Source organism: Carassius auratus, chromosome 15 (assembly GCF_003368295.1).
Source record: "Carassius auratus strain Wakin chromosome 15, ASM336829v1, whole genome shotgun sequence".
Taxonomy (NCBI): domain Eukaryota; kingdom Metazoa; phylum Chordata; class Actinopteri; order Cypriniformes; family Cyprinidae; genus Carassius; species Carassius auratus.
The window spans coordinates 11,409,038-11,532,872 of record NC_039257.1 but is presented as its reverse complement, the minus strand read 5'-3'; the positions used below and the strand labels follow the sequence as shown (position 1 = coordinate 11,532,872).

General features: G+C 37.1%; 5 protein-coding genes across 12 annotated transcripts in view; 2 read left to right on the top strand and 3 right to left on the bottom strand.

Moving 5' to 3' along the window:
• Positions 1 to 4,543: 4,543 nt before the first annotated feature.
• LOC113115093 (D(2)-like dopamine receptor) lies at positions 4,544 to 18,129 on the bottom strand. The gene is made up of 8 exons (XM_026282373.1): positions 17,743 to 18,129; positions 13,661 to 13,965; positions 11,393 to 11,502; positions 10,785 to 10,921; positions 8,889 to 9,088; positions 7,758 to 7,841; positions 7,114 to 7,462; positions 4,544 to 5,884 (listed from the first exon to the last, which is right to left on the bottom strand). The coding sequence occupies exons 2-8, from the start codon at positions 13,937 to 13,939 to the stop codon at positions 5,697 to 5,699; spliced, it is 1,347 nt and encodes a 448-aa protein (XP_026138158.1). The 5' UTR covers positions 13,940 to 13,965; positions 17,743 to 18,129; the 3' UTR covers positions 4,544 to 5,696.
• A 17,778-nt stretch (positions 18,130 to 35,907) lies between these two features.
• scn3b (sodium channel, voltage-gated, type III, beta) lies at positions 35,908 to 51,262 on the bottom strand. Of its 3 annotated transcripts, none has more exons than XM_026282371.1 (7): positions 51,123 to 51,262; positions 44,587 to 44,685; positions 43,215 to 43,384; positions 42,894 to 43,128; positions 40,958 to 41,096; positions 38,675 to 38,756; positions 35,908 to 37,025 (listed from the first exon to the last, which is right to left on the bottom strand). In XM_026282371.1, exons 2-6 carry the CDS (start codon positions 44,639 to 44,641, stop codon positions 38,693 to 38,695), a joined length of 663 nt encoding a protein of 220 aa, XP_026138156.1. In that variant the 5' UTR covers positions 44,642 to 44,685; positions 51,123 to 51,262; the 3' UTR covers positions 35,908 to 37,025; positions 38,675 to 38,692. The 3 variants fall into 3 exon arrangements, with proteins under 3 accessions (XP_026138156.1, XP_026138154.1, XP_026138155.1); XM_026282369.1 differs by lacking the exon at positions 51,123 to 51,262 and adding an exon at positions 44,965 to 45,255; XM_026282370.1 differs by lacking the exons at positions 38,675 to 38,756; positions 51,123 to 51,262 and adding an exon at positions 44,965 to 45,256.
• Positions 51,263 to 53,188: 1,926 nt separating this feature from the next.
• On the bottom strand, positions 53,189 to 73,717 carry LOC113114594 (zonadhesin). The gene is made up of 41 exons (XM_026281469.1): positions 73,702 to 73,717; positions 73,320 to 73,526; positions 73,051 to 73,230; positions 72,209 to 72,400; positions 71,964 to 72,113; positions 71,015 to 71,118; positions 70,729 to 70,931; positions 70,100 to 70,320; positions 69,373 to 69,519; positions 69,122 to 69,286; positions 68,567 to 68,718; positions 68,317 to 68,485; positions 68,123 to 68,231; positions 65,550 to 65,689; positions 65,265 to 65,390; positions 64,913 to 65,092; positions 63,273 to 63,497; positions 63,043 to 63,169; positions 62,684 to 62,883; positions 62,389 to 62,601; positions 61,540 to 61,685; positions 61,327 to 61,454; positions 60,907 to 61,054; positions 60,664 to 60,796; positions 59,543 to 59,692; positions 59,332 to 59,458; positions 59,044 to 59,255; positions 58,782 to 58,944; positions 57,848 to 57,927; positions 57,600 to 57,760; positions 57,397 to 57,487; positions 57,153 to 57,304; positions 56,131 to 56,197; positions 55,912 to 56,049; positions 55,385 to 55,705; positions 54,726 to 54,829; positions 54,545 to 54,651; positions 54,394 to 54,473; positions 54,266 to 54,300; positions 54,032 to 54,163; positions 53,189 to 53,902 (listed from the first exon to the last, which is right to left on the bottom strand). Exons 1-41 carry the CDS (start codon positions 73,715 to 73,717, stop codon positions 53,618 to 53,620), a joined length of 6,186 nt encoding a protein of 2,061 aa, XP_026137254.1. The 3' UTR covers positions 53,189 to 53,617.
• Positions 73,718 to 107,155: 33,438 nt separating this feature from the next.
• LOC113115090 (coiled-coil domain-containing protein 1) lies at positions 107,156 to 116,510 on the top strand. Of its 6 annotated transcripts, none has more exons than XM_026282364.1 (7): positions 107,156 to 107,207; positions 107,544 to 107,715; positions 107,971 to 108,041; positions 108,139 to 108,185; positions 108,585 to 110,043; positions 113,736 to 113,934; positions 115,744 to 116,510. In XM_026282364.1, the coding sequence occupies exons 2-7, from the start codon at positions 107,562 to 107,564 to the stop codon at positions 115,794 to 115,796; spliced, it is 1,983 nt and encodes a 660-aa protein (XP_026138149.1). In that variant the 5' UTR covers positions 107,156 to 107,207; positions 107,544 to 107,561; the 3' UTR covers positions 115,797 to 116,510. The 6 variants fall into 6 exon arrangements, with proteins under 6 accessions (XP_026138149.1, XP_026138152.1, XP_026138151.1 ...); XM_026282367.1 differs by having other exon boundaries at positions 107,175 to 107,207; positions 107,539 to 107,715; positions 113,736 to 113,888; positions 115,747 to 116,510; XM_026282366.1 differs by having other exon boundaries at positions 107,175 to 107,207; positions 107,539 to 107,715; positions 113,736 to 113,888.
• A 5,041-nt stretch (positions 116,511 to 121,551) lies between these two features.
• hepacama (hepatic and glial cell adhesion molecule a) overlaps positions 121,552 to 123,835 on the top strand; it is a 5,843-nt gene continuing 3,559 nt past the window's right edge. The window contains exons 1-3 of the mRNA XM_026282362.1: positions 121,552 to 121,806; positions 123,334 to 123,672; positions 123,746 to 123,835. The exon at positions 123,746 to 123,835 is cut by the window's right edge and continues 192 nt beyond it. Coding sequence (XP_026138147.1) covers positions 121,719 to 121,806; positions 123,334 to 123,672; positions 123,746 to 123,835 — 517 coding nt within the window. The 5' untranslated portion in view covers positions 121,552 to 121,718. The remainder of the gene's footprint in view (positions 121,807 to 123,333; positions 123,673 to 123,745) is intronic.

Below are 123,835 nucleotides of genomic sequence, written 5' to 3'. Positions count from 1 at the left end.
TGAAGTATGACCAATTATTGCTGTCAGACTTTCATTTGATTACTTTTGGGTCCTTTAGGCAAGCACATAGATAGCTCTACTAATGAGTGCTTGATTAAGTTTTACCCAGCATGCACTGAACTCTCTTCCAGAGAATGACACCATGATTTCACTGTCAACACATTAGCTGTTGCTATAATAGACCATTAATATTATTTTGTTTACATAATTGCTATAGTAAGAGGCCACCACTGTTGTCACAAATAATGCCATTTTCCATCCCATGAATTATGATAGCTTTGAGGTCATCTACTACTAAGAGTTGATTAAATACTGTAGCATTTAGATATTATATTTCAAATACACAAAAAAATACTGCACTACACAGATTTTTAAATGTACCACTTTCTTAATATAACAGAATGAAAACAATTTTAAAGAGCTATTAGAAAAGAAAGAAAAGGTCTACAGGAAAAGTAACTGTATAAAATCCATTTAATAGGCATGAATTTAACATGGTAAACTCATATACAATAGTTAAAAATCATAAGCTTACTCCAGACTTGTTGAAAGGAATCATCTGACAGGGTAATATAGGCATGAAATTAATTTATGTGTTTATTATTTCATGAACACATCATTAAATTCAGTGCCAAAGGAAAATATGTCTTGTTTCATATTTTATTCAAGAACCTTTTTGTTGCCAAGAATCTTTAGATGCTGATCAGAACATTTTTAATGAACCCAAGGGTCCCAAAAGTAGTATAATGCTTCTACCTAGGACCAACTCTCATTCAAAAGAAAACATCTGGATCACCTTTTTAGGAGCAAATTGGCAACCGAAGGTGCTGATACAGGATTCAGTCCCTAATGTTGTGGTAATTTGAAATAGTGGGTTTAGAGATTATTCGTCTCATTGTCTGAAACTGCAAGATTAATGCAAGAATTGCTGGATATGATTCAGTACTCCTTAGAGAAGCGCAAATATTTGAATTTTATGCCACTGTTGTAAATTTAACATTGAAATATGACAGAATGAGGTTAACGTGATTTTATTTATTTATTTATTTATTTATTTTTTGATAAAACCATAACATGGGAGTCTCACAGGCTACTGTGTTCTGGCCAGTGATATTGATCTTTATCAGGCTTCTTTATGACATTGTTCCTCATCTGGCACGACGGCATGCTCTTGATCTATTTTCACCTGAAATCAGGAAATACTCAGTGTGTCATTGTGACATGATACCTCATTAAATTGAACCTTGTCAGGACTCCAGTAGATCTTCATCTTGGTTGAAGGTCACACAATTGTCACTTCCTGATGCATAACACACCAAAGAGTTCCTCAACTGGCCTTCACTGATATGGGTCACATGCTCCACAAAATGAAAATTAGATTAACATTTTTTTATTTTTTTTATTTTAGTTGTTTCACCAGAACAGGTGGACATGGCTTTTTTCTACAAAAAAGCTTCTTTTTTTTTCTTTTTTTTTTTTTAAAGGAGATTTGATCAAACACATTTAATGTAAATAGGCTAATGTTTTTATAATGTAGGGCCTTTAATGATAGTTTTAATTTTAGCCATATGCTCTAATGCTCTAGATCTAGAGAACTAACAAGTGGATATTGAATGGCTTTCCTGATGTAAACTAACATGATTGTTCACTGTCTGTCGACTGGATGATTACATGAGAAACAATACACATCTGTAATTTGTACTGTTTTTTTTTCAATATACCCTCCAATGTTTATTCATGTTAATATCATGCTGTAAGTTAACTAGTATTTAGACCTTAGATGGCTACAGCGATCTGTCATAGCTACCACATTCAAGAGCATCAAACCCACATTTGTTTTTCATTTATTGTTGGAATTTGATTATGAAATTAATGACTTAAAATTGGAAAATGTATTTTTTTAATAAGAAATTCAAGTTGCTTAGGGTATAATCAGGTTTCTCCATGTCCCCTTGCGACATACTGTAAGACCCAAAAATCATCACATTTCTGTGCATTTCACGTGTTTGTTCATTAATACATATTTCTTATCTAGCAGGGTAAAATCATGTTAGATGACACAGCCTTAATTTTTTCTCTTGAGCATTGATGAAAAAAATAATCTCAACATTTTCAACATGACCTTAAATTGTTGCTTTACTGTTTTACATGAATCAAGCAAAGCTAGTCTATATAACATGATCAAAATGATATCAAAAGTCATTTATACATTCTGCAAAAGTTTAACGTGGAGACCAGTATAGTGAGACAAGGCTTATTTGAATTTCTATTTATTTCCCTTAATAACGTATTGGCTGATTGCAGCCTACAATTTCCTGTAAACTGATTTAATGGAAGTGTCCGCTTAGAAAATGAACTCATATGGCATGTCTAGTCGATCAAAATATCCTTCAAATCAAAGCACAGCTTTATTCTGACTCGAATGGATGGGAGAGCCACAGTTCAATGCCATTTCCTCAAATAATTACATAATTGTGTGGACAAATGATTTCTATTTGCAGTTCCTGACAGCATCGCCCTATTAAATGAATCAGCGCTGTGTGTTTTGACTGGGTGGGGTGTGTGTGGAGGAGGGTCCAGTGGGCAGCAGGAGCACTCTTATTAACACATCAGCAAAACAAACACAGCACCTGTCTGTGGCTCAGCTGGTCCAGCTTAATTCTCTTTAGTTGGACTCATAGAAGGGGGGTCAAGAAAGTGATTAAAGCTTCAACGCTGTGGGAGCCCTCACACCCTCCCTTTCTTTCTCTATCTCTCTCCTTCTCTCTCTTTCTAACTACTTGCTTGCACAAATCATTCTCAGCCCAATATCTCTAGCCCAGGGACTTAAGTCCCAAAGTCTTTTACTGTGTTTAGACTGAGGAGACAAGAACCCGCGTACATGCTTGAATAAGTCAAGTGATTTAAACTTATTTGTGTTTTAAACTCAAATAGCATCAAATGATTTGTAAATGATACCCTTCCTCTCTTGTTGCCTTCTGTCATCTGTCACATCTCTAAAAGGACTTAATATGCACCCACGTGACCCCTTTCAGGTTCTGTTAAGTGCCGACAGCAATCAAGGACTGTTGAACGCCGTGTATGACGATGAAACCTCCCGTGGCATTAGCCCTTCTGTTGACTCGCAAGAAAAATAACCTTGATTGCTGGGTATCAAATGAGCAATTTAGTTAATTAGAAACTGTCCAAGTTCATGACGCTTCTTACAAGCAATGTCATACTTTGCATTGAGGAATTTTTAGTGCAAATTACCAGGCTGTTGTTAGCGGCCGTGCTAACAAGTTATTTTTAACAGGTAATTTAGTCGGCTAATGAAGCTTGAAGAATTTTAAGTTCTTAATCTGTTTCTTTTGAAAAGCCAAGTGGGAAGTTTACTTTGCTCAAGTGTCTCTCATTTTCAGAGCAAAATCATTATTCACATGCAGCACTTTCACATCCAGCCACATTAGCGATTGCAATGCAGACGAGTGGTGAAAAAAATTATCTTGACAGATTTTATTTGCAAATGTGAAATAAATGACTAGTGCCATACACATCCCTGGTGTTGAGGGTCGAACATCACTGGTTTAATCTCCTCTTAAGACTGTCACTGCCTGGCCCTGAGAGTTTTGACAGTGATCTGTGCTTCACAATCAACACAGGCTGAAGATTTACAGTGTCGCTTTACCTATATATATATAGGCCTTTTTATGGCTCAGGATTGTTGTGAGCCAGTTAAATGCGTGGGACCTTAATAGGATACTCCATCCAAAAATGAACATGCTCTCATTATTTATGCCATAGCCTACCAGATGTACAGCATATGACTTTTTTTCTACAGATGAACACAAGCATAAAGGAAAAAAATAATAATAATAATAATAATCTCTGTGATTCCATATAACGCATTTGTATGTGACACTTGAAGTTAATGCTTCAAAATCCACGCAAAACAATCACAACTGTAATGCATATGACCCCAGTTGATGAATCAATGAAAGAAAATTAGTATTTTAACTTTTTTTTTTTTTACTATAAACTGCTTGCCCAACTGTCAAACAAATACACACATATATCAGTTGGCCTATCATTTAGCTTCAGAAGACATCAATTATTCAACTGGAGTCATCAAGTTACCTTATTTTCACTATGTGTGGATCTTTTACCTCAATTTTGGATTCAGAGATGGATTATTTTTCTATATTCCCTATGATGATGAAAATCTATGATTTTTTCCAGGGATTTCCAATTCTTATAAGGATTCTGACAACAAAAACTACATCTAAACTACACAACCTTTGTGAAGCCTAGAGTTTAGCAGTAGCCTAAATGCGTAGCCAGCAAAAAGCAGCATGCTGATCATCAGCTGTTTCCACAGATGGTTGCCATGGGGCTAATATCATTGTGTTGTCCACAGAACATGCATTCATAACAAATGCTTGATCTGTGCCACATCAGTTGACTCAGCCCTCAGGCCAGGGACTCAAAACTTTGTTTTATGGCTCTAGTGTTCTTTTGCTCCATGAAGTTTGCAGGAAAGTCTGTTCCTATAGTTCTTCCAGGGTTTACAGCGATAAATCAAGAGATTGATTTCAGATTTTGTTGGGTTGTCTCACTAAAAACATCTGTCATAATACGGCAAACTGTCAGTGCACAATTACTTTATTCATAAGCTTATATCATTGTGCCACATACATCTTATGAGAACATGCATTACAATGTAACGACAGGCCCATCACATTCAAAGTGTGTCATATAAAGCATGAAAAGTTATGCATATAAACATAATAAATAGTAAAAAAAAAATCTAAATTTAAATGTACACTCATTACGTCAGTGACTGCATGCAGTTCGTCCTTATCCTCTCCTTTCACTTCATCAGTATTATCTTTACCTCCTCGAGGCCAAAACAAAGAGCTGCAGTGTTTAATGCTTTCACCAGGAAGGCTGACAAATGACGTTTAATGTTTTTTTTTATATATATATATCAAAGCATTTTAATGAAAATGTATTTGTTATCTCTGCTTTTTATGTTAAATCCACTTTGCTCTAGATGTGGCACAAATGCTGATATTGGTACAAAAAAATTTAGTTGATTACAGATTTGCTGTTTGTGCTGAATGTATTATTTAAGGTTTCTGCCTGCTGTTAGTTTTCTGAGAGAACACCTAACAAACATTATAAACGTGGGACATAACATTGCAGACATGACTGGCATAAGCTTTTCAGCAAACAAATTACAACCTCCATGCAATGCATGGCCTATTGGTTACAAAAGCATTTGTTTGTATCACAGTATGTACTGCTATGATTTAAAATGCTGTTTCCACCTAGTTACATTTAGGTTTTGAGCAAATAATCAAAATAATGATAATACTGACAAACAGATATGCAAAGGAATTGCTTGAAGCAATTCCAAACAATTGTCTGTGCTGAAAATACTGCTTTAAGCACATCTCCCCCAGGGATTTTCTATGTGTTTTTCTTTTATTTTCTGGGCGGTATGATCTTGCAACAAAATCATTTTTATAATACATACAATTTATATACATTCCTTTAATTTTCATCTCTGTGAAATGCAAGAGATGTAGCCCCCAGGCCACAGTCCACATGGGATCCAATTTAAAATCTTTATTTTGAAGTTTTACAGTGTGTCCACTGCCGATGAGGTACAGTGTCATTTCTATCCCTTCTGCTCCGGTGAAGTGAGTTCTCTTTCAACAGTGTAAAATCTTAATGAAAGCTTTGCGAAACTCAATGTTGAAAGTGGTGTATATGATGGGATTTACAGCACTGTTCACGTAGCCCAGCCACGTGAAGGCAGTGTAGAGTTCAGGAGGGACCTGGCAGTAGGTGTTCACAATGTGCGTGATGAAGAACGGCAGCCAGCAGATGATAAACACACCTGAAAATAAAGCACACAGAGTTAATAATTCAGTTTGGGTGGGAAATTTTAGTTAAAAAACCTATATAAAACATTTCATTTAGGGGTACATATGTACATTATTCAATTAAATGAATTCAAACAGTATCGTTAACGCTGAAGTGAGTAATTTTCACACCATTAGCTTCATCAAATGAAACTGCAGAAATCAAACACAATAATCTGAATGTATGCTTTTGGCTGAAAAAACAGATAATACTGCCCCGAGAGTCACACCATTGGCTGTATCAGTGTTGCTGTTGTCAGGCCGGCTTTTGAGGATGCTATGTCTAGAGTCTTCCCTTAAAACTGGGCTACTTTTCATCTGTTGCTGTGGGATACTGTTTTTTCTCTGCCGGTTAAAGGTTTGACAGATTATTTAACTGTGCTAGATCTTAAAAGTTTTGTGAGGGAGGGACACTGGTAGGGAACTTACTCATTTGGATGAAAGCATCTGCTAAATGTAAATGAGGTCCTTTACAGAGGGTGACCATATGCGCCGTCCATACGGGACACGTCCCAGCCAGGATTTTAATATTGCCTAAAATATCCAGGTTTTGGCTATTTGCACTGTGCAGGTTGATTGTTGTGTTACATTCATGAAAGATATAAAGAGCAGAGCAGATGGCTCCTTATACTTTTGAATCGCTTTCACGTGTTTGTTCGTTCATTTGACTTGAAGCATTGTGCGCAGCGACGCTTCAAGTAAATCGAACTTTCCTTTGATTGTTCCCTCTAGATCTCACCTTCTCACACGCAGCCCCACGATTGGTCGATTATGTACAATACCTGCATGTTATTGGTCAAACTGCTCTGGATGTTTTAGGCATTATTAAAATCCTGGCTGGGACGTGTCACCGTATGAACGGCGCATATGGTCACCCTACCTTTACAAAGACTAACAGTGTTTACGATTGCTGCGATATAGTAAGCTACAAATGCATAACAGTGACTGTAAAATATATACATGTTGAGTTTTGATATTTGGGCTTGGGTCATTGACCTAGTTTTGATTGGCCATTGGACTAATTTTGTTACACAGATCTGGCAACCCTGCTGGTTGTAATGACGAAATACAAAGCAATGTTTTAAAAGTGCCACAGTGTTTACACTTATGAGATAATCAACCAAAATATTTAACTTAATTTTTGTGTAAAAAAAAAAAACGAATTACACACTTCACCATTAAAGTATTTTAAAGCAACACTTACCAAGGACAATAGCCAACATTTGAGTAGCCTTCTTCTCCTTCTGCTGGGAGATTTTGCGTTTGTTAAGAGTCTTGACCGATGTCTGTGTTTTGCCGGTGGGGGAGACCTGGATCTCAAATGCTTTGGCCCCTTTGGTGATATTGCTGGTGTTGCCATTTCTTTCAGGTTTGACACCAGCTTCAGGCGATGGGGGTGATATGTCAGTCTCTCTTAGATTAGAGTTAACCAGCCTGCTGTGTTGTTGACTTGTACCAGACTGATCCTGCTTCCTCTGTCTCGAAGGGTTTAAGTTTGTCATTTCATCCATTTGGATGTCATCGCCATTGTTTACCACCTCCTTTATGAAGATCTAACAAAAAATATGAAAAAGAAGTCATTTTGGTTCAAATTAGTGCTGTAGTGCTCATTCTTTGAATTGGTTCACTTTATCAAACAGCTCATTTAATAACAGAACAGTGTATTGTTTCAGTCGACATAACTTTATATGAAGTCTAGACTGGATGCAGAGATTAACATTTAATATTTGCTGTCATTTCTCAAATGTCATCTGTCGTTATTACTTCTGGTACATATGACAAACAGTTAGAAGCTCAAGAATCCTGTCAAGAGCAATATTTGGAAAGAAAAAGTGAAATTGGCTGTACCACGTTTTTGTTGTTCACAGGAAAATTCCCACTGGACTTGACGATCACAGTGCAGAGCTTCACATCATCAGGGTGGGTGCATTTCTGAAACACATGGGAGAAACACCAGACTGTTTTGACAGATTAAGACCAGAAAGAAATTAGTTGTCCCGCCCTGGGTTCGGTTTAAATTTATTTGCAATTATAGAAACATGCAACTGGAAGATTGGAAATTCCATTCAGTCACAGTGATATTTTATGCAAATGTCAGCTTATAGATCATGTTTATAGGTAATGCGCTAGGAAAAGTTTTCAAATCCTTTAACATTTTAAATTAGCTGAGGATTGCCAAAGCTTTGCATTCTCAATCTCCAAAGCATACGTAAGTGGCCAATCTAAAGATAATTTCAGATCTAAATCCAAAACTTCAGCATTTTGAAAACAAGACACTTGCTGTATAGAAGGATAAGGACGAGTTTTGCATTTCAAAATGAAAGCACTCCTGAAATAAACATGATGTTGATCTAAGCCTGTTTTCACATCAGAATGCTTTGGAGGAGACACAGCAGTGACAAAAACCACTGATAGGAGATGCTATGTTTACTTATGCCGTCAGGACACAGTGTGAGAACTCCCTAACCACAAATGGCTCTCAATAATGCACTGATGCCCTTGTGCAGAAGCATACGACTGGGTAGATAAGCTATCAGTTTCTTTGAATAATGCTATATTGAATTTATTCTGCTGTGGCATGCACTCCATGGAGAAGCCTGGATGTCATTGCTCCGTGTAAATGAATGCAAAGACTAGCCATGTATTATAATAACAGTCATATGAAGCAGCCGCCATTTCCTGCATGGCACACATTGATTTGCTGTATGTCGGCAGAATCAATACCAGAGAAGGTCATTCTAGACAAGCTATGATCACAGATTAAAAAAAAAAAATTGTGCTATTATTTACTACTATCTAACTGTTCATTAGTGATGTACTGCTACTGCTCTATTACTGATATACAGCTAATGGGAATTGCAGTGCTGATTAATTACTTAGAAATTCATTGACACTGCAGTTTTTAACAACCCCAGTTCACTTAACTCTACTGGAGTGCCAAGTAAGTAGAAACTTTTGTCCTCCTGCAGCTGTTCTCACCTTTAATGTCGAGCTCATATCCATGTCTGTAACTGGGCATGTGCGTTTGGTGTTGACACGTTTCCGTCTCTTTCGCAGTACCACGTAGATCTGCACGTATACTAGTAGTGTTATGATGAAGGGGACGTAGAATGATACAATAGAGGAGTACACTACAAAGGCAGGGTTTGCGATCACACACAGAGCATCGTCATGAGTGACTGCAATGAAAAAACAGAGTGGAAATTAGTGACATTGTTGTATGTATTATGTATTATAGAAACAAAATGGAGTTTACTGAGAAGATAGGTAAAACAGATTTCTGGGTCAGTAACATATTTGACTGCACATGTTACAGAAAGTGAAAAATGTAACACTTATTAAATATACTTTGTGTTGATTGTATTTTATTGATAATGGTTTAATTTGGTTTAGATTTTTTTATGCATCATTAAAAAGTGAACTTATTCCTTTGCACTCCTGTTTTATGATTGTTTGTTTTGTTATATTTATTTATTGAATGTTGGTTGTACCACATGACCTCAGGAGACAAAGTTATTAAAAATGAATGGAGTAAAAAAAAAATGTAGACAGATAATTTAGATTTTTTCCCCCCTAGGAAAAAAAATATTTTTGTGGAGAAAAATTCTCAAAATTCTCTCTTTACATACTAAAAAATTAAGAGGCACAGAGAAAAAGCATAAAGCTATCAATGCAGCAGCTGACATAATACTTGTATTTAATACTGTGGAATATAACACTCCACTTCCCAGACTCTTACATTATAATTAGTTTTGTTCATGCCTACAAATCCCTGACCTCATCCTCCCAGCATGAGCATTCAAGTAGAAGAATGCTGATTAAATGACTACCTCAAATATAACTTTTAAATGAAGTGGTGACCTAACTTAATTTTGGCTGTCCCTAACACCAGTGTGCATGCAATTTAATGACATTGATACTCTGTAAATTCAGCTCTTAAAGTGCAAGCTGTTGTGCCATAATAATATTAATAAGCAGAAGCCATTTCTTCAAGTTTAAGACAAGAGGATCCACTTACACAGATTTTAGCTATCATATTCCTTATGGTTATTAATTCACATGCAGAATAATGCATATAATGTGATACAAAGTGCGCTGTAGTGGACAGTAGGTCAGAGATAAGCTTACAGTTATAAAACACTAGATTATATTTTATCTTTCTATCTTTCATAATGCCTCACACAATAATTTAAAGTCTATAATTTAATTCAAGGCATTTCTCCACAAATGCATGCAGTGAATTGCCTTTAATTTGATTAATTAATCAGTATATCATTGAATTACAAAGTGTAATTGATTGACAGCGCTACTAAAACATGTAAAATATATTATTGTTCAAATGTTTGGGATTGGCAAGATTTTTTTTTAAGTCTCTGACACTCACCAATTAGTTTGATAAAAAAATAATAAAGTAAAACAGTAATATTATAAAATATTATTACAATTTAAAACAAATGTTTTCTATGTGAATGTTTAAAAAAAATTTAAGAAAAAAAATATATATTTTCAGCAACCATCACTCGAGTCTTCAGTGTCAAATTATCCACAGAAATCATAGTAATATGCTGATTTGATGCTCAAGACTTATTTTCAGTGGTGAAAACAGTTGTGCTTTTGTAAAAAAAAAAAAAAGTGATACATTTTTCCAGGATTCTTTGATTAATAAAAAAGTTCCAAAGAATAGCATTCGTTTGACAGAAATAATTTGTATCATTATACAGTAAATATCTTTACTGTCATTTTTGATCAATTCAGTGCATCCTTGTGGAATAGAAGTATGCATTCCTTTTCGGAAAAAAAAAAAAAAAAACCCTGACCTAGCAAATAGTGCTGGCCTGGCATTTAGTTAGTGAATATTTTTTCACCCATATTTACCAGTATTATTGAGTCCAAACAGCAGTGGACATGATATAGCAAAAGACAGAATCCAGACAACAGAAATCATTACTGTGACTCTCCTCTTGGAGCTGTAGCGTGTGTTGTACAACATAGGCATGGCTACAGCTGTGTACCTGTGGGAGATACAAGAACATTTGATTTGTTGTTATCTTAAAGGCATTATATGATCTGTATCATATTCCTACATACCTCTGCACACAATTTTCCAAATATACCTGCAATCATGTGACCTATGATGAACAGTATAGAACCACATATAGGTGCTTCCCAATCCCATGACCTCTGTAATCCTTTTAAGACTTTCCTTCTAGTATCTGATTACTTACTATATAAATAGAGAGACGTTTAGTATGAACCGCTATTGATCTCACAAGTATTTCTTACGATTCTGAGCTCATGTGACATTGTAAGTGACAATGTACAATGAAGTTGTTGCCGTCTATATATAACAACAACATCAGCACCACATCCGGTCTATATTCAGTTGTGCTGAAGCTGAGTTGGTCCCTCTTTTGAGCTGAGCTCCAAATGGTGTCTTGGTCAGCATTAGACCACTCTTATAATGGCAGTGCAGAAACACCTACCTGTCGATACTGATGGCACATAGATTGAGTATGCTCGCTGTACACATCATCACGTCCAGGGTGACAAAGATGTCACAATGGATTGTGCTGAACCGCCACTCTCCCACCACCTGGGAGGACAGACATGGACAACTAAACGCTCTGCTAATTGTAGAACAATGCATCTTGTGTGCAGACCTACAATGTTTGCTTGCAAATGTGCAATAGTTAGTTACTTGCCAGAAACACTCTGGCAAGCATTGCATATTACTAATATCTTTAGGGTCGAAATATACATAGTAACACCACAACCACCTGTCTTTCTCATCTGCAAGTCTGCGGGAGTCAATTTGCAACAGCTTTAGCCACTATAAAAATGTTTAAACCAATAAAATATTGGCATTTTCTCTGGTTTATGCGATAAAACTGACAGAAAGAAGCAATATAGCACAGGTCAGCCTCATCCACAGTTCACATCTCCTGAGTTGGCTGGCAGAGCTTTCTGAGCTGCCTCTGATTAATGTGTGTCCTCAGGCAAGCCGAGGGACTCAGAAACCTCTTGATGGTCTGAGGTCCCCGACTAGAGTTTGCATCTCTGTCATTGATTAAAGAATTATTTGACACCTCTAATGAAAGCGGCTGTGAGTTGCCTGAATCAGTTCATCACCATATCTGTAAACTAAGATGAAATGAGCCTCACCGCTATAATTCTCAGACATCGCTAGTGATCAAAACATGTCCTTGCACTAACAGAGGGAGAAAAAGAGAGAAAAGTCTGTAGAACAAGCATGTAGTGTGTAGAGAAATAGAAACTTTATAAAATTGTTGTGCACAGAAAGAGCTAATCAGTATGGAAACTTCTTTCCACCACAGATTAAAAATTGCAACTTTTATCTCATGATTCGGACTTTTTTCTTGCAATTCTGAGTTTATTTCTGACGATTTCGACTTTTAGAAAAGTCCGAATTGTGAGACGTTAACTTACAAGTTTATTTATTGTTTAAAAGCTGTTTTTTATTTTGTAACAGAAACATGCTCCCATAAATCAGAGCTGTGTGGTACTGACCTGAGAATGCACTTACATTTCTATTTGACTCCTGAATTAAGGAAAAAGATTTAAATAGAATAAAATGTATTCGGAAGACAAATGTTGTATAGAATGGGTGGATGGAAATGTATTCCACTGCTATAATAATGAACAATGTTAGAATGCAAGCTGACATTCCATTCTAGTTGAACAGTAATCTGTGACAAATAAGTTTTGGATTGAATTTGAATCATTTTTTAATTCTTGAATTTTGTTAGTGGCAGTGACTCTTTTTAACAGTTACATTGTTATGTCAGTAGTCGGTGATGAAAGACTGTTTTTGTGAGTGAGGCATTGAGTCAATTCTAATTCAGCCACTGTGAGGCGGGGGCAATTCAATTCAAATTCATATTAATGAACTGAAAGGAGAACATTTCTTAAAATGTCAGTTTGGCCCAACCTTGCAGCTAAGATAAAGCACTTGATTTTATTGGTCATTTCTTGCTAGTATAATTAGTTTATATTCATGATTCATTTTCATTCACATTCTGAAGATATCCTGAAGTTGTTTATGGAAATTTGGAATGATGATCTCATCTGCCCTAATAATAATGTTGAGGACTTTCAGTAATTTTTATTTAGCCAATAAACATTTCAACCCCTCTCACAATAGCGCTCCTTAATGTTCTGTTCATGTGTATAAATTGAAACTGATGAAACTGTGAAACTAAATAAATGATGACCTGAGTTACTGCCCTTTAGGAGAAAAACAACACACCACACGATATCAAAAGGCTAATTTAATACAGCGAGTTATAATAATGCTGTAAATTTGACGTGTTGCATCTGAAGTGTCCCATTGTTCAGAGCTCAGTTTAAAGTACAAAAGTGCATTACAAACCTATAGATTTTGCTTGATATTTGATAGCTTTGCTAATATGTATATCTCAATGATATACACAAGGAATGCTTCACTTGGTTGAAAATAACTACTAACCCATGGCTAGGATCAGATTTCTAGAATTAGACATTTGCTGGTGGCTACTGCAAATTGATTGGCTAGAATTAGGTTTAATACGGTGCCTGCAGCTTTTCTTAGTTAATTCATGCCCAGATTGACTCTAATGAGTTATTAAGAAAATGGCCAAAGAAATGACAGTCTTATCATGTGAGAAAGATTCAATAACCTGTACTTGCATCAGTGTAAACCACAGATGGTTGGTTGTTAAACCATTTTAGTATCCAATCATGCTGATACCTACCTCGAGGTAAACCACCCATGGCATTACGAGTGTGGCAACTAGCAGATCAGCCACAGCCAGGCTGACTATCAGGTAGTTGGTAGTGGTCTGCAGGGCTTTCTCCCTTGAGACGGCCATACACACAAGCACGTTGCCAAAGACAATGACGAAAATGAGCAGTGTGAGAAGCATGGCATAATAATTGTACTGGTGCCGCTTCCCTTGTTCCGTCCCATTGAAGCCCTGGGATGCATTTTCAAAGAAGCTTTCATTATAGGCATACTCCGTGAAGACTTCCATCAGATGGTTGAAGCCAAGCCGAGATCCTATAACAAAAGACAATATTTTATTTGTCTTTATGAAAGAAATCCAGAATTACATTTTTTTAAGTCATGTGTTTTGTATTATATCAACCAGATTGCACGTGTAGCCACTAAGTTTTGGCATGAAAATCAATTTCGTATTTGAACACCTGAGAAGAAGCTTTCACTAGAAAGCACAGGGCCATGGCTTTGTGCAACGTGGTACACTGTGTAAAGTCTATCCTTTATTTATGGGTGCTCGTTCGCACAGCTGTCCTGAAAAGCCTGTGTTTGAACTCTGGATGTGACTTGACTAACTAGGACAGAAGTCTCCTTCCTCTCTACTGTTTCACTAGTACAATGTCACAGAAAACGGACAGAAACATAAGCAGTATCAGCTAAATAATAAGTGGACACAGGGAGGTGAGGTTGTTACACAAAATATCACAACAAACTGGCTTGTAGTACATAATGTCTCTGAAAATTAAAGAAAAAAAAGGAACTGCACAGTGAGCAGTTGCTTTTCATTCCATATTTAGCAGATTTAGCTAAATTCCTGTGAGCTCAGCACCAAATTTATTATAGCCCTAGTGTGGAAATGGATTAAATTAATTTGCATTTCATGACAAATTAACCCATTTTGGCCATCTAAATGATATCAAACTCAGAACAAAGGTCTACTTGTCTTCTCAAATGATTTTCCACATCATGAATAGATCATTTCTTATGGCTTTGAGAAAGAAGGGACAATGTAATTCTTAAAGAGATAGATGAAAGGATTTTTTTTTTCTAGACACCCCCCACCCCTTGCAGCATACAATAAATGTAAATCTTATTTTTTTGTTCCTCTGAAGAAAGAAAGTCACACATTTGGAAAGAAGTCCTATGGCTGGACTGTATTTACCATAAAAGTTTTATAAATGACTGGCAATATATCAAATGGTATTTGAACACATCACATTGGACATTTTACACTGTTTTGACACGTTATGTAAATAAGAAAGATATATAAGGGGAAAAGACGGAGAGAACGCTTGAACCTTGGTGCACCTCGAATGTAACATCACTCAGGGTCTGGGCAGCGTCTTGTCGGCAGATGTGCATAAATGAACAATTGTGCAACAGCAATATGTCATCACTTAAACCGTTCAATATAATAGTAAAATTCATTCTGTTGGGGGAAAACAACCCCATACAAAACACCATCATCACAGATATAACCCACTCTTGTGTAAAGGGACCACAACTTATTGGTTTTTCCACATAATTGCCTCTTTAGCCTTCTCTGTGTCAGTTTTGATCATGAAAGCTGTCTCAGAGTTGACACTCCCTGCAGAAGAAAAATTAGGCATCACTGCTCAACTAAATGATCCTTTTTGATTTTTTTTTCTCACATCAATAATTTGTGATTGTGTTTGTATGTTTGTTTGTTGGTTTGTAATGGGATTTTCAATAAGAACAATTCAGGATGTCCATGCATCTTTAAATTAGTTTGTTTTTGTTCATTAGAAGAATTTTTTTTTTCTAAAGGAACAAACACAATTCACCACTTATATTATGTTAGTTGTCCTATTTAGATTAAAATGTAAAGCATTTGATACAGTGTAATTATTGTGTAGATACATGATGTTATGTGAAACTTGAGATCAGGGGCGTCATGCATTAATCATTTTTTTATAAAGCATGGGTTGGGGGTGGGGGTCTTCATGTGACACAGCAGCCACAACTGAATTTATGTTTTATTTATTTTTTCTGTTTTATTCTTAACATTCCAAAGCACATCAAATACGCTATATCTTGAAATATCTTGATTTTCATCTTTATAGATTATGTTGATCTATAGTGGACGATGGTCAAAATAAGCTAATGTAATGATGTAATCTATCATCTATGTCTGTTTACTTAAATAACAGATATGGGTGTCATGCCATAACATATTTTAAAGCTGCAGTAGGAAACTTTTGTAAAAATATATTTTTTACATATTTGTTAAACCTGTCATTATGTCCTGACAGTAGAATATGAGACAGATAATCTGTGAAAAAATCAAGCTCCTCTGGCTCCTCCCAGTGCTCCTATTGCCATTTGCAGAAATTCATCCGCTCCCGGTAAGAAAACAACCAATCAGAGCCGCGGTCCGTAACTTTGTTTGTGTTCAAAATGTAGAAAAATGTATATAACAAGCGAGTTCACCATGATTCCATTTTCCAAACCGTGTTTTGTTTTGTCCTGAATCACTAGGGTGCACCTATAATAAGTGTTTATATTCTGACTATTTTAGATTGCTTCGGGGGTACCGCGGCGGAGTAACACAGTACCTTTGTGATTCTTCATAGACATAAACAGAGAGAAGTAGTTCCGGCTACAATGTTCTTCCGCAAGACGCAAGCAGTTCTGTTTATTAACCGCTAGAGCATCAAAAGTTACCTACCGCAGCTTTAATATGACTGAGCTTGCATTTAATGTGAATTTAACATGGGAAGTTATTGTGAATAAAAACATTGCAAGGCTATTAATCATAGTACTGTCAATGTACAGACAAAGAGCAAAGAACATTTTCACTGACAGACTAGAATTCAAGCACTCTCAAAAACTCCCATAATCACTGAAGCTGTTTACACTGAAATTAACATCTTACAGATTCGCACAAACATTTGCATTTTGTTGTTTCTAACGAGAGAATTGGCCAGAAAAAGGTAGGCCTTTTCATTCAGTGAGCGAGTGAAGAAAACCCCAGAATTTTAGCTAAGACTCATCTGAACAGCTCTGATTGGTCAATGCATTCATTATTTCAACAGCATCGTGTGTGATTGGTTATAATGCACAGTGCTGTAAAAACGTGAATGCAGATTTGAAATGAGCAGCTGCTGATATGATGCACTGAACGTCAAGCCGGTGTAATTGTAGGCGTATTAAATATAGAAAATATTAATTTGCTATTCTTTGTCTTTTGGAAGCTGCATTTAAAATCCACTTGGCTTAGAAATCTGAGGGGACAAGACGCCTCTGCTTGAGATATGCATCTGCTGCAAAGGTTGGGTTAACATTATGGTTTTGGTTACTGCTGGACTCCAAATAAACAGTGTATGACTATCAGCCACCACTGTGCCACTCTTCTCCCAACTGTTTCCTGTCTTCACAGTCTCCATCAGTACAGAAGACTATTAATCAATCTATCTATCTTTTACAGTTACACTGTATACATAGGCCTACGTATTTACTACATAGTATTTATATTGTGATAGATTTTAATGCAGGTATGTATAATTAAAGATTTGATTAACATAATTGCATTTGCAGTTTGACCTATATAACATATGGAATTAAAAATACATACAGAGAGTAGTTAAATTCTAATATTCTAATATAGCCTAATGTGTGACCCTTAAATACCAAGACTAAAACTCTAAAATTAAACTATTCTAAGTTCAGATATATTGAAAACTAAAGTGACAATGTCTATAAAAGACATGGGTTACAACCCTATTTCCTCCCTCTTTCTCTCTCTTTCGTTCTCTCTCTCTCTCTGTCAAACGCACGCTCACACATAATCGCACAGAGAAATTACAACAATTGTTTCACTGTGAAAGGAGGTTTAATTAATTTGAAAAGATAACAACCGGCAGTTCACACATACTCGTCTAAAACAAATGCTTGTTTTTCCTCACGCAGCGGAATTAAGTTTCTCTGAAAGTGTCAGCATCAGTGAATATCTGTTAATTAGCAGCTCTACTATGCTTTCTAATTATTAATGAGCAGAAAAAAACTAGATCACAAAGGAGAGAAAATGCCGTGCTGTACCTTAAAACCGCAACTTTCATCCAAAGAGCGGAAGTATCCCGTTTCTTAGATTTTAAATCCACTTTTCTCCATCAGATACACTTGTCCACCCAAACGACTGTAACTATATTCCTCTTCTGTCTCAATTACAGTTCCACGGGTGAATACAACCGCTGTAAACCGGAACACACGACTACTTCCACGAGGAAATTTCATTTTGGCGATTAGAAGAACCTGAACTTGATGTAAATATGCTTTTCCCCTGGTTTTGTGGAGGTGTTAAACTGCACTTAGCAGGAGCAACCCATATCCGTTTGAGTCCAAGCGGCGTGTGAGCAGCGCGCAGGATCCGAGCGCGCGCTTTACGCACGCGGTAACCTTCAGCATCCACTGAGGGACAATCTCAGTCCCTCCAACAGAGATTGAGAAGGTTGGAAACGAGGCGTAACTGTTACATAAACATCAGTAAGAATAAAATACGCGTGTGCTGCGTTCTTTCATCAAAATCTCCTTCTTTTCAAAACCCTGTAATTGATATGAGTGATTGATAGCATTCCTTCCCTGTATCTTTTTCAAGGCAATGAATAATACGTGGTTCCCATTTCAAACTGTAAAGTTTATTTATTATACAGTATATAAGTAGGCTACTTATTTGTAATTTTTGTTTTTATTAATAATTTATTTGGAATTAAAACGGTTATAATCACCCCCCACTATAATATAACATAAATAGCCTACTAATAAGTATTAACATAAATAAGTAGTAAATAAATTGTTATAATATATAAATTAATATGCTGAAACCGCCTTGTAATTTGTAGATGTTAGCCAGCTAGCTGGCTATTTAGTCTAATTAGCATACCCAAACCTTTCATTTCAATTCTGCATTCAGTGGGAAATTACATACTTAAACTTAATTTTATGTTTTCTATAGATTATAGTCCTCGCCATGGTCTTTTTCAAAATACATTTGGACAATTTTTGGTGTATTAAAAACAAGCAGTAATGTAACTGAAATTAAAACAATATTACAGAAGCTTAAATTTATTGTAAAGTAAAATTAAATGAGCAGTTAACTCAAAAAAACGTTCCATGGTGTCAGTGTTGCCAACTAAGATGTGCTAAAAAAGGTTATTTCAAAATACTTCATATTGTAAACATCATGGGCTAATGCACAGTCCTTAACTTGTGATTTTTACCTTTCTGCTCCGCTTCTTTGCTTGTCTTCTTGCCTTGTGCCCCTGATAATTTTCTTTTTTTTTCCTTTTTTTTTTTCAAATAAATGGCAAAACTGTGTGCTCCATGCATAATTAATGCTATGATGATGCATTGTAAGAAAAGTGTTTAAATTAGTCCAACATGGCATGTTGTCAAATTGTGTTTTCCGTTGATGTCAATATTATTTTATTCTAAAATTATTTTAATCAGTTCGATGATTGTTCAGCACTAAAAATCTATTAGATGTCAGAAATTATTTTGCTTAATATATGGGTGTAGGAGCCAAAAAAACAACAACTATTTTTTCCCCCCAAAAAAACAATAAAATAAAAACTTTCCTGCTTCCTGGTAATTTTGCACCCTAGTCAACTGCCTATGTCACCTATGCCATGGACGGCCCTGGATATAATTAACTGAGGTTGGCAAAGAGGGATGGCATTTAGATCTATCTTTTTGTTTAATCTCCAATGGACCTCCAGATATTAAATCAACAATCCCCAAGAAGCCATTGTTTAGTGTCATTCCTTGCAGCATCAGTTATTTTGCCCACTGGCACAAGGTCTAGGCAAACCTTTACTCCAGCATCATGACACTCTTAGCAAACAACAACTATTCAATAAATTCCTAAAGGACAAATTCAAGTCCTTCTTTTTGCATTAGAGAAGCCATTTCACTAGAATATAGGCCTACGTCACAACAGGGAAGAACATATTATCTGTCATAGCTCAATCTTCTGATTCTTACTGTTAGGTTACAAAATTTCTACAACTAGATTGCATGGCACATTATAGCCAGATATAAGCAAACATCAGTGGTACTCAAATAAGATTATCTGTGCATCTTGTCTTGGGGACAAGGATTGAATTAGATGCCTTCAAATGGTCTTCAAGACTTTGGACACACACACAAAAAAAAACCAAGCCCCCACTTCCCCTACAGCAACGGAAAGCGGATTTGAGGACTGGATCTGAGTGCATGGACTTTAGACATGGTAGACAGAAAAATGGATTTTGTGCCAGTGTGTGGTCTCAACCATGTGTGCTAGGGCTATGAGACTAAAGGCCAATGCAATGAAACCATGGCGAGGTTATAAGTGCAAATACTGTGTTCAGCACTGATGTGGCTTTAACAACGTAGGGAACTCAAAAATAATTACATGCATGAATGAAGATGTTTGATGGATTTTTAATCATGCTTCAGTTTTGTAGTAGGTCATATGTGCACTACATTGCCAATGCCTCACTTATAGTCAGCCCTTGTATACGCTATTACTCTCCTTAGAGAATAATGATAAGATGTGAGTAAATTAAACAACCCTGTTGCCTTAGAAACTGCCAACAACAAATGCCCTTTGGTTTTTTGAGATTTCTCAGAAATCAGATCGATTCAACCCCTAAAAAAAATAAAAAATAATTATTCTGTTATCATGTTGTTCCAACCCTTACTTTCCTTCCTCTGTGGACTCCAATGACTTTCACTATTTGGACAAAAACATGAAATATCTCCTTTTGGGTTCTGCAGAAGAAATAAGATCATCCAGGTTTGGAATCACATGAAGATGTGCAAATAATGACAGAATGCTCTTTTTGAAGTGAACTATCACTTTAAGCACAGTTGAAAAAATAAAAACTACACATGGTTGAACACAATTCAACTAGCACGTTGGTTACAGTTTGTTTATACCAAAGCTCTATATCTTAAACTATTCAGAAAGCGGCTTACAGCTTTCAAGCTGAAAAGTTCAGCACTCAAATAGCCTGGTGGAAAATGTAGGAGTCAGCATTCATTTTGCTCTGAAAGTCAAATATGAAAGTGACTTCTGGTCTCTGCCGTCGGCAGGCTCTTTCCTTCCAACAAGGTGATTCAGACCAAAAATCTGTCAGTTATTCAACTAAAAAGAGTAGGAGTGAAGGTAAAACCATTTTTTGATTGGCTTACTTGGAACTCTATGCATAAATTCATGTTGTAAATGAAAGGACGTTTCTTGTAAGGCCAAAATGTCACAAGTTTGTGTACAAATTAAAGGAACAGTTCGCTGAAAATGAGGAGAATACTGCCAAAAAATGTTCACCCTGTCAATTTAAACTTATATGGATTATTTTTTTGGTACTTTTATGATACTTTAGTGAATCTCTTTTTATTTATAATTCTTTTAAAGCTAGACAGTGCCTCACCCCCATCTACATTATTTTTCGGGAACAGAGCAGCTCAGACATTTTTCCAAATTCCTTCTTTTCTACAAAAGAGTTTGTAACAACATGAGGGAGAATAAATGATCACAGAATTTACAGTTTTGTCATTTGGCAATACAATTTACTTGGCATAAACTGCCAAGGGTAAAGACTGGTTCAATAAAATATTATTATTATTATTTATTTATTTATTTATTTTTTGATGCTGATATATGTGAGGAAATTCACCTGGATATGCAGGGCTCCATCATGAATGTAACAGTGAATTCTTGGGTGAATTTTAAAGGTCAGCTTGTTTAAAAACTTTCCAGTTGATTGTTTTGGGGACTCAAATCTGAAAATGCCATCCCTCACAATGGTAATAAATCACCATGCACAACACAAAGTAGACACATTTCAGAGACTAATGTCCTTTAAAGTGTATGAGGGACGGCCTTACATTACCCAAACGACTTGCTGCCATCCCTCAGGAGAATACAGTACACTCTGATCAGGAACATTTCCTCAACTTTAAGGGCTGTACTATAACAATGAAACTTCTCTATTTAAACAACTGACCCTGGGTTCTGGCAAATCGTGGGAGAGAGAGAGAGAGCCACAGGGCTATCATTACAACCCAGCTCAGACTGAATGGCCTCTATTAACTCCTGCTGATGAGCAGGCTTATATAGAATGCAAAACAAATCACGCCTACTTAAATAGCAGCCACTATGAAATGTGACTTTAAACTTTATGTCAAACTATCGACAGTTGGCGAGAGCTATGCAAAGACTTCTTTAATACGCAGACCTGTGTTGATGCTGCATGTTCTCAATTGTAGAAAAGCTGCGAGAAGAGAGTCTGGCTGCATAAGACTGGAGTTCTCAGAACAGATGGTAGAATTTTTTTTTTTCTTTTTCTGACTCAGTGGATGTGAAGACTTGACAATGGGACATGCAGAACTTGAGAGCTGTCTGTCTGGCAAGTTGATGCAATGAGCTTTTGGCCAAGAAGCCTTTGGAAAAGGTGCACTGAAGCATTTCCCTGCCTGTCTTTGAGCAAACTCTCCATCTAGTTTATCTGTGAATGGAACTTTAAAGCACCATAATGCGGTTCACACAAATCTGTTCCAAACAGTACACCAGCAAAAGCACTTTAAATGAAGCTAATTTATTACATATTCAAATACAGTATTTAAAGGGTTTGTTCACCCCAAAATAAAACAAATATATCATTAATTGCTTACCCACATGTTGTTCCAAAACCATAAAACCTTGTTTCTTCTTCTCAAAACAAATTAAGATATTTTGGATGAAATCCGATACTTAAATAAATAGAATAATATTTAAATACACAATAATAATAATAACAACAACAACAATAGCTTTTTTTTTCCTACATTTGAATGTTTTTGGTCACTGTGAAGCTTGATTGCTCCAGTCCTCATTCACTTTCATATTGAAAAAATAAAATTATTGCCAGGATATTTTTCACATAAAATTTAGTGCATACATTTTTGTGTGAGCTATCACTTTAAAGACAAAAATAGATGAACAGAAAATGTTTGCAAATTTTTCTATCACTTTTAGCCATCAAATTATTAAATATATTTTGTCGACATTGCTGAACAAGCCATTTTTGGTTTACATTGATTTGCACCATTTTAGTTTACGATACAGTTTTTTTAAAATCCCTTTAAAGTGGATATGGCAATATCTCATGCTTATTTCAACTCTATGAAACTATACGTAATAATGCACATAGAAATTAAAATACATTTAGCCTGTTTTACTGGAATAATTGACACTCGATAGTGTAACAGAGATGAATGACATGCAGTATGTGAAAATAATTCCATTGTTTGGTTCCAAGGTGATTTAAATGAATGTCTGAGTTGAGTCTACTAACAGTATTATTCATCTTTGTAAAAATGAGCACTCAAGGTTGAGGTCGAGGTCATGGTGACCCTCAGTATTTAGCTAAACATGAAGATTGCTATCTTATTGCAGGAAATGATTCATCGTAATGAATGCTCATACTTCAGCAACTAAAACTGCAGTTCTTGGCATTAGACTCAAATATCCTGAATCACTCATTTTCATAACATGTTTTAAAGGATTTCATTCATGTACCCAAACTTTTAGCAGTCAAATATATCCATATAACAAAGTTACACATGCACAAAACATACAGTGATTTTATATAGAGCTATATATATATATATAGGCTATGTAATGATTTGATTCTTTCTGCAGCTTACATCCTTATGTAACGTGGTGACAAATTACCCCTTTTTTTCATTTAAATCATTCTATCCACCAACTCATTCAAAAACGCAGATTTATTCAAAATGAATCACCACTATTATATGCTGTTTGGAGTGTGTGCTAGGAGCTGTTCACAGAAACTTTCATACATCTTTCTCTAGTGTTTTATGAAACACAGCTTTTTAAAAATGCAGTGCTCACGTTAAAATAATTTAAATGCATCTGTATGTCACAGGTTGTCTGCAGGAAGGAAAACCGGTCTTAACACTTAAATTATTTTTATTTTTATTATTTTTTTATTTAATTACGCTGTCCTGTATCTCATGTTTTTAAACATCAAGAAAAGCATTCTGTTTGAAAAAAGCTAAGTATCATTTGACCCCTTCGCAAAAATCCGCTCTCGGTGAATGATCAAGCGTTTCAAGTGGCATGAGAACTGATTGTCTTTTCATATTTACATAAAACGTGAAATAAACATGAATGAACATCAGAGGTTATTTTATTTAAACCGCAGAAAGATGTCAAAACACACAATTTTTCAAGTTTGAGTCCACCGAAATTAATCTACTCTCCTGTCTGAGTTGTTTGTTGGACAAAATAGCAGATAGGGCATTATGATTAGTCAGATTACCTGTCAGTCATGCACCCTACACCCTATGTTTTTAAGAAGTTAAACATGGTTAGTGTGTTGACATATACTGTAGCACAACTGCTTTCACGGCAACCCAAGTTCAATTCCAGCCTCGGGGTCCTTTACCGATCCCGCTTCCCTCTCTACTCCCAGTAATTTCCTGTTGCCTCTATACTATCCTATCTGAATAAAAAGTAATTAAAAACCCATAAAAATAACTTAAAAACAACAACACTGCAGCACTGTATATTTCTGCATATTTTCGCGGCATGTTCAAAGTGAAACGTTCAGTGATTGGCGCCAAAATGGTTCAAAACCTCACTAACCTTCAAATGCATCTCGCAGCATCATATCTCATATCTTGCAGATACTTGCATTTCTGAAAAAGCATGAGACTTCAATCAATCAATCAATCAGTTAATCAATCAGTCAATCAATACTTAGATTTTTATTTAAAAAATGCACCTATATTCCATGTTATGTCCTCTCATCCCACACTAAACAGCATTAATTTGCTAAGGGTGGCTTTCAAAGGGAGATCATAGCTGATTTTTTGATAAGAGAACATCTGCCAGGCATCCCAGATCTCCCTCATCACATCCAGGTCTTTGACCCAGAACGTAGTGATCTGGCTCTGACCGTGCATCTGTCTTTTTAAGCCTGTTTAAGCTGTGCTGTGCTGTCAAGGCTGTGAGCCTGCTGCTGCTAAACGATAAGTAAGAGTAAGATAAAACTGTGCCAAGGAAACACTTACGAGTCTTATCCTTCTTTTCTCTGATATGCAAGAATGAATCGGAGAAAAGCAAAGCTCTTAAAAATGAAGATGGAGGATGGGCTGATCAAGATAATACAAAACATATTAGAATGATTATTTCCACTTATTAGTTTGAGTTTTTTTTTATCTAGATCAACCTGAATGTCCTTTTTTCTGTTGAATGAGGAACATTAATGCATGCAAATAGGGTGAGAGTGATAAAGCAGGCCCAAAGTGAGGTCTCTGGCCTTGACAATTTATCAGTGCGAGTCTCCATCTCTGAAAACTCCATCTCTGCCACAATGTAAAATTCAACCTCCCGCTAGAATGTCATTATAAAATTCACAACTGACTGACTCACTATTCCCCTCCAACGGTTGGCTATGGGTGACAGACAGGTGTTGTCATCCATTTTTACAACAAATCAGACAGACTGCTCTGTTGAATAACGCTTCCCATACATTAACTTATTCTCTCTTTCTCAGCGTCCCACAGAGCGTTTAATGGTTTGTGTGTCAGCAGGAGAACTGCTGACATAGATCTTTCGTTTTGGACAGAAGAGGAGGAAACTTTCCTTTTGAAAAACAACAACAACAGTGGAATATTACTCATGTGAGATTAATCATACACAGCAGAAAAAGAGGTAATACTATATGTATGTTTTGAAGAATAACAATTCCTTTGATTATTTTGATTCATAAGAAGTCACTGTCCTACACAATACTACAAAAATAACTCAAAAACAAAAACATATCTTCAGCATTCACTCTTTGCAAAAATATATACCATACATAATGCACACCATGTTAAAATAAAACAGTTAGTTCTGATTACTGTAGTTATTTCTTTTGAAAAAAAAAAAAAAAACACACACACACACAATGATTTTGCACAATTCATGGTGATGGAAAAATAAGATGCGAGCAAACATTCTGCTCAAAAATTAGATTGCTTTTATATTTATATTTATTTTGCCTGCACAACTTTTGCATTCCACAGATAATATTTGTGTTTGCTTGCAAAATGTAATGGTTTTGTAAAAGAATGCAAAGTTTCACTGGGGAACAGAATCATTTTGCAAGAGAACGCAACAATTGAATGCAAAAGCATTGAAATATATTTTTATTATTTTTTTTATCACCATGTCCCTTTAGGGGCTTCGTACATTCAAGCTTTCATTAATTGTATGGACAAAGTGGAGGAATTCATGAAAGGATTCAGGCTCAGGCGCTTTCTCACCTATTGCCATGTGGAGCTTTTCCAGACCAGTTTTAATTTAAAAGCAAGATTGCAAAAGGTACTCTATAAAGACTTGCTTTTATGTGCTAAACCTTGAAAACCTAGAACCTTGAATTTATTTCTCCTACATTATTGAAAAAAATAAGCATTTATGCATGCGTCTAATAAAATGTAGTGAAATGTATACTTTAGAAAGACACAAAAAAAGTATATTACTCTTTTTTTGTTTTTCAAGTATATATTTTATTGTTAACATAATAATGGTTAAACTTTATTAATATTATACTGGAACTCAAAAGGTAAAACTAAAACATAGCCTGTGGATCAGTTGGTAATATTGATGCTCCAACTGTTTTCACACACACTGGTGAAGTGTGGCAGGTGTGTTGCACATTCAGTGGGATACTGGCAGATGGGCAGGGTTTGGGAACACCATGACCTTCAGTGTTGTGAAAGCTGGGCGTGCTCAACACTTAACGTCCCTGTGTAATTGGCAGGCAGAGGAAGGCGCTCTGTGCCATGATGTGTTCATCAACTGCTGTTTGAGTCAAATCACACTTTTCATAGTTCAATGAACCCAGTAATTACTGAATAGCGAAATGAACTGCTGCGAAGAGCAGGGCCAAAAGCATCGACACGGTTGTGTTGGAGAAATGCTGGGCAGTTAAGATCTTGTTAAACATATTGGGCTTCAAGATGGACTTGAATATTTCAATGAGGTGGGTGTTAGCACATTGGGAGGTCTAGCGCCCAGTTCTGTTGTAACATTAGGGTTGATGTGGCATAATGTAAAATACACTTTTATTTTGTCAGTTTCTTCCTAAATGCTTAAAGTAGGTCTATAATATAAATAAAGTTATCTGTAGCATTCAATTCATCTGCTGTAGCACTATCCAGGATTATCATATGAAATTGGCCCTGGTGAAATATTCGCTATAACGTGACCCTGTACCACAAAACCTGTCATAAGTTTTTTTTTTTTTTTTTTTTACTGAGATTTATACATCAATAATAAATCAGCTGTCCATTGATGTATGGTTTGTTAGGATATGACAATATTTGGCTGAGATATAACTATTTGAAAATCTGCAATTTGAGGGTGCAAAACAAAACAAAATCTAAATATTGAGAAAATAGCCTTTAAAAGTTGTTGAAATGAAATTCTTTGCAATGCATATCACTAATAAAAGAATGTAGGGTCCGGTGTCACATGCTGTACAAAGACGTTCACATTTAAAAGCTGCTTGCAAAAATTTCTATCATCAGAAATTAAAATAAGCTGAATGGCTGTCAATGGAGACAGATGCTTTTTGCAGCCAGATAGTGTTGTTACATACAGCATGGATGCCCATTTCCACCATGGAGTAATAAATTAATAAAATAAATGAATAAAAGAACAAAAGGTAATTGCAAATTTTATTTCACAATTCTGACTTTTTTCAAAAAAAAAATCTAATCTTGCAATTCTAAATTGTCTAAACTGTGTGAGAGAAAAAGAGCAAACTACTTGTATTTCTGAATTTTGTGGTGAATATGGGCTTCCATAAACACAACATCTACCAGCAAGAGGCAATTATGCTAACCAGTCTCTTTGACCCCCTAAACTTCTGTATACATTTCAGTATCATTTTATGTGCTTATTCACATGACTGTAACTCATATACACAAGGGATTCCTGCAATTCCTCCAAGTGCACAGGTTAGCAACAAATTGATTGTACATTTTGGGATTTGATATCCAGTGTGATAATTTTTAGAGCACTTTGGTCTAATTAGAGGTATTTGAGCACAAGGTGACAGACTGAATATTTAATGGAGCTAAAGGTCGCATCCTCTGACGGATTCTTACCTTACTGAAACAATTACAGGACTCCAGCTCTGAAACAGGGATAACCTTTCCTCACAGAGCACTTGATAACTGTTCACTTTTATTTAAATACTAAAAAGTCAGGTGGAAATTCAAAACCTCACTTTATACGCATATTGGACACTCTTGATCTATAATATGAAACTCTTCCATATGAGACACTGACAGATTTTTTAAGTAAACAGAACTTTTTTTTTTTTTTTTGGATGGGGGACTGAATGCGGCTTTTGGTTATTTATTGTTCATTTAAAATTATTCTCTTCTTTATCTGTTCCTGTTCCAAAGCTATAAACCTCAGGTGCATGAGTTCATACTGAGCAGGGCAAATCAGCTCTCCTGCTAAACCTACTGTAGACTGCACTCCCAAGAAGAAAGGTGAACACCAGCATAGAACCTCTGCTCAGGAAGATAAAGAGTGGTTTCCTCCCTGCCAATTTCCAAAACTACTTAGTTCTGCTCCACAAGGGAGTCTGAGGCAAAGCAAAGCATCCCTGCCAAGTGTTTAAATTGCTTGTACTCCTCTGAATGGATTGAAATCCAGAATTTTCATGTTAGTCAAAGTTAATCTCTCAACACTGATCCTTTCACAAGGAAAACTGGTTTCACATTCACTGGTCAAAGTGAGGTTCTTTTAAAACGGACTCATTTTAGTTGATGTATTTACGTTCTGAGAGCAAAACCATGTGGATAAAAATGATCAATCAAAATTGTCATGACACCTTATTGTGACAAATGATGTTTACTGAGTCATCAGTGCAATAATCATAAAAACACTCAGCAGGTGACTTACAAAAGCAAACAGTATTTTCGGTTCTATCACAAAAAGTGCAACATCAGGCCATGAGAAAGAAAATCAACATGGCTTATCATGTTATGTGAAGTTTTCATTTTTCCTTACAGGCTGGGAACCTTAAGGACTAGTGACACCGAATGGTGAAGATGAATCACAAATCAGAAATAAACACCTATAGGTTTACATGTAATTTTACAGAGCAGTCTCACGCAGTAGTCTACCAAAGGCGGGTTTAGGAGGTTCAAGAAACACAGTCTGAAATCCAGCTGTGAAAATGTGACAATCCAATTAATTGCTCCATTCTGGCAGTGAAGTGGGTATTTCACCAGGATCACATGTATTTCAGGATAACATGATAGCACACAAATTAATTTGTGCGGATAAAGTTTATTGTAATTGTCCAATTATGCTGAATCTGTACTGCAAACAGATTCAATTTGTACTATGAAAAACCAAAGGTTGATATCTGTCATCCAAAAGATTAAAACCTCAGATTGCTTTTAGGAACAATCTGTCCCAGCCCTTCTTCTGACATTTACTATTCTGTGAGGACAAGCACAGATCCTGCGGCAGAGTCAAAACATCACAGACCGAAACAGAGCTGATGTCCACTGAGTTAGCGGCCCATACAAAAACTGATGTATTATGCTTAAGATAAGCTGAGAAGTGATAATGCAAGCTCTTGGTTTAGGCATCTTGTCCTCTCAAAACACATTTTTCACAATTTTGCATGCTATTTGGATGACAACCCCAGTAAATGAAAGCAGCACTTCAAAGGCTAAAGCTAGCTAGTGTTGTCTGACAGATGTGATCATTATTAACTCATTCCTTCCTTATTACAGCTGTTGGCTAATATATTCAGTAGTAATTTAATAGTTTTTATGTACCATTGTATAAGCCACTACTTTCAATCCTACTGCAGCTTTGAAAAAAACACAGAATATCATGACAACATATTTTATATGATTTAAATATTCTGTAGAAAGATAGAGATTTATGTTTCAAGAGACTTCTGTCAAATTAATTCTGTTTTTTGAATGTTCTATTCATCAAAGTATACTGTAAAAAAAAAAAAAACACAGAAAACATGCTTGACAGGTTTTGATTCAATAAATGCAGCCTTGGTGAGACATCTTTCTTTAAAAAAATCTTACCAACCTCAAACTTAGTTTTAGAGATACTGGAGACCATGCTAGGCTCTACTATATATGAAGCATAATAAAATAATCATCAAAGAAGGAACCTTTTCTACTTTCACTCCTGCTGTGATGTCAGCTGCTTTTCTGAGAAAGTCAAGGCGTAATGTCTGAAAGTTTCATAATCTTTTATGGATTTTAATTGGTCTCTTCAGTTTGGTCAAATTGGCTTCAGCTACACTCGGATCATAAAAAACTTGTGTTCCCAATGCACTGGAATAGACCACATTCTGACCCATGCTTTCACCGAATGATCTTAAAGAAATGTACCTTAGCAGCAATTATTGAAGAATTGTCATCAAGAGCAATATCAGTTTCCCTCAAGGAGGGCTTGTTATTTTTAATCATGCTTAATGAAATTCTGGAGTGATAAATTATGCACATGCTCTTGCGGTTTCCATTGCTGTGTAGTTAAGTGGGAGACGGGTGTTCTTATGATTTTGGTTTTGAATGTGGCTGATGAAATTTCTAACAATTTTGATCTCTGTTGGTGTAAGTTAGACTCTAATGATGGAAAAGTCTTGTTCGTCCAAATCTTAAACTTGTAATTGCTGTGAAACTGGTGACACCAAACAAAACTGCAAAAAAATAATCGATTTTCAAACTACTCTCCCAACATTTTGAAACTGTTTTTGTATTTACTAGAAAGTGAAGCTTGTTAGTTATAGTGGTTGGGGTATGATAGAAGTGCACTGCATGTTCTGCAGTTCAAACATCCTCTTGTTGTTTCCTAATTTGCTAAACTGCACTACTGGGCAAAAGTTTGAAATAATTAAGATTTATTCATGTATTTGAAAGCGGTCTCTTATGCTCACCAATGGTGCATTTATTTTATAAGAAAAGAGGGTAAAAACTATTATTACAATTTAAAACAACAGTTTTCTACTTGAATACATTTTAAAATGTAATTTATTCATGTGAAGCAAATCTGAATTTTGAGCATCATTACTCCTTTATCATTACGCTTCAGTGTCACATGATCCTTCAGAAATCAATCTAATATGCTAATTTGCTACTCAATACATTATTGTTGCTCAATTATTAATAATGGTCTCATTATCATCCATGTTTTTTATTTATTTATTTTTTGCTTTTTTTCAGGATTTTTTTTTATTTTATTTTAGTTAAAAGACAGTTTAAAACAATATATCTAAAATAGAAAACTTTTCTTAAATGTCTTTACTGTCACTTTTGATCAGTTTATTGTTAAATAAAAGGATTATTTTTTATTAAAAAGTATTTTATTATAATGTTAATGTATCACAGTTTTTACAAAAAAAGAACGCACTACGACTGTTTTCTACATTAGTAATATTAATAAATATTTCTTAAGCACTAAAGCAGCATATTAGAATGATTTCTGAAGGATCAAGGATCAAGTGACTGAAGACTGGAGTGATGGCTGCTAAAAAGTCAGGTAAAACATACTGAAACAGAAAACAGTTATTTTAAATTGTAATAACGTTACATCTAATGCATCCTTGGTGAGCATAAGATATTTCTTTCAAAAGCATTTACAATTTCTCACTCTTTATAGTGTACAGCGTGAGCTAAGAAGTTGGCATGAAATACATAATCAGCTTTCCTAACTACAAAGATTTCATTTTAAAAGGAAGCGTCTTGTGTTTCAGCGCTACAGATGTGAAGAGTGGCTGCTTCCCCGTATCTGATTTAGCACTACACTGATGTCCAGGTGTTCATTACACTAACAATAGAGCACATACGTCACCATGTACTGTAGTCCACGCTCGCTTCTGTGACACTCATTACCAATGCAGCTGGGTTGTTAATGCTCTTTTTGTTTAAGGTAACACCGGCCTGGATTTTAAATACAGATGAAATAAATTAGAGAAAGGCTTTGGTGTTGATTTGTATGTGCGTGTTCTGCTGATTTGTGCTTTCTGACGTTTTGAGCCAGTGATTTCACTATTACCTTGCAACAAAACCATTTACATACACAATTACTTTGTGGATCAGCCAATTCAGAAAGTATTCCAGAGTCACAAACTCCTTCAGGCATCCACAGAAAGAGAGTGACATGACAGATTAAGAACATTGTTGTTTTCCCACTCTGAGATGTTAGTATGCAGAACATGCTCTTATAGGAGTCAAAGCAGGTACAAAGTGCTACAAATAGAAAAATGTGCCACTGTGGCTGGTTTAAGAAAGCCACTCACAATGCCCTCCATCCATGGTGACACTTTGACAGCAGTTTTTCAAAAACAGAGGGACACAACAAAGCTCAAAAATAATCTTTGGGTACAAGTGGAGGACAGTATGAGAGACCGTTACTAACTGTCTGTGAAACTGATAGAGTGTGGAACAGAGCAATAAAGTAATGGCAGAACATCCTAGAGGAACGTTTGAGTGGAAAGCATTTCTAAAAGGATCTGACAGATTCCATATTAACAATGCGATTCTGTGCAAGGAGGTTTTTTAAATGATAATGTTTCTGAGAGCACTGGGGAAAGTCCTCTTATGGTTTCATTTCATGTTCTTAATTAAATAAAGCAAGAACTCTGTCGTCTCTCACAGCAGTATTCTCATTAGTGTCGATTTAAATTAGATTAATTCAGTGCTGAGGCTGTAAACTTAATCCATCTTTCTCTTGGAAGAGTCTGTTTGCGTGAGAAGCGGAGGCGTGTTTTAGATGAATGTCTTATTTTACATTTTATGGTTTGCGATGACAACATGCTGGGCATGGGTGACTGCATTACTGTAATTTAAGCTTATGTAAAACTGGGGCCCAAGGGCAGTCACCATGATGTTGAGCTTCAATTACTCCACGTCTAGAAGCCCATTGCCTTGCTGTGGAAAAGCTTACATTGACCACAGGCAGCATGTAATGCACTTTTTATTGAAGCTATAAATTGACAGGGAAAGGTATTTCATATTTGGATAAAATCATGTTGAGAAGTTAATTAATTAGAATTTTTAAATTTTAAAGTCAGCATGAAACCAAAATTTCTAATGTTCATTTTGTTAGTGCCCATTGCCAGTCTTCCGCTCTGGAATGGCGTTTCTTCTCTGATGACGTCAGTTTGACAGTTTGGTCAGAATATCCTTTACCACACCCCTCCAACCATTAGTTTGTTGCGATTGAGCAATGTAGAGGAGGAGCGCAAAAATAAAAGCCCGCCCTCTATTCAATATTGCATTTCAGTTGAAAATAATTATACTGAAATAAAGTAGGCAGCAATGTCTTCCACGGTTTAAATACCTGTGCAGTGTCAGTGTGCATTGCATATTTCTATGCCTGAAAATAACTCATAATTATTCTCTTAGACAAACTGTTTCTTTTATACAGACTTTCACTGTCAATAAATGAATAGGCCTTGGATTATACTTTATATCACATGTGTAGTCAGTGGTTCTTTAGTGGGGGCTTCTTTTAAGAATTGTTTACTGAATGGTTCTTTGGAGAATCAAACATTTCTTTTCTATGAGATTGCTGGGGAAACCTCCTTTTGGAAAAAAAAATGTCCTCCTTTTTTAAAATAAGATTATTGTTTATTTTTCAATATTATTTAGAATTGTTCACTTAAAAAAGAAGGAATTCTTATATTTTTCTCAACCAATGTTGTTACAAACCTGTATGACTTTCTTTCCTCTGTGAAATATAAATGAAAAAAAAAAAATTGTTTTGCCCATAGAAATGCTAAATTCCACATAAAAAAGGTCCACAAAACAACATCTGCTATAATATTAGTAAAAATTATAATATTTTAGTACATGGGATTAATTTTCACTACAATCGAAAATTAAAGGTATACTCCACCCCAAAATTGAGATTGTGAAGAATTTTTTGTCATTGATCACGTACCCCCAAGTCTTTCCAAACCCATAAAAGCTTTGTTCGTCTTTTTAAATAAATTTGTCAGAACACAATTTAAGATGTTTTGCCTGCATTCAGCTCATAATCTCCAAAATGGAGCTACGGTGATGTGGAGAGAAACCGAGGAGAGGAATTGTTGAGTAAAGTCATTATTTTTGTTTTCTTCCTGCACAAAAAGTATTCTCAGCTTCATAACATTACGGTTGAACCACTGATGGCAGACGGACTATTCTGACGACCTCTTTCATACTTTTCTGAACTTTGACAGTGTAAATTACTTGGCAGTATATGGGACAGTCACAAGCCTCCCGGTTTTCATCCAAAATATCTTAAATTGTTTTCCGAAGACGAACGAAGCTTTTACGGGGTTTAGAACGACATGGGGGTAAGTGATTAATGACAAAAAAAAAAATATTTAGGGGTGGAGTATCCCTTCAATATGATAAAACTGGGGCAGCTGAGTTTGTATGAAATGACAGAGCGCGAGTCCGCGGAGTGATACCAAATATGAAAGTAGCAGTGGTTTCGTTTTACAGTGAAGAGTGGACTCATATTATACAGCTATACAACGTTTCCATGGAGTCGGTGAGAAAATAATTTAAGCTGCGAGAAGGTATTTTCCCCTCCAACACCCCAACAGTAATGATGTCCTTTTATACAGTAGCGCTTCTTGCAAGAGAGAGAGAAAAAAACTCTTTGAGGCTCCAGCGAATCGAATCAGATCAGAGTGAAGTGAACTCACTGAGGTGCGTCGGGTTTTCTGCCTGGCCTGCAGTGCATCAGATCATCTACGCCCCCTCTGGGTTTTGGTCGTGATAGATCCTCTCAATTTCTAAGAAATAGATTTTTACCTCTTTCTAATTCTCTGCCATTATTCAATCTTACAGATCTCGGAGTTGAAAATACGTTCCACTGTAACGCGTCTTAAAATGAGTTCAGTAGGGGCTCGCGCCGCTTTGTAAGGAAATGTTCTGAGAGCACTTTAATCAGCGGGACTCTCTTTTCTTCTGTCCCTAATCTCTAAACTTTGAGAGGCAATTACCAGAAAAAACAAAGAGTCTTTTTTTTTACTTAAGAGGAGCACACCGACCTTACTGAACAAAATCTGTCTCTGTAGATCCATTTAATGTGTCGTTGAATATTAAAGATCATCGTGAGAGAAGTCGCTGACCCGCAGTGTTTTTAGTGCTAGCATCTTCTATCGTACTCGAAATAAAAGCACTGCACTCTTGTGGTAAAAGAATACATAGCAGAAATATGTAAATATGTATGTAGTTGTCAGTTTATAAAATGCCCTCGGGTATGTAGACATATAGTTAACAAAAACCATGTAAAAATGTTCGTTACATTACCGGAAATAAAACTTTAACTGAAGAAATATATAACCTCTGTCACTGTTTGTGCCACTCTAATTGAAGAATGACCCGATATGTGACACATTTAATTATTTTTCTGGACATTTTCTAGTTGGTAGACACTAGTGGAACGTGTTATGAGATTGCATTCACGTCAGTTTAACTTCAGTTGGTTGAAATGTATTTTTTACTAAGTTCTGATAGTTATTTTCTAAGAGTTTCTTACATTGATAAGTGTGGGATAAATATAAAATAGAAATTTTTTTGTGACCTCAATATGCTGATGTATTGGTCTGTATTTGTGACGTGTGACACTTTCATATTTTGAGAAGTTGCCTTTGTCTTAACTGTTCTAAACTATTCATTAAACGTAAATGCACAAAATGTGAGTTTTAAATCCTCTAAACAGCCAAAAAAAACGAAAAGTGTATATCAAAAGGTTAGTGTGCCTTAAACGTCTAGTTCAGTCAACTACAGTTACACTGTATGAACCACAGAGGGAGACAAAGACCATTGTTGACAATGCCCTCTCTGTTCATTAGTGACATTACATATTCATTATATAACTAGAATAGTTGTTCACAATGTGTGATCATACAGATCAGCTATGAAATTAATTCAGAAAACATGATCAGCGTTGTAAGATAATTTGCTTTTTACCACATACTTTACATGTGATTTATAAGTGCACATACGATATAGTCTATGGTAACTGTGGTTGTCTAAGGTGTTGATAATCTAGCATGCTTTCTCAAAGCTTTAACTTAAAAAAAAAAGTGTGTGTGTGAGTTAGCACACACATATGACATGCCATATGTTAAGGCTGGGGGGAACTGACTCAAAATAACAAGTATTCAGACATTTTTTGGAATGCATCACCTGGTTTAATATACATGACAAGCTTTGACAAGTGATGAGCAGCTCTATCATAACAGGGTAGAGCAAGCGCAGTGTTTCTGTGGCGGCAACTGTGACCTATATAAAACAATGCAAAAGGCAAAGTTAACAGCAGCAAACCGGCACCAATAGAAAGAATACATGAAATATCCAAATCTATAAATTCATTATAGCAACAGTGGAAAAGGGAAATACAAACACATAGTCAAGTGTTCTTTTAACAGCTGAATAGATTGTGTTATTAGTTCCAACAACTGTTCACAGTCAATCTGAAAGGAGCATGTAGAATTATAAAGCAAGTGTTTAAAGTGTACAGATTACTCACTGCTGCTGCTGAACATCACTGAACAATAACAACAGGTTAGGCAATGTGGCTTCAGTACAAACTGCCATTGTTTGAATAATGTCATAATTATGCCGTTCAGTATTAATCTGGCTTTAATGCTGAAAGATGCAGAAGACAAACCGACTGCTATGACCAATGTAAACACAAATGACACTGCTGTACACCGTATGTCCTCATTACAGCTGTTTCACTGATGACTGATTGCAAAGTGGCAAAGCGGAGTTTGTTTGTTTTTTAAATAAAAAGTAATAAAAACCCAAAATACTACAAAGGGGTTCCTTGTATAGAAAATACAATAAAAACCAAGTCTAATTAGAATCCAGACTTATCTTCATCTATTTCTATCAAAAGAGTAAGAACAGCGTATACCAAAGAGGGAAAGGCTCACAAGGGCACTGTGACAGTAATGATTGACATTTGATTAAGAAAAGTGCGTCTATAGGCAGTATGATAGCTCTTCAGCTCTGGGCTGCTGTATTTGTGTCTCTACTAAGGCAAGAGTTGAGGACGGACACATACAGATCCTGATCAGTCTGAGATTAGACGTGTGTTACTGCTGACCTCCACTGAGGCAGCGGGAGATAATGAAGCAGTCGAGAGTTTGTTCCGCACATCACATTATCAAGATGAGAGGGATTTGATTTGGCAGGTTTTCCTGGTTTCTCAGAGCAGTGTCAGAACAAGATCAGTGCCTGGTCTCCATTTTAAACTGGTTGCTATTAAGAATCGTCAGTACCTGAAACAAAAAGCAATGTCCAGATTTGGTTAGCGGAGATATATATTGCGCCATGAATCAATCTATCAATCTATATATCTATATAAACATAGAAATTTCAATTTGATTATTAGATAAAGATTATTAGAATTACTGTCCCACAAACATTTTGTTTGATTTTGTTTTTGTATATATAAAAAAAAAAAGCTATTCTTAAAAAAATAAAATAAAATTAATTAATTAAAAAAAGGTTAAAAAAAAAAAATTAGTTTATTTTTCTAAATTATTAGAAAGTTGGAATAATAATAAAAAAGTTTAAAATTGCAACCATGCAGCTATTCTTAAAAAAAAAAATAATAATAAATAAATAATAATAATATAGGCCTATGTTATTAACTTTTAACTATTTCTATGAAATTACATTTAATATGAAAATTAAAATAGTAGTGAAAAAAAAAAAAAAAAAAACATTTTTAGAAATGCCATTGTGTTCCATTAATAAATATCTACACTTCCACAAAACTCAAATCATTTTTGTAGAAAACTCCACAGGGTTTTCTATTAGAAGAGGATGTTACATAACCCCCATCAGCAACAAAAAGTCCTCCTCAAATTACAAATCACTCCAGTTCTGATAAAACATATCAGATGACATTGCAGGAAGCTGCATAGAAATACAAATTAAAAAAAGTAAATAAAAAAATCGAGCAGTGCAATTTAGAATAAACGGATCCATGTCATATCACATCTATCAATGCATTCTCATATTCCAAATCACTTTACACAATGTAAAACCATCGATCAAGGAGATAACAAAGAGTACAAACCCTGACCTACTGTAAGCATTACCGTGGCTGTAATTTACTTCTCATTGAATTATCTTGAGAGATTAGCTGTAGTTAGTAATTGCTTGGAGACAGAAGAGTGGCATGGGATGGGAATGAAAATCCGGTGATGTTAAAGGGGTCATGACATGAGAAATCAAATTTGCCTTTATCTTTTGGCATATAAGAGGTCTTTGTACTATTAAAACACCCTGTAAACTTCATAGCTTAAAAACCATCTCCTCATTATAAACAAAGTTCGAAAAACAGCTCGTTTGGCATCACAGGGGCACAGACATTTGCATAAACATTGCCTCCAGAGCAAGAAATCGATGAATAGTCATCTTCTCACCGCAGGCCCTGCCCACCAGCACTCAGTCGCTCAAAGGCTGACACTTGATTACGCTAAAGGTGAGGGTCGCGACTCGCGTTGCGTCAAAAGAAAATATAAATTACTGTTGAAACGGTTTCCTATGCTATGATGTTAGCCAATCATAACAGTGACCAATTACTGACAAGCCTTAAAGGACACACCCCTTAAAACAGTTCGTTTAGAGAGAGGGTCAGAATAAGGGGTTGAAAGTAATTTTTTCATATTTTAATTTGTTTTGTTTTGGGGTTTTTTGTGCAAAAAACGTTAAAATTATAAGTAAACTTCAAGGAACATATTAAATAATAATAATAATAATAATAATAACAACAACAACATGTCATGGCCCCTTTAAGAAAGGATGTGAACAATGAAAGAGAAACAGACAGTGATAGTGGATGGGCTCTAGTCAGCTACTCTGGATGAGTGAGGAATTGTTAATGATGTTTCTAACTGAGAGGGAAATGCAAAAATACCGTAAAGGTGTGAGAACTTTATTCCGTTACAGCGGGACCCGGGTTTTCTTTATTTTCAGAGGGAATGGCTAAGTAGTCTGTCCTGTAGACAAATAGGTACAAAAGAAGAAGGCAAAAACTAAGAGTTGAGGGTGCACTGCGGCACCAACTTAACCAGGACTCCTACCATCACCACATTAAAGCCACTGTTCAACCAAATTATAGCTTTTAATTTTTTTTACTCATCATGTCATTCCAAATCTGTATGGTGTTTGTTTCCATGTAACACGAAAGTATTTTTAATGCACCTCTTGCACAATAAATCATTTTAAGGATATTCCTACTGTACTGTACCTCACCTAATGCTTAAAATTGTCAGGGAAACCTGATGTATTTTGGTTGAGCCATTAAAAAAAAAAATACAATATAACAAATTATTAAAATAGAATTTATTATAAATATATTGTTGTCTTTAATAAAAATTGCATTAAGATATTAACAGATGCACGTTTTAGGTAAACATTTCTTTTCTGCTATATATATCTGTGCTATATAAAGACAGTTCATAGTGGACAAGGGCTCCAAAATATGCAGATTAACCCTTAAAATATAATACAATTAATTTAAGTACAAATGTAAGTCATTATTCACCAATAATCACTATGTGGTCATTGTATGACAAGCGGTGCAATGATTGTTCACAAATTTATTTTTTGAAGAGAGTAAAAAAAAAGTGACACCATACAGGTCTGGAATGACATGAGGCAAGTAATCAATGACAATTTATTTTTTGGCTGAATTATCGCTATAATATTCAGTGACTCTGATTTTGAAAACTCGATGCTGAAGTTTGGGGATCTCCGTGTATTTTTCCTGTTGGCAGAGTGAGGACAGCAATATAATCACATAGTGTATTCATATGACCGACAAACAAATCAAGAAGAAATGACTGACAACAAACTAAGCAGTGGTAAAGAAAGAGTAGAAAGAAAAGAGGCTTAAATGGTCCAATGCTGTGTCAAATGACAGTAAGATCAACGAGTATCAGTTTGGAATCTGATTACAACAGGTAAGGCTGACAGGCCACCACTTTATTTCCCATATGCTCTGCATGACTGATGGGATTGAGTCACACTAATGCACGCTTTTAAAGCACTTATGTCTATTAACCGTATCGGTGTGTGTGCATGCCTGTTTTTGTGTGTAATGTAGTCTATCATGGATCCAAAACAACTCAATCTCCTGAATACGGTGTTAAATTTATCACTAATGATCGAACCTTCTAGTTTAGTCTATATTGACCGAATGTCATGTCGGAGTAAGAATTTATTTTATCCTACGTTTCCATGGAGAGCTTTGAATAATTTAGTAAATATAGATACATTTTGATGGATGTAGGAATAGTTTACCTAAAAATGAATATTTGTTCAAATTGATTCAACCTCAGGTCACCCAAGATATAGATGCGTTTGTTTCTTCAGCAGAACAGATTTGTAGAAATTAAGCATTGCATCACTTGCTCACCAATGAATCCTCTGCAGCGAATGGGTGCCTTCAGAATGAGTGTCCAAACAGTTGATAAAAAAAAAACAAAAAAACACCACAATAATCCACAAATCATTCACATGACTCCAGTCCATCAGAAACCATCTTGTGACATTTGTGAGAAACAAGTCCATCAAGGTGTTTTTAACTTTAAATCATCGCTTCCAGCTAAACTCCATCATTCTCTATCCATAACATTGCTTTCACCAGTGGAAAAGTTGTCTCTTGTCTGAATTAAGAGAGAAATATGCACAGACCAAGCCCTGTTCAAGTGAAAACAGCCCAAAACAGTTCTAAACAAGTATGTCAGTGGATTTTAATGTGAGAAGACAACAGAGGATGGGATTTTTCACTGAAATAAGCATTATAATGAATTATGGACTGGGATTTTGACCAGAAGGGACAGTTTAATGCCTTAATAATGGATTTACTTCATACCAACACACAGATTTTCACTTTACAAGACATTAATTGATGTGCTGGAGTCGTGTGGACTACTTGTGGATTATTGTGATGTTTTTATCAGCAGTTTGAACTCTCATTCTGACGGCACCCATTCACTGCAGGGCAAGTGATGTATGGCAAAATTCTCCAAATCTGTTCTGGTGAAGTAACAAACTCATCTACGTCTTGGATGGCCTGAGAGTGAGTACGTTTTTAGCAAATTTAAATTTTTGGGTGAACTACTCCTTTAAATGGTCCCCTCAAACTTGTAAACCTAAGATTGTAACTGAAGACACGTGATAATGTAATACTCACGCAGTGTCCTGAGCCAGCTCCTCTGATTTAGAGATCTTCCTGTAGCAGTAGATCATTTCCACCAGCAACCAGAATGTGAGAAACACCAGCAGCACATACATCATGATCTCGGAGTACAGCGCCGTGGTGTCTACACTCGCTGAGAAAATGAAAAAATGCAATCAGAGGGAATTTTGTACAATTCATTGAGCAATCAGAGGAGGCCTCTCGGACTGATATGGTGCCACTAAGCATGTCTGTGATGAATTCATCCAGAAAGTATCTCAGACAGTCTCAAATGTACTGAAAATGAGGACAAAAGTGCAAAATGCATGAGTGGGCAAGTCAAAATATAGCTGATCTGCTGTAATGCATTAGGATTGTCATTAAAGCTATTTCAGGTCACCAGAACACTATAACCAAGTGCAACTATAAGTAACCTCAGAGATGAGCAGTCATGCTTTGCATCCAGGTTGTACTGTACTTTTTTTATATACTATTGTTATAGGAACAAAAGCATAGCATGCACAGAAGATCTGCAGAGAATCCAAATGAATCAACTGCTGGTAAGAAAATGTAATAATAATAATTATAATTATTATACATTTTTTTACATTTTATTAAGTTGATTTTAATTTAAAGGGGTAGTTTGCCCAAAAACGGAAATTCAAATACCAAATTTTTATGACTTACTTTTTTGGAACCTAAAAAAAATATACTGAAGAGTGTTGGTACCAAACAGTTCTGGTTCCCACTGACTTCCATTGCATGGATATAATTAAAATAAACGGGTAAAAAAGTAAAGGCATGATGATGCTAAGTAAATGATGATTGAATTTCCATTTTGCGGTAAACTATCCCTTTAAAGTTCAGTTAGGTATTCATTAGGCAGAAATTGATACATTTCATTTTTCTGTCTGTCCCTTAAAAGACATTACAGTAAATCATTTTGCATGCAAACACAGAAACACACAATGAAACAAACATGCTTTAGATACTTCATGTCAGCTTTCCCCGAGAACAATACGACTCTAAGGTTACATGACATACTGTAAGAAAGCTAAATTGTATTTTAAAGATCAACTCAAGTGATTGCATGATCAGAGGTTCTCAGCTTCACCCTTCAGAGCAGAAGCCCACCCACAGTGATCTGATTATATGAATAATTTATCAACAGACTGTTCTGCATTTTCAAAATGGGTTTTAAAAGGTGAGAACCACTGTATCCATCAATGATAGTGCAGCGTATGTGACATTTAAGAGAAAACAAGTGCATTTAATTCTACAAAATCCTGTACAATTGTCAAAAAGGACCTGTGATCACATTATAAAGAGTATCTTTACGAATGTCTCATGCACTGCAGTGATCTAAAATGGCATTGAATGTAAAAGCAGAGTTGTACTGTAAGTTTGTGGTTCTGGAAGGCTGCTTGCAATACAAAATATCCTCTTAACCCACCACTTAAATACAACATTGTATATTTCTATCTGTGAACCAAGACACTCGCAGATAGAGATGATGCATTGCGGTTGCATGAGTAAATAGAGACAAATATACATTAAGTAAAGTATATTCGATTGAAGTGAGAGGAAGTACTCCGCATTCAGCAATCTCAGGCATCCAGAGAATAGCATACAAACCAGAATCTTTACATTACCCCTTACAACAGATAGAGAGGTAAGTGGCTGCTTAGATAAAGCCCTGAAAACAACTTCCTGCCTTCCAATAAGTAGGCTTAAATATCAATAAAAACAGAACAGAGCACAGCATTACTAGAACAACGCAAACAACACATCCGGACACAGTTAAACAATAATGAAGGAAAGACACTGTTATGAGGTCAACAGTATCTGATTTTTAGTATACAGCCTGCGGCGCAACCATCCAAATCACACTGTAGAGATGAAGTAATCAGATCGAATATGGCTAGACATAGCAGAGTGTTCGCTCACTTACCTTGCATTTTTACCTTCAGTTCAATTGTGATTTTCTTGTTGGTGGTATGCTTGAATGAATCGAACTCAAAGAAGCGTGACACCTCACATTCGTATATGCCAGAGTCATTTGCGGTGACATTTACGATGCTAATGGAGATGTCCTGCAGGTCCTTGCTGCCATTCCATCTCAGACGGCCCTTCCAGTACATTTCTGCATCCTCTGGCTCCTGCGGCTCATGATCATACTGATAGATCTGCACAGAGAAGACGATTGTGTGTCAGATATGCTCATTTGTAGATACAATAATAAGCAGCAAAAAAAGCTAAGAGGTAATCTCACAAGCATTCTTCTGTAATCGGACGCAGAACCGTTGTAGAACCAGTCCACTTTGGTCTTGGCAGAGATCTCTTCTCGTTTCATACAGTAGATGCAGGTTAACTTCATAACACCGCCTACGGTGGCCTCCGTGTCTGATGGCACATCCACACACACCAGTCTGACCTCCTGAACTGCAGAAAACACACAGAGTATTACCACACACATGCATCTTTCATCAACACATAGGACATCCAATCATGCCCTTTGGAGTGAGAAGTTAACACCTTTCCAAAAATGTAGCTTCAATCTCTAAACACTTTATGGAGGTCAATTAAATCTGAGGCAGAGACTTCTCAAGGGAGCATCAGAGAACGAGAAAGAGAGGCAGAGGGAGATCATTATCCATTACAAGCTCCAATTCCAGCATCAGTCCCGATGCCCGCTCAGACAAAAACATACATTATTGCTGCAGACACATGCTCAGTATTGGCGGCAGAGAACGCCCCATTGATCCCCCCATTGTGAAGATTGTTCTGGAGTGTTCGCTCGACTGTGACCATAACCTCACTGCCATTGTTGAAATGCAGGCCATGTTACATAACCCACAGCCTCAAGCATAAGCTGTCAAGACTGATCGCGCCTTTTCTGTTTGAAGGGTCACATGGGCCAATGGAAATGGCAAATGTAGTTGTCCATCCCACAAGCACAGACGATGTATAATAATAACGACTAGTTGGGACATATTTCGCCACTAGTCGAAGAATGCAAAGTTAGTGGTAGATGAAATTCTATTTTAAATCTCTTAATGTTCTGATTAATACCAGACCGCCACAATCTGTGAGGAGAAGCAGTGTGAGTCACTGACACTTATGGGACCATTAAGAGCTGAATCAGTGCCATCTCTGTATGGGATCCTGTTTTTTTTAAACAGATATGTTAAAAAAAGAACCTCACATACTGTCTGTACTAATGTTCTGATGTATGATTAACAGGTTTATGTACTAGGAGATACAGTATTTAAAAGGCTATATATGACAAAACAAAATTATATTAAAATAATTTAATATAATTAAATAATAAATAATTAATTAATACAAAAATGCATTAATACATATTGAGTTCTGATATTCTGATATCCAGTAGTGCTTATCACAACCACAAATTATCTTAGAAATTACTTTAAATTACAAAAACTTACTATATAAAAAGTTATTATTATTAACATGATCAGTTCAACACATTTAAATGCTATAAAAATTCTGAAAAAATGAAGAAAAGATTTTGCAAAACACCATTAGGCTACTGTATCTCTCTTCCCTTGTTTTAAATGGCAAAATTACGTGTGTCATAATTTATTATTCAAATTATTCATTTAAAATTGCAAAACACTTACCAGCAAATATGAAGAGCAGTAGCAAACACAACACAAGCCTCATGTGAGTTGACATACTGGGAGATCTAACAACAGGGCGGCGTCTCACATTGAGTCTTCCTGTAAGTAAAGTAAGGTTAAAGAGAAAAAAGAAAAACCGTTACTGACTTGATCTTGAAGAGTTTAAACGGTTTATATTTTATATTATATAATTCAGATGTGAACGCCTATTAAATATGGGTTCAGCATCACGGACAGCGCGGTTGTTACGTTAACTGATTTATATTGCATTTGATTTCACGTCATATCACTAGCAGACTCGGAGCTGATGTTTCATACAGGTCTACAAGACGGAATGAACATGTCGTGTTTCTCAAGAAAAAGTTTGAGATTTCTTACCGAGATGCAAACATCCGTCAATGTCTTTAACCAGAAGCGGACGCTGCATTTCCATGGTGATTCTCGTGAATCTAAAGACCTGTGGATCTTAATGATTCCTGTAGAAAATTCGCGCGGAATAAAGAAATCCAGCGCCTCCCCAACGAGCTCTTTCAGCAAGTGTCAGTGAAAGATTACTGTTTCCTTTTGTTTCCTTTTACAGCCACAGGAGCAGTGCAGATGCTCCATCCTCAAACTCCGCAGCTGTAGAATAAGAGACGTCACGCCAGTCTTTGTTTTCTTACTAAATAGCCACTTACTCATGACAGACATGCTCAGTGCGCATGCGCTGCTGGGTCTACTTTCAAACTGACTTCTACAAATTTATAAGTTTATAATAATTGTATAATTTCACTTAACCTTTTTAATCACAATATTGGCTGGCCAATGGTTATGTTTTTGCATCTCACCTTTTTATAATTTTTTTTTTGTATATTGATGTGATTCAAAGTTGTTAAATTGTTTAATTTTGCTGAAAAGCCTGTAGTAGAATGTTTAATTGCAGGTTTCATTGTGACATACAGTATGACAACATTACATGTTAAAGTTTTCAGTTAAATTTTAAAGTTTTTAATAAGCTGTATCAGTGAAATTGTAGCTGAGCTGTATCATTATTGTTATTGCATCATTATTGTAGCTAAGTTGTCACTTTGAAGAATTAACCCACCTTAAACTATATTAAAATCTGACTAGCCCTAACCACTATACCGGATTGTTCTATTCAAGGCCGATGCGATAAGGGATTTGTTTATGGGTGGCAGTGGAGTCCTCATGTCCTGGCAACAGAAAGTGACAGATATGAAGCCAAAGCTTCTTCAGAGCCCACAGATTTAACACAGATCACTGAGTTGTACACTAGCATCCGATCTTCAGACATCGTCTTGTCTCTTCTCCCCTCATAAACAACATCCATCAACCCTAGCGAGAACAGCACATCATGAGCTGTATGCATCTGTAGGCTTCAATTGTCTCCGCTCGAGAACAGCATTTCATCATTCAAACCCACACGCTGGTCCTACTTAACCTACGCGTGGTCGGGGAAGCAGCTTTATCGCAATTACTGCAATTACTACATGAGTCACACCGAATCTAACCTTTCCAGTTTGTAGTCACCACTTGGATGATGACTGTTGAAGAAACTGACGAATGCAAAATGGTTTTTTGAAACTAAAAAATGTGGCAAATGTTCCAATGGGCCACAAACTTACAGCACAAAACTTGTAGACTGCATAGATATTAAAGGAATAGTTCACCTAAAAATGAACATTTGCTGAAAATTTTCCCGCTCTCAGGTCATCCAAAATGTAGATGAAGATGAGTTTGTTTCTTAAGCTGTTTGGATTCTCATTCTGACAGCACCCATTCACAGAGGATCCACTGGTGAGCAATTGACGTAATGCTACATTTCTACAATGCTACAGTGAGCAAATTTGTATTTTTGAGCGAACTATGCAAGTTAAAGGGATCATGAACCTTTTTTTATTATTTTGTACTGTTCTCTGAAGTCCACTTACAATGTTATCAAGATTTTCACAGTCCAAAACATAATTTAGAAGTATTGGGCTATTTTCTGTCCTGTTTTGATCCCCCTCATCAGAACGCTCTGTTTGAATAGGAATGGTGGATTGTAGACTCGGAAGTACGTGTTTGTTTGACAGCCCATACAGATGGACACTGCAGTGATATTGGTTAAAGGGGGGGTGAAATGCTCGTTTTCACTCAATATCCTGTTAATCTTGAGTACCTATAGAGTAGTACTGCATCCTTCATAACTCCAAAAAGTCTTTAGTTTTGTTATATTCATAAGAGAAAGATAGTCTGTACCGATTTTTTCCGGAAAAACACAACCTGTTGGACGCGTGAAGTGTGGGCGGAGCTAAAGAATCACGAGCGCCAGTAGGCTTTTGCGTTGAGAGCGTCTGGAAGCTGTGACACCGTGAGGACAAAACCAACCAAAACAAACCATGGCTAACAGTCAGATTCAGCGTATATTAATGATCCAGAATCAGATCCCGAGGCTGAAATTTAACAAGAGCAGCATCAGCAAAGGCGTCTCTATGTGGTATGTACTGAAACTGTATATATTTGCTTAGCGGTTTTGGAAAATGACTAAGTTCCACTTTATGTCGTCTTTTTTTTTTTTTTTTTTTTTTTTTTTGTAAGCTGTACATATGGAAAGTGCAGTTTGATGACAACATCGCATGTTGTTTACTTGATGTGCTTACACGCTGATAGCTAAGTTAACAACACAGAGATATTTGAAGCAGTTTTACTCACCGCATGCGGTTCCAACACACAATCGTGACCCTTTTTCGTTGGGATTGCATTATCCTTAAGAAATGAACGATGTGCAATCCGAAATGCAGGGAACAAACAAAAACACTTGCACAACTCCGTTGATGCTCTGTAAAAAATAAACTCCATCCACTGGTCCCTTAATGCTGTTTCTCTTTTGGTAATCTGTGCAGGGTTGTCTTGCCCTGGCAACCAAAAACACACTTCTTTTGTGACTTTTCGCGACGCTCTCGCTCTGATCACTGAATGAATGTCTGTGCTCAGCCTCTCAGTGCTCTGCTCTACGGGAGCGCGCGCTCTTCCGGGAGAAGTTCCCTTAGGACTCATATAAGGAAATTCCGCTCCATCTAACGTCACACAGAGCCATACTCAAAAAAAACTTTCCGAAACTTGTGACAAACCGGAAGAGGTTTTTTGGAACAAAAATACTCCTTCAAACGTACAACATAATTTTTGAAACTTTGTCCATGTTTAGCATGGGAATCCAACTCTTTAACAGTGTAAAAAACTCAGTATGCATGAAATAGCATTTCACCCCCCCTTTAAAAACACATGAATACTCAAATTAAAACTATCTGTAATAACAGACAAAGCAATAGTGATAATGTAATAAAATCAGTTACTTAAGTGTTCCAACATTACTGTCAGATGCAGTGAAATCAGCAAAGCATTGTTCTTTTAGTTTCAATCTTTCTGAAAATCCCGGGTCAGAACGTGCCTTGTTTGTAAATGAATCTGTGGTAAAATTAAGTCATTTCTTGCTGAGGTCTGGATCTTCATTAAAATGAAAGATAATCAAATAAAGTTGATTGCTTGGTTTCTGCATTTACACTACATGCGCCAATCAGTGGGCGGGGCTAAACAGGCAGTGATGTAGAAGCAGGCATTGTTTTGCCATACTATTGTCTCATAAACTTACACGGTTTACAAACTGTGGTTTTGGCAGATTAGCTTCAATATAAGATCTTTTTAGACTAATGTGAAAGTTTATAGCACAGTGACCTCTTAAATATCAAAAATTGCCCTTTTAAAAATGCTTTCAGCAGGATATAAAAATATTGCACATAAGGACAAACACTTAGGCTAATGGAAAACATCTGAGAATTAGGTTTTTTCCAACACTCCAGTAATCTGTCGGCTTTGAAATGCATATGCAAATGCTATATCTTTGCACTCACATATGCAACGACATACTCCCATCTTGCTTTTCTATAAAATAGATTCCTCTTCTTTAAAGTACCACTGGGAAGGATAATTTGTTGAGATCTCTGTTTAGATACTATCACAAACGTAAGATTTGTGTCTAATCTTACAATGAGAAAGACAACGATTTAATCTTGCTAAAGTAGTAATGTATGGGAACCCAGTGAAGCTTAAATCCAAAGGTCAGGATTACAGATTTCATCATTGGGATTATGGCTGCTTTATTATGCCGACCTCTCAGGAAGGGAACACATGGCTCACAGACCTAGAAATTATTTCTACACACAGCACAGAGACCATGTTTCCACCAGTGCCAGATGCTTTCCAATCTATTGCGACTCTTGAAATGGAACAAGAATTGAATTGTGTAAGGTAAAATGAAACTGAAAGGGATGTCTCTCAGCGAGGTTCATCTGTACAGAGCTGTTATACAGAAGCAGGAGTGCACTGCTTAGCAAAGGGAGATGTTGCCAGCAGGCTTGGTCTCAGCACAGACTAAAAATGGCAGGCCTGCTGGTTGCTATACCCACCATGCAGAGAAACCATGGCAACAGCAACGCAAAAGACAGTGTGGAGAGAGCAGGCCAGTGTAATGCTTTCATCCAGCAGTGGAGGATGAAACCCTGTCTGTTTATTATAGCGGTATGTTAATATTTGTATGAAAAAATATAAATAATTTTAATATATAATTTAATATACAAATAAAATGATTTGCTCTCTGAATCTGTAAAACTGTTTTTCTAAAACAAGAAATAGTGTCACAAAATAAAATAAAAAATGATAAAAAATTATTGTCTATTTATTAGCTTAAGTATATGAACATTGTACACTATATAAGTAAAAGCCCAAAGCCCATGTATTACATAGAAGTATAATATAATATAATAATATTGAAAATAATAAAAAACGGTTCTCCTTTAACTCTCTAAAGTCCAAATATTTAAAACTTCAATAGAAATCTGGGGTTCCTATTTAAAGCTGAAAATAAAAAGTTTTAAGATAATTGTACATTTAAAATATGAAATGGCATGTGATTAAAATGAAGAATACAATAAATAAAATAAAAAATGGTCGTTCATCAAATAAGAAAATTTCCACATTTTAAAATTTTAAATCTTAAAATGTGATTCATTTGTAATTGACCTTTACATTTTCAAACTGAAATTTATGATAATCAAATTTGTTATGAAGAAACTTTATTCAATTTAAAGTAAAAAAGAAAAAACTTAAACAAAATAAACCATTTCAATGGCAGTCAATATGTGCTCAAACAAAGATTGCCCGTAAGTCTAGATTATCTCAGTGTGATGATGACCTGCATGATTCTCAAGAAAAAGGACCTGTCTGAAACACTCTGCATACTGAGTAGGTCAAGAAATACTGAGGCTGTTATGTGTGTGTGTGTGTGTGTGTGTGTGTGTGTGTGTGTTTTAAGCATTCTTTTTTACTTTCTACTGACAAAATCTACCTCTCCACTGGATTTATGCTTTGAAGTTTAAATACAATTACAATCAAAACCTGGCATATGCCTCTTTTAAATTATTTTCACCAGGGAACACATCCTACAGCCTCATCCTACTCCATCTCTGTTAGAAACCATGTCCCATGAGGAAACACTCCAGCTTTTTAAACACCTACTGCTGAACTGTCTCTCCATACAAACCTCCAAAAATATCTCTTCTGACCTCCTCCCATCAATCTCACCTCGTAATTCCATTCTTGACCAGTGGCTCTGCTCATCACGTTTTAAAACCTCCCTTAAGACATTATTTACCAGCACCATCAGGTCTGATTCTTACCCAACATGCTAAAAGATCTGGAAAGGGCTGAAAAAAATCAAAACTGGAAAAACAACCAAACATTTTGGATCTAAGTCGCAATGCAACAGTTATCAAATATTATTGATGAGATGGTCAAAACAAAGTTTTGCCATCTTTTAGCCCTGTTTATCTTCTGTTAAGTGTGTGGCAATGTTTCCCATTCCATGGTCTTTTGAAACAAAGAAAGTACAGCAATTTATGTAATGATGCACACAAAATAAATAATGATATCTCAAGAGAATTTATACATACTGCATGGAGAGTTCACATTGTTATCACTGAATAACAACCAAGAGCAAGATTATGCAAGCCATTTTCACACATCACTGTGTGGACATGAAAACAGAAATGCCTGTCTAGCACTAAAGGAAGTCTGGTGTTATGTCCAACATTACAAACCTTTCAAATGAAATCAAAGGATATCAGGCCCTTTATTTACTGGTGTAAACCATGTAAAGTTAAGAAATGCATTTCAGGTTTACTATATTAATTTTGCTCGTCCTGTTAAACTACAGGCAAGTGAAATATGGCACCCTGTTCTATTCATTAATACATTTTTCCGGTCCAGCTTGTCTGTAACTGTTATCCAAAGGTGATTCTAAGGAATAAGCTAAAAAAAAGTACCTACATTATATCTATATAGTTCATTTTTTTTCTCTCAGTCAGTTTTAATGTAGATGGATGTCATACTTGCTATTTATTAAGAGGCATTATCAATAGACGTTTCTAGAAGATCTACAAATGGACACACTTTCCATTTAAAACATTTCTATGGCATGAATAATAAATGACAACACTTACAGGAGGATGCTCCCTTAATGGACATATCAGTGGATCTTCAGCCCTATAACAGAGGACAATATCGCTGCAAATAAGACAGTGGTCTCTGTAATAAGCGACGCTGGACTGTAGACTAGATTTCTGACTATGAGTTTATTACTCAAGTGGAGTTCTCTCAGGTATTGCAGCTGTCCGTTTGTAATGAAGAGAGCCAGGACAGAAATAGGCATGATCACAGCTACCTCCTCCGTAAATACAGCATGACAATCTGTTCATAAATAATGTACATTAAACAAACACTCAGAAAAACAGCAAAGCAAAAGCAAAAACATTTGCATTTCCTAAAGGGAATAGTGTTTGCCAGGCAGAAAAATATTTTTTTATAGTAACAAGTAAGCTCTAACAGATTAATATGCACAAATAATAATAATTATTGTTGCTGTTGCAACTAAAATAATAAAAGTTAGCATCATTGTTATTAAAAACAACAAAAATAATGGGTAGTGTCATCATTGTTGTTGCTGTTTATATTAGTTGTACCAATAAGAATAACATAATAATAATAAATGTTGTAATAATAATGTTCATTGTTGTTAATAAATATAATAATAATGTTGCCATTGTTGTTCTTAACAACAGCAATTATAATAGTAATTGTCGTTATTATTATTGATTTTATTATTGTTGTTTTTAGATTGTTGTTGTAGCTGTTATTCATGTTAGTTGTAATGATGTTGATAATAATAATATTAATGTTAAAATAATAATAATTAAACGAAAAAATGTAAGAATACATATTTATAAACTATCAAATAAAATTGTTGGTCAAATCAAATCTTAAAAATTGTAAATATTGTAATTAACTCGTAATTGATAATTTGTAATGAAGAAACTATAATACATTTTAAGGACCTCTAAAAATATAAAATATACCTTTAAAATATTGCCTTTAAGTTCAAAACTTCTAGTAATTGTCATTACTGTTGTTGTTAGTAATACAGTAATTCTAATAATAACAATGATAATAAATATGGATATAATAATGATGTATTATTATAAATATTATTATTATTATTAGCCTGCAAAAATTCTGTCAGTATTGTATTTAAAACTTTATAAGCTACTTTTCTACTTTTTTATACAAAAGCATAAAGTCCGTGGGCATTAAAAATAAATGGCACATCTAAACATCTAAGATACAGTCTGTACATGAGAGTATTATTCTGTATGAGGGCCTTGCAAACACTGCATCTGTTTCAGCAGCAGTTTGTGGAGTCAGGTATGTTAAGTGGAAAGTCCGCCTTGGATGCTGTGTGGATAGACTGTTTGTTTAATCTAAGGCGATAAAGTCAGACGGCACACAGCCAATGAAACCTTCTTGAGCGTATCAGCTCAAGGACAGAGAGTTGTAACAGTGATAGTGGCTGATGACAGCCACCGCTCTCCCTCCCTCCCAATCTGTTCACAGTCTGTTCCCCCTAGAGGAAAAGAGTTTAGCCCGGCTCTGAGCTTGAGCGTGCATGAACTGTTAGATTATTGACTGGAAAAGCCCAGAATAAACAGGCCACACATATTACAGCTCAGAAGTGCATAGAATGTCTAATTAGTAACATTTTCCCTCATTCTTGTATTGACATAAGAAATGACACTTTTAAGATTATGTTTGATTTGTTTTTATACATTTTATATATGATAATGAATTAATAAAAACATACATTGACTTTCAAAAGTTTGAGGTCAGTAAGTTTTTTTTTTAAAGAAATTAATACTTTCATTCAGATATGATGCATTAAACTGACCAAAAGTGACAGTAATCCCTAATTCTTCAAATAAATGCTGTGCTCTTGAACTGTATGTTCATTTTAGGAATCCCAAACAAAAATGTATCTCGGTTTCCACAAATATAACTGTTTTCAACACTGATTATTATAAGAAATGTCTCTTGATAATACAATGATTTCAAAAGGATCATGTGACACTGAAGACTGGAATGACATTTTAAAATGTATTCAAATAGAAAACAGTATTTTAAATTGTAATAATATTTTTTTTTACCATATTTTTTTAACAAAAAAATGCATCTTCTTTCTAAAACATTTTAAAAAATCTTACCAGTCCTAAATGTTTGAACAGTAGTGTAAATATATGCATACACTGATGGAAATTTAAAAACACACCATAAAGATTGACAGTTTTAAGGTTGGGACTACATGCTAAGTTGTATAGCATTACACTGCTTCTAAACCAGGGGTGTTAAATGTTAAATCCAACTCCTTCATGTGAGTTTTGTCTTGTGACATCTACAAGTGACAACTGAAAGGACATTTTGGTTTTTGTTTCTATTTCATCTCGCCCTGCTCATCATAACTGTGCATTAAACATTAAATATCTTCAGACTGGCTGTGACTGTGCCACACACGTTTCAGTCATAATGAATGGATAAAATGATTGTAACTTGTAAGATCTGTAAGAATTAAATGGTTTTTAAGACAAGAAATATATTCAAACATGATTCCTCACGCAGTCAGACCCTTTTCCTCATCTTTGTCCATATGCTCCCTCTGCTTCTTCTTGTTTCTGGACTGTCCTGCAGCAGGTGTCTGTTTCTCTTCTCCTCCACTGTCTGGTTTGCATTTGCTGGGAGTCTGGTTGTCTTCCTGTGCCAGGAGTGTGCTGTGAGCCGGTCTGTCTTCATTAGGACTCGCTCGCTGGCTTGAGCTCAGTTTAGAAAATCTGTCCCTCATCTCCTTCAGTCTCTGATCCACCGTACACTTCTGCAGCTCCAGCATCGCCTGCTGCTCCTAAAGCGTGGGGAGCATCAGAGACACAGACGGTAAGGGTGAGAAACACATTTTAATATGTAAATTCATTCCTCTTGCAAGTGGGGGCTGTATAGGGGTCTCCATGAGGTGAGTCAGACTGACTGTTACCTGAAGCGGTTTGTCAAACCTGGGCTCTTTCTTCTCCGGTGGGCTGCGTATGTGTGTTGCCCTGTGGAGCTCAGAGGAGAACTGCTGGTAAACTTCATCAAGTCTGTTTATTTCTCTTTCCATACACAGTGCCTGAAGCACAGATAGAAAAAAAAAAAAAACAGGAAATATTTCCACAGATGTACACTCTTCAGAATAAATCAAACACAACATGCAAAAAGTGTTTTCACTCACTGGGACTTGTGTTTTTAGGCCAGTTTGCCCTTGTCCTGTGCACAAAAGACCCCCAATTGTACCAGTTTTTAGGTGTTTGCAAGGCTAAGAATTTTTTTCTTTTAAAAATCACTCTCAAGATCTCTCACCATCTCCGTGTCTGTCTTTTAGAGTTGGTTTAAGTCCTTGGAGGAGCTGTTCCAACTTGAAGTATTTATAAACTTGAAGTCTAAAATCAATGAAAGTAAATGTTTTAATATATTCTTAACATCAAAAACTCACCTTTGATAAGATCCTAACCTCTCTGCCAGCAGGTGCTCAGTGAAATGCGTTTCAGGAGGTATTTTTACACTGAAGAAGTCTTCTACTAATGTTCCAAAGGCCTCCGGTGTGTTTTCCTCATCCATCTAACATGTGAGCAAATGTCTGTTTTAGCTCTTCCTGAATATTATACTGTATATATTTCAAACACGTGTCTTACCTTTCCTTTCCTCTGATCCTCAGTGAAAGAGTGATGAAACAACTGCATGCTTAATGCCGAAACGGCCAAGTGGAAGGCTTTTATGAATTCAAGAGATTTTGAGCCTGTAAAAAAATAGAAATGCAAAAGAAAAAGGTTTAACGTTTAATGCTTTTTATGTTTGAAGAACTCTGCAGATGTTACTGAAATATGACACTTATCACTTTATCAAAGCTTTTATAGAACTAAAAACATTTTTATATATTTTATATATGTTTAAATTGTCTTATTGTGTGTATTAGTATCTTTTATGTATTTTACACTACTGTTTAAAAGTCAGTACATTTTTATTATTATTTTTTTTTATATATAAAGCAATACTTTAAGGCCTGGTTTCACAGACAGGGTTAAGGTTAAACCAGGTTCAGGCAATAGTTAAATTAGGACATTTAAGTCAAGTATTTTACTTGTTAAAAACTAATTACTATAGGAATAAATTACATTCTAAAATATTTTAAAATAGAAATATCAAAATATTACTCTTTTTACTGTACCTTTGATCAAATAAAAGCAGCCTTCTGAGTGTAAGATTTTTCTTTCAAAACAAATGTTGTCCTTAAGTGACTTGCCTTGTTGTCTGTAAACAACTCTGTAGTGAAGACTAGGGAAGTCTTTCTTACCTGAGGTGATAAAGGCCATTGAGTGTAAGATAATGGAGATGAACTGGCCAGCATTTTGAAGCTTCTTCTCTAGGATGTACAGAATTTGATTGGCTGTGTCATAATAAAAGTCTTTATGGCAGTAGGTCAGCAGGGTATCACAGTGAGAGACCGGCACCGTCCTGGCCAAAAGCAGCCCGACAGAGGGGAAGGAACAAGCTCTGCTCAGTAAACGCACAACATGGCAGCCAAACAGGAAGACAGCAAAATGCTTTGGGGAAAGGCTGTCAAGGGCAACAGGGATCAGGTGCGATGGTTCACCCTCTGCTGGGCTGATAATTACTGAAGAAGAAGAAAGCAGATGTAGGTCATTACAAAACTCTGAAACGACTAGAAGACCTCACATGACACACAAAACAGATACAACAGATAAATAAAATATTTTAATTAAATAAATACCAATGCTATGTATCAACATAATTCATTAAAAGTGCATTTCTACTTTAGCTCACTGAATCCAAATGCATAAATGTGTAGTGTGTACCGACCGTCCTCTGTGACGGACGTGTGGGCGAGAGTCTGGAGCGATTCCTTTATTTCCTGCAGTGTTTTGGACAGAGGAGTCAGAGACACAAACTTGGCCAGTTCCTCTTCACTCACGCAGGGGATGGTGCTCTGCTGTTGACCTGACAGATGAGAGCATGTACTGTGAGCACAGCAGGAGCCCTGGGTCAAAGACTGCAAACTGGCTTTTATCAAGGTCAAACCTGGATCTGTGGAAGCTGCCTCTGTATCTGCACCCACTTTAAACTCTGACAGGTCTGCAGGAGAAAACTGTCAAATGATACAGAAATAATTAATGGGATAGTTCAGCCAAAATGAAAATGAAGTCATTATGTACTCAATCAAACAGGTTTTATTTGTATGCCCCTGTGGAACACAAAAGCTGTAAACTGATGCATCCATATTAAAATTCAGTGTATTATTTGTTAATAAATCATTTCAAATTGGTTGTGAGTGAACAAATTCACTGAAAAAAGGTGTTAAAAAGCAGTTCTATTTTAGTATTATTTCTATACTATTGCAGTTTTTGTTTTAGTTTAGCTTCAGTGATTTTGTTATTTCTATTGGATTAAGATTTTTTTAGCTTTATTTTAGTTTTAGTAATTCTGCTACTTCAGCTTCAGCTTATTTTTTCATTTAGTGTTGAAATGTAGGCAACATTTCAAATTGTATTATAAGCTTTGTCAATGGTAGTTATTACAAATGGCCATATTCGTGTTAATTCACAGTACATTAACTAGACTGAATAATGGATTAGTACGTTTGAATTTAAGATTAACTAACATGAATAAATGCTATATAATTATTGTTCATGTTAACAAATGAAACCTTATTGTAAAGTGTTACCCAAATTTATGCTTGTTTTTCTTTTTTTTTATTCTAATATTTATATATTGTTTTTTATTTCAACTTTATTTTAATTAACAGAAATCATTTGTAATGGTTTTAGTTCACACTAACAACAAATCAAATCAAACAAATCAAACGTTTCACCAAAAGACCACTTTTACAATTAAAGATATAATATAATCTGATCAAAAAAAGGATGAAAAAAAAAAACATTTTGAAACATGTCTCACATTTAAAGAATGACATATACCTAAAAGAGAGTATAATGAAAAAATTTAAATTTTTACTGAATTATTATTTTAATATCACTATTATGTGCATTCATTGCTCATCCATGGCTCTGTGTTGTTTTAATGGACTGTAATAAAAAAAAAACCTGAGTGTATCTGGTGTGAAGTTCACTCTCTCGAGTGTCTCTGTGGCTGTTTGTTTCAGTGCTGTCCTGTTGCTGCCAGACCTCTCCATTCATTCTGCACAGCACTCCCTCCAAAGATCTCAGCACGGCCTCCATCAGCCCCATCCACGGCTCTGGTGCAAACACAAATACTTTTTACTTAAAATACTGTTTAAGACTGTACATACACATGTAAGGCTGGAGTTATAGCAAACTTCTGTCTCACCATGAGCAGTTTCTCTTTTCATCAGAACTTCGTTGTCTAGTATTTTCTTCAGCTGGTTCAGTTTTGAGGGTTCCATATTTTCTAGTGTGTCCTAAAACCAGATGTACAGACTGATTAGTCACAGAGATTGATAATGTTATAATCATTACTTCTATTTTTGGATGCATTTCTTATCTTCAGTTGACTTCCTGTTTCTGTCTTACCCTCAGAGCATCAATTTGGTGACAGATGTTCCTGTAAAACTCCTGTGTGTCTTTGCGGTGCTTTGCCAGCTGGGATGCCAGATGTAAATTCTGATCCTCTAACTTGTCATACAGCGTTTTCACATTAAACTCCTCCAGCTCCATTAGTGTAGTTCTGAAACCTTCACATCAATATGCGATTCAACAGAATTCAGAAGGGTTTTTGTGTATATATCCACTGTCAGGTATTTCAGATGATTGTCAGTTACCTCCTTTGCAAACAGCAGGTTCCTCTGATTCTGCTCCCTCTCCTACCCCTCTCAGACCTAGTGGCTCAGAGCTGTCCACACTACAACACAATACAAAGCACACTTAAAACTGCACCATGTGCTATTGATTGCTTTACAGTACATGCTACAAGTAAAGTAAGGCATCACAACATAATAATGTACAATATGAAAAATGGCATTTCATTTTGAGATCTGCTAATGTAACAAGGTTTCTAAGAAGATATTAAGCAGCACAACTGCTTGTAGACCAAATTAGCATATTCAGCTGATCATGTAACAATGAAGACTGGAGTAATGATGCTGAAAATAAAGCTTTAGCATCACAAAAATAAATTAAACTGTGTTTTAAAATGTATATTAAATTGTAATAATATTTCACAATATTACTGATTTTATTGTATTTTTGATCAAACAAATGCATTCTCAGTGCGCATAGGAAACAAAAAAAATCGTACTCACCCCAAATATAGTTTATATTGGTCAATATTTAATTGTACATTCTTGTTTCTCAAATTTTGACAATACTGTTACCATTATCTGACACTCATGACATTAATATTAGTAACATAAATAATTTAATAACACTGTTAAATGTAAACTTAATCAAATCTCAAAATTAATGTCTGTTTGATACTACTGTATACATTATAATGCTGTGATGCCTAAATTTATGCGCATCCTTTAAAAGCAATTCTTTTTGATTTTAAGAGTTTTATTTTCAATTTGATTTTAGAGTAATAAGAAGTTATCTATTATCAGCCATTACACGGAAAAAATAAATAAACTGGCATATGTGTTGGCTAAGTTGTCAGAACTGTAATGTCAGCGCATCCCTAGTATTCTTGTCCAAAACTACTTGTGAATATCCCTTTGACAAACATCAAGAAACTTCAGCAATAAGCAGCTGACTTACCTTTCAGTATTATAAACATATTCTATAGGAACACTGGGTTCACCCAAGCTGCGCCACTTGGGCTTTTGCCTCCCTTGAGCGATAAGGTTGGACCGATTAGGCCTCAAGACCAGAGCAGAGGCTGTCAACACTATTATCAGCAAAACCAACAGAGACAAGATCCCTATAGAGAAACACCAAGCACAGCATGTAAAGCATTCCTGTTAGCAAGAAAAATGCCACTTTCTATGTGAAAAGCACCCCAATTTTATTGTTGACTCACCTGTGATGAGCCCCCAGTCTGGAAGCAGGTTTAAACTGTGTTGTTTAACAATCCCATGTCGCACAAGCTGTGCAGGGGTCGTCGGCTGGAATGCAGCTGTTGTGGGGTTGCACTCGGAGCCCTGTTCACTCACGACCACTATCAGACTCCAGTCAGGAACTGCGTTATCCAGGAACACATACTTTCCCGGCTCCAGGAACACATGCGCAAATCTAACAAGATAAATCAATGCAGATCGCCTGCATATCTGTGTTGAAAGCTACATGTGATTTATCTATCTAGTCTTACCTGCTGGAATTTAGCTGTGTGTGTTTGACAAGATGCTGCAGACGTCTAAATGCCCCAAAATCCCAGCCAGGGTTACTGCTGAACAGGTGATCCTTCTGGTACACGGGGAAGTGACTGTAGTGGCGGTCTAAATTCAGAGAATGACATGAAACATGCATAGCATACACTAGGCATCTTTTATTATTAGTGCTGTATTTGAAAAAAGCCATACCCGTGTGGTTGATGGTGAGCTGAAAGATGAGCATATCATTTGGGGACAGACATGCGATGGGATTTGGGATCCGTGGAAGAGGCTCGGAAACCTCATTTTGATCAGCGTTTCGTTTCTTCCTGAAATCTCTCTCCAGAATTTTAACTGGTTCTGAAAGGAAATACTGCAAGCTTTAATGAACAGTTATGGCTCATTTCCACCAAGCGGTACAGTTCAGTACAGTATGGTACGGTACTGTATCACTTTTGTGGTACCCTTCCGTTTGGGTGCCCAGCACAGCAAATGGTACCAAAAGGGTGGAGCTAAACTCACTGCAGAGCGATGATTGGTTGACTAGAAAAGTCACTTTGGCGTGATAAAACAAAGCTTCTCCTTCACTCATTTCACCCTGCTGTACATAAATGCTGGGCTTATTTAGGCTCTATCAGAGTGCGCAAACACAGTCTATTTTATAATTTCATATTTCCACCCTAACAAAAGTCATAACTCAATGTGTTCTTGTCTGTTCTTGTGGACTTGTGAAACGTCATTGCCCAAAAACCCACATAATTTTCTAAATATTACTGTTATTGTGTCAGGAAATGTAGCTTTAAGAGTTCTTCAGGCGAGAATGTAGTTGTTTAAAACTCAAATCTGCTGTTTATTTATACAGATGGTGCCTATTTGATTAGTTATGTCAATTTTCGGAGCTCAAGGCGATCACCGGGCGCTCAGTGCTCATGTATCCACTGAGAGCAGCCTTAGCTCGGCTAGTCTTTCAGACATTTGCCACTGGCTCTGATGTCTCTGGAGTGTTTTTGGGTATATATTGAATCTATTATTTGCTCCTGGTCATATCGTTTTGGCTGAGTACAAAGTTACATTTAACTTTCTATATTTAATTTGAACTTTACCATAGTACAGCGCTGACTTTGCAGCACACATTTGACAGAGGCAGAGTTGTGCTTATTGTCGTGCTTTATCGTCGATCGCTACTTTCTGGAATACACCATGCCTGTCAAGTAAGGGTACTGTTGGCAGTGGAAATGCAAGCTTGATCAGGGAGTCTGGTCCCGAATTGTACTATTCTGACCTGTAAAAAATGTTTGCGTCTGGAGGTCAGATAAACAATGGCAGCTTACCTCTTACTAAAGAATCAATGAGCAAGGGGTCTTTTAAAATCCAACCAAACACTCCCTCAGGAGCGAACTGGACGAAGTGGATCCTTCCAATGTTCTTGACATGAACATCAGGTCCTAGTACATTCATCATATTCTGAGAAAAAATGAAGCAATGTTATTTTTAGCACAAGTTCACATCTATAAGCACAGTATAATAACTGATAGATAACAATGAATTGTCTTTTAATTTTGTCCAGATCTCACCCTGCTCCAGGTTTTGCTTTGATCTGCGGCTCTGATTCTCAACAGTAGCTGTCCGTCTGTGTCCAGTCTGGCAGAGAGCACCGGCAGTGTGGACACACATGAAGAGTTACACAGCTCCTCTGCTGACACGTACCTATCACAGTGACAACTGCAGAAAAATAACACAATCGTCTCTGTATAAGAAAACATCATCAGCCATGAATCATGATAAAAAAATCATAGTGGTTAAGTTTTAATAATGTGCACCAATGGTCATTATCATCGAGAGGGGGTTTGTTTTATATTGATGACCAGCTGACTGTAAATTATAGATGGATAGATAGATAGATTTCATAATGATACCTAAAACTTAAACCTTAATGTAAAATGTTAATATTATAATACGCAGAAGTCTCCCGCTCACTGGAACAGCAAACTTACATGCCCATCCCAACATCCAGAGTCCCACCCTGAGGACCACATGTGACGTTACAGGAGTAGGTGGATGGGAAAACACATTCCAGCGTAGAAGCCAGTCTCACTTGACCTGCCCCACAGCGCTTCTTCACCTACACAGAATAAGAGCTCCTTACTGTCTTATCAAACAAATAAACTGAAGAAACACAGAGCTTTTCTTCAGTGCACACATCCCACCTCAGGCTGACAGTCCAGTTCACTGTCTGCGGTAGAGCTTTTGAAGTCTAATTCATTGTAAAAAACAAAACCGGTCTTACACAAGCACGACCCATCTGATTGCTGGAACGCACGGTTTTTGCCTATGCAGGTACAAGAGGACGCCCCTATGAAAAGAAACAAAATAGATACATTACATTCTATGGTTTGTTTTTAAGAGTATAAAGGGTCATTGATTTCGTAATCATGTAATCAATAAAAATAGTTAGTAGTGAAAAATGAATATAATCTAAAGTATTTTATTTTTGGAATCTGGTTGCGTAATCCAGAAGACATACACAGTTAGATTTACTAACAGCTTGCACCAGCGCAAACCATCTTTTGGCATTAAAATAGTACTGTCAGGATTAACTAAAGATAGTCAGTTAAGAATTAGTGCTGAAAAGGCGTAAACATAGTTATTTTTTGCACCTGACCTTACTGAATACACTAAATTTATGGGAGGAGAGTATTAAAATTAATCACGCAACATTTGCACTCGCCACTATTTAAAGCCCATGAAAGCATGTCTTAAAGCAGGTGTTTATTTGCATTGCTCTTGGTATATTGCGCTGGCCATTATGGAAATGATCTGGCTGCACCTGTGCTCTTTAATGTGTGCATTGTAAGTAAACCACCTGCAAAATGTTCCCATCCCATTGGTGCTTTTATGGAATTGCGTTCTAATGCTAATTTGCCCTGTTTAGTAAATCTGGCTCCTCATCTGATATTAACCAGCACTGCCTGCATCTTGCATTTTTAAAGACAAAAACATATTATGTATAAATGGCTGCTAAGGATAAAGAAAAGTGTCTTAAAACACACACTTACCCGCATCTGAGGTGGACGAACTCCCACAGGGGAAACAGGCTCTCTGGGCGTGCAAGTGATTGAAGGTCCCTGGTGGGCATTTGTGACATTCCTCAAGTGATTCGGCACTAGTACGGTTTCCATATGAGCCAGGTGGGCAGGGAACAGGATCGGAGCTGCCTTGTGGACAAAAGTACCCAACTGGACAGGGCTGATCACTATAATGGTGTGAGCCTAGTAAACAGAACATTAAAATATTAAACACAATCAATCAGCACTGCTATTGTTTTCATTATGGGAGCTCTTCAGTGCTGACCCGCCGGACAGTGATGTCCTGGAGGACAGAGGAGGCACTGGAGTTGAGGGGAGTGACTGGGCCGATAGGTGCCGGCCCCACACAGCAAACAACTGCTCTCCTGAGACTTCCTCAAACCGCTGGTGTTCAGTGGCATCCAGCCATCCGGACAGGACAGCATGGTAGAGCTGTTGGCTGGGCAGTAATGTGGAAAAGTACATCTGCAAAAATAATTTCCTAAATTATATTTAGATTTAAATTAGTATTAGTTAGTAGGGTATGAAAGGAAAAGGAAAAATAGAGGGAAAGGAATATCACAATTAATATAGAAAAACCTCTAATTGCAATATATTAAACATCCCTAGTAGGCTGGTGCTTACACTTGCTGTGGTGAGCTGTAGGTTCGAGATCCTTCAGGACAGTAGTATCCTGCAGGACACGGTGTGGGATCTCCTGTCTGGGGTCTACAGTATGAACCAGCTCTGCAAGGGGTCTCTGCGACTGACCCTGTATGATTGATCACTTTATTACACTTCATGGTTATAATAAGGGACATTTATACACCTTTTAGTGCATTTGTAAATATCAATAATGTAGAAATCACACCTACCTGCAGGACATTCGTAAGAAGCTCGGCATGGAATGCCTGCTGTATTAGGCTGGCCCATGGTGCGAGGGTGTGGGCAGAAGGTACCAGGAGGGCAAGGCTCACACTGACTGACAGCAGCTGCCCCTGCCTGTGCCCTCATGGTGCCTGCAGGGCAGGGCACGGGGAAACCTGTCCCACTGCACCAATGACCCGGTGGACAAAGGAAGCTTGAGAAATCAGTGAGCCCTAGGTAGATGGATATAATAACAAAATGTACTGATGACAGGAACACAAAGATGTAAATGAATTTAAATCATCATTCTGTCCAAGAAATGAAGCAAGTATATGATCATCTATAGTATGTTATATATATTTTTGAAAGAAGTCTCTTATGCTCACCAAGGATGCTTTTATTTGATCAATAATACAGTGAAACCAATGATGTTGTTAAATATCACTGTGATGTTTTGCGTTTTAAAATAATTTAAAATGTATTTTTTTCTTGTGATGTAATGCTTTTAAGCAGCCATTTCTCCAGTATTTATTGTCATATGAAATCATTCTAATATGCTGATTTGATGCTCAAGGAACATTTCTCATTCTTATCATTGCTGAAAACAGTTAAAAACTGCCAATTTTTGTCAAATTGATGCATTTTCAATTGATGCAAAGTTCAAAAGAACATAATTTATTTGAATTAGTAAACCTCTGAAACAATTTATAAGTCCTTATTGTCACTTTTGATAAATTTAATGCAGATTTTTGTTTTTACTGACCAGAACTTTTTAACTGTGCATAAATGTATGATTTTATATCTACAGATGCATGTTGTGGAAAAATTCATTAAAGTAATTCCAATCAAATTGTGAAACTCATTAAATAAATTCAATGCCCACAGACTGAAGTAGTTTAAGTCTTTGGTTCTTTTAATTGTGATTATTTTGGATCACATTTAACAAAAACACACCAATTCTCAACAAATTAAAATACTTAAAGAAAAACATTTTAGTGAATTGATTCTCTAGATTCTCTATGGGGTTCAGGTCTGGTGAGTTTTCTGGCCAGTCAAGCACACAAACACCACGGTTTTATTTTCAACCAACATTTGTTTTTTGGCAGTGTGGGCAGGTGCCAAATCTTGCTAGAAAATAAAACTAGCATTTTTAAAAAGCTGGTCAGCAGAAGGAAGCATGAAGTGCTCCAAAAGGTCTTGGTAAATGGGTGCAGTGACTTTTGTTTTCAATAAACACAATGGACCAACACCAGCAGATGACATTGCACCCCAAATCATCATAGACTATGGAAATTTAACAATGGACTTTAAGCAACTTGGGCTATGAGTTTCTCCACCCTTCCTACAGACTCTAGGAACTTGGTTTCTAAATAAAATCCAAAACTTGCTCTCATCTGAAAAGAGGACTTTGGACCACTGGGGAACAGTCCAGTTCTTTTTCTCCTTAGCCCAGGTTAGACACCTTCGATGTTGTCTCAACTTTCTGTTAACATGCTTGGGTACATCACTCTGTGAACAGCCAGCTTTTCATTTAATACACGAGTTTCACAATTTGAGTTGAATTAATGAAATGAAAGAACTTTTTCATGACATCCTAATTTATTGAGATGCACCTGTACTATAATATGTTCAACATGCCATGTCAGACCTGTGGAGTTACAAAAAGTGCCAGGGGGGCAGGTAAGACAGTCTCCTTTGCCTCCTGCACCAGACATGGGCCTGTATGTAAACTGGGGACATTTTCTAGGCCCCGGCCGCCCCTCAGACTCATAATCAACTATGCCATCACAGTAATAGCCTGGTGGACACATGCGTGGAATGGGATCACCTGTAAGAAGACAGAAAGCAAAATAATGCTTAATTTTTTAATTCAGATGAATGTAATAAGCTACTATAGTTAAGTATACAATTACTACATGGACATTTGTCAGTAATTAATTTAACAATTGGACATATTATTTACACATAACACGTCAATTCCAGTATAGCAATTGACGTACCCTCTTGGCACCAGTGTCTTGGAGGACAAGGCAGACAGTCATGTATAGTACTTGCTCCAGGGGTTTCTCTTATAGTGTTGGCAGGACAAGATAAAGGTTCCTCTGTGCCTACAGGGCAATAAAAGCCTGTCCAAAGACAGGAGCAGGAGTAAACACACTCTGTGACAGTGTGAACATCTCTTGATATTTGGATCATATAAAACAGATCCTTGATCACTTTATTAATGTATCAAGGCTCTCTTCTCTGGATTCATGGATGGGTTTATAGGAAGATGAATAACGTACCAGCAGGACACAGTCCAGCACACTGTGCTCCCCACTCACACTGGTCTCTGTTGAGCTGAAAGGTGGCCTGAGGAGTATATTCTGAACTGCCAGAGATGCACAAGAATCCAGCAGCGCACTGGCCTTTCACCTGTCCAGCCCTGAATAATAATAATCAAACACAAAAACCCAATAACTGAATTGTCATTATTTTCAGAAAAAAAAGTACACTGCCAAAGCATAATGATATACAAAATCTATTTCAAAGAAATGCTGTTGTTTTTAAATCCATACAACATTATCACATACAGTGACAAAGGGTTTTCATGATTAAAAATACTATACAAAAGTTTTTTAAAGCATTATTTTTAAGTATTATTAAGTATTATTCATACTTTTATTAAGGGGGATGCATTAAAAAAACAATTTATTATGTTACAAAAATTTCAAATAAAAATGTAAGCTTACAATGTAAAATTACATTTTCCACAAATATATTAACCAGCACAATTGATTACAAATGTTTTCAACATTGATAATACCAAGAAATGTTTCTTAAGCATCAAATCAGCATGCTAGATGATTTCTGAAGGATCATGTGACACTGAATATTGGAATAATGATGCTGAAAACGTCTCAGTTTTGGTAACCCTCTGTATGATATGGTAATTGAGACATTGTGTTGAGTGTTGTTGTGTCGAGTGTACAACACAAGGGGATGCTCTTGGGAGCCCAAACCCCTCTGACATCTTTGAGAAAAGGCCAATGAAATCGGGTGTGCAGAATTTGCATGGCTGGCCACGTCCTGGACATCCCAGTATAAATAGGCTCTGTGTAATGGGCAGATCTACCAAAACCCAGAAGCTATCAACAGAATGTCTGTCTAGGGGAACACTGAGCCTCGAGGGCAATACAGTGGAAAATACACAAATGGAGCCTCAAGAGAAGCCGCTACATGTGGAGCACTAACCCAATACAAGAGTTCACTTGCGGAAACCTACCTCATAATGAGTTCTAATAGCAAGATCCTCCATCGAACTTTGCTAAGTAAAGTGATGGAAGGGAAGTCCAGAGTTTCATTCGCAGATTATAAAATCTAGCAAATGTATTAGGCATAGCCCAACCTGCAGCTCTACAGATATTCGGTAGAAAGGCCCAGTTCGCCAGGGCTGCTGATGCCCCTGGTAGAGTGAGCCCTCAGTCCCAGTGGGCAAGGTAGGCCTCTGGTTTGATAGGCCGTTCAGATTCACAATCCAGTGGGAGATACTCTGTTCAGAGCTCCTGAAACTCTGAGTGTGATCTAAGTATGTGCATAGGGCTTGCACTGGGCACAACAGAGACAGGTCAGGGTCCCTTTGTTGGAAGGGGATAGCTTGTAATGTTACCACCTGGTCCCTGAAAGGAGTGGTGGGAGCCCTGGGCACATATCCAGGCCAGGGTCTCAGGACAACATGAGAGTCTGCCGGCCCGAACTCCAGGCTTTATTCATTAACAAAGAGGGCTTGGAGATCCCCCACCCTCTTGACAGAAGTGAGCGCAGTCAGGGTTGTCTTCATGGAGAGGGCACTGAACTCAACTGACTGAAGGGAGTCTGAAGGGATATGGCCTGAGTAATGGTATTCACCACAGCTGGTGAAAGGTCTCTTAGTTCCTCCTTTACTTCCAGGGACCAAACATGAAGGTCCTTCCTCAGGGAAATTCGCCAGGGAGGAACTGATGCCATGAGCACAAGCACCATGAACCAGGTTCTGTTGGGCCAATAAGGGACCACAAGCAGGAGTTGTTCCCCGTCTTCCCTGACTTTGAGTGAGACATGTCACGACAGGAGATCCACTACACGCTTGAAATGAGCAGCATGCAGAGACTTGAGTTTGTGCTTGCTCCAAATTAAAAGACTGCGGGTGAGTTGTTGCATGCGATGGGAGCAAACACCACCCTGGTGGTTGATGTATGCAACCATCTCTGTGTTGTCCGATAGGGATCTGTTGAGGCACCCTGGGGTAGTCTCACAACACTTATCTGTGTATGAGTTGGGACCGATGACCGCGTCTTAGATCCAATAACGAGGAATCGAGAGGTGAAACAAGCTGCATTCGGCAACGAAAAACAGAACGAGTGAGCAGATGCTGCTGACCTATTTTTACCCAGATGTCCGGGGCATGACCAGCCATGCAAGTTCTGCAAAACCTATTTCATTGGCCTTTTCTCAAAGATCTCAGAAGTGTTTGGGCTCCCAAGAGTGAACCCTAGTGTTGTTCACTCGACATACCGTCTATGTGAACAACAGAAAGGGAACTCATCTTTGCCATCACAGGAATAAATTACATTTTAAAACATATTATAACAGGTATTTTAAATTGTAATAAATATTAAAGTTTTAGTGTTTTTTTCCCACATAAATGCAGCCTTGGTGAGAATAAGCAACTTCGTTCAAAGACATAAAAAAATCTTACTGACCCAAACATCTGAATAGAAGCATACAAATAAATAATAAAATAAGAGAGAGCGTGTAGAGTTTGTTTATTTTCTAAAAGTCTACAAGGTCATAAGGGTCCATGGTTGAAGAAACACTCTTATAAGATCTGTAAACATACTTGCAGAACTTTCCTGGTGGACATGGCAAACACTCTCTCTCCTCCTGCAAACCCCCGACCTCAAGTGGGGTGTATGTGCCATTTGGACATGGCTGAGGAACCATTGTTGCTGCAATTACAAGCAGAATCAGATAATGTGTGTGTACTAAAGAAACCACAGACACAATATAGATAATTACAGCAGCATGGGTTACCTGCAGGGCAGTAGGAGTGCGGCGGACAAGGCCGGGGGTCTCCGATAATTGCCTCCTCACAGTAATAGCCTGGACGGCAAGGGATGCAGTTGTCCGAACCCGGATTCGGCTGGTACTGTCCCGTTGGGCAGGGCAAGGCCAGGGTTGAGCCCAAGGGACAGTAATGACCCTGAGAGAGCAAAACCTGTCAGTCAGGTTGCTAGGCATAGATTAAAAAGCAATATAAGGGTGTGAAGGAGGCAGAACTGACCTTGGGGCAGATGAAGGCATGTGGGGTGGTGGAGGAAAAGTCTACAGGGCAGTAAAAGCCTGCAGCACAGGGTCCAGTTGGAGCATCCAGGCCTTCGCTAGCACAGTAATGTCCTGCTGGGCAGGGAAGACAGCTTTCTATGGAGTAACCCCCTGTGGGCAGATCAATATTATGAACTCAAAACACTGCATGTTAGTAAAAACATAATGGTAAAATAAATGGTAAAATATTCATGTGCAAAAGGTTCCAGAGAAAATGGAAAGGGGAATATTTACAAGTATGTGAATTATAATGCTAGAGTGAATTTATAAGAATAACTAAAGCAGAATCTGTGCAATATTATTTATGCACCAGTGAGTTTAAGCAACACAGCTTATTGGATTTGATAGCTCATTTATTTTGATGCTCTATCCCTGGTAAATTATTCATATGCTTCTCTTGTTGTTTTTGGTTGTGTATAATAACTGCCCTTTTGAACTGCTTTATTGTTTTTCCTTAGAAGCTCTAAATGTTTTATAGATTTATATTAAAATGAATGTGTGGGTCTGTACACACCTGTGAGGTTACGAATGCTGCCTGCTGGGCAAGGCAGAGGCATTAGGGTTCCAGAAGGGCAAAAGTGACCCTGCGGACAGGGGCCATTCCTCAGATAGCCAGTTGTATTCAGAGGAGCAGGATTTGGAGACCCTCCTTGGCAGAAATAACCCTGCTGGCACTGGCCTACAAATAAAACAACAATTAGTCCATATGATACAGTCACAGACTAAAACCTGTGCTCTTATAAAATGTGTGGGATGATATCAGACCCTGTGGTTGTGATGTTCCAGGTGAACTACAGTAGAGGCCGGTAGGGCAGGGCACACAGACAGCCTCCGACTGAGCCCTGGTAACCTGTCCTAGTGTGCCCACAGGACAGGGTACAGCTTCAGGAGTGCCAACAGGGCAAAAATGACCTGATGCAACACAGGATGTATTGCAGATTGTTAGCCAGCTTGACAGTATATACAGTACACTACTTTTCAATGGTTTGGATGCAGTCTTTTTTTTTTTTTTTTACAAATTAATTCAGATTATTTTTTTATTTTTTTAATTTTTTTTCTGCATCATATTTATTGGAAAGGACATGTTCTGTAAAATTGATAAAAAGTGACAGTAAAAATATTTATAATTATATATAAATATAATTTTTTATAATTTCTATTCATCAAATGATCCCGACAATAATGTTTCATGATAATGTATCACGGTTCAGAAGCAACGTTTCTTTAGCAGCAAATCAGCATATTATTTCTAAAAGATCCTATGACACTGAAGACTTGAGTAATGGCTGCTGAAAAAAAATGAGCATCACAGGAATAAATTACATTTTAAAATATATTAAAACAGAAAACAGTTTTACTGCTTATACTGATCAAAACCATAAAATAAATCTTACTGACTGCAAACTTTTAAATTGCATTGTATGATGGGGGAAAAAGGATTTGCAATTATTTATGAGCCATCATAATAATCTCAGCACAGGGCTGGACTCACCCATGGGACATGGGGATGGCTCCTGTGTGCCAGGGGAAGGACACATAGTGCCAGCTGGACATGAGAGACAGTGGACGGCACCAGGAGCACTGCTGTATGTGCCGGGCTCACAAGGCACTTCCAATGGAGTACCAATGGGGCAACTGTGTCCGCTTGGACAAATATAACCCTGCAGTCCATCTACCGGTCGAGCACTACGACTGCCATTGATACACACATACCTGTGAGGGAGAAATAAACCTGTCATAAACTATATTTCAAAAGTATGGTTTTAGATGCCTGAAGAATAAATCTCTTCAACAAGCCAATCGCAAAAGCACTTCACTGCCACTCCACTGTATCTGTTTTCAAACCCAGCCACAAATGGATAGAAACTGGATCCACAGACTCATTTTAATAAGTTATCTTTCCTCACTCATTTGCACTTTACATAACATTGCAGTAATGGAGAAAATCAATAATAGTTTCAGCACTACTCAGTAATGGACAATACATCTTTTACATCTAAAATCGTGCCACTAAGATCCATTAGCAATGCATGAGTGCACCAGGTTGGCTCAACTCAAATGGGTGTAGGTGTACCGTTGTCAGATGACTGTTTAGCTACTGAAAAGCATAGATATAATTACCCAGCATCACAGAGAGCTGCGTCGGATGGATAGACCATAGCAGTCTGCTCACAGAAGTACCCAGGAGGACACGGCTGACACTGCTCTGCCCTACTCAACCCTGGGGAGCTGGAGAATGTTCCAGCGGGGCATGGGAGGGGAGACCCGATACCAGTTGGGCAATAATGGCCAGGCGGGCACATGCTGTTGCCTGTAGATTCAATCTGCAAATCACACACTGTAAATGAGTTTAACCCTTTGTGAAAACATGGTGTCTTTTTTAAGAAACAGAACTGATGATAAATACCATGTTTCCAGTGCCGTTAGGACTTGTGGCACCCGAAGGGCAGTGAAATCCATCTTGGCAGCGCCCTGAAGGCTCTGAAAGACCATGTCGAGCACAAAACATGCCTAGACAAACAGATGACATAAATTATATGTAGATGTAAATACAAACTGTTCAACATTTTGGGGATGAATTATATTGATATGATAAATTAATGAAATAATCATCTGATTATATAATTTCATGATGATAATTAAGGTTTTCATTAAAAAAGGTATTACAATGTGTAGCTTTTCGGGGGTCTCTGGGTCTGTAAAGGTTGAAAACCCTTATGAGCTAAACAGATCCTCCACAGTGTTGCTAATTTAAATAAAGCTGAAATAAAATATAAGTATTAAAAAACTGAAATAAAATAAACTGAAGTACTAAAATTACTAAAGCTAACATGTTAATACATTGTCACGGCTGGCTCATTATCACAACATACCATTCAAAAGTTAAAATGTTTTTGAAAGAATGCTCTTATGCTCAACACCTTTATTTGATAAAACATACAGTAAAGACAGTGAAAATGTGAAATATTGTCAGAAAATAAAATAGCTGTTTTCTTTTTTAAATTGTAATTTAATTTTGTGATGCAAAGCTGAATTTTGAATTAGTCACATGATTCCGCAGAAAGCTTTCTAATACACTGATTTCTTATTATCACCATCAATGTTGAAAATGGTTGGCCTGCTTAATATTTTTGTAGAAACTGTGATACCTTTTTCCAGGATTCTTTGATGAATGCAAGTTCAAAAGAAAACCATTTATGAAATAGAAATCTTTTACTATGAATGTCTTTACTGTAATTTTTTTTTCTTCTTCATCAGCTGAATGCAGCCTTGCTGAATAAAAGTAGAATTTATGTCAAAATATTACTCTCTTTATGTAATAATTTTATTTTGTTGTCATGTATTTTCATGCTGACCTGCAGGACACTGTAGACATTCATCTATACTGGCTGTCCCAGACTGTGGCTGCATTGTTCCTGGAGGGCAGGGGAACTGAGTACCCTGTGATGTGCCTGTGGGGCAGAAATGCCCCGGTAGACATGGAAGAGGCTCTGCAACTGCTTCCCCTGCATTGTATTGCAATAGGATCAATTGTAATAGATTTATAAGAGCACAGAGATGGTTTAAACCAGTTTTCTTGTAGACAGAATAAATAACGCACCCTGACAGTAGTAGCCTAATGGACATGGCTCACAATTTTCTTGGTGACTGTTGCCCATGACGGAGCTGTAAGTGCCTGTAGTGCAGGCCAGGGGCTTGTTTGTTCCTGTGGGGCAATAGAAACCGGCAGGACAGAGGCTCTGCTCCGGGCTGCTGGAGCCCCAGTCACAGTAGTAGCCTGCAGAACATTCACCTACACAGTACAATAGAATTAGACAATAATAGAGTATGACTCATGGTTGCTTCAAATTCTGGCATAATATCAATGCTTTAGCGGTATTGTAATGGTTGTAGGGGTCTTTGAACAATCCTTTTCCACAAATGATAAAAAAGCTAATCATTTTCTTTAAAAAAAAAAAAAATGTTGCATTTGAATGAAAAAATATAAATCTAGAATATGAAAAATAGGGTTTGTGGGAAATGTGTGTATGAGAGTGTATGAAAGTGGAATATTAATATTGTGAATTGTGTGTGTGTGTGTGTGTGTGTGTGTGTGTGTGTGTGTGTGTGTGTGTGTGCGTGTGCGTGTGCGTGTGTGTATTTGACTGTAAATTAATTTAAATTAAATTAAATTAAATTGTATTGTTAACTAAAACTAAAATGGTTAATTCATTCAAATTAAGCTGATATTAAATACATATATTAGATGAAAAACTGAAATAAAAATTGATTGTACAAAAATTGCTAAAACTAAAATGTGAATGAAAGCTAAACACAAATATAATATTGAAACGCAAAAAAAAAAAAAAAAGACAAAAATACATAAATATACAAATTAAAAATAGTAATAAATAGTACAATACTGTATAAATAATACAAAAATAACACTGTTCCAAAGTGCACCTGCTCTTGTTCCCAGAAGGCAGTATGCCCCCGGTGGACACAAAGTGCCAGTGCTGTTGTCAGTTGGGTTGGGAACTGTGGCCTGCACAAAACAGAGGAATCCAGGGGCACAGGGCCCTGAGGGCTCAGAGAGTCCATCCGAACCGCAGAAATGTCCCATAGGGCACACCAGGCACTGCTCTGTATTTATACAAAAAACAGACCCTGTAAGCAGGATATAAACACAAGAATGCATTTAATCAGGTTCAATTGCTCACTGAATAGATCACCTGCTGAAATGAGGCCAAGAGAATCACTGTATGTGCCTTTAGGACATGGAACTGGGTTTCCAGACTCGGTCTCATTGGGGCAGTAAAACCCTTCAGGACAGACCAAAGGAGTGCTGACCCCCATAAAGCCTCTTGTGAGGTTGACGCAATGGAAACCTGGAGGACAGGGTTTACACTCACTCTGTCCCTTCTGGTCCTGAAACTGTCCTGCGATCAAACAACAACAACAAAACATAAAAAGACCCATGAATACAATCAATATTGCATTTGACCTCTTCTAGAAATGGCAGTAACTTCCTAACTTAAGGAAATTTCACTTAAATGGAGCCTTATAATGTCAAAGGAGCAGAGAGCATATCTCTAGAATGGAGTATCACAGTACCTCCAGGGCAAGGCATGCAATCATCTGTGCCCTTTCCCCCACTATCAGGGCGCCAGCTTCCCACTGGACAGGGAGTTGGCACAGCACTGCCAATTTCACAATAGTGACCTGGAGGACAAATATCACCATACACGGCTGACACAGGAGCTGAAGTCTGAGATCCTTCACTGCAGAAAAACCCTGTAGGAATAAACCATGCTATATTAATATTCAGCTTAAAGAAGTACTGTTAAAGCCTAAAAAATGTCTGCTGTAAATGATATTCAAACCTGGCAAGCAGGGTCCACTGACTGTGGTCAGGCCTGGCTCTGAGCAATAAAACCCTGGTGTGCAGTTTTGGCATTGACTTACATCTGACAATTGACGCTTATTGCTGCAAAACAGTTACTTAATTTATTAGTAAAAGTTGCAGTTAAATGTTTAGTTAATTGCAATCGTTTTCTTTAAATATAACGCAATGGAATTAATCTTCTCTTTTTTAGTTCGAGTTTTAAAAACATTGATACCTAAATGTGCCCTTGGGACAAGGTATTCCTGCAAAACTTCCAGCTGGACAGTAAAACCCAGTTGCACACGGTATTCCAGTCTCATTATCATTCGGGGAGGGAAGGACGGCTCCTCTAAAACACAAGAATCCAGCACTGCAAGAGCCAGTTGGTGACACGTTTCCTGGACAGACAAACTAATATCAGCCCCACATATCAGACCGAACAGGATTAGCATGTTCTCTCTGGGGAAAATATAATCATTGTTCATGCGTCATACCTGACCCCATACAATAGGTCCCAGGGTCACATTGAGAGCATTCAGAAGGCTCAGCCAATCCCGACAGGTTCCCATAACTCCCAGGAGGACATGGATGTTGATTAGATGCCCCAACTGGACAATAAAATCCAGGTTGACATGGGAGTGGGTGCGTCATACCTAGTACAAGTAAAACATCCTTATGTAAAGGCATAAAGAACAGATGTATATATTTCATCCATTCATTTGTTGAAATATCATTTGTACCGTTTTCAGGACAGAAAAAGCGGGCAGGGCACACCTCACATCTATGTTGGCCTGGACTGGGCTGGAAGCTTCCTGGGAAACATGGCCTCTCTATGATGCTGCCCTGTTAGAGCATTAACAATATGAGTATGTTTTATGAAAGTCACGGTCATTTTTTTATTCGCTTTTAACATATTAACAGATTTAAATGCATTAAAAATGTCATATTAGGGAATTAGATTCTAATTAACTAAGTAATCTAAATCACTAAATTCATGCCATTTCACTTTGGATTCTTTTATACTTTTATAGTATATTTATTTGAGTTATTCTCAAAATCTGTACATTTCAGTCATGAAAAATTAAACCATTAAAGACATCTCTTGTACAAGGCACAATTATATAAATGGTTTAAAGGGTGAGTTCAACGAGAATGAAAATTTGTCCATCTTCTACTCACCCTCAAAGCATCCTGGGTAAATGTGATTTTCTTCTTCCAGAATAATCAAGTCGAAGTAATATTAGATATTGTCCTTGCTCTTCCAAGCCTTTCAATGGGGGTAAGCAGGTGTTTGTTGTCAACAGTTCCAACAGTGAAATAAAGTGCATGCATCTGTAATAAAAATCTCTCACACAGCTCTGGGGGGTGAATAAAGGCCGCCTGTATCGAATCCATGCGTTTTTGTAATATAAATATCCAGATTTAAAACATAATAAACACTTTTTTTCTAACATCTGCGGACTGTGGGGAACCGGAATATGTGCAGGCAGACGATGGAAGATGTATGCATCATGTGTGCGCCTCTGGGAAATGTAGGAGCAACGTTTTCTTTTAGCAGAGGAAAACCAGTCTCCTCTTGACTTATTTCAAAATCCTCCAACATTTTTCCTTATAAATCCTCGTTTTGTGCTTCTAATTCATGACCCGCATTTTATTTTGTTCTCTCTCCACGGTTGTCACTAACCACGCAGCTCTGATGAACTACAACATCCACCAGCACATCTTCCGGCTTCCAACAGTCAACAGAAGTGAGAAAAAAAGTGTTTGTTAGGTTTGAAATCTGGATATTTATCAAAAACGCATGGATTCACTACAGGGGGCCTTTATTCACCCCCTGGAGCTGTATGAGAGATATGTCTACATTATTTCACATCTTCTGAACTGTTGACTACAAACTCCCATTTACTCCCATTGAAAGGCTTGGAAGAGCAAGGACAATATTTAATATAACTCGGATTGGATTATTCTGAAAGAAGAAAGTCACATACATCTAGGATGCTTCGAGGGTGAGTAGAAGATGGACACATTTTCATTCTAGGGTGAACTAACCCTTTAAAAACTAACTAAAAGTGCCTTGTTCACTATCTGGTATATAACTTCTATGACTTTTGAGTGTGTGTTTAATGTTTTATTACTCATGTCATTTTTTCCAGGTAAGGCAATACCTAATAAGTTAGAAAACATGCAAAACTAAATATTTTAATAATACAGAAAAAAAAGGCTGTTCCTTTATTTCATGTCATAAAATAAAATAAGTTGAGATTTCCACTTACACTTCCACAGAAGTGGCCTGCACCACACACATACTCTGGTGGTCTGGATGTGTTCTGTCCTCCAGGGCAGTAATAGCCCTCAGAACACAGACCAGAGGGCTTGGTTAGGCCTCTTTGTTCACAGAAATATCCTGGTGGACATTCAAGGCAATCGTCTGCAATGGATCCTCCAGCAGAGTCTAGTGAGAATTAAAAGAATGGAACCATAAAGCTTCCAGAAAAATTCAAACCATTAAGTGACTCATACTATAAGAAAGTGATTGATAAGTATCCAGCCACAGTGTTTTAATTGGTAAATGGCAAGTAAAATATTAACAGGCAATAAAGACAGGAATGCAAGAGTAGGGCTGGTGCCAAGGTGGGTAGGGGATGGGTGCGTGAGGGGGCGTCTATGCTTATAAAATAAACAAAATATAAATGTATATTTTAAGCTATAATCAGTAATAAAATTCCTTGCTAAATAATTTAATAATTTCTTATTTATGATTTGTCCTATAAGCTATAAGTAGCAAGTCATTTACTTACTCCTTATTGTGCCTTGTGGACAGGGCAGGGGTAGTGGTGTGCCCTGGGGACAGTAGTGTCCAGGAGGACAAAGCATAGCACTGGGATTTGAGGAGCCAGTGGAGCAGAAGAATCCAGCAAAACAGAGGCCTGCAGGAGTGTGCAAGCCAGTCTGATTACAATAAGAGCCTGAATCACAGGGCTGAGGAAGAGAAGAACCCACTGGGCAATATGACCCTGCAGAAGAGATTCATAGAGCTTTAACAATCAATACATAATAATCATAATCTTATATAGATAATTAGTTCACTATATTGAAAAGTCTGATTTGTGAACAAATAATCAATGAAATGTTACAAAAAAAGAAAAGAAAAAAAAAAACTAATCTCAATGAATTCTTAAATGAATGACATTGTTACTCTTTGCAATAGGTACTCTTTGAAGGTTTTTAGTAAATAATGGCATACATTTTGGTCTGTTGCTCATCCAGAGAAAAAAAAATATGACAACAGAAAATTGTGAATATTGCCCATTGTTCCACAGAAGAAAGTCACACGTTTGCAATGTCATTGGAGTGAGTAACCCTAACCCTAACCCAATAAAGAATGTGGGTGAATTATGACTATGTTATGTGACCAACCCTTTTAATGACATATTTTAATAACAAATATACCAGTGTGCATTGTATACCTTTAGGACAAAGGTCTCCTTTGAAGCCAGTGCATGTTTCTGTGATTTGTAGAGGTGATTCTGAATAACCCTCAGACTCACGTCTGGGATCCAGATCAGTCCAGACTCCAGCACCATCTCCTTGAAAAAGTGTCTGTCAGTTTTAACAGGCTCATCCGTTACCATATAAATGATTTAGCACCATACCAGTTGCCTACCCGAAATGTGAATTGAGCAGGTAATGTTGTGCTTCAGAAAGCAAAGCTCGTACATTTGAAGGTGAGCTGAAGGTACGAGGTCACAAAAACAGGTCTGCTGAGAGGGTGAGGCCTGAGGTGTGGCAGTATCTGTGCTGCCGATGCAATAGTGACCTGGAGCGCAAAACCCTGCAGAGGGGCAAGTACAACATTGGCATAATTTCTCATTATGATTTTTGTGGTTTACAGTGTAACATTTATGATCTGCCAACCTGAGGGCTGAGAGGAGCCTGGTGCAATGCAGTATCTGCTTGGAGGGCAAGGGGAGCAGTCATTAGAAGAAGTGGCTCCTTTGTCCTGGAGAATGAATCCGACAGGACAGGGTAATGGAGCACTGCTCTGCTCTGGGCAGTAATTTCCTGCTGGACAAATATCTCCATACATCTGAGAGACTGGGGCAGGCTCTGTGGCTCCAGACGAACAGAAATGGCCTTTTATGGAGGGAGAACGAGATTTAAAATTAAGATATACAGCAGCAGAACAGGCTCTAATGGGAGTTTCTGTGGCATTGACCTGCAGAGCAGGGTCCAGTGGGGCTGATTAGTGCACTGGTGTTACAGTAGAATCCGGGAGGACACGGAGAGCAATCCAGCTGAGATTGCAAACCCTCAATCATACTTGCAGTGCCCACAGGGCAGGGAAGCGGACTGGTGCAACCCTCCAAACAGTAAAAACCTAGTAGAGGAAAAAGCATAGTACTATTCACTTGTTTAATAATTAAAACCATTATGATTTGTAAAAAAAAAATTACAATAATTTTAATTAAAAAAATAAATAATTGGATCACTATAATGTAAAAAAAAAAAAAAAAAAACATTCAGACAATAATAGAACAACTGTCCTGAAAATAACATCAATGCAAAATATAAATAAGGGCTTAATTTACTTTATGCAATACATTTAAATTTGGGGAGACCACATTTCTAGGTCATATTTCACTCCAAAAATCTAAATAAATAATTATGAATTATTTTTTAGCACCATTAACATTTAATAATTCAAATATTATAAATGTAAAAACTATTATATAACGGTAATGAAAATCATAATTTGCAGTCAGAATAGTGAATGTAAAATGTAAAATGTAGATGTAAGCTTAATTTTCTATTTTCTCTTTTTTTTATGTATTCAGGAAGAAATATGATCCAGACATTTCTTGAAATTCAAGGAATCCTATTTTTAGAACCATGAAGAATTAACAAAAAAATACATTTGCTTATTTTAGTTTTAAAATCACTGTATTACAGTATTGGTTTTATTGTAACGTAAAAATGTCCTGCATTACAGCAATGAGAATCATTACTGAAAATAATGGGAATAGCAGAAGTAAAATGTCAAGATAGAGTAGCTTTTAAAAAGTATGGTAAAATGTGTATGTCCCAAGAATAATACAAAAACTTTAGTCAATGCCAAATATGAATGTAGAATTTATTTTCTTATTTTTTTTCTTTATGATTCTGGGGTAAAATACAACGCAGACATTCCTTAAGAGGCTTTGAGAGACTTGTCCATTAAATGTTTACCTGGTGGGCATGGTTTGCAGGTTGGCTGGGATGGCAGAGGCTGATAAGTACCAGGCAGACAGATGGCAGGCTGGATGCTGCCATACGGACACGCGTGACCAGACGGACAATGACGGCCTGAACAGACAGATCATAAAGGTAAGAGACTGGCAGTATATAAATAGACAATGTCTAGACATTTCATGGCAACAGTACTAAATAATTCAGACAGCACTAGGGCTACCCTGTAGAGATGCTGTGGTTAGTCACGAAGATAAATGGCTGAAGGACCTAGACAACGTCTCTCTCTTTTTATGAAACCCGCTCAGTGCTCTGTACATCCAGTACCCCAGTTTAACTGATGGCCAGAGGACAATATGGATTTCTGCCTCGACAGTATTACATCATACCGGGTTGATGTCCTGTTACAGAACCTGCCGGACAGAAACTGCCCTCAGGACAGCGGAGCGCCGCAGAGCTCTGACCCCAGTCTGGACAGTAGAATCCAGGAGTACATGGATGACAGTCTGTCTCAGATACAGCACCACGCTGGCTCAAGAAAGAGCCTGTAATACAGAACAATCAGAGATCATTTGGTTAAACAGCAATGAGAAACAGACACAAGATTAACTTTAAACATTTACAAGGTACTGTGCAGCTGATAGTTACACTTCTATAAATCAAACTGGAGGTGAAATAGTAATGTCTCTTTAAAACATAACAAGATTTGCAAAATAGCCCAAGGTAAAAGTTAAATGTCTAAATAATGCCATTATTCATCCCCATGTCTTAAAAACATGTATGAAGCAAAAAGAGATGTTTTGAATGATACTTGAGTAAATCTAGAGTTTTTTAAATTACTTTGTTTTTAAAAGAAGTCTCTTTTGCTCATCAAGGCTGCATTTATTTGATCAAAAAGTAAAAACAGCAATATTGTAAAATATTATTTCAATTTAAAATGACTTTTTTTCTAACTGCATTTTAAAATGTCATTTATTCCCGTGATGGCAAAGCTGAATTTTCAGCAACATTACTCCAGTCTTCAGTGTCACATGATCTTTCAGAAATCATTCTAATATGCTGATTTGATGCTCAAGAAACAGTTCCTATTATTATTAGTGTGGAATACAAGTGTTTTTTTCTTTTTCTTTTTTTCTTTTTTTTTTGTGTGGAATACAACATAATTTTCAGCATTTTATTTGAAATAGATATCCTTTGCAACATAATAAATGTATTTACTGACATTTTTATCAGTTTAAAGCATCCTTGCTAAATAACATTAATTTATATTAAAAAGGATCTTCTAATCTCAAACTTTAGAACAGTAGAGTATGTTCAAGCTCCTAAAAGAACAAAAAAGCACAATAAAACTAATACCTACTGTACTTATAGTTATATTTCAAGTCCTCTGACGTCATTTCATAGTTTTATGTGAGGAACAAACTAAAATCTAGGTCATTATTCACTGAAGATCATCCATTTTGAAGCTCAAAAACACATCATCCTTCTATGATTATACAGCATTGTTTGGAAAAGAGCAGCATGAACATTCTGCTAAATGTCTCCTTTTTGACTTTTTGACAGGTTTGAAATGACATGGGGGTTACATTTTTTTATTTTTTTATTTTTTTACCTGGTGGGCAGGGTTCAGGTCGTGCACTGCCAATTCGGCAGTAGTGCCCTGAAGGACACACATCCCCAATTAACTGAATCGGAGAAAAGACATCCTCCATCGTATGATCCCCAGGTTCTTCACAAACTAAAAAACACAAATGAAATTAACTACTATTACAATGCTTACACTCATCACCATGATCAAACACTGCACTAGCTGGAAAAGATGACCTGTGCTGTTGTAATACTGAGGTGTAGGGGTGTGTGATCTTTGAATACAGTAGTATCCAGGATTACAGGGCCCAGAAGGTGAACTCAGCCCAGGTTCTGCACAGTACTGTCCTGGTGTGCACGACTGACACATCTCTACTGATGCTGCTCCTATTCAAACACCCAAAATGTTAGTTTCATTCATCCATATTTAACAGCACAACTATGATACATATGCTGGAATAAGACCTTCTAATGAGCCAAATGTGCCCAGAGGACAGGGCTCCATACGGCTGGCACCCGCTGGGCAATAGAAGCCAGCTGTGCATCTGCCTCCTGTGGAATCTCCAACTGGCTCTGAGAGCGAAGCACCCTGATTGCACACGTAACTGCAAAATCCGAGAGATTAGCATGAGAAAACAGGCCTATATTATTCAACAGGACATTTAAAGGGACATTGGTTGAGTTGAGCTGGCTAATAAGCTCACTCACCCTGGAGAACAGTTGCCTGTAGGGGTGTCCAGGCCAGAGGAGCTGCAGTATTTACCAGGGGGGCAGGAGATACACTGATCCTTGCTAGACAGGCCTAACTGGCCATTAAAAGTGCCCACAGGGCAAGGGAAGCTCACTCCGGACTCTGAGCCTGTTTAAAATACACAGCATAGAGTAAAAAGAGGGTTCAAGTGTCCTCATCTTGAAATCACAGTAATTTTGCCAGTACCTGGAGGGCAGTAATATCCCCTAGGACAGGGCACAGGTATAGAAGTTCCACGTGTTACTGTGTCTGAACCGGCACAAAAATATCCAGCCGGACACACAGAACATTCTGCCTATGGATATAAAGTAGATACAGTATCATTCATCATCACTTACATTTACGTATAGATTTACTTGGCCCAGACTCACATTTTTAATCTTAAATGATGAAATTCCATCATAAAATTCTGAATCATTATATGCTTAAAAATATGTTGATTTAAACAAAAGTGAAATAATCACTGATTATTTAATTATTAATTGCTTGAAACTTATTTATCTAAATTTAATATTGTGGAAGCATTACAAAATAATAAATGTTATATATATAAATATATATATATATATATATATATATATATATATATATATATATATATATATATATATTTTTTTTTATATTATCAAGAACTTGTTTACCAAGAAGAAAAGTGACAGCAAATATCACAATCAAGGAAATATGAGATTTGTGCATTGTTTCCAATAAAGATGTAATTTTTTACTGTAATTTATTTAATTGCATGTATTTGGAAATTATATATACTTTGAAATTGGTACTTATTTTTCACAGAAATTGCTCCATAAGCACCATTTTCACCACAGAATGCTTATTTAAGACGTACTTACAATTAACTTTTATTTTATGTTTTTATTTTATTTTAAGTTTTAGTAATTTTGTTATGTGGTATTTGTCAATTGTGGTTTTTGTTTCATTTAGCTTTAATTTATTTTATATCAATTCTATAAAATATTTAATTATTGCAAAATCTCATTTATAAACATTCTTTTATTTAATAATTAATTTGCTTTTCATATTTTAGATGTTTGTTTTTATAGATTCAGTTTAAAAATAATTGGAATAACGAAGAAACACCTTATATGTTACCAATTTCAAAAGGATGTTAAACAATCATGCCTCTCTCTCAACTGACCTGCCCCTGGAGTTTCTGGTACGTCCCAAGTGGACAGGGGATCTGACCAGGGCTGCCAGGTGGACACATATGCCCAGGTGAGCAGATGAAGTTAGCAGGATGGCTGGAATTTTGCCCCTGTGGGCAGTAGTAGCCCATCTGGCACACATGAGAAGGTGAGGAGAGACCCCTACTGGAACAAGCAAATCCTACAAAGAAAATGTCCACAAATCAGTAGAGACCAACTCATCTAAAAAAATAAAGTCCAAAGAGGAATACTGACCTGGAGGACAGGGCAGACAGTCAGACAGCTTAGTGTTCCTGCTGCTGTTGCTGTAATAGCCTTCTGGACAAGGCTCAGGGTACGAGGACCCCACGGGACAGTAGTGTCCTTGTGGACATCTACCACCCATTCCTCCATCCACAGGTGTGGGGGACATAGCTCCTGAGAGACAAAAGTGTCCAGCTGCACACGGTCCAGACACATCACTCTGTCCAGGAGACTCACAAAAGAAACCTGCCGGGTGGAAATTTTGTGAGATGATTCTCAGCCGAGTTTAGACAGATGCTAAAAGCACAAGGGACTGTGACTGAAAATGGTGTGACTAAAATGGTTTGAAGAAATAGGGCAGCATCACCCTCTGAGAATAAGAAATGCGTAACACTGAGAAATGACTTGTTAGGAGTTCAGTCGCTTGTTGAAATGGTACCTGGAGTGCAGGGTAAACAGTCTTCACGGCTGCTCATTCTTGGATGGGGATTAATAGTCCCTGCTGGACAGGGGTGCTGATTTTGGAGATGGGTGCCCACAGGGCAAAAATGGCCCACTGAGCATTCAATGACCTCAGAGAAGGAACCATTGGCAGGACAGTAGTAACTGAAAAGTAGTAAGTGAAAAAATGTATAATATTTGTAATGTAAATAATATTTACTATACAGTGGATAACTGGATGAAGTATATAATTTTTTTTTTGTGCCACTATCTCCACCTAACAGCTAACAGAATGCTAAAATAATGATAGCTTTCATGAACACTTAGGCGAATGATAAGAAAGCACCACCCACCCAAATGTTCAGCACACTTTATTTTTATTTTTTTAAATTCCTATGGGAAGGATTTTTACCATGGGTATTTTAAAAAAGTCTTCATTTAAAATCCATGAACCAAATCAGCCAGCTATGAGATGAATCTCAACAATACAAAATTTTATTTGATTTTAAAGTATTAAAAAAAAAAAACTGACAAAAAGACATAGGTACAAGACTGCATACTTAACAACTTAAATGGGGGAAAGAACTACAATCCCATGAAGCATTGCAAATGACAATCAAATTAAAAATGATGGCGAAATATAAAACTCTTGATTAGTGTACGGAGACTGATTCTATTTTATGTCACCTGCAGTGCTTCATGGGAGTGGGAGATTCTCTGATTGGTAGACATGTCTTTGCGGAATCATGGGTAATGTAGTTTTTACCAGGAATTCTGCTGTTACTACTATTTATTTAAATATGTTGAAATAATGCAGACTGATGGATTCAACGAAATCATTTACAGTACCATCGATTAACAACAAAGTAGATCTGTCTTTAAGTTATTCTTCCCCAATGAAGAAAATGAATGGGGGTCAATGTTGCTGTGTCAGGTTTGTTGTGATGTTTTGAAAACACCATAGAGTTTTGGGAGAATTAACATATAACATCGTACTTCTAGCTGTCTCTGCACCACCTGGGAGAGCAGAAAGTATTTTAACATTGAAAAAAATTATACACTTCACCTTTAAATGTTAAACTTTGTGTATGTCTAAGTGTGTCTACCCTTGAGGACACAAGCTGCAGCTGGCCTGTCTCTCTCTACTGCTGATGGATCCTTCTGGACAGGCTTGAGGAGCGCCTGAGCCTCTAGAGCAAAAATAACCTGCGCGGGAGCAGAAAACAGGTTTGAGGGGAAGGTGGGTGTTTTTAATCTGCCTTGAATTGGGGGATCTGTCAATTACCTGTCGGACACGGTCCTCCTCTGTGATCGTTGATTGGGCTGTTGGGGAGTACAGCTCCCTGTTTGCAGTAAAAACCTTCCCAGCATTCTCCACTGGGTGAAGTCAGCCCAGATATGTCACAATAATGGCCAGCAGGACATGACAAACACTCTTCCTGTAAGAAGATTGTATCTATGGCCTTTACAGAAGTGACTGCTGGCAATTGAACTTGTGTGATACTGTGTTGTTGCACTTTTAATTTAAATAGAGAAATTATTCTTACCATTTTGACCAGTTGGGTTTTGTTACTGAAAGTGCCCTCTGGACAAGGCTGAGGTTGAGCAGTGCCTTGTGGGCAAAAGTGACCTGCAGGACAAGGTCCCCCTCCTTCTTGGTAATAAAAAATATATGAATATAAATAATATATATGAGTTATTACATATTATATTAGCTATATATTTAATGATTTAAAAGTTTCTCATGCTCATCAAGGCTGTTTCTATTTGATAAAAAACAAATTAATGTTTTGAAATAATATTGCAATTTAAAATAACTTTTCTATTTTAATATCCTTTAAAATTGAATTTATTCCTGTGAAGCAAAGCTGAATTTTCAGCTTCATTACTCCAGTCTTCAGTGTCACATGATCCTTCAGAAATCATTTTAATATGCTGATTTAGAATCAAGCATAGCTGCTTAATATTTTTGGGGGGCATGTGATAATTTTTCAACATTCTTTGATAAATAAAAATATGGAACAAAAATAAAAATAGAAATTTTGTGTTACAATATACACTATTCAAAGTATAGGGCCAGTAAATGTTTTCTTTCTTTTTTTGTTAGGAAATTAATAAATTTATTTAGCAATAATGTGCCAATTGATAAAAAGTGAGAGTAAAGGCTATAATATATAATAATGCAATAATATTTCACTATATTACAGTTGTTTTCAGTATTTTTGACATAAACAAATATAGCCTTGATGAGCATTAGAAACTCCATGAAAAAACACTTTACAAGTCCTACTGATCCCAAACTTTTGAATGGTATTGAATAACTATCTATACACATGTATATATAAATTATCAAAATTTACTATCAACACTTTTCATCATTTCTTTTATAATACACAGTCATAATAAAGACAACCTATTTTCCTATAAATCATTAAAATGTTTTGCTTTCTCAGAAAAATAAGTACTAAAAACTAAAATAAAATATTTTAAAACCTAATATATATATATATTAGTTATATTATATTCACATCTTGGTACTTCCACCAGAATATTAAATGCAGCATCTCAAAACTCTATCTTCAAAATTCTCTGAATATTCTGTGGATGGAAACCTGGTTACGGTTACCTGAAGACTGCTTGTGAGGTTGAGGTGAGAGGTTTCCATGTGCACAGTAATATCCCTCCGAGCATTTTCCTGTGACAGAGGTGGAGTTCTGAAGAGAGCAGTAGTGTCCTCCATCACATTCCCTACATTCAGAGAGGACGCTCAAACCAGAGTCAGGACTGTATGTCCCCACAGGACAAGGCCTCCAGTCATAACCTGTGCCTTCAGGACAATAGAAACCTAAGGGGCAGACAGATAACAGCCTAAATATGACTGCTGGATTTGGGTGAAATCAGTCAGCATGTTTATATAACGTTCTCTCCACTGTGTGGTGCTGTTTGCAATTTAATTGAGTTTCTTGAACCTGTTAAAAATGTAGGTAATAATTGACACTTTTTCTACTATTCTAGTAGCATCATATAAATGGATATGTTCATAATACCATACTGCCATATACTATAATTAATATAATAAGAACCTCTCTAGTACTATATTGTAAAGTATTTTTTAACTGAAAATATCAGCTGTGATATAAAGTCACATTTATATATATATAAACTTATATCATATTTTTCACAAATATTTTATATATTAAAAATAATTGGGACATCTAATTAATCACATACAGATAAACAATACATTAATTAATTTCATGCATTAAAAATTAATATGTAATTTTATTTAATTACTATTTGATCAGATTGCTAAGTTATGTTTACAAAACTTAATATATATATATATATATATATATATATATATATATATATATATATATATATATATATATATATATATATATATATATAAAAAATTCCCCAAAATGATAAATGGATGACTCTCACATGATTAAATACGCAGTGGGGTGAGGTCATGTGACAATGTAGCACACTACTGTTTAAAACATAAACAGCTGCATAAATGCAAACTGTTTCACATACTTTTTCGAAATTGTCGGCAGAATATACAAGCGCAGCATCCAGTAAGCAGTACACTAGTACTCCATTCCAAACATAGCCAACGAGAGACCAAAGCACCAACCAGCTGGGCACAGCAGCCGGGCTCCATCCACACAGTACCAGCCAGCTGTGCAGGGCCAGCACTGAGAGGCTTGAGTGATGGTTACAAAAGTCCCAGGACCACATGGCACAGGGAGCGTGGTTCCTGGAGGACAGTAATGACCCTCTGGGCAGATGTGGCCAGAGACCCCATCAATAGGGGTGGGAGTCTCAGCTTTCTCTGTACAATAAAACCTTTTGGGGGGACATGATGCCACAAGTTAAACCATGCATTTGTATTGAAGTTATATTGTATATATTACTTGGCTCATACCCATTAGAGCAGAGTCCACTGGGTTCAGTCAGACCAGTAGAGGCACAGTAAAACCCTCCAGGGCACGACTGGCACTCCTCAGCGCTCCTTAGTCCTGTACTGTTAGACCATGTTCCCACAGGACAGGGCACAGGACTGCCAGTGCCTATAGTAACAGACAGAGACCTTCAAAAAACTGAATGAAATCAAATCAGTGTGTTTACATATTTTAGATAGATAGATCGTCCTAAGTACAAAATATCTTGTAAGACAAGCCTGATAAAGGCTAATTTTAGTGGATCAAACTACTTAAAATACCTTTAGGACAATAGTGCCCAACTGGACATACTGTCCCTGTAGAACCATCCAAAGGACTGGGTGAACGGGAGCCTTCTCTACACCAGAAACCAGCCAAACACAGTCCTACAAACAATCGTTTGAACACAGGGCTTGTATAGCAAAAATATATGGCCTGTGTGATAAACACACAGTTTATTGTCATCAGTCTCACCTGCAGGTTCTTCAAGTCCAACATCCGGACAGTAATGTCCTGATGGACACAATAAACAGTCATTTTGGCTGTCCATAAACTCACGAGGGTTATAGGTGCTGGCAGGGCATGGAAATTGTTCAGCATAGCCTGTTCCTTTAGGACAGTAATGTCCCTTTGGACAAGGCTGCAGGACAGACATATTTGCAGCCCCAAATGTTTCATCGCAATAAAAACCTGGTGTAGGAGAAACCAAAAAATAGGATACAAGCTTCAGTACGTTTTCCAGAAATAGAAATGTGGGAGTGTGTCACACAGTTTGCTTATGATGGCTGCAGCTTGCCTGATTCACAGATTGTACAGTTTGCCTGCTTCTGCCTATCCTGATATGTCCCAGTGGGACAAAGAATTGGGACAGGGCTTCCTGGGGGACAGTAATGACCAACCAGACACGGCAGAGCTAGGTCATCTGTCTGACCAGCCGGGCACCAGTAACCTACCAAAAAAATGGACAAGGACAAGCTGTAGAAATTGTTTAAATGGCACTTTACTAGACTGGGTTTTGTGCAGTGATGGTTCTCACCCTGCCTGCAGGGGGCGGTAGGAGCCTGAAGGCCTGGGGTAGCGCAGTAGTAACCCGCTCTACAGGGCTGACACTCATCCTTGTTCACAAGGCCCGCTGCTGGGGAGAAAGTCCCAGCTGGACACGGCTGTGGTGCAATAGAGCCCTCGTCTGGGGAAAACGGTAGATATTCATAACTAAGATAAATTCGACTGAGGCTGGTTTTAATCCGCTACATTTGAATGACCCAGTAATTACCACAGTAAGTTCCTGGAGGGCAGATGTTGCCTGTGATGCCATCTGTAGGCCTGGATGAAGTGGCTTCCTTTGTGCAGTAATAACCAGGAGAGCACGGTCCACTCGGCAGGGCTAGACCTGTTTCAGAAGGTCAGGTTTAAACAGACCATTTTACAAAAGCACACAGAGGAGTTGTTGCTTGGCATCAGGTGATCACGCACCGGTTGCATTGCAGAAAGCTCCTGGAGGGCAAGATACAGGCTCAGAGGTCCCAACGGGACAGTAAAACCCCTCCTGGCATCTGCCCCCGGTGGAGGAAGCAGGGCATAGGCAGTTAGCGTTAGTGTAGTTGTCCAGGTCAAAGGGCTGAGCGTTCCAGGCAGCCGATACACAAAACCATCCTGTGTGGTGATTTTATTTGTTGAAACTCAAATTGGGTTTAATATTTAGTTGAAATATTGATTGTTTTACTCTGGTGATGCACTCACCAGCTTTACATTTCCCAGACACTGCGGACAGGCGCTCTTTCTCACAGTAGTGGCCTGGAGGACAGGGCAGGCAGCTGTCCAGGCTGTGGGTCATCGGCTCGGGGTTGTAATAGCCTCGTGGGCAGGGGAACTGGGTGGCATGCTTTGTTCCTGTAAACAAAGATTAGCACTGCATATTAATGAAAATTATACTTTTAGTCTAATGCCACTAACACATTTTTTAATAGTTTAAAGCATAAGTAAAAATCTGTGAGTACTACAACACAAGATAATTAAATACATGTATATATTCTCTGAAAATTTGTCTTAACATTAGAGGTTCACAGAGGATAAGCCCAAAAATTATTTTCATTTTATGATCGACATTATAATGTATACTATTTAGTCAATTTTTTTTTTTTAAAGAGATCAAAACTACAAAAACTCCCATAGACTTTCAAGGGGGTCAAATATTTTGCACAAATAAAAGTAAAACAGTATTTAAGCTGATATGTATTGATCTCTGCAGCGCAAACAGCCTAAATCCTGGGTAGAATGTGTCCCCGGAAAATGGCACAGCTGGTTAACTTATAGTAACATGCTAATCATACTAGCAACATGGCAAACATGCTAACAACATCTAATTATGCTATTGCTAATAATTCTAATAACATATTAACAACATGCAAATCGTGTTAAAAAATGCTAGCATCATGTTAATCACAATTATATCACGGAATGTTAAATCATGTTAGCAGCATGTTATCGACATAATTTAATCTATCTAAACTTTCAGACTTCAGACTTTTAAAACTGCTTACAAATATTTCAAGCCAACTTCAGAGTTTATTTACAACTTTACCCATCTAGCTATAATCTAATACTGATTTGCTGCTCAAGAAACGTTTATTATTTTTTATCAATGTTTTTCTGCAAAACTCTTATTCTTTGATGAATAAAAAAATTCCAAAATAATTTAAAAGCGTTTATTGTAATTTTGAAACTGACATTTTTTGTAACGATGTAAAAGTCTTACTGTTTTGATCAGTTTAATGCATCCTTGCTAAATGTAAGGTCTAAAGTCTCAATCTAATGTCTTTAAAAAAAACTTCTGAACTATAGTGTAGATAAACAATCTTTTGGCAATATAATAATCCAATATATATACCAATTCAAAATTTAAATAAATGGGTACCAATAAAATACCAATATACTGTGCAAATATATTTTGGTTATCCCAAAATTTCAGGGTTTTTTGGGTGAATTTATCTCACTTTAACAATTTGACTTCATATATATATATATATATATATATATATATATATATATATATATATATATATATATATATATATATATATATATATTTGTTTTTACTGATACTCATTAGAAGGTAATTTTCTTGCATTGTATGCATTACTTTTTCCCATTCACATTTCATTCTGCCTCTTACCATCAGGGCAGTAGAATCCAGGAGGACAGGGGTACATAGTGTATTTGTGGGTACTCTCTGGGCAATAGTATCCAGCATGACAGGGACTGCACTTGATCTGTCCTGTCAGGTTGGTATATGTGCCTGCAGGGCAGGGAACAGGCACAGCACTTCCAGCGGGGCAGAAGTGCGCTTGAGGACAGAGACCACCTTCAGTATCAGAACCTGTATAAAACATAACACCACAGTCAATAGTGGAATACAAGCAGACAATCAACCAATTAAGCTATCAAGTTAACAAATATGGTTGGATGGTCCCACCTGTGGATGACGATGCCCCAGCAGGACAGTAGAAACCCTCTCGGCAGAGTCCAGAGGGTCTACTCAAGCCCACTGAACCGCAGAATTGCCCAGCAGGACACAAAGAGCACCCCGTTTTCTCAGTGACATACAGACTATAAAGACAAAAAGGAATCTGTTAATCATTTCATTTACTTATCTTGGTTTTGTAAGACCGTTTAACCCTTTGAAGTACAGTACCTGTTTGAAAAAGTGCCACGTGGGCAGGGTAAAGGAAGGCTGGTGCCCTCAGGACAGAAATAACCTATAGGACATGGCCCACCCACCCCTGTGCTAATATTCGCATCAGGATTCTTGAAGTTTATGCCTGCAAAAGTCACATGAACCACATATGCTTAGACGCCACAATCCAGTTCATCAGAATGAAGACAAAGCCAAATGTCGACGTAATCAGACATACCTGCAAGGCAAAAATACCCAGCCTGGCAGGGACCAGTTGGTACAACCAGTCCCCAATCCTCACAGAACATTCCTTAAAATGATAGGTGGGTATGATGAACATAAAACTACACCAGTGCTATTAAAACTGCCAAAGGTGTAAGTAAAGCAGGGGCACTGCTCTCACCAGCTGAGCACAGTAAACACTGCTCTACTTGGTTTTGTCCTGCTTTGGGGCTGTATGTGCCTGGAGGGCAGGGGAGTATGTCCTCCACTGTGCCCCCCAGACAGTAATGTCCCTCTGGACACAACTGGAGCTCCTCCCCCTCCAGACATAGCCATCCAGTAGGACAGTCACTGCATTCTGCAGCACCTGCATTCACACACATTGACAATACACTGATCACAACTTAATTATTATGCGTTGAGTTGACATTGTGATTGACTAGACATGTATGAGCTGAAGGCAAGGAACAGACAAGACGCAAAGATGTTTATGACAAATGTTATTATAAATAACAATATGAATTTGCATATTTATACTAAGTATGAAATGTATGCACCACAGTAGTGTTGATAAAGTTTTGAACACAATATAGCATAAAAAAACTGCCTAAAAAAGAGAGACCCAAACATAAAATCAAGAAGTGCACAAACTAATCATCTAGCATAAGCATAAGCATAATTATTTGGGTTTTAGGTTAGAATATTAACAAAAATAGCATATTTGGATGCATACTGGATGCATACACTTTTGACAAGTGCTATTTTTGTATTATTTATATACTATTACAGTTTGTATGAATGTTTCGAATTAGCATTTATTTTAATATTTTTCCATTTTCAATTTTAATTCTAGTTTAAGTTTCTTTATTTTGATTGATCCCCGTTTTTTCTATATAGCTTTAATTTTATTGCTTTTTAATAATTTTTTTTGCTAAATGCATAAATTTAATTTTTTTATTTAATTTACTTTTTTACCTTTTTTCTATTTAGATTTAATTTATTTTTTTATTAATTTTTTATAAATTTTTATAATTTTTATACTTAAACTTTATTTCAGTTAGTTAAAACTGAATAAAATCATAAATAATATCATCGTATAAATCATAGTATAAAATCATAAAATCATAGACACACATACTATTTTTAATATACTACTATATATCTATATATAACTATATATAATGTGTAACATTCTAATAGAATTTCCAAATTTCACAAACTGTACTAAAATTACGCCATTAAAAAGTGTTTGAAGTCCAACAGAAATCTGAATATAAACTCTGGATATTCAGGTTATACCCAAATAAATGTAAAGTATACCGGTGCTATTTGAGTGTGTTCCATCAGGGCAGTGCAGAGGGGAAGTACACCCCTGTGGACAGTAATACCGCGTCGGACACCTGTTTCCCGTTACCCCATCATCAGGCATGGCCGTTTTAGCGCCACCCGCACAATAAAACCCTATATGACAGAATGGAGAAGAACTCTGGTCAATTTTAAAAACAAAATTCAATCTGGAGGAATTTGAGATTATGTAAATTTGTACCTGGAGCACATATTCCAGTGGGCTGAGTGAGGCCAGAGCTGTTGCAGAAGAATCCAGCGGGGCAGAGCCAACAGGACGACACTTTCTGGGCCCCCAGTGCATTACTCCAGGTTCCAGGAGGACAGGGGTACTCATGAGGGTGCCTGGTGCCTGCTGGACAGTAATAACCCATTGGGCATATGTCACCATATCTGGAGCTTATCTGTAAAAAAAAAAAAAAAATGGATGAATAAATGAATGAATAGATCTTTGATTATTTGGATTAAAACCCACTGATCAACATGAGTGATGAACACCGGAGTTACCGGAGAGGCAACATGAGATCCACCAGTGCAGTAAAAACCAGGCTCACAGGGACCCTGAGGAGCAGTCAGTCCAGGAGAGTGACAGTACTGACCAGCATCACATGGGCCGCAGTGCTGCAGATCCTCTGTCCCTGAACTTGACGTGTATGTACCCTTCAAATGAAAACAGAAAGTCAGATGAGGAAATCCAGTGAACATACCATTCAATAGTTTGCATTCTGTACTGCAAGTCTTTTTAAATTGTAATAATATATCACGATATTACAGTTTATCTGTATTTTTGATTAAAAAGGGTGAGCAGAAAATACTTCTTTCCAAAAACGGTAGTGTATAATGAATGGAAAATTAGGTTTCATACAGGGGGACATGGGTGAGCAATTAGGGATCCAGCAGGGCAGAAGTGTCCAGGTGGGCACAGGGGCTGCTGGGATAGGCCTGTCTTGCTGCACAGTCTTCCTGACTGGCATTCAATGCATGAGTTGTAGCCTCTTCCCTGATGGAAGAGAAGTCAAATGGAAAATGAAACTGAAATTTTAATTTAAAATTTATTCAATGAATACAATACTATGAAAATGTTACATGGTGTAAATTCTCTAAACATGTGACTTACTGGTTGGAAAGTTCCCAATGGGCACGGTTCGGCCCTCACAGCTCCTTCCAAAGAGTAGTGTCCCTCCTCAGCTTCATGCTGGACTGGTGTGTCTGAACCTCCGGTGCAGTAATACCCCGCAAAGCATGGACCAGAAGGAGATGTAGAGTTTGTTCCTAAACAATAATAACTGATACAACAGCAAACAAAACATGAGAACTGAAACTTAAGATTTTAAATTAAAGGGATAGTTCACACAAATATAGCAATTCTGTCATAATTTGCTGAACTGTTGACTCTGCATGACTATCTTTTGTGGTGCATAAAAGATATGTTTTTTTGTTTGTGTGTGTGTGTGTGTGTGTGTGTGTGTGTGTGTGTGTGTGTGTGTGTGTCAATACACTAGAAGTCAATAGTAACCAAATGGTAGCATTCTTCATTATATCATTTATGTTCCACAGAAGAAGTAAAGTCATTCAGATTTGGAACAGGATGAAAGTAAGTAAATGATTGCACTCATACCCTGGAGGACAGTGGACACACTGCTCTGCATGTTGGAGACCTGTGCTGTTACTGTAGGTTCCTGGAGGGCAGGGCTGTGGGTGAACTGAACCTGGTGGGCAGAAACTGCCAGCAGGACACACACCCCCTTCATGACCATCAGGAGGAAACTGTCAAGGCCAGAAAGTTTGATTATTAATTATAAATTAATCAATCAAAGGCAATGTTAAAGGGACATTTCCCACAAAAATGTCAGAATTCGGTCTGAAATACGCTTATGTCATTCCAAATCCATAAGACTTTCATTCATCTCCAGAAGTCAAATTAAGATGTTTTAGATAAAATCTGAGCGCTTTCTGACCCTTTTCTGAGAGCAACGCTACTGACACATTCAAGGCACAGAAAGGTGGTAAGGACATCATTAAAATGGTCTATGTGACATCAGTAGTTCAAATGTAATGTTATGATGAAGCTACTAGAATACTTTTTGTGTCTAAAAAAATAAATAATACTAATGACTTTATTCAGCAATTTCTTCTCTTCCGTGTCAGTCTTTGACACACATTCACTACAGTACAATGACGCATGTGTGTGCTGCTGCTGATGCAGGAGCCGGCGTTCAGATGTAGGACGTCCATCTCTTCTTAGTTCCTCTGTATATTGTGCTTCAAATAAGTAAGGCTGGGCAAAAAATAGCAAGTAATCCTCTTTGATGAAATCTTCAATCTTTAATATACAGCATTTGTTTTCCTGTGTCTGTAAATAAGGCGTAATGCATCCGAATTCTACACTTGCACTGTGGTAATCTCATGTAGAAGATTGACATGGAAGAGAAGAAATTGTAAAGAAATCACATGGACATTTTAATAATGTCCTCGCTACCTTTCTGGGCCTTGAACATGGTAGTGGCGCTGCTGTCATGCAGGTTCAGAAAGCTCTCGGATTTCATGAAAGATATCCTCATTTGTGTTCTGAAGATGAACAAAGGACTTGCGGGTTTGCAACAATATGGGGATGAGTAATAAATGACAGAATTTTCATTTTTGAGTGAACTATCCCTTTAAAGGATAAATGAAAAGTTTTTGTGTAATAATCTTACTGGACTCGTAGACCTCTGTCTACAATAGAATCCTCCTTCACAGTCCCCTGTGGGCTCAGATTTGCCAAAACCGGTGCAATATTTCCCCCCACTACATAGGGTACACTGTGATGCTTCACTCAGGGCTGGCCGGGATCCAAATGTGCCCTCTTTACACGGCTCTGGGGCTGAGCTTCCCTCGGTACAGTAGAAACCCTGACATTTAAAGCAAAAAGAAAAAACAAAACAAAAAAAAGGGGTCTGTGTGTTTTTAGTATTTTTTTTTGAAAGAAGTCTTAAGTTAACACACATTTATTTTCAAACAAAATAAAATTAATTTCTTTGGAAAAAAAAACAAAAAAACTCTTACTGACCCCAAACATTTGAGTTGTAGTGTATTAGACACAGTGAAATTAAAATGTTATGGCATGCTAACATTCTTAGTCATATTTACCTGTGGACAAACTGTAGGAGTGTGTGTGGCCAGAGTAGGACAGTAATGACCAGGAGGACATTTCACACAAGCTTCTCCTCCATGTCCATACGAGTCATTCCTAAAGAAGCCAAACTGGCACGGAAATGAGTTTGGATGTCCGGTACCAGGAGGACAGTAGTATCCATCAGGACAGTTTCCTGTCTGTTTGGAAAAATAAACAAGATGAGTGAAATTTCACCCAAAATCTGCTCTTTTCCATGCATGGAACATGACACACGCCATGGTCACCATTCATTACAGTACATTGTATAAAGAGAAGTTTGGACTTCAACTAGTTTTGTATTCTGCATAAAAAGATAATCAAATGGGTTTGGAATGACTTGAGGGTGAATATTTAATATTTAAGTTAGTATTTTTGCCGGGTTGGTGGGGGCTGGTGAATAGGGTTGCAAAGGGGTGGAAAATTTCTGAAAAAACTTTCCACAAATCTATACGAAAAAATATAAATAAAAAAAGTTTCCAAACTTTCTGAAATATTTCCAAAATATACTGGAAATGTTCCACCTTTTTGCAACCCTACTGGAGAATAATGACTTTAATAGACTAAATAACCACAAGACAGTTGAAACAAAAACTACAGGAGAGCCATACTGGTTCAATAATGGGCTCTTCCTGGGCATTCTCTGTGTAGCAGTATTTGCCCTCGGGACAGTTTGTGCAGTCTGAAGGGTCACGTAGTCCTGGCTGTCGACTGTAGGTTCCTTTGGGGCACGGAACAGGATTAGGATCCTGAGTAGGGCATAAATAATAGAAAAGAAAATAATTGCTATGTTTCGTTCGCCATTGATCATATGACACGATGATCAACGATGTTCGTAATGTTTCTGAGCCTTGAAATGATACTTACAACGCTTCCACCGGGGCAGTAAAATCCTATTGGGCAGAATACTGCTGAGCGCTGGGGTTCTCGATCCAGGCCCTGTGAGCAGAGGAAACCTGGGGGGCAGACCATTATTCTGAGCATGGCCTCTTCACTGGTGGTCTCATTGCTGCAGTAGTGACCCGGCAAACATGGCTGACACTCCACTGATCCCTCATCCTAACGAAAAAAAGACAGATAAATGAAACTATGAATTCATTTATTACAATGAGACAACATGCATTAGAATAGAATAAGCTGTCCGGCTTACAGAATAACTTCCTGTTCCACAAACTTTTGGATTTATTGTGGCCGGGTGAGGACAGAAGTAGCCAGCAGGACACACAGAGCAATCCTCTGCTCTCCGGCCCCCCTTTATCCGACGAAATGTTGCCCTGGACACATAAAAAAAGTCAAATACACTGAAATCTTATCTGGTTTTATCTTTGTTACTCCAGTCATTGGGACTGTGACTCACGGTGGACAGGAAGTGGGTTTGGATGTACCCTCCTTACAGTAATAGCCTTCTGGACAGACCTGACAGTCCTCTCTCCTGCCGTTACCAATATTTGTGCTGTAGGTGCCTGCAGGGCATGGATGTTGTGAGCCATATAATGTACCTGTAGAGATAAACACACATACAGTATATCAAGACTTTAATCTGACTGTTCAAAAGTCTTAAAAAATGAGTTTGACATAAAGGAGATCCAGAAAGTTAGTAAAGACATCGGTAGAGGAGAAATTGTTGAATAAAGTCATTATTTTTGTCTTCTTTGCACATAAAAAGCATTCTTGTAGCTTCCTAATATGTCCATACTAACTTTCTGGGCCTTGAACGTGGTAGCTGCATTGCTGTATATGCAAGGTCATCTCTCTCATTACATCAAAAATATCTTAATTTGTGTTCCAAAGGTGAACGAAGGTCTTACAGGTTTGGAACGACATGAGGGTAATGACAGAATTTTCATTTTTTAATGGGTTAAATTCCTTTAACATGTCTTTCTTCAAGGAGGAGGAACATCCAGATGTTTCACACAGCTTCATTACCTTCAGGACAGTAGTGTCCCGAGTTGCACCTCCCAGAGGGAGAGCCCACTCCTGCCAAACAGTACCAGCCTCTCGGGCATGGCTGGCACTCGCGCTCCGACTCCAGTCCACTGCGGTCACTCCAGGTACCAGCTGGACACTTGTGTTGAGTGGGAAACATAGTGCCCACAGGACAGTAATGTCCAGGAAAGCAAAACAGCAGAGGCCTCTGGATGCCACCAGTGCCTGTGAAAGCAGAAATTGTAACTAAATAAAGTTAAATGAAATGTAAAAAAGCATAAACTACATGGTTCTGAAGGTAGTCTGGCACCTCGAAGACAGGCATAACGTGCGGGACACTGCTGGCACTGGGAGAGGTCAGTAAGGTCTGTGCGGTTACTAAGGGTACCAGGAGGGCAAGCGCTGGATGGGTCGTTTGGTCGGGCAGAACCTGGTGGACACACAAACCTGAAAAAACAAACAAACAAACAAAGAAATACACTTTGTGGCTGAAAGTGGATAATTAAATCTGACTTTAGCTAGATGGTCAGCTCCCCAAAACCTCTAAAACCAACTCAGTGGACCAGTCTGATAAGTCCAGCTTAGGCTGGTTTCATTTTTTTTCTCAAGTGTGAAATGCACTAACCCTGGCATACAATCCACATCGGGAAACTTCAGTGCAACTTGTGTGCATGCTTTGCCCGGGTAACAAGGTCTGCAGTCTGCCAGCGCATCCTGCCCCTCCAGGGGGTTAAAAGTGCCTGGTTGACAAGGCATTGGGTCACTAGTTCCTTCTGGACAATAGAAGCCTGGTGGACACTTTAAACAGTCCTTTACACCTATGATGAAAATAGAGACAAATAGCACCAATGAAGGTAGATTTATATGGATGTGCTTTAATGAGAATGAAGGTTTTAGAATGAAATCATACTCAGCGCCCCCTGATGTGGGGTGAAGGTCCCTTGAGGGCATAAGATCTCACTGAGTGTGCCTGCTGGACAGTACCTCCCACGGGCACAAAGCAAACCAGGACCTGCAGAACCTACAAATCAAGCAGTTGTGGGTTTAGGAAAATTAAAGTTGCATACTGCAATCTTCGGTAAAACACAAAATCATAACATTTAACTATTAAGGTCATCTTTCACAGATAATATCATGGCAACAAAACGCAAAAGATAATTATGCATATATGTGTGCCTAAGGTTCATGTCCTAACCTGCGGGACAGAAGCGACCCTCTGCACACCTCTTGCAAGCTGCCCTACTTGTCTGACCCAGTTGTCCTCCTGCAGTTCCAGCAGGGCAAGGTGACCCATGCGGCACACCCGTGCCTTCCTCACAGTAATACCCTTGTGGGCACAGAAACTGAGAGCTCGGCCTTCGAGACGTGCCCTCCAAACAGTAAAAACCTAGGAAGAACAAAATAATTCCAGCTATTATCATGTGCATTACAATTATACAACATTAATTCTGACCCTCGAATTTGATAGATATTTGTCTGTTTGCGCGTTTCCAGACAGAATGTCAGTCTGTGCATTAGTAGTGGGGATTTTAAAGCGACTCTTTCTGCAAGTTACACTGTTACACCAGTAGATGGCGACAAGTGACTGTTTCTTTTTGAGTGAGTCATTGAATTAAACAACTGATTCGTTGAAACACCCAAGAACACTTTATTCAGAAATGAAACAGCACTGCTGCATGATGCCTGGAGACGTGTAGATGCTCATTGCGCTTTGAATTTGTTTGGAACTATTTTGCAGCCTGTCCAAAAACAGACTAAAGTTGAGTTCACGTTAGGAAATGCAGCCTTCTTTTAGTCAGTGCAGTTAATTTGCATGAAAATCTTGAACTCATTGCAAAATCTGCTTGAGGAAATTCATGCACAATTCCTGATCGGACAGATTGGAATCACTGGGTTTTGCCTGTGAAATTTAGCAAGTCAACAGTAAACATGATCACAAGTCAAGTGAACTGTCAGCAAAATTTGGCCGGCAAACAGTTTGCTCTCTACTGTCACACAAACCAATCATCTTTCTGTTGGAAGTGTCCCCCCTTTATGTTAAATTTCCAATTTCACAGATTTCTATTACAATGACTGGATTTAATACTCAAAACGTAATTGACCATTGGCACATGTGACTGCATTTTAACCGCCAATAGGGTGTTAAAATGCAAGTTACCCAATATTAACTTTTTGTTTACTGAACTGTTATTTAAAGGGCATTTCAAATGAGCACTTTTGTTTCTAATATTTACAGCCTGTGTGGCCAGTCAAACAAAGAGCACTCTTATTCTTGTTATATTGCTTAATTATGACATTAGTAAATAGATCCACAAGTAAAATCAATACATAAGTAATCCTGTAGGACATCACAGGTACCTGCAGGACAAATAGCACAGTCCCTTTCTCTCTGTAGCCCCTCCTTTGGTCCATAAGTTCCTGACGGGCATTGTATTGCAATATTTGCAACACAGTAATGCCCTGCAAAAACAGATGTTAACACTCAAAATGTGCTATTGAATGTGAAAAGCGAGCAGCCCAGTCTGAAATACTGACTCACCTGCAGGACACACAACACAGTCTGATCTCTCTCCGTCTCGGTATGTCCCAGAGGGACAGGAGATGAGCTGTCTTGACCTCTGACCAAGATGAGACTGTCCCCTTGACCAGACCGGAGTCACTGTACTCCTGCAGGCTGATGAGCCATTGCATTTTTTACACTCAGTCTGGCCCGGTACGTCTGAATAGTGGCCCACGGGACAAGGAAGAGGTGTGGACATCTTTTTGTATGGACAGTGGCTTCCTAAAAGAGGAAATTATAGGGATTTACAAGGAGTTTTGTGTCTGTAAACTTGTATGCATGTTGTGACATTGATGCTTGTGTTTATTTTGGCTTTAGCAGGTGCAAGCAAGACATCAAATGCATGTGAATTAAACATGGGAGTCCATGTTTACCCTCGGGACACAGCTGACATTGAGCACTGCACAGAGTGGAATAGTAGCCTTCAGCACACTCAACACACTGTGTCTGGTTGAAGTTTGGTTCTTCTCCAAGGCCACACTAAAACAAATAAAATAAATATGGTTTACACCAAAGTTTACACTTAGGTTGAGTGTAATATTACCATTTTTTTTTAAGCAGGACTTTAGTTTGTACCCACCTTTATTTGAAAACCCTCTATGCAAACAAAGCCAAAGGGGCACGGCAGGCATTGGGTGAGTCCCTCTGGAGAATACTGTCCTGACAGACAAGCTGTAAGGTTGCCTGTTGCGCTGTCACAAGAGAAACCAGCGGGACAAAGCTTGCATTCCACACGGTCTTCTGTGCTAATCAAACCTGGGACACAGGGCTTTAAAAGACAATTACAAATACAATAACTTTACAAAAAGTTTCTATTAATGCATTAACTGACATTATGTAAGAATGAGCAATGAACATTTGTTAAAATGAATTAAAACAGCTGTTCATTATTAGTTCACGGCAGCTCAGGAACAACAAATGATGTTAATTGATAAATCTTTTGATTTAAATAGTGTATTAATAAAAACTTAAATTTAAATGAACATTAAATAAGATAAATAAAAAATGCTTTATTTATTTACTAGGTTACCTGGCAGTCCTGGATACTGCTTTTTCTAGTAGATGGGTTAAACATGCCAGAGGGGCATTTTCTGGGTGCAGAAACATTGCCAGGACAACTGAAATGTAAGGAAAGGAAAAGAAAATATTAATATATTAATACAATCACATAATAAGTTCTATAAGCCTAACTTCTCACTTACAACTTCCCTGCAGGACACTCAAGACAAATCCCTGATGAAAAGTAGGTTCCCTCTGGGCATGATATTTGGGTCTGATTGCAGTAGATTAAACACTCTGAACCCTCAAGCCTCATGTCACCTCCTGCATCAAAATATTCAAAAATAAATTACTAACTACAAAAGTTATCAATAAGCACACTGTATCATTGACCAATATTCAATCAGTAGCCACATCTAATTTATTTAACACACTCTATGTAATGAATTCCATCTCATGCTGTTAGTACCTACCTGATGCAAAGACATTCCATCTCTGTCTAAAGCCAGTCCATGTTATGCAGAACCAAAATAAAAGAAGATAGCGGTTCATGGTGACCGTTTTTAAGCTCCCCGTTTCATCGCAGAAGACTTCTGTCCTCAGTCGCTCTATAGCCCCTTTAAGTCTATCAGTGAATAGGGACACCTCAATAATTGAAAGTGAAATTCAAGCCATGTAACTCAATTCCAGTCAGAAGCCATTGATACACTTACTGGGCAAAACTGTAAACATCTAGAATATCAGTCTGTTTTTTAAACCATGGACTGTACAGGATCTTATTTACCTTTTGATTTCTTAATGTTAGAGGAAATTGAATTTAAATGAAATAACCCGAATATTTCTACACATGATTTTAAGCACTGATTACAAGCGTTAGAAAACCAAATAACATACATTAAGGACACGTGTAAAACAAAGACAGTACATGTTAAAACAGATTGTGGAGTGATACTGTTTTTGTGGTAATGTGAAGGCAGGATGCTTCAAAGCTCAGCAGCTGTGCAAAACTGAACTAACCCCAAGTTTCCACTGCAAAGCATGAATGTGATCCAGTTTCCTGCAGCAAAGGGGCTGATAAATTAATCAAACTGCTGGGAAAGTCACTTTGATTCATTAACATGGATGTTATTAAGAGTCACACTGTGAATGGGTGCCATCAGAATGAGAGTTCAAACAGCTGATGAAAACATCACACAATAATCCACGAGTAATCCACAGTACTCCAGTCCATCTATTAATTTCTTGTGAAGTGAAAAGCTACTTGTTTGTAATAAATCCATCAAGAAATTTTTTTAACTTTCAAACCATTACTAAAACATGTGTCTTCTTTCCATAATATTGCTTTCTGCAGTGAAAATGTGATTGTGTCTGAATCAGGAGAAAAATATGCACTGGTCAAGCACCGTTTACAAGCAAAAATAGTCAAATATGTCAATATTTTGATGTGACAATAGGGAATGGACTTTAATTGATGGACTGGAGTCATGTGGATTAATTCTTTCATCAGCTGTTTGAACGCTCATTCTGACGGCACCCATTCACTGCAGAGAAGAAATTTTAAACACAATGCAATTCTAAGTTTCTTTTCTGATGAAGAAAATAATTTAGCTCTTGGATGGCCTGAGAGTGAGTACATTTTCAGCAAATGTTCGTTTTTGTGTGAACTATTACTTTCAATTATTCTGAGGACTTTTCTTACCATTTTTGCCATTCCCTATATAGATGAATCTGAAGAACAAGTAACACCTCCTAAAGTACTAGCTGGTAAGTCTATAATTTAAAGGGATGGTTCAGCCAAAAACAGTGCTTTAAGTGGCCCAAAAGAGATGCCGGTACTCTATTATAGCCTATATAGAGAGAGAAAGAAAAATCCATCCCGCGCAGGTCTCTGAAAGCGGCGGATGCGCATGCGCTTTTCACTTGTAAAACTCAAGGGTGTATGGGTAATGTAGTCTCTGCTCTCGGTGGGACGAATTAGGAAGCGTGCATTGTGAAGGGCGCTCTGAAAAGCGGCAGCACAGGCAAAGGATTAAAACCTCTATTAAAACAGATGTCCAAATGAGCGTACTGGTACGCTAAAAGCACGTTCTGCACGTTCTGGGCGCACGGAGAGGTGGCTGTACGCTCAAGAGCTATATTTGGAAGTGGCGGTACTGAGTACCTGTGCATACCGGCCCACTTAAAGCACTGCCCAAAAATGAAAATTTGATGTTTATCTGCTTACCCCCAGGGAATCCAAGATGTAGGTGACACAAACTGAGTTTTAACTCAAACTGTTGACTGCAAGCACAAATACAGACTGCAAGGGTTTAAATTAAAAATATGTATTTGTGGCATTGCATTTTTGGGTGAACTATCCCTTTAAAGCTCTGTAAGGATAGTTATATTTATTGTACTATTTTTAAGGCCATTATTGGTTTATATTAATGTTTTGAATGTTGTTCTGATCTAGATCCATCTCTGAGAGTAAAGTTGTTTAGGGGTCAGGCAGAGTCGGATGAAGTGCTTAAATCATTATCTACCATTGAAGTGATGGCAGGAACCTCACTCAAACTTCACTGTGTTGCCCTTGATAACAAACACTGTGAGGTGCAGTGGGTCAGAGAAAACAGTACCCTTCCCTTGGACAAAATAACTGGCACCATAGTACAGTGGAGTGAAATCAAAGCAGAGGATAGTGGACAATACAGGTGCTACACCAAAGGGACCTGCACTGACCAGACTTTTACTGTGGAAACAGAGGTCATCACATCAGGTGAGCACTTTTACACTTCCAAAAATAAATCAACCCATTTTCAGAATCACATACAACACAGTCCATCAAGTCAGCATTTTGCCATACAGATGGATTCGCCTGGGCCAAGATCTTTGCAGCATTTGCAGTGTCTGCAGTAGTTATCCTGGTGGCCCATCTGGTGTATTTGTGGTACAGAAAAGGATGTAAGATCATGGACTCTGTTAGCAAAAGGTAATGCACAATTTTATGTATAAAATTAAACATGATAAAACACCAAAACGTATCAAATCACTATCATTAGCAGTGTTTGTAGGGTTACATCCAGAAGTGCAGTGGTGATAAGGCCAATCGCTCAAGGTCTTTCTCAATTGATATTTTATTTGACTAAAATGCAATAATATATGTATATACACTAATTGTCAAAAGTTTGGAATAAAAGGTTTTGGGTTTTTGAAAGACGTCCTTATGCTCACCAAGGCTGCATTTATTTGATTAAAAATACAGGAAGCATTTAATTTTGTGAAATATTAATACATTACTTTTAAAACTGAAATAATATTAGATGAACTATTACATGCACCTTTTCTCCTTTAATATATTTTAAAATGTAATTTATTCCTGTGATGGCAACTGAAATGAATTCATGAATTCATTACTCCAGTGTTTAATGTCACATGATCCTTCGAAATCATTCTAATTTGATGATTTGCTGCTTAAAAAACTGTTAAAAAACTCTTTTTGCGGCTAAATATTTTTGTGGAAACTGAGATACACATACCATTCAAAGTTTTACCATTCAGTAAAATTTGAAATAAATAAATATAAAATAAAAAAATAATTTTGTCCAATAAAGAATCTATTAAAATCATCAAAAGTAACACAACTTTAACATCAAAGTTGCACAAGATTTATATTCCAAATACATGCTGTTCATTTTAATTGATCTAGGCATTACAGAATCCTGAAAAGATGTATAATAGTTTATATACAAATATAGCACAACTCTTTTCAACATTGATAACAAGAAATGTTTCTTGAGCAACAAATCAGTATATTAGAATGATATCTGAAGGATCATGTGACACTAAAGACAGGATTATGGTGCTGAAAAGGATTATCAGCTTTGCCATAACAGGAATAAATTATATTTTAAAATATAATAAAATACAAAAGATTTTAAATTGCAATATTTCACAATATTACTGTTTTAATATATTTTGAATAAAAAATGCAGCCTTCATGAGAATTAAAGACTTCTTTTATTAAAATGAAAAAACCAACCCAAAATTTTTTGAGCACAAGTTTATCTGAATACGGTCATCTGAATGGTATTCAATCGTTAATTGATTCACAAAACATTTTCTTTTTTACATTTAATCCCAGACAGTCAGAGCGATCATGAAGTCCCTTATGCTGACATTGTGATCTCTGTGACAGGATCCAGCAATCCGGATCTATCTGACACGTTTAACCAGACTTCAAAAAAACTAAGACCAGTGAGAATTAATATTATTTTAATATTATAAATATATACAATAATTTAAGTAATTTTTACAGGGTTGTTTGGTATCATGGAACCAGATGTGTGACCGTGTGAATTGTGTTTTGCAGAGATGGAGGGACGAGGCCAGAGCAGGACTACTGCACGCTTCAGCTGACAGACTGCACATCCACTCTAAAGAGGTCACTAGGAAATTAAGCACAACGTCTGAATATGCTGTAATTACTTACTCCTGTGAGGCTCTTAGTTAGTTACTTCAAAAACTGCCGTATCTGATACAAAAAAACAGAAGGCAAAATGTGAAAAATGTGAATAGATGTCTGCAATTAAAAAATATAAAACTTTTAAAGCATGTGTGGACTTGTATGTTTGTTTCTTTTATAGTCTTGAATGAAATAATTACTGCATTATATTTGCTTTGCAGCTCATACATTTTTTTTTTTTACTGTGTCAGCTGATTTGCTGTTTTTGAACAGGAAGGTCTATATGCCTTAAAATAATGGTTTACATAATTTGTGTCTGAAGTCCAGTTTTACAATTGTGTTTTTTTTTTTCTTTTATCCAGTGGTAAAAATAACCTCAAACACCAGTTCAGACCCCTCTAAATTATTTTTATTTTTGTCAATTTAAGGGGGAACATGTCCCAAACCCCAATATACCTTGCCTGCTGTAGTACTAATAAAAGGTTAGAAATTGATGCTTGCAATTTGTTTTACACTTCACACATTTAGCGAGCTTTGGACTCTGAAAGGTGGTTATTTGTATGGTCAAAAACATTATCATATTTACCATTTTCACCTATATTTCTGTATATTGTTATTTTTTTAACAAAACTGTCTTTACCTGCAGTATCGGCTGCATACGAAGGTGTTGAACAGTATCATTGACATGCGACAGGATTGCATTTGCGGGCTTGGTTTAAATTAAGAAAAAATTTTGATACCTTTTTGTTATTTGTTATTTAGTATTAGCCTATATCCCATTACTACTGTTTTAAACAGCGCTCAACGTCTCAATGCCTGATAATTTTTAGAATGATTCGAACTGGATCGTGAATCGTTTGACCGATTGACTCTCGATTCGCGACGCGAGCATCGCCGAATTACATAGAACTGACAGAAAACACGAGATAATTTAAGAAATATTATAAAATAAAATATAAAGTTCACGGTAATCTCGATCGTCAGGGATTTATCAGTGTACAGACAGAGCAATAGCTCGTAAAACCTGAGTCAATATGAGTCTAGCTATAATGACATATTTTTAATACCATGCAGTTATGGCGTCATTTGTTTGTAATTATGCAAATATGAATATATATATATATATATATATATATATATATATATATATATATATATATATATATATATATATATATATATATATAAAATAAATAAAATAGATAAACTCTCTTAAGTTAATGTCTAGTGACTTTGGGAGCAGCTATTCTAATAAGGCTATTCTGTAGAGTTAATGTAGCTATGCTACCACTTTAAATATTTACTTGATATCGATCGTGTGCGTCAATACTGAAAATATTACCTTCCCTGAGAGACCGGCTACAGTGCAGAAAACGTTATAGCAAAAATACATATCATTTTATATTGCATGTGTAAATACACAACATTTTGGGGTATCCTACTGACGTTTTGCCTTTTGAACATGACAAGTCGTAACGTTTTGACCCTCTCCGCTATCGGTAGTAGGAACCATGTGTCGGTTGCATAGCAACGGTTGACAACATTCGACTCGCTTTGAACGGTAAGAAACATCACACCAGTACACCTGGCTAAATGATTAAAAATATATTGACTCCCGATAACAAAGCAAGAAACAAAGCTTGATAGCACAAGTGTTCCTATACATCTTTCATTTTACAGAGGAAAAAAACGAGTTTGTCTTTCATTTAGTTGATTTTTAGCACAACATATTATGTATTGTCAGTGTCACTATATGTGAATATCATGCAGTAAAGCTAAACATCTTAATGAGTTAATCATTGCATTTAATATATGTTTTTTTCTAATTATGTGGAAAACATTAGTCTACAACACCATTTACCTTTAATGAACACGTCTTTCCCCTAATTAAGCTCAGACCTGAGAGCTGTATAAGATGTCTGTTCCCTTCTCCAACACAAACCTGCGCATCCCGAGAGGCTTTGGGAATTTATTGGAGGGTCTCGCTAAAGAAGTGTTGAGAGATCAGCCTGAGGACATCCCTACCTTTGCTTCTATCTACTTCTCAAACCTTCTTAAAGCCAGAGAGGGTAAATGAGATGCTTTAAATATAAACATCAATCTTTCATAATCTATAATAGGGGCACTTTAGTATTTTTATTATATATTAAATTACTCTTATATGAGTTAGCCATTATACAGTATGCTTATACAGTATGCCTTTGTCCAAGCCAAAGCCAAACCGATTTTGTTTGCAAGGGCTAGAATTATTATTAGATCAAATATATTGTCGATGCATTGCTTGAAAATAATGAATGTACAAACGAATGCATGTTTTGTTTCAGAAAGTGGCCTAGACCCAGCAGAGTGGGGTGCAAAGTTGGAAGACAGGTTCTACAATAATCACTCATTTAAGGTATAAAAAAAAAACTGATTAAAAATGAGACCACACTTTTTGAACCTTAAGATTATACTAGTTCCTTCTAACGTGGTGTTTGTTCTTCTCAAAACAGGGCACAGCAATACAAGGAAACTACATTTCACCAAAAATAAATACAAGGTCTGTGGATGAGGAAGTGTGATTTTACTTTTTCACTCCCCCTAACAGTTTTCCAGATGAGAGAAACAGCCAAGCCTGAAGTGAAGCAGTGTGAGATTTTAGATTAAAATTTAGACAATAAAACTGAAAATGACTCATAGGATTGCCTGCAGTTTTGATATGATTTTCTTGATTCTGGTTGTACGTTCAAGCAGCGCTGCAGTTTTATAGCAGGGCGAACCTTGGTGGGTGGCTTTCAGAGGATTGATTGTAGTGTCAGAGCACAGATATCAATCTGGGTTGTACATTAGGATTCATTTATTACTCCTGTTATAGTTGTTTGTGCTTTTATTTACCCACATTATCAATCACTGTTGCATATATAAAATTACCCATGCCTTCTTACATGTCAATTTTCAGAAACAACGCTGGCCGTTCTGAAACTTTTGGAGACAATGAAACCCTAAGCTCTCAATTAAAAGACCCCAACACTAATATTTCTGAGGACACTGAAGTGAAGCAAAAATATGAGTTAGATAAGAAGCTCGATGAGGAATCCGGTGAGACGGAACGTGGACCCGATGTGGATATTCCCTATGTGGGAACAGCAGATGTTGATATATGTGCTCAAGAGCTAAAAGACCCCAGCAGGACTCCAGAGCAAACATCAGAGGTACTGAAGGATGAGGAGGTTGCAAAAGAAGCTGTAGATATTGATATCTGCAGATCAGAACTTGAGCCTACACCTTTGCCTTCCTTTGGTGGTCTCGCAAATGTGGATGTATGTGCTGAAGAGATAAACCACCCATCTGAAAGCCTAAAATTGAAAGAAGGAGAGTTTGAAGCACAAGATGAATCTTTTGTTGAAACTCCTTCACATATTGAACAGGATGTAGGCAAGCAGGCAAATGAAATGTCTGATGATGATGATGATGACGATGATGATGATGATGATGGCCATACTGAAGATGCTGAACAGGGAATTTTAGAAATGGCTGATAATTTATTAGAAGACATTGATCCAGAAGAGAAGAGCACTGAGCAGATTTATGTGGAGGAATCAACTGAAAGTACTACTGAAAACGCAGTTGAAGTAGAACCGGAATCAGAGGAACATACTGAAGTAAAGGATGATTTACCAGACAATGAAAACCAGGAAGAGACTAATCATGTCTACAGCAGCACCAATGACTTTGTAGAAGATGCAGCCGATTCCACATCTGATATCAATAGCAGATCATTGATTGAAATGAAAGACACATACATTGACTACAGTGATGAGACATATAGCGAAGTCATAGATGTTCTAGATGAAGTGCACCATCACTGTTCTACTCATACAGGTGAGTATGAAGCTGAGAACAGCACTGATGAAAAAAACGCCTCTAAAATGATGGATGCAATGAAGAAGGAAACCCCAAAGCTAGTTAACGACAGTGAAACTGAAGTCACAGAGGACATGATAAGCAACGAGATTTTAAATACTGATGCAGTGGATGCTTCTGAGAAGGATCTAAACACAGAGAACGTAAATGAAGGGAGTGATCTTGACAGTGATGCTGAAGAGATGGATCTGGACATTTCAAACATGCCTCAGCAAAATATGGTAAAAACTGAAGATGAGGAGAAGGATTTAAGCCATGATACTGAACCAGTGGAAGATATCTTGCCTTTTGAAGAAGAAGAAGCTGATCTCAGGCCTTTAGAAGGAGAAACAGAGGTTATCAGTGAAGAACATCTGACAGAGTCACAAGAACAGACTGAAAAAACAGAGAATGAAGGAGATCAAGAGGATCAGTTGGAGGAGCAAAGGGATAAATGGCAGGAATCAACACTTGAAAGAGAGAACCAGGAAAATCCTGACAGCATGGAACATAAGGTAAGCGATTTTTGTTACTTTCTTGTCTTTTTTTCACCACCTCTTTTGATTTGGTAAACAAAAATGTGGTATTTGTATAAAATAAGTTTTGAAATATAAATGTTACATGTTATATTCTTTTTTTCTTTTATTATTTTAGTTTTATAAGTTGTACATTTATTTTGTTTCCCATGTATTGTAATTGATGTTCAAGGATAAGAAAGCCAAAAAATCAATAAATTCCAAAAATCTGTGAGTAATCATATTAAATAATTATGATGCCAATATTGAGCAAAATAATTGTGATTATGATTTTTGCCATAATCAAACAGCCCTACCTCATCCTCATCTGCAGAATATTCCTTTCATTGTCCCAAGTTAGTAAGTAAAAAATAAAATCAAGGACTCAACAGTGTGGTTCTGTGTCTCTCTGGAGAACAGTGATTGAAGATGTCCTGAAATAGTCCAGCTGGTGAGAGCAAGACTGCGAGAGGTTCAAAAAAAGCTCAAACTATACATACATCCTATGTCATTTAAACACTATGCATAGACCCAAACAAATGATTGCAACATTTCATAAAGAGATATTCAGAAAGGTTTAGATCTTTTAAACCAAGAGGTCAGAAGATAATCCATATGCTTTTTTTAAAAGGGGTTCGAATGACACCGATTTGGTGGTGTTTCCATGGAAACATTTTACCGACCATTTATCTGAGGGAGAAACTGATCTAGATTTTGGAGTTCTGTGATATTTCCAAAGAAACAGAATATGTACCCTATTAGCTGTTTCGCTTTTCAATTCCTCGTCCAAAGTGGAGTGTTTCGATTTCTGTAGGGGTTAATTAGAGACACACACACTAAAGCAAAGCACTCTTCTTCTCGCTCCAATGTAGGTCATCTAACCTGACCTATATCAACTCTTGTCCAATGACTTTATACGCTGTAGGAGGAGCAAGGGAATCGTGTAAGTGCTATTTTCAGGAACAATATTCATGTTATCATCAATCTTTGGCACGACTGTAAAGTCACCTCATCTTCTTCTTGGAAACTCAGTGTTTTAACACTTCGAGCTTTGTGAGCCGACTTCATTAGCTCCCAGCTTTACAGCTCCAGCAGATGCCAAGAAAAGAGCTGCATCTTCTCTCTTTAATCTTGGTAGGGTAGGAGGCAGGAGATGCAGCAGTGTTCCAGAGAAATAAAGGGCAATGGATTCACTGTCTGTTTGTCTTACTCTACAGTAGATTGCCACAGGGTGGAGGAGGCACGGACTGTGTGGGACTGACTGAGATGTGGGGAGCTGCTTCTAGTATTTTCGTAGCTTATGATGATAGCCCTCAGGAATATTTTGGCCAGTGACTATTTAAAGTTATGTTATATAATTGGGTTGGACCATGGTATGTCTCTTTATCATTCTCTCCACTGAAAATCAAGTATCTCGGGTCCTAGTGGTAACAGGTGTCGGGAAAATGAGAATAATGGCGGTGTAAACGTCAGCATTAAACTAAATATTTGCAACGAGCAAAGAGCTGAGTGACAGTGTCAGTGATGATGCTCGCGAGTCGCGCGTTCTCTCTCTCTCTCTCTCTCTCTCTCTCTCTCTCTCTCTCTCTCCTCCCACCCTAAGACTCTGAATTATAAGGATAGTTGGAGAAGAGGCGTATTCGTCCAAAGCGGTTTGCCCTGTGAGGAGGTTTACTCTCTGTTGCACCTGCACAAGACGAGATCACGTTAATAAGCGTCTGTAATTGCGCGTCATGGATTGTCATATCGTGAGTATAGACCACTTTAAGCGTTGTTTTTTTATATATATATATATTTAATGTATAAAATTAATACATATTGTTTTTAACTAAATTGTATCGGTTTGATCATAAATGAAAGCATACTTTAACTTTTTCTTACGGCTACTGATTTAGGACCGAGAAAAGCTGCACTTTTCAAATATATCGAAACTTTATTTCCGGGGTAAATTTCATGTCCAGTAAATTATGGGTTTATGTCTTCAGATCCATATTTTGTGCTCACGATCATTTCACACTTTTTAACAGTTGACTCTTTATTCCTATGCAAATGATTAAGTTTTAATAGTTTACTCTTAAGCCATTAGGGCGTCAAAGGATCCCCAAATATTTGTTTATGTTATTAATAGCATTATTAATATTAATTGAAGTATTAAAATATACAATCTGCTTACTGTAAATAATATGAAGTTACATTTAAAAAAAAAGGCGTATCGTCTCAGTGAATAAAAATGAATAATAAGTTGGACTCTTGGTGGCGCTATATAAGTTACAGAAAAATATAAAATATCTATCTATCTATTCTTTTTGTTTATTTATTTATTAAACAATATGTTCATTAATAACTTCCTATTAAACATAAACGCCTAAAACCCATGACGAATATAGGGCGTGTTTATATTAGCTGGGTATATGAGGACATTTGCATATTTAAAAAGTCAGTCACCTTTCATCAGCAACAAACATTTTTGGTAAGCATCTGAAAAAGCATGCAAAGTGGTATTATAGAGAAACAAATGATATAAAATGAATCTAGTTATTGTGCATAGATTGGTGTTAACAAATGTCAGCTCTCGTTTTTAAATATGAACAATTATGTGAGCTTATGGGCTAAAAAGGTCCTTTTGCTGGTACCCCAATTATTTATGCTTGCTGTTTGTTTGTTATGCGTATGCAAAAGGATTAGTCAAATGTATCATTTATTTGAAATGGACTGGTATAGACATGGGGAAAGGCTTGTGACTGCACAGTTTCATTAGAGGTGATCCATGGGTAAGCATGCTTTAAGCCTCAGAGGCAGCAGTAAAATGAACAGATGCTTATTTATAGGGGGATTGTGGAACGCCTCTGCCTGTGGCCACATATGAGATATGTTGGCAAAATGCTTGGTTAATATGAAAAGGAGGCCGATTCTTAGTTCAAAAGTGGGTGGACATGCTCCTACCAGGGTTTTACAATGGACTTCTGCTCATCACCCTCACTCAAGCAGTTTAAAGACTGCCAACCAGCCTCTGCTGAGCCATTTTACATAATGCTAAGTTGTCGTGGTGGGAGAAAGCATGTGGTTTCACAGCTTCAGGAAGACTTATTGAGACAAATAACATCACATCCCACCACACACACTGCTTTATGATGTGTGCTGACATGCTTCAAAGAGCACAGGAAGCTGGTCACAGTTGACTTTTGTAGCATCTGGGTGATTGTATGTATTTGAAATCATTGCATTTATGTTTCAGTTCATTTTATTTTAATAGGTTCAGATAATAGGTTTCTTACACTCTTAAAAATACATGTTCTTTATGGTTCTTTGAAGAACTTTTAACATCCATTTCACATTAGGTCCTTTAAAGTGGAAAAAGGTTCTTTAGATAGAAAAATTGGTTCTCTTTGGAACTGAAAGGTTCCTATGGGAACCCAAATGGTTCATTCTGCTAAAACCCCTTTATTTGTTAAATGGAAATAACTTTATTAAAGTTTAATGGAGAAGAGGAGCATTCAGTTGGAAAGCCTCAACTTCTGTGGAGCTTATGGATAATGACTCATTGCAAGAGGGCTTAAATGGCCAGGAGATGTTAAACCCACTGTGGTGGTATATAAGAACTTAGTCTGAATCACTCTAGCAAGAGAAAAATCAATACGAAGTACAGCCAGTGTTTGTTTTGCTAAATTTATCACTTATAATTCATCATTCAGGAGGAATGCAACCAGCCACAAGAGGAAGAGGACATCATGGACATCCCATTGGATGACCCAGAGGCCAATAAGGCAGCTGCCAAAATCCAGGCCGGCTTCCGTGGTCATATGACCCGGAAGAAGATGAAACCCGGTGAAAAGCCCAATGAGGAGGTGAGCAGCAGTGGTGAGGGCCTCAACGGCAGCCAAGGGGACTCAGGTTAGTCACTGTCCCCAACAGTCATAGTCAAGAGCTAGACTCAACACCCATCCCACATGGTGCAAAGGCCGCCAGCTATTTTGATCCAATTCGGTTTGGCAAGACATTCAAAAACCCTCACATATCCTCACAGAATTTGGCTTTGAGATCTGAAGTAAACAACCAGAGCTTTGAACTTTAATGAGAGTTCAAGAGAGTGTTGATTCGCTATCTTTCTGTTCTGCGTAGCAAAGATTTTTAATAAAAAAGCAAGAAATATTGCGCCTATTATAGTTGGAGAGCCACAAAAGAACTCTATTATATCCAAAATGAAATAAAATTAAAAATCCATAAATTATGTTTAATGAGTCATGTCTTTATACGAAGTAAACATAATAAGACATGCTCAGGGGTGCATTTTAATTACTCTGTGAGTGCTTCGGATAATTCTTTTCTTAATGAAGTAATTATTAATGAGCCCATCTATCATTCTTAAAAGATTGCAGTCGTATGAAAAGGCCATTCACCAACGGAGTACACATAGTCACTCTATACTATCGTCTCTAATATTTCAGTTTGTTAAGACACAGATATCTCAAATCTAATTTCTCTTGTGGGTGGTTTAAGCCTCCACAATTCCAGGACTCAATATTAAAGCTTCTTGCAGATATATCCCCCCTTTCAATTTTCTTTTGGGTGATTTATTAATTTTTTGCACAAAATTGCCTAGTTTTCTAGAGATGCTGGATAAACTGTTTCCCCCAGCTCAGTATGTATGCAAATGGTTCTCGAGCTGTTGATCCCTGGAGATTCTACTTTGAAGCAACAAATAGGCCAACGCTGTCGGAAAGACCATAACGTTAATGTTCTCACACCAAAGCCTCCATTTGGACTACCTTTATTGGTGTTGTCCTTTGAGGACAAGCTGAGCAGATCTGCTCATTTGATGTGGAAAGTGGGGCAAGCAATGAGAATGAAGGTGTCCTTCCAACCTTCAGCCCAGGCCCATATATCTCTCCTTCAGCTGCGCTGCCCCACCTCTGTGCCGAGTTTAGGCTTTTCCCAAGCAACATCAACCCAGTTCTCGGTTGCTAAGCATATTAGGTATGGAAGTGTTATTTTTATCCTCAGGTGCATCTGCATCACTGAAACGAGGCTGTGCTCCGTTTTACTCTGACAAAAATAAAAGGCCATCTATGATCAACTCATATTCTGGCAAAAACAATCAACAAGTAATGCTCTGTCGCATATGGTATATTTTGTGAATAATGCTAATGTAGCTATCAAGCACTGCAAAATACTATTTTTATTCTTTTTTTTTTTTGACTTGTGCAGCACAAATATCTAAACATTCTTAAATTAAGGGCTTAAAGGTCCTGTATGTAAGATTGACACCGAGTGATTGAACTAGGTATTGCAGTCCAGATTCAAAATATTGTGAAGGGGTTTTTTCACCTGGCACCTCCTCCTCAGACTTGAGTCACACGCAGGTTGCCAGATTGGTGACACCAACAGGAACGAGCGCACTTGACAATGAATGAAATGAAATTGCTGTGTTTTCCACCAACTGGCAACCCGGGGTGCTGAAATACAATTGGGTAAACGGGCAGTGGGCGGGTTTAATTGAATTTGTTTTTCATACCCCATTGCCAGATATTTTTTTCTTTATATTCTTTCAGATATTTTTCATGAATTTAAATTAATTTTAATTTTAATTTTTTAGTGGTTGATGTTACATTGTTGTCTTGTCACTTAGTAGTTGCCTAGACAGCTGTTTGTTTCCAAACCGAAGTGCAGTAAATCTAAAAAAAATAAACATATTTCACAAAGCAGGGGGAACAGACGGAGTAGAGACAGACGCCACATCTGGACCAGAGCAGTGAAGACCCTTCTCAAGGTGGATGGCTTAAAGGACGCTTTCTCCAGGGATTTTTTTTTTGTGTGTGTGTCCAACAATAGTACAATTAAGCTGGATATGTCATCTGATGTGTGAACTCTTTCTCTATTTTCTGCTTCTTATCCAGTCCGGTTGAATATCTGCTCCAGCATGCGTTTGCATCCCACAAAAGGCATCTGTATACTGCATATCTGATATTTGTATACTGTAAATTGGAGAACGGGCAGTGTAGAATTTAACACAGCCTTCTTCAGTCAGACAGTCAAGTAGACTTAAAACAATGCATAATGATTGAGTTTCCTCCTTTTTGTTGCTTGATATTCCTTTCTTGTGGTAGTATGTTAATGATTGCCTTGATTTGACCATGTAGCCACTATCACATTAAGATGTGAGCTTTGTTTATCATAGAATGTTATCAGTTGTTTATAATTGTGTTGACTGATCTGTTTGGTTTGCTAGCTGTAATATGTTGAAAATGAAATCAGAGCTTCCAAAGCAACATATGGCATGGCACGATTGACTATAATTTATTTCATTCTGTTTAATTTGTAAAATGATTGATCCTAGGTCTTTCGTATCATTAGAAATATAGAAACTGAGTTGTGAAAGCTTAACGAGTGATAGTCAAGATTACCTTGCATGATGACATCAGCGTCAAGCTCTGTATCAGTTGATAAATGAATAAAAACTCAGAAACGTGTGTTGCCTGCATGGAAAATGATTTTGTGCAGTCAGGGGCTGATCATAAGTCTTTTGAAGTCTTTATATAAACAGTCCAATAACAAACAGGCAGTTATATATATATATGCAGCAGAAATTGAAATATTAACATCAGTCTCATTAGTCCTGCTGGATCTTCTGACTGGAGGGCTCACAGCTGGAAGGCTGTGCTAATGAGACCTGGACAGTCATTTATCAAGGTCAAATTGCCACATGCTCTGCGCTATACTCAATATTGCATGTCAAAACAGCATTTAGGCCTATAATAGCATTAACTGTTTTCGAATCTGTTCCAGTGTGTTCCAGCCACCACAAAATTAAACTTTAGAACCTCTTCTTACTTTGAGATTGTTCTGAGGTTAAATACAGATTCAAAATCATATTTAGTTAATAGCTATGATGCTGTTTTTGACATCAAAGCTGTGCAGAGCTATACGACAATGTCTTAGAAAAACAGCTAATAAAAAAAGCATATCCATGAACCTAAATTGGACATAGAGCAGTTTTTAATTAAGTATGTGTCCTTTGGTGTCTCGTATGCAGTTTGGGAAAGCAATCAATTAAATCTGTGTATGTGTGTTAAAATATTCAAATGTAACCATCTTTGTTAAGATTTTCAAAAGTAACTGTAATTTAATTACATATTTTTCTCAGTAACTGTAAAATTACAGTAACATTTCTTTTGTAATTGAATTGCATATAATTCTGTTACATTTAACTAGTTACTCCCTGACACTGAATCTGCAATAGCATAAAACTTGTAATAATGAATCGATGTCAGAATGAATCAGAATCATTGAATACTTTGGTCCATTTCAAAACCAAAGCCAGACTCGTGTGCTATATTTAAGTCTTCTGATGTTGTACAGTAGCTGTTTGTGAGAAAAGGATCAAATTAATAATCCACTGATTGATTATTTGCTCGTTCATTGTTCAATAATCCATTATCATTTTCAGTCGGTGAGAACCAGATCTGTCTTCTATAAAGAATCATTCATACAGTACCTGTTTTATAAAACAATCACTATAATTTCAGACTATATTCATCACATAAACTAGCAATTTATTCTAAGACTTAAAATTTTGTGCTTGAGTTGAATGAACCATTTTTATAATACTTTTTATGGTGCTTCCTTGTCCGTTTATAAAGCTTAAAATCTTCAGCATCCATTGATTGTAAATTGAAAAATATCTTCTTTTGTGTTCCACAGGTTTGAAGTGTGAAATGACATGAGGGCGACGAGCTAAATGACTAAATTAGCATTTTTAGGTTAACTATCCCTTTAAGAATGAGCTGTTCTGAGAACATAAAAATGAATCTGCTTCCCCATGACAATATTAATCTCTCAGCCATTACATTAAGAGCTGCACTTAATTAGACTGTTTACTGCAGTTCCTAATTAAAGACATATGGCACTCTGTTAATCTTGTTTTTCAATTGCGTCTCAGCTGACATACCCTGAACATTTATTACACACTGAATCACATTTCTCAGATTTAACAAACGGGAGTGACTTCAGAAATCCTGCTTCTTGGACAGGCAGGAGAAAAAACTGGACAAGATGTCCTCCGCGCAGCAACAAAGACCTGCCACAATTGTCTTGTGTGTGTGTGTGTGTGTGTGTGTGGCTCAACTCTTCTTTTCTGTGTGTGAAATGAGCGTTGGAAGTCAGTCGCCCACGTTCCCTCCTCCGCATGCAGGCCTCAGCTTTATGGGCACCAATGTAGCCTCCCAGAATGAAGTCTGTCACTGGCTCCTCGACTTACAGTCTCCTAACAGCATTTTTACAGGTTGCCTATGGCAACACAAAGTGCCATGATAAAACAGTTTTCTCTCAGACTTCTGTGTGTGTCCCATGATTCCTGCCCTCTGCAGACTGCTGTGGACAACACAGCACTGCTGACCTGACAGCTGCCATACACCAAAAAACACTCGGCTAACCTGCACAACACAGACACTTTACGTATTTTTAGCCTGTAAATGATTACTCCTTTCTGTTTTGCCTCACATAATTATGCTAGCATTAGCACTGGCTGCTACATTTGTAGAATATTATAGCATCTCAGTCACGGAGTGATACTGAAATAACTCTCCACATCTGAAATATCTGTCTTAATCTCAGCACTTCGTGAACTTTTCCGTTTTCGTTCTTAATTGGCTCTTATGTATTTTATAATAGCATTACATCAAACCCTCCAGCAGAGGGAGCCTGTATATAACAAGTTTAGCTCTCGCAAACAGATTCATAAGGCGATTACATCTTTATTATGTGTACTCTTTCTTTCCATGAGCATATAAAAATAGTTTTTTTGTTATTTAAATTAAGCTAATATAACATTATCAGGCCTCCGTTTTTAAATGAAACAAAAAAACAAAACAAAACAAAAAACAATTAGAATTGCCTTAGCAGCTAAATGAAATATAGTAAGTTTGGGAAGAAGTGTTAAAATAAAAAAAAATTACTAAATTACAAAAAATAAAGTTAAAAGAAAAATATAAGAATAAAAGCAACTTATTAATAATAATTGTAAATAATATAATACAATTATTTAAAAATAAAATGATACATAATACTTATTAGAACAGTAAATAATTCTAAAATAATTACATTTACGAATTATATATCATTTTAAATAAAATTCAACTTCAATCGCAAACAATTATTCTTAAACAGGAAATTGTAGTTAAAAAGTTAGTTATAATTTGACCTGTATGGTATATTTCAAGTCTTGTGAATATACTGCACACAAAATGTAGTGTATTCAGCATTGTGTGATGAAATAGATGAAATTTGTAATAATTGTTGGAAAAAAATATACAATGAACATCCTACAAAGCCCTAAAGGGACATGGTGATGAGATAGAATTCAGATGGGAGGAAAAATCATATTTGAAAGTTTTTGTTTTCTTGCGAAACCAACTTTCCTGAGAGCGTAAAAGGAGGATGTTTTTAACAAATTAAATAAAATTTATTTTTTCCAAGACAAAAACTTTTTTTTCATAAAATGTTCTGGCATCTCATAAAGTCCAGTGCAATATAGCTTCAAGAAGATATTTTCCAGCAGAGCCGTGTATAAGGATCTTTCATGCTTTCAGTGCACTTTTGACCTTGGATGTTACCACTGACTCTACTTGACAGATTTCTTCCCAAGATGAGAGAGTCCTGGAGGACTTTTATCCTCCGGAGGACAATGATGCCAAGCTTTGTGTGTTTGTGTCTCAGAGTCCTGCTAAATCTTTGATCAGCCAGAACAGAGGAGACCCTTGAGGAAAACAGACTGCATGTTCTGTGAAAAGCTGCTTCTTTCTGACATTCTTTGCCATTTTGCATACATCATCTGCCCTATTTACTGAGAGGGAGAGTAACATTTCAAAGTCTGATATGGGACAAATGCAAAGTCTGGATCAAAAATATTAGCTCTCCTAATTTGCTGTCTTGGGTTGGCAAATATGATCAGAAATGCCATCTGTAGTTTTTTAAATAGTTTTCACTGTGTACTAAACAATTAGTTGTTTTTGCTCATAATTGGCATTAAAGGAATAGTTCACACGAAAATGAAAATGTGCTGAAAATGTATTCTCCCTTAGGCCATCCAAGATGCAGATGAGTTTGTTTCTTCATAAAAACAGATTTGGAGAAATTTGCATCACATGACTTGCTCACCTTTTGGATCCTCGGCAGTTACTGGGTGCCATCAGAATGAGAGTCCAAACAGCTGATAAAAACATCACAATTATCCACAAGTAATCCACACAACTCAAGTCCATCAATTAGCAACTAAGCTGGATGTTTAGAAGAAATCTATTATTAACCTTTTCAAATTTCAAACAGTTGCTTCCAAAATAGAATTCCATAATCTAAGATATTGCCTTTCTTCATTTAAAAAAGTAGCCTCATCTGAATACGCATTGATCAAGAAACGTTCACGTGTAAACAGTTCTAAATAAATACACTGCTGGTTCCATCAAAGAAAGCTGAAACAACATATATACATTATAACATTCTAATAACATTCTGTTAATCAGCAAATCAGAATATTAGAATGTTTTCTGAAATATCATGTGACAGCATTGATGATGCTGAAAATTTAGCTTAAAGAAGGGATTATGAACTAACTACTGAAGCAATGGTTTAAAATGCCACAATTATGTTTATGTTTTCTTTTCTTACAAAGATGCAGCTTTTCACTTCACAAGACAATAATTGATGGGCCGTGTGGATTACATGTGGATTATTGAGATATTTTGCATTCATATTTTTGTATTCTTCTAAACTCATAGTGAATATTATTGTTATTGTTATGAAAGCGAATATGAATGTTACATTTATTTTAATAAATTAATACATTAATGACTGAATATAACATAACATAATTTTATAACATTTTATTGTTCAAATAAAAAGTCATATGATATTTGTTATTAAGATAAATGAATATGAAGCTGGCCATGTACTGTAAATCCATTATGAAGTGACTCTCTAGGAACTGTTTAAAACAAAGCATCCAGGTCTTGTGCACAAAGGCCTTTTCGGAGAAGACTGATGCCTTAGCAATCTGTAGGTCCTCTTTTCATCTGCCATGGCCTGGTGGGTCAAAGATATATAGGGCTTACAATGTGCACATGTGGGAGGGCCTGGTAAGGGGTGCTGAAGTAGAGAAAAAAAGCACTTGTCCCTGAGCAGTTGTCTAGTAGTTGTATAGTAGCTCCAAAATAAGTTCTACTTCAAGTGACAGAACTTGAACCCTTCGACTGATTTGCCTGATTAACTTAATGGCTTCTACTAAATAAATGTCCATGATGCTTAACCTACCACTGCATATTCACAATGGCATAGCTGGGGCATTATAGCTCATCTCACACTCATCCAAGTGCCTTTACTGCAGAGACAAGCACACACACGCACAAATGTACACACACAAAGGGCCCCTGAAAATAATCACTGTGGAGAATCGTATAAAGCACACACACACACAAACACACAAACACACACACACACACACACACACACACACACACACACACGAGCTCACACATAGAGCTGTTGTTCAGGCTGGGGTCCTGAGAGCGGGGTTCAGAGCAGCCAGTGTCCCGTCTGGCAGGAAGCACTCTGCATTCTCAGCGACGTGCCCTGAGTGGACAAATCATGCTGATTGTGTGGGAGAGAAACCCAGCGCTGCTCGCAAGATGAAGGCAGAGAGGCAGGCATCATGCAAAGAGACAGCTGCTCCTTCAGCGTTTCTTCTCCTGTGGCTTTTCATCTTTTCTTTGGCAGGTAAGACATCGTCATGACTTTTCTACTGTGCATGTTGAGGGAAAACTTTCCAAAGAAGGAGAAGAAGAAAAAGTGTATGTCATTGTCAGTTTCCCTTTTCCAGTGTGTGCTTTGTTTGTGGGTGGCTCTATATCAAAAATAGAGCGATCACTTAAGTGAATTAATTAGGGTACTTGATGAAACTGTGATGCTTAATGTTTTGTTTTATTAGAAATACTGTGCTCTTAATATGAATACAATAATAAGGAAGTTAAAATGCAAATGGAATGATTATGTGACACAGACTTTAAAAAATGCACATGGCAAAATTATTATTTTTTTTAAATAAATAATCACACCACAAACCAGTTTTTTTTTTTTTTTTTTTTTTGCATTATGGCAAAAAAAAGATCATGCTGTCTTTAATCTCCATTTATACATTACTGTAGATTTATTTTAAAGGTCGCATTTGTGCAAAAAGTAAAAAAAAAAAAAAAAAAACAAGTTCAGTACAATCACTACGGCATGAGTGAGTTGGCATGAGCTTTGCGTCACAATTTCTTAAAACCAGGTACAGTTGTGTCAAGGAAGGAGGCGAAGGCAAGAACATGTCCCAACTGAAGCCTAGTTTTCCTTGGAGAGCTCTGATTAGCAGAATCACTGGGCCCCACTGTCTACATCCCCCCATCCACAAAAGAGCATGTCTCTTGTACCCTGCCCCTGATTGGAGGAGAGCGAGCCTACAATCCAGACCTTTGTTAGCTCATCCTGGCAAGACGTTAACACTGAGAATTGTTGCCACAGCGATTGAGCCATGCCACACTGACTCGTACTGCACTGGCAAAGCAGGCAAGGACATCAGCAGGTGTCGCACTGGAGACTTCAAGCAATGTGGATTTGTGGTTCATACTCTAAAAAGAGGCTAAAAAAAATACGTATATAAGTATTAATAAATAAATAAATATATATAAATATATCTGTGTACTGTAGTTAGGATATAAAAAGTGAAGACAAAATATTTAATTTAATAATGTACCATGTATATATATATATATATATAATATTTACTACTACTTTCTTTGCCTCTTTAAGAAGAATTTACTTATATTTTACACTGAATCTTCTACCCTTTTTGAACTCTTAGTTACACATTTCAAAATAATTTATTTGAAAATAATTTTAAATTAAGTTGGACGACGCATTTTGAGTACATTTACTTTAAAATATATACATTTTGTGTAGTTTAATACAACCCAAATTTATATTTATTCATTTTTCGGAAATGTTTATCCAAAGCCATTTACAGTACGTTAAGGTATTTAGTGTAACACACGTTGTCACACGTTTTCCTCCAGTCACTGAATACTGATTTGTACAGTATCATGAAAAGTGATAAGTTTAAATGGAAAATTGCGAGAAAATTTTGCTTTGGGGTTCTTTTTTCCCCCTTACTGCTCAGGATCATTTAACACATGTTGATTTTTGTGACAACATGCCCCAATTGCTTTAATGTGTCTGCTTGTGAATGTATTTTCTGTGTGTATTTAGGTGTATGTGGGGTGAACATCAGCAGTCCATCTCCTATAGTGCGAGGTACACTAGGAGGCTCTGCTCTTCTCTCTGTGACCTACACCAGCACCAGCTCCGACCAGCCCGTTGTTAAGTGGCAGCTGAAGAGGGACAAACCTGTCACTGTGGTCCAGTCCATTGGTACAGACATCATCGGGAACCTGAGGCCTGAATACCGTGGCCGAATCCTCCTGTACGAGAACGGCTCCCTGCTCCTGCATCACCTGCAGCTGTCAGACGAGGGCGCATATGAGGTGGAGATCTCCATCACTGATGATACCTTCACTGGGGAGAAATACGTCAACCTTACTGTGGATGGTAAGACAGACATAGTCATTCCACTTAAGTCAAGAGTAACTTTCCCAAAACATGTTGTCCTGTTCTCTCACAGTTCCAGTGTCCAGGCCTTCTGTTCACATGGTGGCCTCGTCCGTCCTAGAGCTGACTGAGTTCTTCATACTGAACTGCACTCACGATAGTG

What these genes read in the sequence shown, in the direction of transcription:
- LOC113115093 (XM_026282373.1), bottom strand. Translation starts at nt 13,939, where the DNA reads ATGGAAGTCTTCACGGAGTATGCCTATAATGAAAGCTTCTTTGAAAAT. An exon ending in CATGGGTGGTTTACCTCGAG is followed by an intron (nt 11,503 to 13,660) that starts GTAGGTATCAGC and finishes CTGTCCTCCCAG; the next exon opens with GTGGTGGGAGAGTGGCGGTT. An exon ending in CTGTGAACAACAAAAACGTG is followed by an intron (nt 7,463 to 7,757) that starts GTACAGCCAATT and finishes ATTTTTTGTTAG; the next exon opens with ATCTTCATAAAGGAGGTGGT.
- scn3b (XM_026282369.1), bottom strand. Translation starts at nt 45,019, where the DNA reads ATGGAAATGCAGCGTCCGCTTCTGGTTAAAGACATTGACGGATGTTTG. An exon ending in ACTGCTCTTCATATTTGCTG is followed by an intron (nt 43,385 to 44,586) that starts GTAAGTGTTTTG and finishes TGTTTTCTGCAG; the next exon opens with TTCAGGAGGTCAGACTGGTG. An exon ending in GAGCTGGCTCAGGACACTGC is followed by an intron (nt 38,757 to 40,957) that starts GTGAGTATTACA and finishes ATTTGTCTACAG; the next exon opens with GACAGACTACTTAGCCATTC.
- LOC113114594 (XM_026281469.1), bottom strand. An exon ending in ACACAGCTAAATTCCAGCAG is followed by an intron (nt 59,256 to 59,331) that starts GTAAGACTAGAT and finishes TTATCTTGTTAG; the next exon opens with ATTTGCGCATGTGTTCCTGG. An exon ending in GGCAGCTTCCACAGATCCAG is followed by an intron (nt 56,050 to 56,130) that starts GTTTGACCTTGA and finishes CTCATCTGTCAG; the next exon opens with GTCAACAGCAGAGCACCATC.
- LOC113115090 (XM_026282364.1), top strand. Translation starts at nt 107,562, where the DNA reads ATGTCTGTTCCCTTCTCCAACACAAACCTGCGCATCCCGAGAGGCTTT. An exon ending in ACAATAATCACTCATTTAAG is followed by an intron (nt 108,042 to 108,138) that starts GTATAAAAAAAA and finishes TTCTCAAAACAG; the next exon opens with GGCACAGCAATACAAGGAAA. An exon ending in CTGACAGCATGGAACATAAG is followed by an intron (nt 110,044 to 113,735) that starts GTAAGCGATTTT and finishes TTCATCATTCAG; the next exon opens with GAGGAATGCAACCAGCCACA.